At 36.8% G+C, this 144,179-nt stretch overlaps 1 long non-coding RNA gene across 2 annotated transcripts; it reads right to left on the bottom strand.

Annotated features, from left to right (window-relative positions):
* Positions 1-54,146: 54,146 nt before the first annotated feature.
* On the bottom strand, positions 54,147-136,616 carry LOC120097576 (uncharacterized). Of its 2 annotated transcripts, none has more exons than XR_005495141.2 (3): positions 136,511-136,616; positions 98,401-98,512; positions 54,147-55,131 (listed from the first exon to the last, which is right to left on the bottom strand). It is a non-coding gene; the product is annotated as an uncharacterized LOC120097576 (long non-coding RNA). The 2 variants fall into 2 exon arrangements; XR_005495140.2 differs by lacking the exon at positions 54,147-55,131 and adding an exon at positions 60,552-64,602.
* Between the last annotated feature and the right edge of the window lie 7,563 nt (positions 136,617-144,179).

Below are 144,179 nucleotides of genomic sequence, written 5' to 3'. Positions count from 1 at the left end.
TGTGCTTTTGATCCTGTAAACTTCTGCACTCTATCGAAATATTTCCATAAAAATGGAAAGAATTAAGTGATATTTTGCTCTATTGGTGTTTATTTATAAGCACATATTTTGACTTGTATTAAAAGTTTAGAAGCCAATCAAGCTGATGTTTTTGATGCTTTGAGTGCAGATGAGAAATTTCCACCTTGCTGTCTGACTTTTTGCTATATATCACATATTGTAAAGAGTTTCATGCAAGAATTATACTGAACTCTCAGTCTGTATTTCTGAATGTGACAACATTGCAGACATTTGTACAATTTGGTAAATGTCTCTATGAAACTTTGACAAGTGACTATATTTTTTTGAATTTGACTCAAGACAAGCATCCTATTTTCATTACCTTGGTATATTATATAAAATTTGGTTATTACCAAAGTACAAATATTTATGTTTAATAATTATTTGTGTCCTTATAAGAATTTATTTATTCTCAGATATGGTTTTTTTCTTAAGGTCAATGAAGGTTAAATTCTTGTCTGAACTAAGATAAATAGCAACTTCTGCCCTCTCAGGAATTTATGGAGATGCTAGCATTATTAGCAAGCCTCTCCTCTCCTCTCATACTAGATGAACATAGAAACAAGAACTAAACACACATGAGAATTATTATAACACATACCTCCATTCTCAGCCTCTGGCTCCTACTCATACAGGCATCTGAGGACCTGAGAGCTGAAGGAGAATGAAGGGCTTCTGTCATTAGTATCACAGTGCCATAGTATATACACGTGCTCATGCACACATGCAGAAAAACAGAAAGAGAGACACACAGAGAGGGAGAGACAGACACACTCATGTGCATACATATACTAACAGACAGACAGACAGACAGAAATTAAACATACAGATTGAGAGAGACATAAAGATAAACACAGAGATAGACAGAACACACACACACAAATACATGCAAACACACGCACACACACACACACACACACACACACACACACTGGTACAAAAAGAACTAATTTATTATGGAAACAGCCAAATCATTCACACACTCCAGGACACATTCTACTGAGCTGTTCATCCTTCAGGGTATGGGTGCACCAACCATTCTGCTTTCCAACTTCTCAGCACATACTTCTCAGCTTACTCCTTCCATTTTGTCAGGCTTCTGCTCTTTAGCTTTCTGTGACAGGGCAGGGAATGCTGATGATCTCAAGCTCTATTTCTGCCTCTGATCCCTGTCATTCAGGTTCTGTGTGTTCTATACTGGTATTTCCATTTATTTACTTATTCACTTACTTATTTATTTTTGAGAAAAGCCACTGCCAGTCTTGGTATAAAGTCACCATCCTGGAACTGAATGAAATTCATAACCACAACAAATATAGGAGAGAACACAGAAAGCCATCGTGTTGATGATCCAGCCCACGTGTCTCCTGAGGGCCCTGAGAAGGAGAAAATGCAAAGCCCAGGCTTCCAACCATACCTCTACATTCTCACAGCCGCCCATTGACTTCCTCTACCTATGATTTGAGGCAAACAAATTATCTTCTGACTAGGATCACAATGAAGCTTTCAATTGAGGTCATAATTTAAAACTCAATTTATAAATTTGAAAGTATGTCTGGCAATTTATTAGTTGATGGTTTTGTCTGCTTGGTGTTTTACAGTCAGTCTCACTCTTTATTACAGGCAGGTCTCTTAATTCAGCCTCTAAAGTCCTGAATTTGTGGCATCTTACTTGTGCTACCTATCACACATAGATTCTTTTAATGTTTCTAATTTTAAAAAAATAAACAATTGTCAGAGGGCAAGAAATAGATAAATGAAATATTGTGTACGAATTATGAGTTTTGATGAACTTCTATACACTTTTAATAGACATTGTGTTAAACTGTGATTTTTAGAATTACCTTTTTTTGTTGTTGAAACATTAAAATTGAAATTGTGTGCTGTGTTTGAGATGATACAGTATGAGGATTTTATCCATCTGGTAATATAATGCTCTATAAATATTTCTACAGAAGAAAGTGAGAACGCTGCCTATAAATAAAGCCAAGATGAGAAAATTTATTGAGTATTTTCAGTTTTGCACATTGCAGTTGCAATGCATTCTACTTTAGCTACACAATACATTTTATTGTTGGAAGAAAGGAGAAAAGGAACATATTTTTCCTGAAGAAAAAGACAGAAGAAATCATGTAAGAGGAAAATTTTCCTTATAATTAGATGCCTACATTTAGTTTTGGGACCTAGCCAGACCATAAACTTGAGATTTTTAGACCATACAATTATTTTATCTTGTAACTGCACAAAAAAGTTTCAATTAAAACTGAATTGAACTCCTTTAGTCCAAAGGATATTTTCTGAATACACTGCAGTCTTCCAGAAGCTCCCACATGCATAAAATAATGCCTGATTATTTAAAATCCAGTAGTGGAAAGAAAGTGGAGAAATTGTATCACATATATTCTGCAATACACATTTTTCAATTAACATACCTTGATTTTTTTAAAATATATACTTTGTATTTTATTTTATGTCTAATATTAGCAATCTATTTTCTCCTGAACTTAGTATAAAAGAATAGCATGATAGCACAAAGTACGCTGTAATTTCCAGAATTGTTACCTGCTTATAACATCAGAAATAATTTCAAACATGATTTTACATCACTTGTTTTATTAAAATTTAATTTAATAAGATTAATGGTTACTAAATATATTACATCTGTAAAGTGTTGGCAATGATTATAGAATTACTAAAAATAAAACAATGTTGCTTTCTATACACCTCCTATTTTACTTGAAATAATAAATATATATTGACTTTATTTTTTAAATTCTTTTGATTTTGAATATTGATTCTTTTCTAAGTTTTAAATGTTACTTAAAATGTTTTTGACCTAGTTGCTTTAAACCTTTAAGTATCAGATGCGAAGACTAACTAAAAATAAGTATTTATTGAAAGCTTATATTTTTCCTAGTTTGGGAAAATACTATTTTATTATGTTATTAAACATTCGAAGTAATGATATTTCTTTTCTCTAGTTATTATTGCAGAATGCCATTCAGTTTATTGTTTGAATCTATTAAATGATAACTAGATGATTACTCAATATGGTTCAAACAGAATATGTAATTTTTTTGCATATACAAATAACATTGTGTTACATATGTGTCTGTCTGTATATTTAAATCTAGACATTTGGAAAGAACTTTCCATAGTCAATGTAAAACTGCAATGTTAAACAAGAGGAAAATAATGTTCAAATAGTATCCATTTTGAAAATAGTTTTCTAAAAACCTAGTGTCATGTTTTCACCTGTCTGTGATATTTCCCTCCATCCTCTTTCCACTTAGCATATTAAAGGAAGACTCAGCTAGTGCAAACTTCCTTCCTACTCAGCATTACCTTAAGGATCTACCATTTTGACAGTCATCTTCATTTCCGGGCTTTCCTTCATTGAAGCTTAGTACAGATGAATCTTGTTGAGTTATGTTAAAGGTAATGATATCCAGTTATTATCATTTGAATTCTACTACACACACATGCGCGTGCACATACACACACACACACACACACACACACACACACACACAAGAGTCCTTCCTATTACTCTTTACTTATTAATGGATATCCTACACCAAGGAAAGGGAAAACAAACACTATGTAACTTACCATTCAATTGTTAATTTGTTGCCTGTGGTAGAGTTTTTCTGGTCAACCTCAAAGTTAGTAATTATAACTTTATTTGATAACCCTGACAGTAAAAAAAGACAGAGTTTTATCATTCACAAAGTTTTCTGTGTCACTTTGATACATATTAAGAGAATTATAACCACTGATAGTATAATTTTGTACTTTGTAGAGAAAAGAAAGCCAATATGAAAATTCAATGAATAATTGTTAGATGTTGATTACACATGCCCATTGGCAAATGTTCAGTATAAAGTCAGTTATTCTGGTGACATGAATTAGAATATTTTTCTAAAACAATGTGCTAAAACTCTCAAACTGTCAGTTTGAGATTCCACGTGTGTTTTATAGGATAGTAACAAAAGCAGGTGCATCTTAATACTGCACTATTCGGATGCTATGCTTGTTCTTAAGAAGCTGTCAAACTGTGCCTAGGAGCTAACAAAGGGAACCAGGCTGATATATAAATGTCAGCAACTCGATTGTGTGCTTTCCTCTCCAAAAGCTCAAATGGGTGTTCTCCATTGCTACAAGCACACTTTCTGCAAATTACAGCAAATTGTAAGTATGCTTTTGCTTTCTAAAGATTTATTATAGCAGTGAAAATAATCTTATGAGCATAATTATTCATTCTCCAGTTACTGCAAGATCCCACAACCAAAATTTTCTCTCCCAGAATGTAAAGAGATGGCATGCATAGCTTTCTTCCAGTTGGCTTGTCAGTTAAAGGTGGCATGGATTTCCCAGTGTGTCCCATTTCATAGTCACAGTCACTATTAGCTACACTCAAGTGAATAATTGAGTAAGGGAGTTGAAGGTTTCAGACAAAAATAAAAATAAAAATAAAAAAGAAGCATCAAGTAGCTCATTATGCATGCCCTGATACTGGTTTCTCCTGTTCCTTGTTTCAGTCAGTCTCTTATGTCTTCTCTCCAGGAAAACTTTCCAAGTAGCTTGCACACAGATTCTTGTGTCTGGCCCAAGAGCAGGGCAAAGTCATCTGAGACTGTTTGTTTTATTACCATGTTATTATCAATTATAATCCTGTCCCTAGACATTTGATGGTATATGAATGTAAAGTGGTTGGTAACACACCTAGGGAGTGAGGAGCAAGCTTTGAGGGAGTATTCAGGGGAAAGTCATGGATGATAGGTGGTCTAGGGCTGAGAGTCAGCTGGTGTAAATATTGTGTTTTACGTGGCTTCTGCTAATAAATAATCTTCTGAATAATCTGAGTATCATACCTGCTACATGTAGGTGTGACAAAATAAAGTACAGAGGCCCCCTTAATATATAGGAAGATGTGTATATTTTGGAATTCCTCAGATATTAAGTACTAAATCTAGCAAAGTAAACTAGTAAACACCCCTAACAAAATTTGATGGAAAACTTAATACCTTATTTCTAAAAAATAATCTGTTTTTATCTTTAAATGATGAAAATCAATATTAAACTACAAGTTGCACTAAGTACTATATGCCTAAATGTGTGTGTGTGTGTGTGTGTGTGTGTGTGTGTGTGTGTGTGTGTGTGTGTGATCCTGTTTCTTACTGCTGCATTTACTATCCTCATCCTCTCTCCAGAACACATGCCCTCCATGGATAATTGCTTTCTTGAAGGTAGGTCTTTTCCTAATTGGATGTCGCATTCCTTGTTCATTTCAAAGAGATGATGTAACACATCGCCACAAACTTAGTGGCAAAAGAAAAAAATAAAAGACCAAAACATCAATTAAATAATGTGGGTACTGTGTTTTCATAATTAAAGTATTGAAAGTGTCATTCTCCCTCAAAGTCCAGCAAATGATCATTCCCAGCCCTCACAGTTCTTTTTGCTCCTGGCAATTATAGATTTTAGTCCCCCGACTCAGCCTCTCTTCTGTCTTTAAGAGGTCTGCCTCTCCGTCTGGGTTTGTTTATGTCTCACTCTTTTGCGAAGACCTTATTTGTTGAATTTGGCACCTGTCGATATCAACAATGACTTCCCCTCTAGATTCTAAACTGAGATATCATCAGATCTTCAAAAACTCCATATCCACATAGATTCATAAGCTGCGGTTCTAGGAAACATGAGGTCTGTGATGAAGGAAGTCATTAATAAACCAAGTAAATCTTTTTAAAGATGAACAAAATAGTACAAAATATGTTCCATGACATTTCTCAGCTTCTGTTTTCATCCATTTTAAGACACAAAAACTTAATTCACATAAGTCCCATTTTTATTTTGCATATAATTTATACATCTCCTAATGTATTGATTACTGATGGAAATTATTATTGTTACCTTTTTTTAATCTTTTTTATCTTTTTTTAACTTGAGTATTTCTTATATACATTTCAAGTGTTATTCCCTTTCCCGGTATCCGGGCAAACATCCCCCTCCCCCCTCCCCTTCCTTATGGGTGTCCCCCTCCCAACCCTCCCCCCATTGCCGCCCTCCCCCCATAGACTAGTTCACTGGGGGTTCAGTCTTAGCAGGACCCAGGGCTTCCCCTTCCACTGGTGCTCTTACTAGGATATTCATTGCTACCTATGAAGTCAGAGTCCAGGGTCAGTCCATGTATAGTCTTTGGGTAGTGGCTTAGTCTCAGGAAACTCTGGTTGGTTGGCATTGTTGTTCATATGGGGTCTCGAGCCCCTTCAAGCTCTTCCAGTTCTTTCTCTGATTCCTTCAACGGGGGTCCTATTCTCAGTTCAGTGGTTTGCTGCTGGCATTCGCCTATGTATTTGGCGTATTCTGGCTGTGTCTGTCAAGAGAGATCTACATTTGGTTCCTGTCGGCCTGTTACCTTTTTAAAAGAAGAAGATGGAAGATGTTTTTAAGAGCAAATAGATCCATAGACTTAAAAGGCTGTTGTCACATAAGCCTGTGAGTTCTGGATGGGGCTAGCTACCCCTAGTATTCTGAGTTCCACCTCTTCTGGTAAGACTATCTGACACTAATTGTCACACAGCAAAGAACACTACACACTGCTGCTTCATTTTTGATACAGTAGCACAAACAAAACTGTCACCACAGGATATTCCACAGAATACTGTATTTCATGCAGCATAAGACCCATCCTCCACAGCAACACACTTCACAACATATAGTGTTCTATACATCATTGCCTACTTTGCAGCACAGAAACACACACCTCCACACTCCACACCACAAATGCCTCCACACAGAACCATCATCCATATAACACAGTAGGGAATATGGATTCCCAAGGAAGCACTCTACATACAACATATGACATACGTGCGATTTACAAACTCTAACCTTCCACAGTCAGTGTCTCACAATGTTCAATACTTCTTGCCCCTCTCTCTACAGAACACATGCAGACCTGCCATATACATTCTCAATGTTTGAAGCAAAAAACTCCTCCCACTTCTTCTAGAATCCTAGTGGATTTTCTCAGGTCGACAAATTGTCTTTATCCGGTTAGGGTAATGATCTTCAAATTGGCTGTACCGAGTGTCCCTCTCTGAAACACATAGACAAACATTTGTATGTGTACATTGCAGATGTATTTATGTCAGCACTGCTTTAGTTTACAAAGAGACTAGTGCTTTGGCTTACAATGACAGATGGGGTTATAGTTTAAAAGATACTCCTCTTAAAGAATAAAAGAGTGGTTGTAAATGTGACTGTGGCTTGGTAGGGGAGTACTAGCTAGTCTACCATGTTCTAATGTTCTAAGCTCTGGAATACCTTCCCTATAATAACAGAAACAACAAAGAAAATAGATCAAACTTAAATCTAAACTATTTTGTATTCTGTCCAAATGATTTAGTCAGCTGTCTAAATTTCTATCATCAAAATCTGTACATCACAACTTTGTCATTAAAATCTATAACATTTACCTTTAATACCAACAGTTAGAAACACACAGATTTGCAGTATTTTAAGTTTTAATCCAATGCAAATTTAGAATTTAGTCTGGTATCCTACAGATGCAATTCTGACTCTCCGTGGCATGGAAGTATTTCATATCCATGGCTAATTCACTTGACCTGTAGTTGTTTTTAGGACTGAAAGGGCAGATGTTCTTTGGAGAGAAGTTTCTCACTAATCAGATTTAATGTCAGTCAGGTTAGCTTTGCTTTAATTTTATGCCGCATTTCGCATCCCTTAGGGCTCCATGTTTCTTTCTGAAATGATGTTGTATATGTTTGATTATTGAAATTAGCCATCAAGAGTGAGCTTTCATTTCTGTCATAGTATGCAAATCAACCAAATCCTGGTTTCCGGAACATTTTGTATGTTTCTTCATATTCTTTGTCTTTTCAGACATTCATAAAGGAGAAGTTGTGCTCTTGCTTCCAGAAAACCTATGGCCAAGTTTCTCAACTGTAAAAATATTTTTCTTGTTCTGTTGTTTCCTGGCTGTGCTATTAAAAAGGATCATAGTTCTTAAAGCACATGGATCATAAAACAAGGCGCCTTACCATGCATAGGCTAGAGTATTGAGTGGGTGGCCTTGGAAGTCATACTTTAAACAGGTTTTTCAAACCAATTTCCTTTGCTTCCCACTTTTAAAACAAATCTAAGTTTTAATTGAAAAAGTATAAGCACTTTTTATTGACTATGGCAGAATTTGTGGTGGCAAATCACTGTACTTTCTTTTCTTTATCCCTGTCATGTACACTTGCTAGAGGATTTATTATTTGTTCAGTTTATAGTCATTAGTTTAATCATGTGTGCAAATATTCCATTGCCCATAGTCCATAAGTTTCATTCGTTCTCCTGTGGTTCCAAGGTTGTCAATCATTAAGAGAATATTTTGTATAAATTACATATGAAAGTTCATATGTAACAAAAAGATCTTAAAATTTACATCTTTCCTGTTTGTTAGTTAGTTAAAAAATTAGCATACAATATGCAACATTTGATAGAGTTTTTTGTTAACACAAAAGACATCTGTCCATGTAGAGGTTTCAGTAGCTAAGGATAAGATATATAAGATACATAGATGTAAATTGACAGTTACTATCAGAAAATATGGAATAATTAGATAAGAGAGAAGGTTATTTTCTTGTGGAAAATATGTGTGTTTGGCTGAAATGTATAGGTCATCTATAGCTGACATACACACTTCAATTCCTTTGTTCAGTGTTTCACTATAAAGACCATTAAACATAAAGACCAATCAAATTGGATCAACAATATTAATGTAAACAAGGAACTAAAGCTATTAAACGAGAATATGGAGAATGGTGTTTTATTCATTCAGCCATTAAAAAAAATTAAAGCATATCACATGGTGGTAAATGCATGTATCTGGGCATTGTTCCGTTAGACAAAATGAACAAGGCTGGGAAAGATAAATATCACATAATTTATCTTATTTGGGGATTCTATATTTTATATAGCTTCATAAAACTATTTAAATATTTATGGAATGAAAGTAGAAAAGGATGTGTTGGAGGTAAGGGGACATAAGAGGGGGGAAAGCAGTAAGTGAGAAAAGGGAAGGTGGCAGAGATGGATGTAGCTAGAGTCCCTGAAAATTTGAAGGAAATTTTCTTACAGAACCCAACATTGGGTGTGAAGAAAAAAATGTCAATTTTTAAAGATGGTGCAGTCAATATGATTGGATTGAAATGAATTATATTGTCTGATTGCTTGGCTATGGAATGAGCTAAAAGCTCTTGTTTTCAAAACAAGGTCAACTGAGGCAGAAAATATTAGGGGGAAGGAAGAAACCACACAGAAAAGAAATGCAACTCCTTTATCTGAGTAGCAAATACATCCTAAAATATTCTCACCAAAACATGTTGAAACTTCATGATATCTTTGTATATGTGTTGAAGGCAGGTATAGGAGTTCGTGTTATATGCCAAGACAAACACTGAGAAATTTTAATAATTTGCCTAATGATGCCTAGCTAACAGTGTTATAATGTGAGTTAAAAATCAAACTCTGTGTTTCGTTCAGTGATAACTTTGACCAGGTCATTTACATTTCTACACAATACAGTCATCCTTAATGTCTCAGCTATCAAGCACAATGTAATTGATTTTCAATAACACATTGCAATTGCTTTTTCAGCTAGTATTATAAAATTAATGTCAAACAAATGAACTTACTAGATTCTGTTTTTTGGAGGAAAGTCCTTAATGTTTTCCTAATGGGTCTTCATTTGTATGTATATCCCCAGAGTATTGACATGGTTAAGAGGTTGTTTCTCTTGGTCGAAGTTTCTGTATCCATGTGCAGATTGAAACATTTTTCACTTTAGCATTTGCATACTTCCCTTTTAGGAGTCAGCTATGTACTTTGTAGATCATGGATAGTATTTATGTGAACAGAGAAATACTAGCAGCTGTGCATTCTTAATAAAGTATTTTCTTATTTGTTTCACATGCATGGGAGTTTACAATATTATATACCATTTGATATGTGTGATCTGAGATATTCACATGACATGTAATGATATATATGTACCAAATATTTCTCTAAGTGTTTTATTGTTCTGCTATCAAACATTCCAGGCCTCTAAAGTCTTATTAGCTACTTAAATTATTAACAACTGCAAGGTAAAAATAAACATTGTCATATGTAAAGAACAATTTCATCCTCAGAGATATATGTTGCTTCATTTTAATGAAGTGCTGCTTCTTAACACAAACCAGACCACTTGGGAAGAAAAAATAATAATTTTTGTAAGTTGACATCATGATGATTAAAGTAAAAATGAAATTTCGGTTCTTCTGGATGTCATGAAAGTACTTATATATGCTTTAGCCAAGGACATTGTTGGCTGCCTTCTCTCCATCTGAAAAGAGAAGACGGCACTTTCCATAACCTGAACTCTGGGGCGCTATACTGTAGCTGTTTATTTTCTGTCTGTAGCTAAGGGAAATTGAAAAATTCCATCAGTGTCAAGAGACAAATGGATGTCCAGAATTCAAGTGGATGGCGGGATGTCTAGACCTAGCAAACATGTCTGGCCTGTATTTGTTCAAGTCAGAGACAGACATGTGATAATTATTATTTTAAGAAATTATTTACTTTTATTTTTATGTATGCATATGTCCAAGTGAATGTATGAGATCTATATGCTGATCATCTTAGAAAGTAGAAGAAATTATCAAATCCCAAGAAGCTGAAGTTCCAAGAGGTTGTGACCTGCTTCATTTGTGTGTGGGGAATCCAATTTTGGAACAATAGAAGAACAAGCTTCTTAACCACTGTGCCATCACACCAGTCCTCATTACTATTTTAATGTCATGAAAATCTGCCAACAAACATCTGTGTATATCTGTTGTCTTTGTGATTGTGGGGGTTCCTGACTGAACTTCCAGATGCCATATTAAAAATCTCCTTGCTTTTCTCATATTAGATCCAATTACATGATTGTGATCACCTCTACTCTAAGCATTTAGAAAGAACAGTCATGAGGAGCAAAAGTTAAGATCCTCTTCCATCTACACGATGTTTTCAAGATCAGACTAGATAGCAAGAGACCATGTTAAGAAAGAAAGAAAGGAAGGAAGGAAGAAAGAAAGAGAGAAAGAAAGAGAGAGAAAAGAATAAACAAAACAAAACAAAGGGGAAAATAAATCCAATAAAAGTTGAAAACAGGACTTCTTAAATGACCATACTCTGGATAGCTCTGAAGCATTTCTTGTCCTATCTTCTTGAAACACATTAATGTTCTATTCATAGAAACATAAGTAGCTTTTCCTTTGAAGCAAACACCAGGGCTTTATTCAGAACATATGCCATTTGTTTATTTCAATGTGAGTTACCTGAGTCTTAAGATAGCAGAATAAATGAGCAAACAGGTTGACACTGTGTTACGTTAATACAATAGCACAGACATCTGAGTGCCTCATCTTGAATGGAATCAAGCTTGATCACAGTTCTCACAGACAATTTATTAAGATTAGAAAATTGTCAGGAGGCCTCCCACAGAGGAATGGCATTTCGTTTTTAAAGTTGGCCCAAGCTTAACAATAGATATTTGGATAACTTTTTATTCTCTTCGTGGACTCAGCTGGAAGAAATTTTTACCACAAAGGAAGCCTGATTTTATGCATGTTTGACTTAATTCAGAGCGATTTATGAATACCACAGTAGCTTGTTTGGTTTGGCTGTGAATAATGCAAAGCAGAAAGCTTTTACTTCTTTTCAAGCTGAAGTATCTGATGTTTTCTTGGTAACTCCTTTTCATGAAAAATACCAGGACTCAGGCATCAAAAAATCCTTATTTGTTCTTTTTTTCACACATCTTCTGAAATGCGTAAAAATGTATGACTTTTACTATTGCGAGAACTCAAACGTTCAGAAGTAAACATGGATCTGTAAGTCAAAAATGCCTTGCTAACTCAGATCTAAATTTTCATTTCTTTTTACAGAGTTACTAAAAGGAAACAGTTGTGGAAATAAACCTTGTCACAGTGAAAGCGCATATGTATTCGCATGAACAATTGACATTGAAAACATGCCTGGTATGTGGGTTTTTTTTAAGGAGGGGTTGATTTGTATCCATATAATTTGATAGGTATTCATTGGCCCAAATTATGACAGCATGAATTCAATTGCAGTTTCCTCTTTCATACTGTGTACTTCAGTCACTTGGTAATGTAGGCATTATTTTGTATGGATCCATGGTGTTAATTCTTACTTCATATTTATATTGTCGTGTACAGTTACATCTAGAATCCACAGGTAAGAAAAGCCACATCTTTTGGCTAGCTCACTTATACATTAATAGCTTTTGTGAAAGGTGGCATATCACAGATGGTTCTAGGGGAGACATCATACATTAAGCTCTGTCTTTAGAGGTAGGAGTGAAGATTAATAATGGACATTTACTACTTTTTCCACCCAGAGAAGATCAAGTATAGGGATTTTCTTCAGGGTATCCATTATAGGGGTGGCAGTCCTACATCTATATCAAAAGATGGCAGGTAAATGAGCTTTGAAGCAGATAAATGTTTCTCATTATACTTTGAAGACTTCAAAACTTAAAAATAACAACAGCAAAATCTTATCACCACCACCACCAACACCACCACCAACACCAACAACAACACCACCAACACTAACACCAATACCACTAGTACCACTCTACCACCACTAGCAACAACAACAAAAAAATATCATGTTAAAATCAGAGTTAATGAAAACTTCAGTGACTATGCAGATATTGGAATGTTCCAGGTAAGATCCAAATAGAAGTAGGGTGTTTGCTATGGTCTACTTAACCTCATTGGTTTGGGTTGTGTTGATCTGCTTTGTTTAGTGTGATAAGAGCTGTGTTATAAGAAACAACTCTTGAAAATTTCTATTTCTCATTTCTTGATTCTTTCCACCTGTATGAACAAAGGCATTTTCTATTGAATGTCATTATAGAATCTTATATTTGTACACTTTTCAATATGTACAAAGAGTATCTGTCAATGACCCAAGAGAACTGTTGCTTGAAACAGTCTATTCCATTGTCAGGTGTGTTGGATAGCTTCCCTGAGGACCCTTTTTGTGATACATGAGCCACAAACTATCGAAGGGACCCATAAGCATCAAATACACTCCAGAATCCGTTCTGTCATGGGAAATGTCACTCCAGAAGACAATGTAAACAATGGTGCCAGGAGGTAATTATACCTTATTCCATATCGCAGATTTAATTTCTGGTAAATGAAAACTGTATCTTTTGCAAGCAGTACGGAAGCAAGTCATATTCTTAAACAACATTAAATTAATCTGCTTTGTATGCACAGTGAGAGTGTTTACAAGTGCCTCTATCGGGTACTGAAATACACTGCTACATGGAATATTACCTGAAGACTTAATAAAATGTGAAACTTTCTTCTACTATTGAAAACTTAATAAAAGTGGGATTCATGGTAGCAAAAAAAATGTCTGAAGGTAATATCTCACCCTCTGTACGTGACATTCAGAAGATGATTATAATTTGTTCTGTGGGTCTTCTAAAATTAATTTTCTGCTCCTTTATTTATTAGATTTTCTTTCTCACATTGTTTAGTTAACATATTTTTATGGGATGCTTTATGGGCACAAAAATAATATAGAAGTTAAAGAATTCAAAAACTCAGTCAATGCTATTTCTTTTAATATATTTTTCAAAATGAAGAGTATAAATTCAAGCACTTCATAGTTTTTCTCCTATTTATTTCAAACTTATAATATGTCACATTTTTAAGAGAAAGAGTGTCTAGAATAGGGACTGCAGATTTGCCAAGCTGAAAAGCCATGGATTTAATTACTTTATTTTTCTTTAATGGGAATGAACTGAACCATTCCCTGATGTCTCTACATTCTTGCAGAGTTGGACAGGAGGCTTTGTCAACATTTATAGTTCTGAGCCCTTTCCCTGAGGTAAGTAAGATAGTTTCCTACATGATTCAATGTGGGCTTGAATACCAGCAGATCTCTGAGTATAAGCTCAGTCTTCTGGAGCCATTTTGAGTTCTCATTTAGCCTTGAGGAAAGTTATACACTACTCCCATCTAAAGAATTCAAATTTGTTGTTCAATTAGCAAAGAGCTAGATTATAAGTTAGTAGTCTCATCATTAACATAGCAGCAATGTTTACATGTTACATGCATATCACCTGGTAGTAATCTATACAGCATTTAATAATATATTTTCTTATTGAGTAAGATGAAATAACTATTTTATGGTGAGCTAACAATTAATTTCGTTCCAGATCTGGATCTGCGTAGTGAAAGGAATTGCTGTGAAAGGGGATAGATAGGGGAGTGAGTTTCAGAGACAAAAGGAAAAACCCTGTAGCCAAAACAGTCTGCCTGCTTTAAAGAACAAGATGGAGGATATTATGGTACATGACATGAAAAGTGGTGACAAAGAGGAGAGAAGGACATGATGTGTAAGTTGAAATCAGCTATAGGTTGAGAAGAGGAGCTAAGACAAAGGTGCAAAAACATCAAATGCTGTGATTTGTGTATGGATAGGAAAGAAGTGATTCTTGCATGAACATATTTTTTCACACAGGGTTAAATAAAAAAAAGCATCACCATGAAAACTAGAATATGCATAAGATGTGATCATCATAGTTCTATGGGACAAATTGAGGTTTACTGTTTTTATTAGAAATAATGAAAATAGATTAGTAGGGATTACAGGAAAACCAAGTTTAAATGAATGGTAACAAGGTTATCCAATCATACCACTCAAAAAATTGTATGAAAATCCATGGAGAGATTGCATCTGGAAGTTCTGCTTCAGAAATATGAACCTATGAATATAGGCAGGTACCAAGCTTAATTACAACAGTCATGGTACCTTTTATTACTATTTATATGAAAACGATTCCAAGACTCTCTGTTCAAATCACCCTTATGAAAGATAAACAATATAATTATGTTGACTGAATGTATATAAAATATTATTTAGTGCAGTCTTTGAAGCTCATTCATGGTATATGGTAATATTTAAGAGGGCAATAAATGCTGAAATTTTAAATTCAATGTTTTAATAATTACATCAATAAAATAATTACATAACTTTTTAAAGGTTCATTGACTCCAGAATCCTACATATGTATACAAACACTCACACACACACAAATACACAATATTATATTTACCTGTAGAGTTGATATGATTTCACATTTATGTTCTTTCCAATCTTTAAATTTGATGTTTTTTTTTTCAAATATACCATCAAAAGCCCATCTTTACTTATGGAAAGAGTCAGATATTGATTTTCTATAATTTTAGAGTGCTAACCAATTGTTACAGTCTGAAATTCCCTGTATTTCTAAACCATTTATTCATATCCCTTTTATGCATCTGGTTTGTCTATAGTAAGTTTCCAAAGATGGTCATATCCTATTCTTCAAAATCTATGAATGTTGAAAAAGAACCTTACAGATTATTTAATAATCTGTGATAATGATATTTTTCAACATGGCTTTGTGTAGGCCCGATGTGTCACAGAGTTTCTGTTGAATGCTAGATTAAAGGTTAGAAATAACAGCAGGTGAGGAAGATGTGGAGTGGTAAGAATTGCGCCAGTGAAAAACAATGGTAAAGAATACCAGTAGATGCTAAAATCTGGAATACACAAGGACCATACATATTTTCTGCTAGAGTCACATTAAGGAATAAGTCTTACTATACCTTGATTTTAAATCTATGACACTCATTTACAACTTCTGACTTCCAAACATATAAGGGAAGATATTTAGATTCTGACACCACTGAGACTGGAGAAGTTAAAGAAAAATTAACTAATATCTAATACTGAAAGTAATCAAAACATTGTATCATTATATTTCCCATAAGGATTTGGAAGTTAAGAAATATGTATCTTCTGGAAGTTACTTATTATTTGTCTACTACAAAAAACAGCGTAATCTGAGATCTCCATGCGTTGTAATTAAGGCAAATAAAAGAACTAATTTTATTGCCCAGGGTGTACCTTACTTATTGCGGGTTGCTATTTCTGTGATACAATACTGAGACCATTAGCAACTTAGGGAAGAAAGAGTTTATTTCAGCTTATAACTCCCAATTCACATTCGAATACTGAGGGAAATTGGAGCAGGAGCTCAGGATAGGAACCTAAAGAACTGATCCAGGAGCCATGAAGGAGGAAGGCTGCTTCCCATGGCTAGCTAAGTTTTTTTTTCTTAGACACATCAAGACCACTAAGCCAGGGATGAATCTAACCACACCTGAATTCTGATACATGAAACACTGGTGTAGAAAAAAAAAAAAGTCCCAGAGGTTTGTTTGGTCAAAGGTGAATCTGGTGAAGATATTTTGATAATTTCTTCTTTCAAATGACAAAACTATTCATGAAAATGGTTTATTGGGTAGAGCTTCAATGCAAATAGAATGAACTAACTAACACCCATTAAAAGCAAGCTATGGTGACATTCACTGTAATCCCATCTGAGGAATGAGTATCCCCAGGGACAAGAATATACTAGGGGCATGTTGGACTTGCAGGCCGCTTAACATGCTGAGTTTTAGATTTAAATAGAAACTCTGTCTCAAACTATAAGGCAGGCTATGGATTAAGAATGACCTCAGATGTTCTCTGGACTCTAAACAAGCACAAATAAATGAATGTATCTGTGCACACATGCACACGCAAATGGAAGCACGCGCGCGCGCACACACACACACACACACACACACACACAGAAATGTGCACACATGTTATTGAGGATTGCAAAGAAAATTAACTTTGCACTACATTATGCATCCATTATGTTCTTGTTCATTCATTTTAAGAATATGAAGTATATAATTCATACTAAGATATAATTCATACTTGATCTTCATGGACCCATGTAGCTTTTAACATGTACCTTAATGGTGTTGAAGGACCTCCCAAATGCTTCTGGTTGAAAAACATGAAGTAATATACTTTGGTAATTTAAGACTATTTGGCTTCCTCTTTGATCCTCTGTGTGAAAGATAGTTTAGTGTTTACAAGATAACTACCCTGGTCATATGCCAATGCAATGCGACCTCAAAGAGATAGTGATTATGTAGTGTTGGTCTTCAAATTGTTGTTTTAACAGCCCTTATACCTTGGTCATCATAATGAGCCCACATTTTATGGAGGAATATTTATTTTGCATCACTGTTAACAACTGCAAGCTCAAATCCTAGGAAGCTTGTTTGTTATGTGGAATGCTCACATTTTGCTTGAATTCCAATCTGTGAGTGGAATTAATTGTTCACATAAGTAAGTTGCCTTTGCAACTGGAAAAAGAGTCTGCAGCCCACTTGAATAAGACACTGCTGGCCGAGGAAGAAAATATGATGAATGTTCTTCTAGCACTTTGGAGTCTCCGTGAGAGGGTTCTGTAGAGAGAATGGAAGCTTTGGTCTGTTCTCCTGCTTCCTGTCTTGATGAGCAGCTGTTAACAAGAATGTGTTCTTAGGAAAGCACTGCGCCCAGACACTGGTTTTCTATCTGAGACTGAAGGAATCTTTCACTAAAGTGCAAAATATAGTAATAATACAACGACAGATCCAAATGATCCACACACGATCAAAGTTAGAAAAGCAGCTTAGATAGCACATTTTTTGGGGGACTAGTTCATTAAACTTCCATCTAGGGGATAAAGTTGCTTTTAAAATTATTTCCTACTACTTGGGTTTTGAGTACCATAGTTCATTAATTCAAATAAATACAAACTTCTGTATTAAGAAACACAGATATAGATAATACACTTTAGTTTGGAATATCAAATATGTGTAGGTAATCCCAGCATGTAGACCACTGAGGTAAGAGGACAACAAGTGTTTGAAGCCAGCTGAGATTATAATGAGTGAAGGACAAAATGCAGCCTGGGCTTGAGAGTAAGTCTTTCTCTCAAAAACATAAAAATAAAAACAACTCACTTATTTGTTGTGATTTTAAATTGAAATGGGAGAGCACCCAGAAAAACTTCAATCAAGCTGGTGCCATTGCTCTTGCTAGCTCATGGATCTAGAGAGTAAGATCCTATAGAAGAAGCCAAACTTCTTAACTGTAAATAATTATTACAGAAATAATTATTAATCAAATCAATTCTCCTTTTCGTGGTTATCATTAAGAGTTATGGAAAGGTCCATGAATTTTGCCAAGGAAGAAAAATACACTGGACTTCTGTACTGGACCTTACATGCTACAAAACCAATTTGTGAGGCAAAAATTGACTCTTGCAATAAGGTCAATACTGGTTACAAGAGTAATCAAGCACTCCTTTGTGTGAATATGAAATCTGCTCTACAAAAGGGAATTCATTCCTGGTACTGGAGATATAACAAAAAAATCCATAATTAGGTAAGTTATAAACCCTAAAGTAAAACCTACTATTGCTTTGCTAATGGTGTTGTCTGCAAAATGTCTTTAAAATATTTATATTTGTATCTATAGAAATGAACTGATCTCAACTTTCAGGGTTGGTCAGAGAAGTTATTTTTATAGCAAAGGATAGTGATTAAGGAAGAGACCCATGGATGTTTAAAGTGCCCATAAAAAGCATGTATGAGTACTCACCCATAGATGGGCATTCATATCAACCCACACTTCAAGGCTCAGGAATATTGTTTAAAAGGGGATTGAAAGAGTTTATAAGCCAGAGGAGAGAGTAGAATGGTGTGAAATTGTGCCTTCGAGACATGATAAGTCTGTTGCATTAACAGCCCACTTCATCTGTGGTTAACTACAAAAGATCTCCATAAGATAAAGCCAGTTAAAAATTCTAGCAGAAATGGAGGAAAAGTTCAAAAGGCTCTATTGTTGTGATCTGAGGACATAGCATCTGTTGATGTCTACACAGGAAGAGATAGTCATACTTTGGAAAAGTAACCACTTATAGGATGCACAAGCTTAGAGGACTGCTTTAAGCACATGTGCACTTAGGCAGTACCAATTATCCTCACTGTGTGTATGTATGGGAGTGACTGTGACAGTAAAGGGGGTGAGGAAGAGGGAAGGTAAAAGTGGAAGAGGAACAGAGGGAGAGAGCTCAGGAGGGAGAGGAAGAGGGAATATGGAGAGGGAGGGAGAGGGAGAGGCAGAGATGGATAGGAGAGACACTGGGGAAAGGTATACAACAAGTTGGTAGGAAAAGATACATTCAGAGTAATCTAGAGGAAATAAGATGGGAAAGATCAAGATACATTGCATATATCTATAAAATTTTCAATTGGAAAAAGTTAGAGAGGCGTATTTAATTTTTGTATCAAATCCATTCTTTTATCGTTAAGCACATTCATTAATCAACTTTTTCAGTATGGAGTGTGGATTATATATTCCTCTGAGAAATGGCCGTTCAGAAGGAACTAGACATGTGGTGCCGTGCTCCACCAGATTAGTTTATTTGCATGAGAGTCCTAAGTAATAAAGTAGAAAAATAACATCAAGCACACTATAGGGGCATTTGTAAATATTATAGGGAAATGAAAATAGGATCATACTATTAAGCAGTAGTGAAAGAGATTTGTCTCAAAAGGTTTTTCCATGGAGACACAATTTAGTGTAACACAGAAATGTGAACAAATGGGTTTTTAGGCAGAGCAAGTCTTAGGCATTTGGATGTGCTGTTGGTGCAGGACAAAAATCAATTCTAGGAGAGAAAAGCTGAAAATATACATTACTCTAGACAGAGTAGACATTTAGGAAGTGGATTTGATATTTGTGAGGACTTGTTCATGGCAGACATTATCCATGGACCATCTGTTTTATGCTGTATATTCTTAATCATGTGTTGATATTATTATGACATCTTAAAGTTGTACTTACCAATAAAATAAAAGAGGAATCAATTTATTTTCCTTATTATGCCAAACAAGAAATTAATGATACCAGAGATACTGAAATATCTTTCAAATTTTATTTATTTGTTTATTTATTTATTTATTTATTTATTTATGAATATGTCATGATTCTATTGTGGGTGATATAGTAAGAAAAGGGGAATATATTTATCTATTTTCTTTTTTATCTGAATTCTTTTATATACTATTTTTTATAGATATGAATGGTGGATTTCTGGACCTTACTAATTCACTTAGGCTTAAATTCATCCATCCCACTCTGAATGATATGTGGTACATTTTTGTTTTAACATCAAGTTGTTGTAAATTTTATTTGTGAGCCTTTAATAAAATCATGGCTTCTATTGCATCACTATAGGTAAAAATTTTTTTCTTGAAAGATACTGCCATAGCCACCTACTATCTACTTTTACTTAGAGGACAGAATGCTGAAAAACTAGAAAATAATCCCCAAAAAGTAGAAAACTATTAATCAGCTATTCATAGTTGATAATGGATGAACAAGCAAATGATTAAAATTTTGCTATTTTAATAAAACTTGATAAATTAATTAACACATTTGTATTTATGTGACTTATACAAAGAAGCAAGTATTGCTAAGATAGACTAAACAAAATCAAAGTCTTTCCTTCCCCTTTAAAAAAATTGGGCAAGGATTAAATATCTTGATCTTAACGTAGAGATAAGAGTTGTAAGTACAGCTTATAGAATTAGTTGTGATAAAATCTCAGAAAAAACATTGAGTAGAAAGCATTTAGGGGATAGATCAATTAAGCTTAATGAGATGAATACACACCAATAGTAAATCAATATCTCATGCCAAATTATGGTTCTGCCTACTGCGTTTTTACATTCAATTGCTTGTAATATTGTACGGTGACATTTGTTGGTAACTGGTATTGCCATACTTGAGGGAGGAGAAAAACACTATAAAAGGAAGACATTGATAAATTGTCTTATGCAGCTTTCCCGTTCTTCATTTTGTAAATGAGTGGATCATGGCTTGGATTCTTTTTTTTTTAATTTATTTTTTTTATTAACTTGAGTATTTCTTATATACATTTCGAGTGTTATTCCCTTTCCCGGTTTCCGGGCAAACATCCCCCTAATCCCTCCCCCTCTCCTTCTTTATGGGTGTTCCCCTCCCCATCCTCCCCCACTGCCGCCCTCCCCCCAACAGTCTAGTTCACTGAGGGTTCAGTCTTAGCAGGACCCAGGGATTCCCCTTCCACTGGTGCTCTTACTAGGATGTTCATTGCTACCTATGAGGTCAGAGTCCAGGGTCAGTCCATGTATAGTCTTTAGGTAGTGGCTTAGTCCCTGGAAGATCTGGTTGCTTGGCATTGTTGTACATATGGGGTCTTGAGCCCCTTCAAGCTTGAATGGCTTGGATTCTTGACCTTGGATGTCTACACATTGGAAATGCTGGGATGAGAAGCTTGTGTGAATATACTGAATCTTTATTTTTCACATACTTGCCGCTGTCTACACTAACACGGAAGATTGTTCATTCAATGGGGGTCATTCATTCCTAATACTTTTCATGTTACTCTTGCAGAAACAATGAGCTTGAAATGTTCCTTTCTCATTGACAGAAGAATTACATCACAGATAAATAACTTAAAATCTTTTCAAAAATCTCTGGATCACAACAACCTAAATTATGCTTTACAATTCATTATTTTTGGAGAAACACAAGCAAAAAATCAAACTTTATAAATAAGACAATGTTAAAGAATTTAAATACAGTAAGTTATTTAATTATAACTGTTTAATTTTTGGTTTTGGACTCAGCAAAAATACAAAAAGCAAATATAAAATAATTTAAACTAATCATACCACAATATTATAGAAATGGAAGACATAGAAAAAGAATATCAAAAATGACTGCAGAAAATTCTATGCAATCAGAAAAAAATTATTAGTGTATCCTCTAAAACTTAAACTTGTTGACTTCCCAAGTCTTAGAGATGCTTGCAAGTCTACATCTCATATTTTCTTCTTCTTGATGAGTGTCCATTGGACTTCCAAGGAAACTCAGCCAATTGGATCTGACTGGTTTGTAAAATCCACTGGTATTTATTACTTCTTTGTACTTACCTGAAAGTACAACTGGTCATTTGGATATGGTTATGATGAGACAGGGCACATTTTGTCATATATTACACTATGACTTGCTATAATTAAATGAATGTGCAGGAAAGAGTCTCCTGACTGCAAAAGAACTCAACGCAGCTGTCAGCAAATGTGTGTAGAACCATAATACGAGGAATAGACCTGTTACATAAATTATAATACAGCAATATCACCAAGACAGAAGATACACAGAGACATAACTCATTGAAAGAAAACCTTTCTAATATAGACAGTTCTTCAAAAAATGCATTACCCATATAGCCAAAGTGAGGTCAATGAAATGCAACTGTAGGCAGAATGCCTGTACATAAAGATATCACATAATTCCTTTCATTGTACACACACTGTATGTATGTGTGTGCATATATAATTTATTCATGTATATTTATTATACATGCAACCAGAATTAAAGAATAGGTCGTGAATTTGAGAGTGAGGGGGGTACACAGGAGGAATTTATGGGTAGGGTAAGTAAAAATAATGCGAATATACTATTTACATATTAATGTCTATTTTATCCATATAAACACATATGTATAACATACATACGTACCCCATACATACACCTCATACCGGTTGTGATGATTGTTACCAAAAGGACAACATATACTATTTACAAGTACATAAAAAAGAAGGGCACTGACATGAATTTGGAGGGGAGGTAAATTAGCCAACCATTAAGGAAATAGTTTGTGATTCTTCAAATATTTAAAAATGATTTACCAAATAATGTGTTACTCATACTTCTGAACACATTCAAAAGAACTGAAACAAGGCTCATGAATAGATACTAACCTTCTCGTATATATTATGGCTTTAGAAAGGGTCTGGAAGAAAATGAAATATTCAACACTCTTGTCCATATAAAGAGAATGTGGATTTTAAAGAGGACCATAGGATGTTACTTACTCTTAATACAGAATAAAATATTATTGCTTGGATGAATCTAAAGCACATCACAGTAAATATGTTATGCCAGCAAGAGTGGAACAAAAAATGGATAATTTTTATTAGAGAATGGTTTCTACAATATTCAGAGACATAGAAACAGAACAGGGTAGTAATTACTATGGGCTGGAAGGAGGGATACTTGAGTCTGCTGCACAAAGGAGACTAAATTATCCATTATACAAAACAAATATATCCCAGACGTCTTCTATAGTTTCTTCCTCTGGAGAACATAGTTTCTCTAGTTAAGGCTCTGGTGTTGTGCACTTCAAAATGCATCATGGCAATATAATTCATGTGATATGTTCCTACAACAAATTCAATAGAGAAACAAACACAGAGACATTGTAGAGACATTAGACAGGTCAGTGTTATTGCCGTGATGATTTAATGGTTGTATATGTACAAATTAATCATGATTTGGACACAACATAAGTAAGTAGTTATAACCCTTATTGATGAAAATGCTTTGTGGAACTCCATAGACATCCATCCATATGGGAAAAGACAATTGTAAGTAAAACTGGGGCATTAGACAATGGCAGCATTCAGTTTGTGATAGTGTATTACAGTTTTATGAATCTGATCATTTTGGTAATTTGCCAAAATGTATGATCAATTATTTGATTGATTTTTGTTTCTTCATAAACTTTTCTCTGAATCTCAATTTACATTTAAATTCTGAAATTATTTGAGGCAATGTGCAGAGTGTAGTGGGAAGACTATGAAAGAATGGAACCTCGTTTAGAACATTCGTGTTCATCTTCTAGGTAGCTAGGCATTAACACATCACCAAACTGTCTTATTTGAAATAACTTTGGATTGGGTCTCCAATTTTGCAGGGAAGTTTTCCCTTTTTAATCATATTAGTGCTTACAAATCACCAAACTATATGAAAAACATTAATTTAAATACAAAAATTTTCATGAAGTTAAATTTCAAAGTTTGTTTCTTCAATCTCTTTTGAAAACAAACTTTAAAATGTGGTTAGTTCCTTCACAAGCTGTGATCAATACTTGATGAGAATCAAGACAGGTCATATATGATCTTTATTCCAATTTTATTAAGCTCAAGACACAGCTCATGAAATGGAGGGATCAGCATTCAAGTTGATATTTCTTCGCTCAGGCAATTCTCTCTAAAATACATAGTCAAGTGTCTACCTTACCTCCTAGAATTTCTTTTTTTATTGGATATTTTTTATTTACATTTCAAATGTTATTCCCACTCCGGGTTTCATGGACATAATTCCCCTATCTCATCCCACCATCCCCTCTTCTTCTATGAGGGTGTTCTCCTCCCTAATCACCCCCCTTCCAACTCTCCCATCCCCGGACATTCTCCTATACTGGGGGTCCAGCCCCGGCAGGACCAAAGGCTTCTCCTGCCATTGGTGCCCAACAAGGCCTTCTGCTGCTACATATGCAGCTGGAGCCATGGATCAGTTCATGTGTACTCTTTGGGTAATCCAGTTGATTTAACAATAGATTGATCATTGCAGTATGTTTGTACTATTGGGATATTTAAAATAGGGATTCTAGGCAAATTAACCTCAAAGCCACTTATTACAATCCTGTGAGAAAAGCAAGAAAGTATTATAACATTCTTTTAATCTCCCCCTTATTTATTGTGAGTACATTTCAACTAAAGAACTTTATATTTATTTTAAGAAAACAAATACATCATTGTCCCCTTGGAAAATCTGAAGTTCTTTCCAGATACTTTATACTGTCTAAAAATTAAGTTAGTTCTTATTGTTATATATAAAGATATGAACAGAATTAATTGCAAGAAAATATTTTGTTTATGGCTAGATATAAAGTCATTCATTATTAGTTAATTTCTAAAAATTATCTTATCATTAAAATATTTGGTATCAACTAGAGAAAGAGAAAACCATTGAACATAAAAGCAAACACTTGTTTCTCCTGCATTGCATTAACTTTGTGATCCTGTGCCATTCTTTGATGCTAGACTTTCTTAAGTAAACCCAAATTACTATAGAAAGATTTCTTCAGTTTTATCTTTTACTAGACCATAGTGAATGTGTCCAGTAGACATTTGAATGATGTAAGTTATCTCAAAAATAGGTAATAAAAGAATATTTTTATTTCTATCATATGAAAATTAAATGGAAGAACAGTACATTGTACTGGTACTTGTCTATAATCCCAGTACACAGTGCTGAGGCAGGAGAATATCCACAAGTTCAAAGTTGTCTTAGCATGCATGGTAAAACATATCTCAAACATTAAGGAAAGGAAAATAAATAAAATTTTGTTGGGGATGTTAGAAAGGACATGCTCCTGGGATCTGAGTGCCATTGTTTTTCAGACATGTGCTTGGTGAAGAGAGATTCTCAGTGAACAGTTCTTCTCACAAAGCTTTCTCTTATGTGCATGCCAAATCAATTTTACAGCAGGCTTTTCATCTCTCACTCTGGCAAGGGAGAGCATGTAGTTTAAAACTAAACTCTCTGTTCAGCAAATGAAAATAAAAAATCACCCAGAGGGGTTTTATGGTCTTAGGAAATTAGTGCCTAAAAATTTGCAGATGTCCCATTTGATTTAAAGAAATCATTTGCAATAAATATAAGCAGAGGGATAAACTTTACCCAGTACACATGCCAACTCAGAACCATTTGGAATTTCAATGTGCAATCAAATGTCATTTTTCAGAATCTAGTATGGGGTGTAGAATTTACCTTGTGAAATAGACTATTTCCTCTTCTGACTAATAGAATAGAATGAAAAGATTTAAATCTTCAAAGAATATACAGTTAAGCCATTTTCTTCTCTTCCAGTGAATGGACACAAAAATTGTTCTTGCAGAGAGCTTACATATAAATTGGTAAAAATCCAGTGTCCTCTGGAATGCAGTCTTATAACATCATTTATTTTATTATTTCTTTTATTAAACATCGAATTATGCACATTTCGAACAGCCAAAGGTTCTGCCCTATTGTGGCAAAGCTCTTGTTGACTATTGGCAGAGCTTGACTGAGAATCCAAGAACTGAAAACCAGATCGCTGTCACATAAAGTACAAGGTTGTAGGTAGGACACTCTCTGTGTTTTGTCCATTCTCCTTTTTAGCTAAGTTATATGTGATGATATACAGGATGAGCACATCTATCTGTTTGGCATCCATGTACAAGTCAGAATACTTTCTAAAATAAGTATTGAAAATATATGAATTAATGTGCTAAGGCTACTGAAAGAAGGAGACATCAGCTGTGGGGTTTAAGCAACCCCATTTTATTTTTATCTCAGCTCAGAATACTAGACCCCTGCTTCTTCATGAGAACCGTGGGAGAAAGAACTGTCCAAAGTCTTTCAGGGCTCATTGTCAGTATCATTTTCCTCTCTCCTTTCTTTCCTCTGAGTGTATTTGTATCTACTTTCCTGTTCACACAACCATAACCAGAAATATTAGATGAAGGTCCACTTATTTTACCTTTTGTAATTTAATTTTTCTTTGAATACTACATTGTCAACTTCAGTCTCTTTTAAAATACTGGAACTATTACAAAATTAAAGGTATGGGTCCTCAGGGATAGACCAGAGAGTAAAAGATCATCCACAACTCATTCAAGAACCTCCTGTTTTGCTCAAGTATTTAATCTCATTTGAATATTTATTTAATTTTTTTCTATTTCCGTAGTTACAAGTGATTCAAGAGAATAAGCCAAGAAGTAATAGTAATAGAATAATAGAATAATAATGATAGAATGCATGTGAACGAAATCCTCACCTAAATATGTACAATGGAAGTTAGTTCATTGGCTTTCTCTTCTGTAGAACTTGCTCATCCGCACCTGTTAATTTTGTACCCTTTCCTACTATCTAACTCAAATAACTGTGATACATAGACTCTGCCTTCACATCGCTATTCATGCTAAACTCAATGCCGCCATAAACTTAGGAAAATGAACAGCACCTCTCTTGAGTACAGTGCCCATTTGTGTTGGTGTACAGCAGTAGTTCAGTGTAGAAACAAGGCTTTAGTGTAGTGAGTTACTGTATTTCTAGCTAAGTCTATTTTGTTTCATGATGGTCATTAATTTCGTTTATGTATGCCATCTCCAAAATAGGTTAATGTGTGCTAAAGGGCAATTCCTGTTCCTTTAATTTATGCTGAGACTCTGGCAGCATCTGGGATTGTGCGCTGCATGTAAAGGGCCTGTGGTAATTTTTTCCTCACCTTCTTCTCATTGCTACACAATAATTATTCTCCTGTACTACATGGCTGATGGAACCTGAATTCCTTCCTTTATAGTAATGTGTGTGCAACCTTGTTTTACCATATCTAAATTGATCCAGGAAACATATTTTCCACCATGCATGCCTCAAGCTAGCCGCTATTATTGGAAGTTAAATTGTTGGTCAGAGATGTACTGTGAGGAAGCATATCTTTCCAAAACACTCTCATGTGTACTATGGATAAGACCACATTTTCTCTTGTGTGCATGGTAACAAGTCATGTTTCTGCATCCACTCTGCTTGGGTTATCTTTTAAGCACCATAAAATATGCCAAAGCTTTCAATGCCTTGTATGCATAATCTCTCAGTGTTGACACTTATTTTCTTCACAAACATAAAGTAATGTATTGCTCAAATGTAAAGTAATTTTGGTTTAAGGGCTAAACACTCCTCACCATGTAAGTCTCACACTGGCATTGAGTGTTTCGTTTTGAACGTATGCTAATGCAAGTAAACTATGTAGACTCTCAGAGCCAGCATTGCTAGATTTCCAAACCACTGACATTTTGACGGACTCACTTCTCACAGTTAGAATGCTGTAAATCACCATAGTTATGTGTTGACCTAGTTACCTCTATCTAGGTAGACCTTAAAAACAGAAAAAAAAGAACACTGAACATATTTATTATATGATTTATATAATAAATCATATTTATTATACGATTTTATCTGGAAAGACATGAATAAACTGTAGTAACTCCTGATTGGCAGCCAATGGTGGGCCAAAGAAACAATTCTGCTCCTGTTTAGGTAAGTGACAACTGCACTTGTCTAGGTAACTTGCAGGAGGTTGAATGGCCCAAAAGTAGCTGAACCAACAAAAAGCCCTCCTCCCTATACCTGATGACTCAGGGAAGCTGAGTCCCTGTGAAACTCTGCAGGACTTGCTGGTAACTCTATAAGTTACAATGTGTCTTTTCCCCTACAATTTTTTTGTACTCTTTGCATATAACCTTAGGGAGAAAATCTGTGAACGCTTTAAAATTTACCCTTCAAGGGCTTTGTGAGATGCGTTTTCTGCCGAAGTTTCATAAGCCTCTCTTCCCTCTCCAGTGGGGAACATTTCAGTTCAGAGAAATTGTTAAACAGTAAATACAAACGGATTCCCAATTATTTTAGATTACTAGACAAAATTACCAGTTTTAGAACAAATATGAAATTGACAAAAATTGTTTTACTTTTTAATTTTCCATAATTCTGGATGACTTTAAAATGTGCATTAGGCACATGTTAATATAGAATGTATAAAAAGCAACAGAAATAAGAGTTGCAAAGAAGTCTGTTACTAGACTTAAGTTGTGAACCCTAAAACAAATAATATTATTTATATTGAGAAGCCAATGCACATGTATTTTGTCAACTTAGTCAGATAAGAGTCCTATGAAGCATTTATTACACTGATTTTTTAAATATTACAAATATTGCCATATATAATTATGAAATGTGAATATTTCATCATTGCTGTAATTTAGAATGAAGTAAACATTATTTTATAGAATATTTAGATTATATCAACATTGAACTGAGAGGGTAGAGATGTCTTATATATCTACTCACCCTTATATACCTGCAGCTCCACCCCACTATCCATAGACACTCCAACGTTTGTTACAGGTGAAAAATAAAATTAACTCAGTCTGGAGATTATTGTAGGATTCTTATAATTTTCCATAAGATCTATAGGTCAGACATATATAATGGCATGCTTCCATCATTGTGATATATAGAACAGTATCCCCAAGTAAATCATTCCTATGACCTTAGCCCATCAAATATTGTCACCTTTGTGCAAGTGGGTCCTCAAACCTCAATGAACTTAATCAAGAAAACACCTCACATCCATGTTTTTCTAAAGGACTTAGATTGTTATTGACCAAATCCTGTCAATATCGCAATGAAAACTATCAAAACATGCATTGATATCATAAGGAATGTTCAAATTATAGTTTCTATCAGCTTATATAATTTAAAAAAAGTGTTACATTTGAGAAATGAAAAGGCCTATCATTCTGCTACTATTCCTTAATCTACAGAGTATCTGGGATGTGGAGTTTGCCTTAAGCAATTAGAGCACAAATAATTCTCAGGGTAACACCTTTCTAAAACTTCGGAATGACAATGTGACTCCAAAGCCAGCCAGCAATAGAAAGTGAACTTTATGTGGTATCAGGACAATACAGAGTATTATGTTGAAAGGTCTGGAGTCTCCCATGCTAGTCTGCTGTCAAAGAAGCCATTTTCAAGCAAGCAGTAAACTGAGGACATACAACATCCAGTGGAAGCAGTAAAGACTTGACATAGAGAAAAAGGTGTGTGGATCAGGAAAGAGAGCACATTGCAGAAGACAGGATAGAGAGTTCTTACTAAAGAAACTATTGGAATTGGGTGGCTTTTGAGGAGTGGAAACCTCCTGGAATCTAGGAGGGATCCCTAGTGAGAACTAGTAATGAGGTTAACAGAGGCTAAACTGGCCATCTTTTGGAACCATGCATGGCTCCTAGTGGTTTAACTGGGTTTCAATCAATTGAGTTGTTGGCCATGGGGATCCTGTAAAGATACCTAAACAACCCAAGCCCGTGGTCACTCTCTGAAAACTAACAGCGAGGCAACATTTCCAAGGATAACAGCCAAACATTCTTATTTAACATAGAGAGGTCAAGCAGTTGCCTACATGGAGCTGTCTATAAGATACTCTGTAGGCTGCAGAGGAAAAAAAAAAAAAAACCATGGACACCAACCGAACCAGAATACCCTAAACCTACAATCTATGCAACTTGTAACAAAACTTGTATGAATAGACATCCAGTGTCTGGTTTAACATGAGGCCTACACCAGGAGGAGTCTATAGCCAGAGACTGTCTAGCTCAGAGACCTAAGGTAGAACCATACAGGACTGGTATTTAAAAAAAATGTTATTCTGCTATATTCATACATTGATGTCTTATCTAGTCATCATCAGAGAGGCTTCTCCAGTCAGCAGATGGGAATTCCGGACAGACATTATGCAGAGTCTAAATTGGAGATATCTCTCAGATCACTCAGGGAACTCCATGAAAAATGGGGAGGAAATATTGTAGGAATCAGAGGAGACAGAGAACACCATTGAACCATTGAATAAATTAAACATAGCGTAATATCACAGGGATTGAAGGGGTAGGTCTGGAGCCTGGAAGGATCTGCTCCAGGTCCTCTGCATATGTTATAGCTGTTAGCCTGGTATTTTTTGTTATTCCTGGCAGTGGGAGCAGGTGTGTCTCTGACTCTCTTGACATCTCTTAGAACTCTTTTCCCCCTATTGACTTGCCTTCTCCAGCTTTGAAATGAGGGGTTTAGCCCTTCTCTTATTTTATCTCGTTTTGTCCTGTTTGGATGGATGGATGGATGGATAGATAGATAGATAGATAGATAGATAGATAGATAGATAGATAGATAGATAGACAGACAGACACACAGACACATATACATACATACATACTATAATTATACTTTTAGCTTAACAAATATTTTCATATGACATAATTACATCAATGCCTCTCTAGTTGTGCTAGTTTAAAATTTAACATATTCCTCACAATGCTCTGATCCAAATACTTTTGCAGCTTTCTGGCAACTTATCTGAGATTCTCTAAGGCTTATACTGAGAAAGAATAGGCACGAGAGGTTGCAGGAGGCGGGGATGGTGTCTAGTGAGACCTCCAGAATACATGCTTGTTTATGTGTTCTATCTAATTAACAATTGGCAACTTCAAATGCCCTGACTTATTGGTGATCACTCTAGTCTCCAAAGCACGATTTTGTTAAAGTATTTCAGAAACAACTTAATAAACATAAAAACATTTCAAGTAGCTCATTGAGATGTTCTCAGTCAATGATCCACAGTAAAAGACATCAGGAAAATAATGGTAGCATTAACAAGTCAAAACTCCTATTTTCTTCTCTAAATTCTTAAGTTAATATAGCCACTTTGTTTCACCTAGAGAAGCAGTAGAGAAGTGCCAGGTAACCTTGTGCAGGTGTAGCCCATTCCAACACATGACTGGCCAATTCAGGGAGAAGATGAATCAAACAAATTGGCTACAAATGTCCAGACACTTTCAAAAGCCACCCTGGTCCTGTGTTAAGGTTGTCTTTTACATTTTAAGTAAGATTCAGACATTAGGGAAGAAAGCAAAACCCTATTCGTTGGCTCCATTTTATCTTAAGCATTTACTTAGAGAACCATCAAGGTATCTTTTCAAGTTACTTCTCTTTTTGTCTTCTATCTGAAGTTCTGTAGAAACACAGACATACTACTTATTGAATTTGAATGGGAATATCACTAACATCCATGGTGCCCTGAGAGCTAAATGACCAAGGATTTTGTTTAACTTAAATTCTTTATTGTGCACTATGGCCTTTACACATAATACATGTTTTCTGAATAAATGCAATGAAGGGTATTTGGATCAATCATGACCTTAACTGTATTTTGCAGTTTGCAAATTTACACGCTTCTTTCAAGCTAGAAATACCACTGCACTGGTATCAGCCTATCATCCCACATGGGTTGTTTGTTAAGCACTGACTGTTTTTTTTCCTCCAACAGTGCTATATATATGCTTATATTCTAGTTCTTTTTTTTTTTATTAACTTGAGTATTTCTTATATACATTTCGAGTGTTATTCCCTTTCCCGGTATCCGGGCAAAATCCCCCTCCCCCTTCCCCTTCCTTATGGGTGTTCCCCTCCCAACACTCCCCCCATTGCCGCCCTTCCCCCACCAGTCTAGTTCACTGGGGGTTCAGTCTTAGCAGGACCCAGGGCTTCCCCTTCCACTGGTGCTCTTACTAGGATATTCATTGCTACCTATGAGGTCAGAGTCCAGGGTCAGTCAATGTATAGTCTTTAGGTAGTGGCTTAGTCCCTGGAAGCTCTGGTTGCTTGGCATTGTTGTACATATGGGGTCTCGAGCCCCTTCAAGCTCTTCCAGTTCTTTCTCTGATTCCTTCAACGGGGGTCCTATTCTCAGTTCAGTGGTTTGCTGCTGGCATTCGCCTCTGTATTTGCTGTATTCTGGCTGTGTCTCTCAGGAGCGATCTACATCCGGCTCCTGTCGGTCTGCACTTCTTTGCTTCATCCATCTTGTCTAATTGGGTGGCTGTATATGTATGGGCCACATGTGGGGCAGACTCTGAATGGGTGTTCCTTCAGTCTCTGTTTTAATCTTTGCCTCTCTCTTCCCTGCCACGGGTATTCTTGTTCCCCTTTTAAAGAAGGAGTGAAGCATTCACATTTTGATCATACTTCTTGAGTTTCATTTGTTCTAGGCATCTAGGGTAATTCAAGCATTTGGGCTAATAGCCACTTATCAGTGAGTGCATACCATGTATGTCTTTCTGTGATTGGGTTAGCTCACTCAGGATGATGTTTTCCAGTTCCAACCATTTGCCTACAAATTTCATAAAGTCGTTGTTTTTGATAGCTGAGTAATATTCCATTGTGTAGATGTACCACATTCTCTGTATCCATTCCTCTGTTGAAGGGTATCTGGGTTCTTTCCATTTTCTGGCTATTATAAATAAGGCTGCAATGAACATAGTGGAACACGTGTCTTTTTTATATGTTGGGGCATCTTTTGGGTATATGCCCAAGAGAGGTATAGCTGGATCCTCAGGCAGTTCAATGTCCAATTTTCTGAGGAACCTCCAGACTGATTTCCAGAATGGTTTTACCAGTTTGCAATCCCACCGACAATGGAGGAGTGTTCCTCTTCCTCCACGTCCTCGCCAGCATCTGTTGTCCCCTGAGTTTTTGATCTTAGCCATTCTCACTGGTGTGAGGTGAAATCTCAGGGTTGTTTTGATTTGCATTTCCCTTATGACTAAAGATGTTGAACATTTCTTTAGGTGTTTCTCAGCCATTCGGCATTCCTCAGCTGTGAATTCTTTGTTTAGCTCTGAACCCCATTTTTAATAGGGTTATTTGTTTCCCTGCGGTCTAACTTCTTGAGTTCTTTGTATATGTTGGATATAAGGCCTCTATCTGTTGTAGGATTGGTAAAGATCTTTTCCCAATCTGTTGGTTGCCCTTTTGTCCTAACCACAGTGTCCTTTGCCTTACAGAAGCTTTGCAGTTTTATGAGATCCCATTTGTCGATTCTTGATCTTAGAGCATAAGCCATTGGTGTTTTGTTCAGGAAATTTTTTCCAGTGCCCATGTGTTCCAGATGCTTCCCTAGTTTTTCTTCTATTAGTTTGAGTGTGTCTGGTTTGATGTGGAGGTCCTTGATCCACTTGGACTTAAGCTTTGTAGAGGGTGATAAGCATGGATCGATCTGCATTCTTCTACATGTTGACCTCCAGTTGAACCAGCACCATTTACTGAAAATGCTATCTTTTTTCCATTGGATGGTTTTGGCTCCTTTGTCAAAAATCAAGTGACTATAGGTGTGTGGGTTCATTTCTGGGTCTTCAATTCTATTCCATTGGTCTATCTGTCTGTCTCTGTACCAATACCATGCAGTTTTTATCACTATTGCTCTGTAATACTGCTTGAGTTCAGGGATAGTGATTCCCCCTGAAGTCCTTTTATTGTTGAGGATAGCTTTAGCTATCCTGGGTTTTTTGTTATTCCAGATGAATTTGCAAATTGTTCTGTCCAACTCTTTGAATAATTGGATTGGTATTTTGATGGGGATTGCATTGAATCTGTACATTGCTTTTGGTAAAATGGCCATTTTTACTATATTAATCCTGCCAATGCATGAGCATGGGAGATCTTTCCATCTTCTGAGGTCTTCTTCAATTTCCTTCTTCAGTGTCTTGAAGTTCTTATTGTACAGATCTTTTACTTGCTTGGTTAAAGTCACAACGAGGTACTTTATAGTATTTGGGTCTATTATGAAGGGTGTCGTTTCCCTAATTTCTTTCTCGGCTTGTTTCTCTTTTGTGTAGAGGAAGGCTACTGATTTATTTGAGTTAATTTTATACCCAGCCACTTTGCTGAAGTTGTTTATCAGCTTTAGTAGTTCTCTGGTGGAACTTTTGGGATCACTTAAATATACTATCATATCATCTGCAAATAGTGATATTTTGACTTCTTCTTTTCCGATCTGTATCCCCTTGACCTCCTTTTGTTGTCTGATTGCTCTGGCTAGAACTTCAAGAACTATATTGAATAAGTAGGGAGAGAGTGGACAGCCTTGTCTAGTCCCTGATTTTAGTGGGATTGCTTCAAGTTTCTCTCCATTTAGTTTAATGTTAGCAACTGGTTTGCTGTATATAGCTTTTACTATGTTCAGGTATGGGCCTTGAATTCCTATTCTTTCCAGGACTTTTATCATGAAGGGGTGTTGAATTTCGTCAAATGCTTTCTCAGCATCTAATGAAATGATCATGTGGTTTTGTTCTTTCAGTTTGTTTATATAATGGATCACGTTGATGGTTTTCCGTATATTAAACCATCCCTGCATGCCTGGGATGAAGCCTCCTTGGTCATGGTGGATGATTGTTTTGATGTGCACTTGGATTCGGTTGCCAGAATTTTGTTGAGTATTTTTGCGTCGATATTCATAAGGGAAATTGGTCTGAAGTTCTCTTTCTTTGTTGTGTCTTTGTGTGGTTTAGGTATAAGAGTAATTGTGGCTTCGTAGAAGGTATTCAGTAGTGATCCATCTGTTTCAATTTTGTGGAATAGTTTGGATAATATTGGTATGAGGTCTTCTATGAAGGTTTGATAGAATTCTGCACTAAACCTGTCTGGACCTGGGCTCTTTTTGGTTGGGAGACCTTTAATGACTGCTTCTATTTCCTTAGGAGTTATGGGGTTGTTTAACTGGTTTATCTGTTCCTGATTTAACTTCGGTACCTGGTATCTGTCTAGGAAATTGTCCATTTCCTGAAGATTTTCAAGTTTTGTTGAATATAGGTTTTTATAGTAAGATCTGATGATTTTTTGAATTTCCTCTGAATTTGTTGTTATGTCTCCCTTTTCATTTCTGATTTTGTTAATTTGGATTCACTCTCTGTGTCCTCTCGTTAGTCTGGCTAAGGGTTTATCTATCTTGTTGATTTTCTCAAAGAACCAACTTTTGGTTCTGTTGATTCTTTCTATGGTCCTTTTTGTTTCTACTTGGTTGATTTCAGCTCTGAGTTTGATTATTTCCTGCCTTCTACTCCTCCTGGGTGTATTTGCTTCTTTTTGTTCTAGAGCTTTTAGGTGTGCTGTCAAGCTGCTGACATATGCTCTTTCCTGTTTCTTTCTGCAGGCACTCAGCGCTATGAGTTTTCCTCTTAGCACAGCTTTCATTTTGTCCCATAAGTTTGGGTATGTTGTACCATCATTTTCATTAAATTCTAAAAAGTTTTTAATTTCTTTCTTTATTTCTTCCTTGACCAGGTTATCATTAAGTAGAGCATTGTTCAATTTCCAAGTATATGTGGGCATTCTTCCTTGATTGTTATTGAAGACCAGTTTTAGGCCGTGGTGGTCCGATAGCACGCATGGGATTATTTCTATCTTTCTGTACCTGTTGAGGCCCATTTTTTGACCAATTATATGGTCAATTTTGGAGAAAGTACCATGAGGAGCTGAGAAGAAGGTATATCCTTTTGCTTTAGGATAGAATGTTCTATAAATATCCGTTAAGTCCATTTGGGTCATGACTTCTCTTAGTCTGTCTACATCTCTGTTTAATTTCTGTTTCCATGATCTGTCCATTGATGAGAGTGGGGTGTTGAAATCTCCCACTATTATTGTGTGAGGTGCAATGTGTGTTTTGAGCTTTAGTAAGGTTTCTTTTACGTATGTAGGTGCCCTTGTATTTGGGGCATAGATATTTAGGATTGAGAGTTCATCTTGGTGGATTTTTCCTTTGATGAATATGAAGTGTCCTTCCTTATCTTTTTTGATGACTTTTAGTTGAAAATTGATTTTATTTGATATTAGAATGGGTACTCCAGCTTGCTTCTTCTTACCATTTGCTTGGAAAATTGTTTTCCAGCCTTTCACTCTGAGGTAGTGTCTGTCTTTGTCTCTGAGGTGTGTTTCCTGTAGGCAGCAGAATGCAGGGTCCTCGTTGCGTATCCAGTTTGTTAATCTATGTCTTTTTATTGAGGAGTTGAGGCCATTGATGTTGAGAGATATTAAGGAATAGTGATTATTGCTTCCCGTTATATTCATATTTGGATGTGAGGTTATGTTTGTGTGCTTTCATTCTCTTTGTTTTATTGCCAAGACGATTAGTTTATTGCTTCTTCTAGGGTATAGCTTGCCTCCTTATGTTGGGCTTTACCATTTATTATCCTTTGTAGTGCTGGATTTGTAGAAAGATATTGTGTAAATTTGGTTTTGTCATGGAATATCTTGGTTTCTCCATCTATGTTAATTGAGAGTTTTGCAGGATACAGTAACCTGGGCTGGCATTTGTGTTCTCATAGGGTCTGTATGACATCAGTCCAGGATCTTCTGGCCTTCATAGTTTCTGGCGAGAAGTCTGGTGTGATTCTGATAGGTCTGCCTTTATATGTTTCTTGACCTTTTTCCCTTACTGCTTTTAATATTCTTTCTTTATTGTGTGCGTTTGGTGTTTTGACTATTATGTGACGGGAGGTGTTTCTTTTCTGGTCCAATCTATTTGGAGTTCTGTAGGCTTCTTGTATGCCTATGGGTATCTCTTTTTTTAGATTAGGGAAGTTTTCTTCTATGATTTTGTTGAAGATATTTACTGGTCCTTTGAGCTGGGAGTCTTCACTCTCTTCTATACCTATTATCCTTAGGTTTGATCTTCTCATTGAGTCCTGGATTTCCTGTATGTTTTGGACCATTAGCTTTTTCCACTTTACATTATCTTTGACAGTTGAGTCAATCATTTCTATGGTATCTTCTGCTCCTGAGATTCTCTCTTCCATCTCTTGTATTCTGTTGGTGAAGTTGTATCTACAGCTCCTTGTCTCTTCTTTTGGTTTTCTATATCCAGGCTTGTTTCCATGTGTTCTTTTTGATTGCTTCTATTTCCATTTTTAATTCCTTCAACTGTTTGATTGTGTTTTCCTGGAATTCTTTCAGGGCTTTTTGCCATTCCTCTCTGTAGGCTTCTACTTGTTTATTAATGTTTTCCTGTGTTTCCCTAAGGGAGTTCTTCACGTCTTTCTTGATGTCCTCCAGCATCATGATCAAATATGATTTTGAAACTAGATCTTCCTTTTCTGGTGTGTTTGGATATTCCATGTTTGTTTTGGTGGGAGAATTGGGCTCAGATGATGCCATGTAGTCTTGGTTTCTGTTGCTTGGGTTCCTGCGCTTGCCTCTCGCCATCAGATTATCTCTAGTGTTACTTTGTTCTGCTATTTCTGACAGTGGCTAGACTGTCCTATAAGCCTGTGTGTCAGGAGTGCTGTAGACCTGTTTTCCTCTCTTTCAGTCAGTTATGGGGACAGAGTGTTCTGCTGTCGGGCGTGTAGTTTTTCCTCTCTACAGGTCTTCAGCTGTTCCTGTGGGCCTGTGTCTTGAGTTCACCAGGCAGCTTTCTTGCAGCAGACAAGTTGGTCTTACCTGTGGTCCCGAGGCTCAAGTTCACTCGTGGGGTGCTGCCCACGGGCTCTCTGCAGAGGCAGCAACCTGGAAGACCTGTGCCGCCCCTTCCGGGAGCTTCAGTGCACCAGGGTTCCAGATGGCCTTTGGTGTTTTCCTCTGGCGTCTGAGATGTGTGTGCAGAGAGCAGTCTCTTCTGTTTTCCCAGGCTTGTCTGCCTCTCTGAAGGTTTAGCTCTCCCTCCCACGGGATTTGGGTGCAGAGAACTGTTTATCTGGTCTGTTTCCTTCAGGTTCAGGCGGTGTCTCAGGCAGGGGTCCTGCCGCTCCTGGGCCCTCCCCCACGGGAGCCCAGAGGCCTTATACAGTTTCCTCTTGGTGCAGGGATGTGGGCAGGGGTGGGCAGGGTTGGTGGTCTCTTCTGCTCTGCAGCCTCAGGAGTGTCCCCCTGACCAGGCGGTGAGGTCTCTTTCCCATGGGGTCTGGGAGCAGAGACTACATTCTAGTTCTTGAGAGTCATTATTCCCCAAGTACAAGCATTATCAACACAAGTCTGACCATCTGTAACTATTCACAAGATAGCTTCAAAACTGTGCTCCTCAACTGTCACACATTTAAAAAGAGTTGATGAGATGCAGGCAGGATCTCTCAGTGGATAAGCACAGATGAATTGAGTTCCATCCCCAGGATTTGCATGAAGAACAAAAAAGGTAAAATCCAGCAAGTAATCCTTCAAATCCTCTAACCTCTGCTTGTGCATGTACATGTTTATGAGCTTTTGCATATATCCAAAGACAGACAGACACACACACACACACACACACACACACACACACACACACACTGAATAAAATACATTAAACAAAGGAAAAGAAAGAGAGAGTGGCAAGGGTTAATAGACTCTTGCTGAAATTCCAGGATTCAATGTTCTTTTTGTCTTCCTCCTTTCATGTGTATGCGATTTTGCCCTGGCTCCGCAAGCTTTCAGTAAGTGCTGGTGTACACAGAGACTGGGTTCCTTCGTTCAGCTATATGAAAGATATCATTTATCCCAAGGCAGTGACTTTTAGAGATATGACTATTGTAGGATCAATTTTAAATAATCCCCATAAACTCAATAGATATCCTATCTAGATTCAGTGTGACTCCTTTGATTGTGCTATACAGTTAATTACCTATCTGGGATGAGAAGGTATTTATTCATGTAATCCCAGGAAACTTCATACAACATCAGTAGACACTGAAATCATTAAGGATGTGTACTGCCTTATTCCCAAGGTTAGCACAGTGGGTACCTATCGTAGCTAGCAGCAGCAGAATAGTTATCAATTATGAATCCAATAACTCCTATACCAGATCCCCAATGTGTATACTAAGGACATAATTTTGATAAGACATTCATAAACAATTTAAGATATTACAAGGGACTAATTCTGTCTACTTTACAGGTGAACTAACTGGAGATTAAGTTCTCTAATTCCAACAGAGGCACAATGGAAGACAGGTTTTACATATTGTTCTTGTGGTTTACCTCTTGTCTAGTGAAATAGAAAAGATGAAAACATTCTGCTAGTAATTATGCCTTCTTTCAGTTTTAGTCAGCTGGAGCAGGTTATACGGTGTCTTCAAATTCTTTCTAATTGTTTCTAGTATTACATATAGAGTGAATACCTTCAAGTTCATTCATAATAATTTTCTTTAGGAGCTGTGACAACTTAGTACAAACATGAAAGTTAAAACTATTCAACCATAATTTTCATGTCCTAAGGTCAGCCTGTCTCCATATAAGAGAGCCTGTTTCCTTTGCATGTGTAACACTTAGAGGTTTTCTACATTGCTTGGCCCATTGGACCTGCTATTCCTTTTGATCTCATGCTCTTGTTCTCACATCTCCTTTCTCCTGTGGTATTTTTATCTCCCATGTCAGGATTATACAAATTGCATTCAGAACCACTGGGAGATTAATTGTGATTCTCTGGCATTCCAAGATCTTTACTCACATTTTCACAGTCATTTTTGCCACTGATCATAAAATCTAAAGGTGCCAGGGATCAGCTATATTTGATAGAGCTTCAGATAATGAAGTCATTGTTTCATGAGTGAATCAAATTAAACAGTCTCTATCAACACAGAGGTAAATGCTCAGTTTCTCTAGGGTGTTACTGTAAAACTATTTTCTACCCAAGAAATGGAACTACCCATTATCTGTTATCTGCACTTACTCTTTAACTAAGCATTAAGAGAGAGTTCAGGGTATCTACAGTATCTTGAATACAGTGCATAACTACAGCCTAATATCCAAGCTGGACATCTATGAACAAAGGAAATACTGCTTTCTGCCCTGAACCTCTGCCTAGACTTGTTCCATCTCATTGTTGAACTCAACTAATCCCCACACACCCTCTTTTCCCATGCATCCACAGTCTTTGCAAACACTATTTTCTTGCAGCCCAAGAGCCACCTTTTAAAAAGATTCTTTCTCCTCTGGGCTTAGGAATCTACCGTATGCATATGATTATAAACACTTTTATAATTTTATCAATTAAAAAAATTCCCACGAAGCCATGAGTATTAATTAAATGCTTCTAATCATGGAGAACAATGAATTTGACAGAAAAGTGTATAGCACTATTTGTGCCATTTTGCTGAGGACTCTTTATCCCCAGACTTCCAGACCTACTGTCTTGGTTTTCTATCTCCTGATGAACTTCTTCCCTGAGTATATTTCCTGTTGTTGGAAATTTTTCCCCAATGATCTTAATGACAAAAGTCCTCATCTCTTACAAATTCAACTTGAAAATATTTCCTGCTCAAAGCAAACATTTTCATTTATCTATAAACATAAAAAGAATTTCGCTGACAGCAGATTTCTTCATCCAACCATCAGTTCATTCTGTAATAACAGATATCACTTATGGAGGGTTTTCCCTGTGACATGAACTGAGCTAGCATCACATTCCTGTTATCCGATTTAACAGGTGTCAATCAAGAGAGAATTCTGTGGCAGTTTGATGATAGGCCTTGTCATGGATGCAGGGATGATAGTAGCTTCTGTTCCAGTTTAAGAACTATGTTATTAGACATATTCAAATAAAACTCTAGCTGAGGATTTTGGATCACAAAATGAGGGAACATATTTTATTTAAGGGGTTATACCAAGAAATATACGTGAAGACAGTAGCATTTGAGAGGTAATTTAAAGACACTGAAGAATCAAGGGAAGCTCTATAGACCATAACGATGTGTATGCAAGTGTGTAGAAAAGTAATCAGTAGTAAACATATTTGCCATATGTGCCTGGATTGTGTGATCAGCTTGTTGAAAACCAGCAAATATAGCAAATATACACAGTTATGTATGATATCATAATTAGAAAGAATATGTCTTAAACATTTTCTGTGTATCTTCTTGTGGTTACTGTTCCTTTTATAGTATATAGCAAGTATTATATGAGACAACTAATAAGCAGGTTATCCAGCTCACCAGACCAACTGGATACTTCTGGAGTCTTAGTTATGCTTTAACACACTTTCCCTTTTAAACCACGCCTTAATTATTTTTTTATTTACAATTTACTTGCCTAGAATATCAATGATAATTTGTAAGTCCCACTCTTTTGCTTTTTGCCTAATTGGAAGGTTGTAAATATATTGTTCTTATCTGCATGTTAAAGAATTCAATTTCCTACAGGGCACCACCTAGGTTGACATTACCTTTTTCATTTTAAACAGACCATATAAGGCCTGTTGTATATTAAAACAATTACATTTGGAATATTTTCAGAATCAGAGAACCAGGAAATAGAAGTCAAAATTAATTTTATGGCAACTTGAGTTCAGAAGAAGAAACAAGTCAATGGCTTGTCCAAACACACTTCGATTTATTACTCCAGTCTCTTTGAAAGTGCATCCCACACACTTACATGTATACTTTTACTTAAAGAAAGGCATTAAAGTATGTCTCTTTTATATGCTCAAGAGGTCACAAACTAATGGGCCTAGTGTTTATGAAGAGATAACAAAGTAGTTCCATCCTAAGAACACTCTATAGCTGTGCTTTGCTCTCCTTGGGTTCTCACTTTGAAAACTAAGACTTGAGGAACAATAATGCTCTCTCACTACTCTTGCAAATAAAACTCTAGTAGTAAACACAATGGCTTAGATCTTCCTACTTTAATTAACAATCATCACATTCCTGAGTTAACTTATCCAGGCCAACCTGATCTACATATAAAGACTGATCACAGGAGATTCTGGGTTGTATCATGTTGACAGTTGACAGTTATAACTAAGCAACACAACTCAAATACATACAGTAAACACACACACACACACGCACACACACACACACACACACACACACACACACACACACGCACACACAGTTCCAGTTTCTGTCTCTGTCCAGAGATGACCCAATCCCACAGCTCTCTACCCAAATCCAGCTGGTTTCTCAGAAGTGCAGATAATCCTGAGAGCTCAGAGCAGACCACAACTTCTGGTCACATTTCTGGCCACACCTAGAGGAACCAGCCTAGAGCCTTCTGGACAGGGGAACCTAGTAGCAGTCAGGGAGAGGAATTATCTGCTCTCTGCCTACGCCCAGAGCTGAAAGCCAGTCTCCAGAGCCTCTGACATGCCTGAGAGCAGAGAAAAGACCACCACTTCTGTTCCGAGGAACCCACCTGGAGCCATCAGGACAGAGGAACCCAGGAGCAGTCTGGGACAGGATCCTTCCGATTTCTGCTTGTGCCTGGAGCTGACACAGTGACACAACTGTATGAACCCAGATCCCACTGGGAGAAAGCAGGTCTCCTGGAGTGCTGATGCACAGGCTTACAGGAAGGTGAAGCCACTGTCAGAGACTGCAAGACCAGCTAACATCACAGGCAAACAGATGGAAAGAGGCAAGCACAGGAATCTAAGCAACAGAAACCAAGACTAACAGTCATCATCAGAGCCTAGTTTTCCCACCAAAACAAATACTGGATGTCCCAACACACCAGAAAAGCAAGTTTTGGATTTAAAATCACATCTCATGATGATGATAGAGGACTTAAGGATGGACATAAATAACACTCTTAAAGAAATATAGGACAACACAGATAATGAATTAGAAGCTCTTAAAGAGGAAACAAAAAATGCCTTAAAGAATTATAGGAAGACACAACCAAACAGGTGAAAGAATTGAACAAAACCATTCAGGATCTAAAAATGGAAATAGAAGAAATAAAGATATCACAAAGGGAGACAACCCTGGAAATAGAAAAACTAGGAAAGAGATAAGGAGTCAAAGATGCAACATCACCAACAGAATTCAAAAGATACAATGGAGAATTTCAGGGGCAGAACATACCATAGAAAATATTGACAAAGCCATCAAAGAAAAGATAAAACACAAAATGATCAAAACCCAAAACATCCAGGAAATTCAGGACACAGTGAGAAGATCAAACCTAAGGATAATAGAGAGTGAAGATTTCAAATTTAAAGGACCAGTAAATATTGTCAACAAAAATATAGAGGAAAACTTCCCTAACCTAAAGAAATAGATGCCCATAAACGTACAAGAAGCATATAGAACTCCAAATAGACTAGATCAGAAAATAAATTCTCACATCACATAATAATCAAAGCACCAAATGCACAAAACAGACAACAAAAAAAGAACATTAAAAGCAGTAAGGGAAAAACGTCAAGTAACACATAAAGGCAGACCTATTAGAATTACATCAGACTTCTTACCAGAGACTATGAAAGCCAGAAGATCATGGGCAGATATCATACAGACTGTAAGAGAACACAAGTGCCAGCCCAGGCTACTATATCTAGCAAAACACTCCATTACCGTCAATGGAGAAATCGAGATATTTCATGAAAAAAGTAAATTTACACAAAATCTTTCTACAAATCGAGCCCTACAAAGGATAATAGATGGAAAACTCCAACACAAGGAGAGAAACTACAACCCAGAAAAGGCAAGAAAGTAATCTTCTTGCAACCAACCCAAAAGAAGAGAGACACAAAACCATAATTCTACCTCAAACAAAAATAGAAGAAAACAAGAATCACTATTACTTAATATCTCTTAACATAACTGAAATCAATTGCCCAATAAAAAGATGTTGACTATGTTGACTACAAGACTGGATACATAAAGAGGTCCCAGCAGTATGCTGAAGACAGGAAACACACACATCAGTAACAAAGACAGACCTTACCTCAGAGTAAAAGGCTGGAAAACAAATTTCCAAACAAGTGGTCCAAACAAACAAGATGTAGTAGCCATTCTAATATCTAATAAAATGATTTTCAACCAAAAGTCATCAAAAAAGATAAGGAAGGACATTTCATTTTCATCAAAAGAAAAATCCACCAGGACAAACTCTCAATCCTGAATGTCTAGGCTCCAAATTCAAGGGCACCAATTTCATAAAAGAAACCTTACTAAAGCTCAAAGTACACATTGCACCTCACACAATAATAGTGGGACTCTCAGCAATGCACAGATTATGGAAACAAAATTAAACAGAAACACAGAGGAACAGGCAGAAGTTATGAAACAAATGGTTTTTAACAGATATCTATAGAACATTTCATCCTAAAACAAAATAATATATCTTTGTCTCAGCATCTCACAAAAATTGACCATATAACTGGTCACAAAACAGGCCTCAACAGATACAATAAGATTGAAATATTCCCATTCATCCTATCAGATCACCATGGATTAAGGCTTGTCTTCAATAACAACAAAAAGGACAGAAGACCCACATACACATTGAAGTTGAACAATGCTCTACTCAATGATATCTTGGTCAAGGAAGTAAAAAAGAAAGAAATTAAAGACTTTTTAGAATTTAATGAAAATGAAGGCACAACACACCTAAACTTACGGGGCACAATGAAAGCAGTGCCAAGAGGAAAACTCATATCTCTGAGTGCCTCCAAAAAGAAACAGGAAAGAACATAGAGTAGCTGTTTGACAGCACACCTAGAAGCTCTAGAACAAAGAGAAGCAAATACACTCAAGAGGAGGGGACAGCAGAGGAGGGGAAAGCAGGAAATAAACTCAGGACTAAAATCAACCAAGTAGAAACAAACAAACGAAAAAAAAAAACTATACAAAGAATCAACAAAACCAGGGGCTGGTTCTTTGAGAAAATCAACAAGATAGATTGAGCCTTAGCCAGACTAATCAGAGAGTACAGAGAGAATATCCAAATTAACAAAATCAGAAATTAAAAGGGAGACATAACAATAGAATCTGAGGAAATTAAAAAAATCATCAGACCCTACTACAAAGCCTATAATCAACAAAATTGGAAAATCTGGAGGAAATGGATAGCAGGTAAATCAGGATCAGATGAATAATCTAAACAGTCCCATAACTCCTAAAGAAATAGAAGCAGCTATTAAAAGTCTCTGAATCAAAAAATGTGTAGGACCAGATGGGTTTAGTGGAGAGTTCTATCAGACCTTCATAGAAGATTTAATACCCATACTGTCCAAACTATTCCACAAAATAGAACCAAAAGGAATACTACTCAGTTCCTTCCATAAAGCCACAGTTATGCTTATAACTGAACCACACAAAGACTCAACAAAAAAATGGAACTTCAGACCAAATTTTCTTAGATTGTTAACACAAAAATACCCAATAAAATTCTCGCAAACTGAATCCAAGAACACATCCAGACGATCCTCAATCATGATCAAGTAGACTTCATCCCAGAGAAGCAGGGATGGTCCATAATCAACTAAATAAACAAACTCAAAGAAAAAAAACACATGAAAATTTTATTAGATGCTGAGAAAGCATTCGACAAAATTCAAAACCAAAACATTCAAAAAGCCTTAGAAAGATCAGGAATTCAAGGCCCATACCTAAACATAATAAAAGCAATATACAGCAAGCCAGTAGTTAACATCAAACTTAATGGAGAGAAACTTGAAACAATCCCACTAAAATCAGGTACTGGACAAGGCTGTCCACTTTCTCCTGACTTACTCATTATAGTACTGGAAGTCCTAGCCAGAGCAATCAGACAACAAAAGGACATCAAAGGGATACAGATTGGAAAGGAAAAAGTCAAAAGATCACAATTTGCAGGTGATATGATAATATAATTAAGTGATCCCAAAAGTTCCACCAGAGAACTAAGCCTGATAAACAAGTTCAGCAAAGTGGTAAAGTTAATTTTTAAATTAACTGAAACAAATCAGTACTCTTCCTCTACTCAAAGGATAAACAGGTTGAGAAACAAATGAGGGAAATGACAGCCTTTACAATAGTCACAAATAACATAAAATGCCTTGGTGTGACTCTAACCAAGCAAGTGAAATTTGTATGACAAGAACTTCAAGTCTCTCAAGAAAGAAATTGAAGATCTCAGAAGATGGAAAGATCTTATATTCTTATGGATTGACAGGATTAATATTGTAAAAATGGCTATCTTGCCAAAAGCAATCTACAGATTCAATGCAATTGCCATCAAAATTCCAACTCAGTTCTTCATAGAGTTAGAAAGAACAATTTGCAAATTCATTTGGAACAAAAAAAAAATCTAGGATAGTGAAAACTATGCTCAACAATAAAAGAACTTCTGGCAGAATCGCCATTTCTGACCTCAAGCAGTATTACAGAGCAGTAGTGAGTATAACTGCGTGGTATTGGTACAGAGACAGGCAGGTAGACCAGTGGAATAGAATTGAAGAGCCAGAACTGAACCCACACACCTGTGGTTACTTCATCTTTCACAAAGTAGATAAGAGAGTGCAGTGGGGGAAAAAAGCTTTTCAACAAATGGTTCTGGTTCAACTGGATGTCAGCATGTTGAAAAACACAAGTTTATCCATTCTTATCACCCTGTAAAAAGCTCAAGTCCAAGTGGATAAAGGACCTCCACATCAAACCAGAAACACTCAGACTAATAGAAGAATAAGTGCAGAAGGGTCTCAATCACATGGGCACTGGGGAAATTTTCTTGAACAAAACACCAAAGGCTTATGTTCTAAGATCAAGATTCAACAAATGGGGCCTCATGAAACTGCAAAGCTTCTGTAAGGCAAAGGACACTGTAATTAGGACAAAATAGCAACCAACAGATTGGGAAAGGCCTTTACAAATCCCACATATGATAGAGGGCTAATATCCTATATATATGAAGATCTTAAGAAGTTATACTCCAGAGAATTAAATAACCCTATTAAAAATGGGGTACAGAGCTAAACAGAGACTTATCAGCTGAGGAATATCAAATGGCTGAGAAGTACCTAAAGAAATGTTTAGTCCTTATTCATCAGGGAAATGCAAATCAAAACAACTCTGGCTGGACACCCCCAGTGAAGGGGACTTTCAGGTTGAGGAGGTGGGAAGGGTATGTGGTTGGGTGAGGGAACTCTCTCATAGAAGAAGGAGGAAAGTGGGTGGGATAGGGGGTTTATGGACAGAAAACAGGGAAAGGGGAATAACATTTGGGAACAACTTCCATCTCACACCAGTCAGAATGGCTAAGATCAGAGACTTAGGAGACAACAGATGCTGGCTAGGATGTGGAGAAAGAGAAATACTCCCCCATGGGTGTAGAATTGCAAGCTGGAACAACTACTATAAAAATCAGTCTGGTGGTTCCTCAGAAAATTGGACATAATACTATCTGGGTATATGTCTCCTAAGCATATACTCAAAAGTTACTCCAACATATAACAAAGAAACATGTTCCACTATGTTCATAGCAGTGGTATTTATAATAGCCAGAAGCTTGAAACAACCAAGATGTCCTTAAACAGAGGAATGGATACAGAAAATATGGTTCATTCATACAATGTAATACAACTCAGCTGTTAAACACGATGACTTCATGGAATTCATAGGCAAATGGATGGAACTAGAAAATATCATCCTGAGTGAGGTAACCCAATCACAAAAAACACACATGGTATACACTCACTGATAAGTGGATATTAGCCCAAATGCTTGGATTACCCAAGACACAATCCATAGATCACATGAAGCTTAAGAAGAAGGATGACCAAAGTATGTACGCTTCAGTCCTTAAAAGGTGGAAGAAAAATATAGGAGGAAATATGGAGACAAAGTTTGGAGTAGAGACTGAAGGAATGGCAATTCAGACCCTGCCCTACCTGGGGATCCAGCCCATATACATACAGCCACCAATCCCAGACAATATTGCTTATGCCAAGAAGTTCATGCTGACAGGAAACTGATATAGCTGTCTCCTGAGAGGCTCAACCAGAGCATGACAAATACAGAGGTGAATGCTTGCAGCAAACCTTTGAACTGAGAATGGGGTCCTCTTTGGAGGAGTTAGAGAAAGGTTTAAAGAGCTGAAGGGGTTTGCCATCCGATAGAAACAACCATACCAACAAACTAGAGCTCCTAGGAACTAAACCACTCTCAAAGAGTACACATGGACAGACCCATGGCTCCAGCTGCATATGTAGCAGAGGATGGTCTTGGTGGGCACCAATGGGGGAGAAGCCCTGGGTCTTACCCTGGCTGGACACCAGTGAAGGGGACTTTCAGGTTGAGGAGACAGGAAGGGTGTGTGGTTGGGTGAGGGAACTCTCTCACAGAAGGGGGAAGGTGGGTGGAATAGGGGGTTTATGGACAGAAAACTGGGAAAGGAAATAACATTTGAAATGTAAATAAAAAGTATCCAATAAAAAATAAATAAATGTATTTTTACAATCTGAGTGCGTGCATGCACACACACACATACACAAAAACACACAGAGATACGTACATACAAAAAAACCACACACATAAAAACCACACACATACAAAACCACACACATAAAATCACACACATACATGTTTTACTACCATACATCTCCAATTTTATTATGTGGTTAATATATTCAGAGTTCCAACTCTACATATAATAGAATGTGAAGGGCCAGGAAAATATTCCATGATATTTGAATCTTTATCAACAAGGGATGATTGTATGTTCTAGTATCTCTACCATTGGGGATTATGAAACACATATATGAAACACACACATGCATATACACAAACATGCACACTTATACCTGTATGCACATACTTAATGATGATGATAATGATAATGGTGGTGGTAGTGATGGTGATGATGATGATCATGATCATGATCATGATCATGATCATGGTTTTGTTTTAACATGCTTGAAGAATTCTGTCTTCTTTAGGTTCTCTCTGAGTGGTTAAAGCCTCCTGTACTCAAATATCCTGCTACTCAAGTCTCTTGAGATTCAACTGTCATGGGATATCTCCCTGGTTTATTACTGCTTAATTTATTCTTTCATTGACCAAGTTCCATATTCTGATACTTAAAATTATGTTGCCTTATCTTATGAGTCTTTTTGTTTTTTGTTTTTCCCTTTTTTATTTTATTGGATATTTTTGTTTACATTTCAAATGTTATTCCCTTTTGTGGTTTCCTGGACATAAACCCCCTATCCCATCCCCCTCGCATTCTCCTATAAGGGTGTTCCCCTCTGCATCCAACCCCTTTATGAACCCCCAGACATTCCCCTACACTGGGGATCCAACCTTGTCAGGACCAGGGGCTTATCCTTCCATTGGTGCCCAACAAGAACATCCTCTGCTATGTATGTAGCTGGAGCTATGGGTCTGTCTATGTATATTTAGGTAGTGGTTTAATCCCTGGGAGCTCTGGTTGTTGGTATGATTGTTCTTATTGGTTTGCTAGCCCCTTCAGTCCTTTCAATCCTTTTTCTACCTCCTCCAATGGGAACCCCATTCTGAGTTCAATGGTTTGCTGCAAGCATTCACCTCTGTATTTGTCATGCTCTGGTTGAGCCTCTCAGGAGACAGCTATATCAGTCTCCTGTTAGCATGAACTTCTTGGCATAAGCAATATTGTCTGGGATTGGTGTGTGTGTGTGTGTGTGTGTGTGTGTGTGTGTGTGTGTGTGTGTAGGCTGGGTCTCCAGGTGGGACAGGGTCTGAATTGTCATTCCTTCAGTCTCTACTCCAAACTTTGCCTCCATATCCCCTCCTATGAATATTTTTGTTCCCCCTTTTAAGAAAGAATGAAGCGTACCCACTTTGGTCATCCTTCTTCTTGAGATTCATGTAGTCTGTGCTTTGTATCTTGGGTAATTCAAGGTTTTGGACTAATAAACACTTATCAATGAGTGCATACCATGTGTGTTTTTCGGTAATTGGGTTACCTCACTCAGGATATATTTTCTAGTTCAATCCATTTGCTATGAATTTCATGAACTCATTGTTTTTGATAGCTGAGTAGTATTCCTTTGTGTAGATGTATCACATTTTCTGTAGCCATTCCTCTGTTGAAGGGCATCTGGGTTCTTTCCAGCTTCTGGCTATTATAAATAAGGCTGCAATGAACATAGTGGAACATGTGTCTTTGTTATATGTTGGGGCATCTTTTGGGTATATGCCCAAGAGAGGTATAGCTGGATCCTCAGGCAGTGCAATATCCAATTTTCTGAAGAAACTCCAGACTGATTTCCAGAGTTGTTGTACCAGTTTGCAATCCCACCAACAATGGAGGAATGTTGCTCTTTCTCCACATCCTCACCAGCATGTCTTATCACCTGAGTTTTTAATCTTAGTCATTCTGACTGTTATGAGGTAGAATCTCAGGGGTGCTTTGATTTGCACTTCCCTGATGACTAAGGATGTTGAGCATTTCTTTAGGTACTTCTCAATCATTTGATATTCCTCACCTGATAACTCTTTACCTACTTACCCCCTTTTAATAGGGTTATTTGGCTCTCTGGGGTCTAACCTCTTGAGTTCTTTGTATGTTTTGGATATTAACCCTCTACCAGACCTGGGATTTGTAAAGATCTTTTCCCAATCTGTTGGTTGCCGTTTTGTCCTAATTACAGTGTCCTTTGCCTTACAGAAGCTTTGGAGTTTTTTTATGAGGTCCCATTTGTCGAATCTTGTTCTTAGAAAATAAGCCATTGGTGTTTTGTGCAGGAAATTTTCCCCAGTGCCTTTGTAATTGAGACCCTCCTGCATTTTTTTCTTCTATTAGTTTGATTGTATCTGGTTTGATGTGAAAGTTCTTGATCCACTTGGACTTAAGTTTTGTACATGGTGATAAGAATGGATTGATTTGCATTCTTCTACATGCTGACTTCCAGTTGAACCAGCACCATTTGTTGAAAATAGTATCTTTTTTCCATTGGATGGTTTTAGGTCCTTTGTCAAAGATCAAGTGATCATAGGTGTGTGGGTTCATTTCTGGGTCTTCAATTCTATTCCACTAATCTACCTACTTACCTGTTTTTGTACCTCAGAGTTTTTTCACTATTGCTCTGTAATATTGCTTGAGGTCAGGGATAATTATTTCCCCAGAATTTCCTTTTTTTTTTTTTTTTGGTTCTTTTTTTCGGAGCTGGGGACCGAACCCAGGGCCTTGCGCTTCCTAGACAAGCGCTCTACCACTGAGCTAAATCCCCAACCCAGAATTTCTTTTATTGTTGAGTATAGTTTTCACTATCCTGGTTTTTTTTGTTATTCCAAATCAATTTACAAATTGCTTTTTCTACTGCTATGAAGAACTGAGTTGGAATTTTGATGGGGATTGCATTGAACCTGTAGATTGCTTTTAGCCAAATGGCCATTTGTACTATATTAATCCTACCAATCCATGAGCATGGGAGGTCTTTCCATCTTCTGAGAACTTCTTCAATTTCTTTTCTCAGAAACTTGAAATTCTTGTCATACAAGTCTTTCACTTGCTTGGTTAGAATCACACCGAGGTATTTTATATTGTAATGGGACTATTGTGAAGGGTGTCATTCCCGTAATTTCTTTCTTAGCCTATTTATCTTTTGAGTAGAGGAGGGGTATTGATTTGTTTGAGTTAATTTTATACCAAGCCACTTTGCTGACGTTGTTTATCAGGCTTAGTAGTTCCCTGGTGGAACTTTTGGGTTCACTTAAGTATACTATCATATCATCTGCAAATACTGATATTTTGAATTCTTCCTTTCTTTGTCTGATTGCTCTAGCTAGAACTTCAAGCACTATATTGATTAACTTGGAGAGAGTGGGCAGCCTTATTTAGTCCCTGCTTTTAGTGGGATTGCTTCAAGTTTCTCTCCATTTAGTTTAATGTTAGCTACTGGGTTGCTGTATATTGCTTTTACTATGTTTAGGAATGGGGCCTTGAAATTGTGATCTTTCAGGGACTTTTATCATGAAGGGGAGTTGAATTTTGTCAAATCTTTTCTCAGCATCTAATGAAATGATCATGTGGTTTTTTTTTCTTTGAGTTTGTTTATATAGTGAATTATGTTGATGGATTTCCTTATATTGAAATATCCCTGCCTCCCTGAAATGAAGCCTACTGGATTATGATGGATGATCATTTTGATGTGTTCTTGGATTCAGTTTGCAATAATTTTATTCAGTATTTTTGTGTCAATATTCATAAGGGAAATTGGTCTGAAGTCCTCTTTCTTTGTTGGGTCCTTGTGTGGTTTAGGTATAAGCATAATTGTGGCATCATAGAAGGAATTAGGAAGTGCTCCATCTATTTCTACTTTGTGGAATAGTTTGGACAGTATTGATATATGGCTTTCTATGAAGGTCTGATAGAATTCTGCACTAAACCCATCTGATCCTGGGCTCTTTTTGGTGGGTGACTGTTAACAACTACTTCTATTTCTTTAGGATTTTGGGGGTTGTTTAGATGGTTTATCTCTTCTGGATTAACTTCAGTTCCTCATATTATTTTTGAAAATTGTTCATTTCCTCCAGATTTTCCAGTTTTGTTGAATATAGGTTTTTGTAGTAGGATCTGATGATCTTTTGAATTTCCTCAGATTCTGTTGTTATGTCTCCCTTTTCATTTCTGATTTTCTTAATTTGGATGCACACTCAGTGCCCTCTGATTAGTCTGGCTAAGGGTTTATCTATCTTGTTGATTTTCTCCAAGAACCAGCTCCTGGTTTTGTTGATTCTTTATACAGTCATTTTTGTTTCTACTTGGTTGATTTCAGCCCTGAGTTTGATTGTTTCCTGCCTTCTACTCCTCTTGGGTATATTTGCCTCTTTTTGTTCTAGAGTTTTCAGGTGTGCAGTCAAGCAGCTAGTGTATGCTCTCCCATGTTTCTTTTTGAAGGCACTCAGAACTTTGAGTTTTCCTCTTAGCACTGCTTTCATTGTGTCCAATAAGTTTATGTATGCTGTGCCTTCATTGTCATTAAATTCTAAAAAGTCTTTAATTTCTTTCTTTATTTCTTCCTTGACCAAGTTATCATTGAGTAGAGCCTTGTTCAATTGCCATATACATGTGGGCTTTCTGTCATTTTTGTTGCTATTGAGGACCAGCCTTAGTCTGTGGTGATCTGATAGGATGCATGGGATTATTTCTATCTTCTATCTGTTGAATCCTGTTATGTGGCCAATTTTATGGTCAATTTTGGAGAAGGTACCATGAGGTACTGAGAAGAAGGTATATTCTTCTGTTTTCCGATAAAATGTTCTATAAATATCTGTTAAATCCATTTGGTTCATTACTTATGTTAGTTTCTCTATGTCTCAGTTTAATTTCTGTTTCCATTATCTGTGCATTGCTGAGAGTGTAGAACTCTCCTACTATTATTGTGTGAGGTGCGATGTGTGCTTTGATCTTTAGTAAGCTTTCTTTTATGAATGTAGGTTTCCTTGCTTTTGGAACATAGATATTTAGGATTGAGAGTTAATCTTAGTGGATTTTTCCTTTGATGAATATGAAGTGTCTTTCCTTATCTTTTGATAACTTTTGGTTGAAAGTCGATCTTCCCTGGACCTTCTGGCTTTTATAGTCTCTGGTGAGAAGTCTGGTGTAATTCTGATAGGTCTGCCTTTATATGTTACTTTACATTTTTCCCTTACTGCTTTTAATATTCTTTCTTCTTTTTGTGCTTTGGTGTTTTGCCTATTATGTGATGGGAAGAATTTCTTTTCTGATCCAATTTATTTGGAGTTCTTTATGCTTCTTTTATGTTTATGAGCATCTCTTTCTTTAGGTTATGGAGGTTTTCTTCTATAATTTTGTTGAAGATATTTACTGGCCCCTTAAGTTGGGTGTCTTTACTCTTTTTTAATACCTATTATCTTTAGGTTTGATCTTCACATTGTGTCCTGGATTTCCTGGATGTTTTAGGCTAGGAGCTTCTTGTGTTTTACATTTTCACTGATGGTTGTGTCAATGTTTTCTACGGTATTTTCTGCCCCTGAGATTCTCTGTTCTATCTCTTGCATTTTGTTGGTGACACTTACATCTAAGACTCCTGATCTCTTCCCTAGATTTTCTATCTCCAGGGTTTTCTCCCTTTGTGCTTTCTTTATTGTTCTATTTCCATTTTTAAGTCCTGGGCAGTTTTGTTAAATTCCTTTACCTGTTAGGTTGTGTTTTCCTGTAATTGTTTAGGGGATTTTTCTGTTTCCTCTTTAAGAGCTTCTAATTGTTTACTTGTGTTGTCCTGTATTTCTTTAAGGGAGTTATTTATGTCCTCCTTAAAGTCCTCCATAGTCATCATAAAATGCGATTTTAAATCTAAATCCTGCTTTTCTGGTGTGTTTGAATATCCAGTATTTGCTTTGGTAGGAGAACTGGGCTCTGGTGATGCCAAGTAGTCTTGGTTTCTGTTGCTTAGATTCCTGTGCTTGCCTCTCACCATCAGATTGTCTCTAGTGTTAATTTGTCTTGCTGTTTCTGACTGTGGCTTGACACTCCTGTAGGCCTATGTGTTAGATCTTCTGTAGACCTGTTTTCTTTCAGCTGGATCTGCTCTCAGGTCTGTAGGCACTCCTGGTGATTGGCTTTCAGCTCTCAGTGCAGGCAGAAACTTGTAGGGTCCTGCCCCTGACTGCTCTTAGGTCCCTGTGCTCAGGGGGCACAGATGGCATATGGTGTTTCCTCTTGGGTTACGAATGTGGGCAGAAAGTAGTCTTCTCCTCTGAGTTCTCAGGAGTGTCCTTACTTCTGAGGGTCCTGCTCTCTCACCCATGGGGTTTGGGTGCATATAGCTGTGTGACTAATTCATTTCAGTTCTGGGTGCAGGTAGAAATCAGCAGGTTTCTGCTGCTGACCAATCCTATATTCCTGTATTCAGAGCATGTGCAGTTTCCTCTTGGGTCAAGGATGTGGGCAGAAGTGGGCAGAAGTGGGTAGAAGTGGGCAGAAGTGGCAGTTTGTCCTGCAGTCTCAGAATTGTCCCACCTTCTGGGAGTTCAACTTTCTCCCCTATGGGATTTGGGTTGATGGGATTTGTGTGACAGTTTCAGTTCCATTTTATGAGCTTTTGTGAGGAAAAACCTGAATAAAAACATGCACATCATAGAGAAATGGCTGGTCAGTTGAAAAACCATCACTAAGTATTCCTTTTTATGGGCTTAATATATTTCTGAATATCCATTTAAACTCTCTATCAGTATTAGAGTTTTTATAAAGCTCAGAACTAATTTCTCTTTTTTGGATAAACTTGGAATTTCAATTGCTAAATATTCACAATACATATTATCCCAGATGATACACACTCTTCTTATTCTTTGAGTTAAAGATATTAAGACTTTGTTAAGTTTTGTAAGGAAGTTGGTATAAAATGTTCCTCTTTTCAGCTTATGAAATTATACAGTTCTTCACCTATATGAAAACAGTGTTTGATTTAGAATCTACCCAATGACTTCTATTCTCCTCTCTTATTAGCTAAAGCATCCACTGCGAACCAGGTATATAGATTCTCAGCTTCACATGAGGGTGATGTGGGAAGGCCCATTAGATCTCACAGTTTCACACCTTGCTAAAAATTCAGCTGGGCCACAGCAGGAATGCAATATATAAACTAAAATCAATGTAAATGTACATATTTCAAACTCATTATTTTCTTTTTATAAGATATCCAAAGCTTTGGAAAACCAACTAATGTATGCCCTCTTGGACAAACCAACTTATATCTCTTTCCTTAAGCAAATCAACAGACTTTAAATGCTTAATCATACGGTCTATTCATTTTCCATGTGTGTGTGTGTGTGTGTGTGTGTGTGTGTGTGCACGCGCGCTTATTTTACAGAAGAAATATGGAAATCAGACTGTGGAAGTCAGTTTTTTTATTCCTTATAAGTCCTAGGAATTGAACTTAGGTTGGAAAGTTTGATGGCAAGGGCCTTTAGCTACTGAGGTCTCTCATTAGCTTATTTTATATTAAGGTAAAATGAAATTTGCATACATAATATTATCCCTACAAGTAACCCACATGATGATCTTTATACCCAATGAGATCAACTATTTGGGATTCCATGGAGGACCACTGGAAGTTCATGGCATTGGGCAGACCTTTGAAAATAATAGTTTCTCTTCATTACTGGGTTTTGGGAAGGGAAAAGCAACATGGCAAGTTTATGGTAGAAAAATTCTGAATATCAGATCGCTTAGCTCACATTAGTCTCTAAATTCACATCCAGGAATGCTCTATCTTCTGACCCAAGTGTCTCTAAGTGATATAATCTATATTTACATATCTTTCATAAACATGAATGTTGTTATTCCTGCTGAATGACCATTTGGAGAAATGTGCTAAGTTTCAACAACTAGTCTTTGCTTTCTGCTCCTCAACCAGCCTTGTCTTCTAGCAGCTTTAGTAAGCTACTAGTTGATCTAGTCCTCTTTTACCAAATAGCATGTATTTATTGAGACTGATGAATGCAGATTTTCATTTATTAGGTATTATAAACCTTGAGTTGGTTAGATTTCAGCTTTGCTGAAGTTTAAATGACTTGTGCCTATGCCATAGACATATGCAGTAGGTAAGTAGCCTGCATCTGGAAAACAGAATTAGAGATCACAAGGAACCTAACTTCAGTATTTGTGCTTAACTTCAGTATAGCACAAATTTAGTTACAAGACACAATCACTTAAAAAATTACATATTCAGTTTGGGAAGATTGCTCTGTAGGTATTGCTATACAAGCATGAGGACCTATGTTTGGATCACCAGAAGCCACCTAAGGTTAAGCGCAGTAGTAATACTGTTTGAAATAACAGCTGTCCTGTGATGAGATGGAAGGAGAGGGCATGAGACTCTCTGGAACAATATGAGCCTTTGAGTCTGACTAGAGCAACCATCAGCACAACATCCCATTTCAAACCAGCTGGAAGTCAAGAACCAATATACTATTACTTGCTGGTTTCTATAAGTTAGCCTAAGATGATAAACCTTCACACATACACAATACATGTTCTCTCTCTCTCTCTCTCTCTCTCTCTCTCTCTCTCTCTCTCTCACACACACACAAACACACACACAAACCCACACACACAAACACACACACACACACACACACACACACACACACACACACACACACCTGGTTATAAAATCCTTGATCAAATTGGACATTAAAAATTGAAAAGGCTCTAATAAAGTTTATGTCCCATTTTTTAAACAACTGAGTCTCCCATGGCCTTAATTCTTTTTCTTTAATGTTGACAAGTGTTTGGATTGAATGTCTTTAATGCAGGATCAAGACATCTAATGAACTCCATCAGTTGAAGGCATATTTGCTAAGCACACTTTTATCACTATGCCCAGTGTGAGAAAGACATTGTTCTCTTATTTGTGTGGGCTGTCTCTGACGAGGCTTGGAGTTATACATCTTTTCACATTTAACCTGCTTGTCTTAGGTTGCCAAATTCAGCTCCTAAACTCTCAAATTGAGGTATCTTCTCCTCGTATTCTTTTTTGTTTTAAAAATAATTCTGTCAGCTGATACATACTCCAGGCCTTATCTTTGCAGAAGATGTTGGAACAAAAGCACAGGGAATAATTTTCCCTATGTTTTCTTTTTTCTGAATGTGTGAAAAAAAAACAACCTTGTCTTTATAAAATAGTTATTTAAAAAGAAGAAAAAAGTATAGCAGTTGGCAGGAAACATGTCAACAATTTCTTCTTGAAAACATTTCAGTGTAAAAATAAAACTACCAGTTCTTTCTAATTTTCAGAAAGCAGTGCTCTCTATCTGAGAAGAAGACACCTTGGGTTTTCAGTACAAAATCCCCCTGAAGGCATAGGAGGCAATTTCAATTCCCTCTTCTTCATTATATCATTTGAGTTTGCCTCCAAGTATTAAAATTGTAATCACGATCTACACAAAGAATGTCAGTTGTGGGGCATCCAAGGCAAAGAAAGGTTAGTCCTGGAATTTGTCTTTGAGAAACATACTGCTTACCTTAAGAGAGTAACAATAGCAACCACCCTGCTGAAGGATTGTATTGTGGTGTAGGAGAACGAATTGTGCATAATTTCTCAAGTCTTTTGTTGGAAAAGAACTGAGTACTGATGGTCAGGAGGCAGAAGAGAGAGAGGCATGAGGAGAGAGAAGGCTTAGAGGGCACGAGGTCAGGTCGGAGCAGCCTGAGAGCTGTGTCTGTCGGTGAAAGCTAAGGGCTTGACAAAGGTGTAAGCAGCCGCAGCCTTCACGGAGGGAGGCTGAGTGAGGTGTACATCTGATAAGCACAATTATATTGCGCTGAACCTATGAGAGAACAAAGACTGAGGACACACAGGCAGAGAAAGAAGAGGCAACCTCAGGCCAGACTGATAAGACAAGGAGAACAGATGTTAAAAAAAACCGCAGGAGCCGGATGTAGATCGCTCCTGAGAGACACAGCCAGAATACAGCAAATACAGAGGCGAATGCCAGCAGCAAACCACTGAACTGAGAATAGGACCCCCGTTGAAGGAATCAGAGAAAGAACTGGAAGATCTTGAAGGGGCTCGAGACCCCATATGTACAACAATGCCAAGCAACCAGAGCTTCCAGGGACTAAGCCACTACCTAAAGACTATACATGGACTGACCCTGGACTCTGACCTCATAGGTAGCAATGAATATCCTAGTGAGAGCACCAGTGGAAGGGGAAGCCCTGGGTCCTGCTAAGACTGAACCCCCAGTGAACTAGACTGTTGGGGGGAGGGCGGCAATGGGGGGAGGATTGGGAGGGGACCACCCATAAGGAAGGGGAGGGGGGAGGGGGATGTTTGCCCGGAAACCGGGAAAGGGAATAACACTCGAAATGTATATAAGAAATACTCAAGTTAATAAAAAACAAAAACAAACAAACAAAAAAAATCAATGAAACACGAGTCTCTGAAAACAAGAGATTTATGCATCATGGTGAGAAGGGGGAAATTTGGGGAATTTAACCATGACAGTATCTACAAAATCACGAGATATGTTGTGTAAAATACATTTACGATCTGTCCCTACTGGGTCCCACAGACTGATCCTTTGCACTACAGTGAATAATACAAATCCCTTTTGTCTTAACAGCAAATAGCTATGAGTGAAGAAATCAAGGATACAATGCCTGTGAGATAATTACAGCTTGAACCCTAGAGTGGTGCCTTTATTTTACCATTTTTATTTTTATTTTTTTGACATTTTCATACATGCATGACATGCTTTCCGATTATTCTCTCTTGTTTCTCATCTATATAAACCCCTTTCTCCTCCTGAAAAGTACCATTTCATATTCATAGCTGGCTGTCTTGTTGTAAGACAGCAAGTGTGATGTGTGCATCTCCTACGACTATTGAATGAAAAATAAAAACATAGGGCAAATCCGCGATAAAATTTTATTCTAAGTTTTAATGAAACAGGACTTGGCTTGGGCTGTTCTGTTGAGAAGTCAGGGGGACTGTTTCTGCTGCTCATGCCTTGCCATTCAGTGTTTGGATGTTATTTTGCTTTTGAAAACTAAATTGAAATGTATTTGGATGGAAATACTTGGAATGGAAGAAACAAATGGAAGTCAATAGTTTTTTTTAAAAAGAATGTTTTGGCAACATAAGCAGAATCAGGTGCAATGGGAAGAGGACTTTCTAATATTAGGGATAAATAATACTCATGACCCACTTTGTCAACTACAAAAGTTGTAAAATAATCTTTCACAAAGCTTTTGTTTATAATTTTTCCATTTTTTTCCTTGAAATTGTTCTATCACAATTCACTGGGGCATGGGACTTTGATATCTTTTGCAATTTTTTTCCAATTATTTCAGTGAGCTCATTGTACTAGGACAGGATAGAATCTATGGAGGTGTCTGTGTGGGAGGGTGAGCACATCTGAGAATATATTTCCACATTATTGTGAGAAACAGAACCTACTTTCAAGTTAAACATTGATGTGAAACTTATTGAATTGTATTTGCAATTTAAAATAAGTTGACATTAGATAACTCCAGCATACTCCCTAAGAAATAAAAAGCATCTCAGTTATAAATCACGATAACTTTACAGCAATCCCTGTTCTTCTCATCTACCTGTACAAACCTGTGGGAGAGCTTTTCTGAAAATCTTGCTTTTTTTCATTTTTAAGATGAGGAAGCTTAGCTATTCTACTTTTTAAATATTGTTCTATTTTTCCCCAGTGGTAGACATCAGTCCTATTGCCTTGCACACACTAGGCGAAGACTCTCCAATTCAGCTCTGTCCCCAGCTGTAACTTCCTATTTTTATTGATGTTTTGATTGTGGATAAAAAGGATTTGCAAAGGAATAATCAGTTTCCTCTCCTCTGTAAAACTGAAGTGTTTCACGGAATGTTTTCCATCTCAGTGACTTCTTTGGGAAAAATAAATTATTCTATGTCATACAGATATCATGAAGGTCAGCTTTCGCTCTTTGTCTGTCAGAATAGAGTTTTGGGTTCAGCCATATATGAGCTGAGGATCCAAGAGAGGGGAAAGGCACCCATTAAGAGACTCTGTCCTAGGGAGGTAAGGGGAAAGGAGAAGAAAAATCAATCAGTACAATGCAAAAGTGTTTGCACCTGCTTGGAGAAGATAAGCATGGCCTTTTTTGATTAACAAAAAGGATAAATCGACACTTGGGGGACTCATAAAATTGTTTATGCAGTGAGTTTGAGGACAGCTTGGGCTATATTAGTAAAATACCGGGCACTCTGGACTACCATGTGAAACTAACTGCCACCACCCCCACCCTATCCCCGAGTGTGTGTGTGTGTGTGTGTGTGTGTGTGTGTGTGTGAGAGAGAGAGAGAGAGAGAGAGAGGGAGAGAGAGAGAGAGAGAGAGAGAGAGAGAGAGAGAGAAACTAATAAATGGCTTTAAAATATTTACTGTGTATAAAAGAATCACCAATATACCTCCAATTGTTTCTTACTCCATTGGTCCAAAATGAATGTAAATCTAACCAATCATTAACCCCAATTCCTAAACAATCTCCATTCTATAATTCCCAAAGCATATGAGTCCTTGGAGATTTATGGAAACTGGGTTAACATCAGGTTTTAGGACTCTTGCCTGCTCTAATCATCTCTTGTATTTTTTCTACTTCAGAATTAGAAGCTGGACTGCTTTCTAACATTGCTAAGAAACAGAACAAAAAAATCTTTATAATTTAATTTGAAACTCAATACTCTCTCCCTTATAAACTTTTCTACATGCAGCATCTGTACGGATCATGGCTAGATGTATTCTAATTAGCTGTCAGTAGATACCCATTGCGTTGGGTAGGCCTCTTTGGGTATTTTCACTTTTATACCATAAGTTGCAGTCTTCTGCTATATCCATAATCCTAAATCTCTGCTTGACAATACTTTAATTTGTTCAAAATAGCTATTCTATGTAGTCATCCTTAGGGTCTTAATTTCATAATCATGCTTTCCAAATTCTAAGTGGCTGGCAAATCCTTTCCCTAAGCAAAGGAAGCCACTTCCCAGAAGCAACTACAGTATAGAATACTAATACACAGGTCTGGGGTGGTAGCACAGTGGAAGAGAGATAGCTTGACATTTGTGAGTTCCTATGTTCACACCCAGCATTGTAAACTCAACTAAATAATCATTACTACTATTTATGCCCAGAGCTATGTGCCTCCTCCACCCCCACTCTGTGTATGTGTATTTGTGTGTGTGTTTATGTGTGTGTGTGCATGTGTGCTTATGTGTATCTGCATGTGTATGTATGTGTGTGTGCATGTGTATGTGTTTTGTGTGCATATGTATATGTGTGCATGTGTACATGTGTGTGCATATGTGTGTGCACATGTAAGTATGTGTGTGTGCTCATATTGTACCACATTTCAGTATTGTTCAACTGGTCATTCTACAAATAAAATACCCACAGCTATTACTAGATGTCATGACTGGTTGACAGTTTTATTTTAACATGATGTTTCTGCCAATTTTAATGGCAAATAGTAAACCCAGATGGTGTCCTGAAGAAGCCAGTAGCACTGTGGCCATTTTCTCTAGCTTCAAGCCTTCGTACACATTTGACCTGCTTGGGGGAAAAGCAGCAGTCAGTGGTGCCAGGAAAGAAATGATCGAGCTCCCACAGGGCTGTCTTCTGCCTTAATTTGTGTGTTGAGTGAAGTAGAAGCCAGGTTGATTCTTGCTTCCTGTCTCTGTATGGTCATAAACATTCACACTTGTGGCAAATGAACAAACAAACAAACAAACAAACAACAACAACAACAAAAGTGAGGACATCAGGTTGACCAACAGCTTTAAAATAGCACACAGTGCCTCAGAGATGTTGTAAGTAAAACAGTATAAAAGATTTTATTTTTCAAAAGTATCCTCCTAAGAGCTCACCTAACCACGATCTTCATTCTCCTTTCTATCCACCTGATTTCCCTTTCTGAATCTAAACCAATTAAAGAGCTTGACAATGTAAAAGTTAAGAGTGGGACACATATTTTTAAATGTCTATGGAGCATGAAGAAGATAGGATGTTTGTTCTTCAAACTGTATCTCAAGTTACTCATTATGCTGTCGTGTATAATTTTTCGAGTCTAGAACAGCATTGCCAAGAAATATTTTTGTGTATTTGGCAGTCTTTCATTCCAGGGAATACCCTAATCTGAAAGCTGTGGTTAGAAGAGTGGGACTCCCAGTATTCAGGTGTTCTGTGTATTTCAGAATGCTTGCATTAATGAATGGGTCACAAAGAACCCTAGGTCTGATTCACGAAATCCTGTGCACTCTGTGTAAACTTTAGCTGGTACTTGTTAAAATTCACCTCAATGACTGTTTTCATTAAACTGCTTCTATTAGTTTGAGGTCTCACCTTCTCTCTTCCACACTGCCTATTTAGATAGCAGTAGGGAGCACTGAGACCTGAGGCAAGCATGGTAGAAGGGCCTATAAAACCCACAGTGTTTCCTGTTACTTTGCTTATTTGAATGCTGAGAAAGCAAACCAGCATGTTCTTTGCAATTTTGGTAGAAATGATCATCTACAGCATGACTGTTGAAGCATCATTTACTGTGATCTCTTATGTAGAGCACAAACGAAGTGATTGGGTTTAAGTTTATGACAAATTCTGGTTCTCCTTAAGTGATTAGACCCAGAGTTCGCAATCAGCGTTTGAGAGATGTGGAGATAGTTCAGCTTAAAATGCTCTGGACCTGAGTTCAATTCATAAAACTTATGTGAAAATTTGGGCGGATGTGAGAGCTTGTATTAATGGCACCTGTGCTGGGGAGACAGGTAGATTGAGGCTCTCTAGGCAGTCAACTATTTAGTGAGCTCCAAGTGCATGGAATAACTCTGGCTTACAAAATAAGATGAATGGCCCTTGCAGAACAGCATTTAAAGTTAACCTTTAACCTCCACGTGGATCCACATGAAGGATACACACCTCTGACACACTCACACATAAAATACAGTAATTTGACAACCACCTTTGGTACAAGCAGCAATCCCTGTTCTTCAAAAAAAAAACAAAAAAACAAAACTTGTATTATAAAGTTTTCATTGGAGAAAGGTATGCTTTGCGCTGATTGAATGAAAGACTAGCCAGAAGACTAATAAACGTCGTTATAGTTGAGAGAACTGAAAGCCTGTAGCCTGTTTTGGAGTCGTTTGGACTACTTGAGAAGGACCTTCTGGAGGACATCCATACTTGGGACTGTTGAAACTCTCCTGCAGACACACCGCATGTATCCTCCTTGTTATCAGTTGTGATTCACTCCGAACAGAACAATAGCAATTTTTGGTTTCATCACATAACGAAAGAACAACATTGGCACTTTTTTTTTTTTTTTTTTTTAAACTGGCACTCAGTGCCAGAGCCCTTAGGGAAAGCTAGGCTGCGTGGACTGTGAAATTCCCTCTGCCACCAGGGGGAGCTCTCGCCCAATTGTTTTTCACTCTGTGGCTCATCAATTTGAAAGCCATCCTGGGAATCAAAGAAGCAGCAGTCTTCTGCAGAACTTAGGAAAGCTGGTTTGCCACTCTGTGTGTGGCTGGGTGTGTCGCCGACCTTATACTATTTTTAAGGTGATGAGGGACTGAGCAAAAAATAGTAAAATTTGAGTGGGAATGATATTATCAACAAAAGATAGGGTAATATTGTCTCCTGGGATTTACTGGTTTAAAAAGCTTCCTGAATCTCAAATTTGAATATAAGGTAAACAAAGGAAGGAAGATGCATGCAGCATGGAATTTTCCATAACTAAGGCTCTCTAGACAGCTCGTACCCAGTTTTAATCTTTCAATCCACTCCACTGCTAGTAGCTTTAGAAAGTTTCTGACCTAAAGTCTGCACAAATGTCAGAATCCAATTTTTACTGTTTCGAATGTTGCCTTAGTTATGATTGTTAATATGATCTAAAAGGAAATCAGCAAGTATATATTTTGATTTTTCTGCACGCTCGTAATTCAGATTATCGATGGAGCCACAGCCATCTGCATTGGGTTGGAGTCAATATCCGAAGTCTTTTTTCTTTCCAGAAGTCACCCCGTGATAGGAGCATGAACAGCCTGGGAGAGAATGCATAGGTTTCAGTGGGGTGTAGGTGGGGCAATTTATAAGTCCTCAACCTACTCTTGAATACAAAGGTTCTCCCATGGTAAGCTATGTTTAATAAACAATTGGAAAGGAGTGGGTGAGGCTGGAGCCAAAAACGAACAAAATAATCAGACCTACCTTACAGACAAAACCCACTGGAATATATAGAATTTAATGAGAGTTGCCCCTTCATGGACCTAATTCCTTCCTCATATTCTAGCTCAGTTTTAGCAAAGAGAGATAGGGGGTTCTGTAAAGGAATGAAAAGGGAAGGGAAGATGAAGGTTCTGGTTTAATGTACCCCACTGTCATGCTCATTCCAACAGTGGTGGCCTCTCCAAATAACCCCTCACAGGGACCCATAGTGAGTATAAAGAAAATATTAGAAAAGCAATGAGGAAGAAAGAAACTAGACATTTTGGTGCTCCCTCCTGACTCATCTGGACTACAGCTAGTAGCTGATTAAATGGCAGCAGCTGCTGGGGGACTATCACTAAAAATACACCAGGATATGAAAGATGATGTTATCTAGACCTAAGTTATTTTAGATGTTGTGGACTTCACGATGCTGTATGAACAAAGAGAATGGAAATTCAGAGAATGAGCCGAGAGAAACTGAATTACAACAAGAAAGACAAGAATTTGAAGTATTGAAATATTGTTTATACACTAAAAATCCAAAGACTGCCTGTCAGAGTTTTACTTATTTATTCATATACTGTCTTTATTACTTTACCTTAAAATATTAGCAAGGCAAGACGAAAATTATACATATTGTTGTAGGATCAAAAGGGGAGAGAAAATATGATTTTGTTTTACCAGAGACCAGAGTAACATAGTAGGCAGGGGAAATTATAAGAGTGTGTAAGGGGTAAGGTTACTGTTGCTCTTTCTGTTGTATATAAAGCTCTATGGATAATGTTAGCATCTGGATAATGAATACAGATGAAGTTAAAACACCTAGAAGCTACCTCTGAGATAGAATCTTTGAGTAAGCAAAGCCAGGTCAAAGTGCTTCAGAGAAGCAGTGTTTTATCAGGCTGATTTAATCAACCCAAGACAATAAGGGTTGTTTCTCATGTTAGTTCCTAAAAGAATAAGCAGGAAACAGACTCTGAATTTTAGACTGAGGAAAAGAAGCTTCCCAACACGGGGCTACACTTGGAAGAATACCTAGAGCTCTGTTGAGTATTCTAGCTGAGCCTTGAATTCAATCTCCTGAGGCCTGAGTCCAACTAAGCAAGCAGAGACTTCTGACCCATGACAATACAATCTATGGCATGCAGGTTGCTTTACCACATCAGTGGAAACTTTGTTTCATAATAGGAAAAAAAAGTATGGTGGCGTTACAGAAACTTAAGAACAAGAGAGAAGAAAGAGAATGGTTCCAGACATCTGGAAAACAAAACAAAACAAAAAAAAAAAAAACAAAAAAAAAAAACAAAAAAAAAAAAAAAAACTCAGTTTCTCTTTTAGTTCCTTATACGCCCACAGTTCAGTTCCTTGGGTCCTCTGAACACTCAAATCATCACTATGAGCTTCCAGGAACACACTGTGTTAGCATGAACTGCAGCCCACAGCAAAAGGGCAGTGATCACCCATAAATTTACATTGTGAAGTTTTCTTTTATTAGATTCTCCCTTGGTTATATATTCCAATTTAGAAGGGACATCAGAGTTCTTGTGAAATTTTCCTAAAATTTTACGTTCTGGCTTCCAAATATTTGAGCTGTGGAAGACAAACTGCTGGCAGATTGGAAATTCCCTTTAGTGTGTGTTTATGTCTCTCAAATAATTTTCCTTTTAATTTGCTAACATCTCTGCCTTTTGTGGAATCATAGGAAGAGCTGCGAGTGTTTCAGATGTCTGAGGATTAACAAAACATTCTCTACTGCTTCTTATTCTACTTTGAGAAATTTTTAGGGTAATAACTACACTGTACTTTCCAAAGAAAACTTAATAATCCATGCCCCATCTTTATGAAGCAAAAAAATAATTCAATTATTAGATAATGAAAACAAAGTAGGGTGTTCCTCAAGAAAAATTCAATAGAACCAAACGTTGTGTCATGTCTTTGTTCTGCACTGTTTTGTTGCACAGTCTGCCAAATGTTGCCTGGGCATTCCTGACCCTCTCAAGACTGACAACCAAAATAATTTAGGAATCCAGGTACAGCAGCCTGGCTGCACTCCCTTTGTCTACTGAACACCATTTCGTACCCTGTTTGATTTTCTCTAGGTTCTAACTGGGACCCCTGTTACCGTGGAGCAAATTAAAAGGAGACCTCCCTGTTTTCTTGTCAGTGTTCGAAGCATGCTGGCAGAAACTTGGAAGCACAAGCATTTCTGTGAGCAGCAGGTTCCTAACTTAAAAATTACTCCAAGAAGAAGATGAAGTAGGTCGCCCTGTGTGAGCTCCCTGCCTGCCGAGTACATTAGATTCCTGTTTACTTATGATTTAAAAATACCCTGAACAGATCAACTAACACTGCAAATAAATACATAATAATGGACAAAATGCAACCAAGAAAGTATTCATTTGAGAAAGAAGAGGGAAATTAATCAATACTTCAGTTCTAATAGTGATCTTCCCAGTTAACTATTAATGTGGAAAGGACTGATTTAAAAAATTCATTATGTTCAATTAAGCTTTATCAATAATATCTTTTAGAAAAATAAGGCATATCAAGACTTCATCCCATTTTTAAATTTTTATTACACATATATGCACATATAATGTATATATTTAAATACCACCATCCCTAAAATATTTAAGTCACTATGAACATATTTAAGGCTACATTAAGGGGTATACTTTTATTTCTCTGCTTTTAGCTTAAATACATTGATCCCCAAGTTTTATGAGTATTTAATTCCCCATATTCAGACAATTAGAGTTTTCCTCCCACAAAAGAAGGCAGAACACAAGATAAACAAATGCAAAAGTCTGAGGAGTCTTAGATGTGTAACAGTCATGTTTTTAGCTGGTAAAGATTGTGGTTGGGGTCTCTGAAAGTTCTACCACATTTGGCAAAATTTAGCTGATTTTGTTGGTTCGTTTGGCTGATGTTTTATTAAGAGAGGTAATGCACGAGTGGAAGTATAACATCTCCAATTACTCAGAGCTTCTCTGTTCTAAGTATCATATTAATAATATCCTTGAGATCATATGGAAAATTCCACCAAAATTTTACCTATTGGGTGCATATTTTAAAAGGAAATTAGTACATTTTATTATTAAAACTTTAGGTAGGCGGTAGGTATAATTTCCTCCGAAGCCTAACTGACTCCCACTGAGTAGCTTCTGCCTTGTAAGAGGCAGCAGCGTGACTCAACCTGTAGATGAACTGTTCTTTTCCATTTGTCATCGAGTTTGGATACGAGTGATTTTGGTTTAGGTGAACTTCAGTAAACAAGTAGCAGAAAGTTTGTTTTCTTAAAACAAATCTTTATATCGTACTTTGACCCATATAATAATACACCTAGAATTTCAGTTTCAATCAGATTCTGAAACCATTATAATTATAATTGCTTAAACTAGTGTGAAAATAACCTAGCGTGGTCAGGGGCTGGAGTAAGGAAAACCGGACACTTTTTATAGCTATCTCCGATCCAGGCTGAGTGTAGAATAGATTTCTGTTTTCAATAATGTTTCTCACTCTTGTTTTCACAAGGACAAACTGCTGATATGTTTAGGACTTCATAATGAGGAATCAGCATAGAACTCTTAAATAATATCTTTTAAAGTGTACCAAAGCATTTCTATCGGAGATATGTAGAAATCACATACTTCCATGATTTGGGAGAACATCGTAAGACAAACTCCCATCCTTTAGGCTTTAGCCTTTAAAAATGAACGTCTAACAACAAAGCATAGTGTCTTTCTTGTCCTTGGTAGCTATTTGTCTTCTGTTGTTTAAGGCCCCTCTTTATTTTCAAACTATAGGGATGCATACGCCATTTAAAAAAAAACAGTACTATTATCTATTATTGACCCGTTTCTCCATGTTTTACTACAATTTTTTTGTAGAGAGGATACATAGATTAGATGCATTTCTGCCCATGATCTTATCCGGGGCAATGGTTATCTTTGTGATTTTTAGATCTCAGTTTTAGAGTTACTGAGCCAGTAAAGCAACCTTAATATGATTTGGAATGTTACTCAGCTATGGTTTTTGAAAACACTGTAATAATTTATTGTCCAAGATTGATTCAAATTTATTCTGTGAAAATGAATAGGAGAACTAAGTTGTTTGTTGTTTTTTTTTTAAAATGTAAAGATTGAGGTATCATTTTGTGTAGAAAACTTGTTTGATAGTTATTTGTTTAGAGAGACCTCTGGCTTACATTGAAAATTGTTTCAAATTCTGACTCAGTGTTGCCAAGTTTGCTAACTACAGATAAAGGTGCTGTTGATGGGAAGCCCAGCATTATGTCAGGTATTCCCTCCAGCAATTTACAAAAGCCCACATTTAGCAAATTTAGGCCTTGCTTCAAGATTTCTAGTTCCAAAGACATTGGCTTCATTTAATGACTGTATATTTACAAGTCGATATGCCCAAACTTGTGGTTTTACTATCCTAACAAGTGAAAAAAATATAGTATTTCTATAATAAAAGTCATGCATGTGACCAGGTAAAAGGTAAGCCATGGAGTGTTGGTTAACTGGAACATATGAAAGGAAGTGGGAGAGCTTTTATTATTGACAAGGCTATATAGACTGTCAAACATTACCCCAATTTGGGATATATTAATAAAACATTATGATAATAAGGTTATTGGAACTATTTAGTAGATCAAGAAAAGAAAGAAGGAAAAAAGAAAGGAAGGAAGGAAGGAAGGAAAGAAAGAAAGAAAGAAAGAAAGAAAGAAAGAAAGAAAGAAAGAAATCAATGAATGAACTAAAGAGGAGTAAAGAAGACAGCGTATGCCCCCCTGGAGAAATGACTTTAAACAGTCTCACCTAATCAGTCTCACTTAGTAAATTTCATTTATTTAATTTACTACAGTCTCCCTTCCTTCTATCCCTCTCTGCTCCCTACCATCTTCTCTCTCTTTTATTCCCACTCCTTTTCTGTTTCCCTTCAGAAAACAGTAGGCCCCCCAGGGATACCAACTGAACGTGGTATAACAGCTTGAAATAAGACTCTAGGCACATAACCTCATATCACAGCTGGATGAGAAAACCCAGTAAGAAGAAACAGGCCCCCAAAACAGGCAAGAGAGTGAGAGACACCTCCCACTCCCACTCCCATTGTCAGGAGTCCCACAAGAACACCAAGATCAACACTGTTCTGCGATTATCACTTCAGTCTCTGTGAACCACTATGAGCCCTATTTCACTGTTCATCATATTGGAAATCACATTCTTCCTTCATCAACACAGAGGTCTTAAGAATGCCAGGCCTCCCCCTCCCGCATAGGTGAATCTTCTTTTTTGGCACCTATCCCACAGGTTGCATCTTGGCTAAGCTTATTCTTCCATGCCTTATATATGCAGGATGTAAGATACCAGGTTGGAGACACCAAACTTAAGAGAGTCGATTCCAGGAAGAACACTTCTAGCTAAACTTGTCCCTAGGCTCTACCTCTGTCACTAAGGGATAGTAGAAAATATAAAGCCTCCAAGTCACAAGCAGTGTTTACAGGCTCTGTGTTGTAGAGTTAATACATTCCCTGGGTCAGAGATCACCTAACACTAAGATGTAATTTCATTCTCACTCCATTCCTGAAGTGGATCTGAAATAGTAAGTCAACACTTGAATAGGTCTATCCCTTCCTATTCCACCAATTTCAGCCTGCGCTTTGATATTTACCCTCTAAATTCTGATTGGGACTGGAGAGATTACTCAGTAAATACGAATACTGTTCTTCAAAAGGATCAGGCTTCAATCTCTAGCACTGACATAACAGCTCACAACCTTCCCTAACTCTAGTTACAGGTGATCTCTTTTGTCATTTGGAGAGACCATGCATGCATAGGGTACAGAAAGATACATGTGGATAAAACCTCTCTAACACATAAGCCAAAAATAAATTAATATCTTTTAAAAGTAAAACCCCTTAGGGCCTTATATATGCTATAGTAAAAAAATCAATGGCAGACAGACATTCCAACTGACAAAATTTCCCATGACAGTTAAATACCAGCTGAGTATTTATTGGCAATTTTTATTGTATCTGATAGCATGTAGTAGGTAATAGGGCCCCATATCAAGGGGCAGAAGAAAAATACTTCATTTGCAATATAAAGCTTCCATATTTGCCCCACAGTTTGATACCAGCCTGCTCCATAAGACAGACACAAAAGTGTAGAGAAAAGGGCATCGCTATGGGTCTGGCTTTTATGGGAATAACAAGGAACACAAAGGAGATTAGAAAATATAACCTTTCCTAACACATACACAGAAGAAGAATGCTTGGTCTGGCCTCAGTGCAAGAAGATGGACCTAACCCTTGAGAGATTTGAAGCCCCAGGGAGTGGAGAGGTCTGGTGAGGTGAGGGTGAGAGGATGGGAGCACCATCTTGGAGATGGGAGAGTAAGTATAGGATGAACAGTCAGAAGACAGACCTGGAGAGGGAATAACATACTGAACTGTAAAAAAAAAGGATTAAAGTATAATTTTTTAAAAGAATAGGAATGAAAATTAAAAGAAAATATAACCTATTACCATGCCTAGAAGGGGAGCTAAAAAAGATTAATAAGAACTGACCAATCTACAACACAAATAATAGCTATTAATTCAAATATTTTTTCCTTGTGCAGTGATCTCTGCTGACTACTTAGGAATTTGCTCCTATAATAAACAAATGAAAACTGAATCAAATATGAGAAGGCATTGTCAAAAAATTCCTTTTTTTCCTCCAAAGAACAAGCTCATTTACAGTCTGAGAAGTGGAAAGAGGGGCAGTGGTGTACACAGGAATAAATAGCAAATGAAAATTTCCCATGACAGTTAAATACCAGCTGAGTATTTATATGTGTATTGCTTAGCTTCTTGATGGATTTTATTGCAATTAAGTATCTTGTAAAATTTCTGATCACAATGTATAATAGAGGCCACAAAAAGACTTCTGTCTAGATGCTATAACCCCTAGAGTCTTTAGGAAATTGGTACAATTTTTATTCCCATTTCTCTGAGTCCAAATATCATCTGTTAGTTTGCAGAGAGCCAAGAATCTATGACAGAGTTCCTCGTGTGAGTGTGTCTCCCCATATAGAATTAAAAAGTTGATATATTTCTTAGGCAAAACTGAACTTTACATTCTCTAATGAAGCTGGCATTTCAAAGAGATGGGGAGTGAAAGTTTTCATGGTTTTTTTGTCTAAAATGTGTTATTTTTCTCATAAATTAATCACATGTTTATCTTAGATTGCTTACTTTTTAGTTAATTATACAAATAAAAGTGTTAAGTCTCATTAATTGTGGCATTTACCCATTTTAACTAAGTCTGGAGTATAACACAATGCATAAAATGCATCAAAGTAACATAAATAAAATTAGAATATAGCTCCAAATTTATCTCTCCAATCTCAGTTTTAATTCTATTCATACACAAAATTTCTGATGGCCAGAAACTAAGCTGTAAATGAGACTGAAGTAAGAGGAGATGGAAAAATAAAACCAGCAGAGAAGATCTACTGTTTGTTTACACCTCACCATACCTCACACTGACACATGCTCCACTACATTCATAGCAGCCTTATGTGTAATAGACAGAAGCTGGAAAGAACCCAGATGTCCCTCAACCAAAAAAAAAAAAAATGGATACAGAAAATGTGGTTCATTTACACAAAGGAATACTATTCAACTATTAAAAACGAATACATCATGAATTTTGCAGGCAAATGGACAGACTAGAAACTATCATCCTGAGTGAGATAACTCAGACCCAAAAGATTATACATGGTATGCATTCACCGTTTAGTGGATATTAGCCAGAATGTACAGAATACCTAGGATACAACCCAATGACCATACGAAATGAAACAAGCAGAAAGATCCAAGTGAGAATGTTTCAATTCCACTTAGAATGGGGAAGGAAATAATCACTGGGAGGCAGAGGAGGGAGGGAACTGGGTGAGATACTGGAGGGGGAGGGGGAAAGGGGAATGAGATCAGGTACGTGGGGGCCATAGTAGCTGAGCCCAGAGGGCCAAAAGAATGAACAAAGATAAGCAGCATCAGTGGTGGTGGTGGTGAGGAGGATTCTACAAAGTACCAGAGACTTGAGAAGTGAGAAATTCTAAGGTCTTAGAGGGGGTAACATTAACCAAAATGCCCAACATTGGGGAGAGGGAATTCAAGGAGTCCACCTCCAGGAGATAGATGGGCCTCAAGTGGAGGGACAGGGTTACAAACACACAGTCAGAACATCTGATCCAGAACTGTTCTTGTCTAAAAGAATTGCAGGGGCAAAAATGGAGAAGAGACTGAAGGAAAGGCCATCCAATGTCCGACCCAACTTGGGATTCATCTCACAGGAGAGCACCAAGGCCTGACACTATTGCTGATGCTCTCAGAGAGGAGCCTGGTATAGCTGTTCTCTGAGAAGCCCTACCAGCAGCTGACTGAGACAGAAGCAGATACTTACACTCAACCATTGAACTGAAGTCAAGGACACCTATGCTTGAATTAGGGGAAGAACTGACAAAGCTGAAGGGGAGAGCAGATCTATAGGAACACCAACAGTTTCAACTTACCCAGACCCAAGGGAGCTCCCAGAGACTGTGGCCCCTGGCACAAATATAACAGAGGTCAGGTCTCAGTGAGAGAAGATATACTTAATATACAAGAGACTTGAGGACCCAGGGAAGTGGGAGGCCTGGTAGGAGGGAGCACCCTCTTAGAGGCAAGAGGGAGGAGGAATGGGATGAAGAACTGTAGGAAGGAAGACCAAAAATGAGGAACAATGGAATGTAAATAAACAGACAAGATCTTTGAAGGACACCATCAGAAGAAGCTCAAAAATGACAAAATGGGAAAGCCAGTATATGGGAGTTTATCACATAGAACTCTGAAGGTCATTTTGATCTGAGAAAAAAAAGTTCATCCTGAAATCTCTGGAACCAAGTTCAGAGGAGGGCCACTGAGAGCAAGAATTGATGTTGTGCAAGAATGGAGGTTGAAACATTGGATTTCATCACCTAAAGGTGTCAGTATTTTCTGCTCTAAATCTCCCATTGTTGTCAAACACATAATGTAACTATTGACTTGCAAATCAGATTCATCATCTCAGAGGGTTATTGTGGAAATGATCTGATACATATGGAACAGATTTTCTCCAAGACACTGGAGTACTTACTGTACCACCTTCTTCTCCTTTGACTCAGAAAAGGCCTCAGTCTGTTCACCAATGATACTCTGCATGCATTGATTTACAAACTCTCCACCCAAAATCTCAAACGTTTACAAAGATAATTAGAAATCTATGTATGAAACATCTCATGTTGGAGAAGATACGCAAGTGTTATTGGAGAAAATACACAAGGTAAATTATATTTTGTTTTCTTCTGATCTAAGCGACACAATAAAAGAAATAGAAGGATGTGTTCCTCTACGAGCTGCTGAGCCACAATGCTAGCTGTATGAAATTGATCAGTATACATTCTGGCCAAATGCACAGGGTGTGCCATGTTGGTTCAAGTGCCGTCAACAAGGCAGTGCCTTCCTGGAGCTGGTATTGTAATGCATAAAGGGAGAAAGATATATTTTTCATCTTATGAAGAGTTTGCAAATATTTGTGATATTGGAAATAGTGATACCTATTTTTTAAACAAGAATTTACTCTCTCACTCTCTCTCTCTCTCTCTCTCTGTGTGTGTGTCTGTGTGTCTGTGTGTCTGTGTGTCTGTGTGTATGTCTGTGTATTAGAGATAGGGTCAGGAAGGCACCAAGGCATACACATAGAAATCAGCAGGCAACTTGCATGAGTCATTATTCTCATTCTACCATATGAATCCCAGGGATCAAACTTAGCTGATTAGGTTTGTAAGAAAGCACCTTTACCCACTAAACCATTATATAAATTCTAGTGATGATATCTTCAGTAAAAGGGAGGAGGCAAATAAAAAGATCTATACATTCAACATATTAAAGTTAGTGAAGAGGTCATTCAGCAAAGTAAAACTGTAAAAGTGACCTTTGGTTAGACACTAGGAAAGTCAGGAATGAAGGCAGATGACATAACACAATCTAATGGTATCTGATTCAAAGTAGTTGCAAAAGTTCTAAGACTAGGATATGAGTACTGTGTTCAATGAATTAAGTGAGGTGCCTGGTAGTGTGGCAAGGGACAGATGTAGGAAGATGATTAAGAATTTCCAATTGTAACATGAAGGCATATGGGGAGACCTTTTAAAACAAGTTGAAGACCTGAGTCTGATCCTGACAGGTTTTCTAAGCTGCCAAAGGGTTAGGAGTAGTGGAGGTGTGAGAACCTGCTCTTGAAGAGTCAAATGGACACAGTACTATGTTATTCTATTTGTGTCAAGGCAAAAGATGACTCTTCTGATGGAGAGTTTCCCATCCTACAGCTGAGTGACTTAATCTGGGTTTTGGGCATGATTAGAGTTCCAGTTTGTCATCATTGTGTAACCATGTGGTTCCCACAATAAGGAAGCCTTCATTTTAGAAAGATGCCACCAATTCTAGAATATTGTAATTTCACCAAGAGAAAGAGGAAAAGTGCATAACATTAACAAGAAAAAGGGAAAAATCTTTGAAGAAAAAGCAAGTCACATGTGATCAAATAATGACAAATAGAGAGGAATGTTACCAGGGGAGCCAAAGAAACAATGGGTCAGAGGAGACTTACTGAGGCATGTAGGAAAACAAAAACAGAGACAAACAAAGAGTAAATCTTTCTTTGATGGAGCTTGAAGAAGTGTAAGGAGCCTTCAATAAGCATGGGTTTCAGGTGACTGTCCTGGTTACCCTAACCACAAGGAAATTCCACTTACAGTAAACATTTTGTTCTTAGTATTACATGAGATAATATCACACGGCCTTTCAGTGGCACATGTGTGAATGCATGAGGGGCACTACTTTGTCAACTAGAATCTGCTATACTGTTTTATACTATGTACTAACATTGTATTCATTTGAAAATGGTTAGGCATGATTACCTCTATTTTTTTCCCTTTGAAAATAAAGCAAAGCAGAGTGATGAACTATGCCTCCTCAATTATTTTGTTTTCATTCTTCATCATCATGAAAGTTAGTAAAATTGTATTAGGTCTTTAAAGAATTGTTGCATTTCAAAAAAAGAAAAAAATACATTGCCTCAGGTGTTAGGAATAGATAATCACTTTAAAGATGTCAGTAATATGCAGAAAACAGTAAATAATAATTGCATTGTCTGTTTGCCTATCTGCTGAGACATAAGTAATGGTAAAAATCGGATTGTTTTGAAGATGGAATTACAACACACTTCAAAGTGCAGGGTTGTAGACCCTCCAAAGAACCTTCAATCATAAAACACTGAATGATAATTTTTATACAGGTCCTAGGAAGGGCTGTTAAAACTGACCATCACAGAATCATGTGAACCACGTTCATTGGGCACAGTGGAATGAAGTGAAGTAAAACAGAGAATAAATGAGAAAAATGTAAATCTGACATGCAAATGCTCTGTGAATTAAGATAGGGCTGTGTTCTTATAAAGTTATCATAAGTTGGAAGTACTATAATACAAAAGTCCTTTAAATGTACCTCACCTGCCCCAAACCATCATTTTGGACTATGTAGTTAATGGTGAAGTTTTGTGGATGTATTCTCATGAGTAAATGATAAAAAGGGATTTGTGCTTCGCTGCTATGGTTAGCATTAAAAAATGCCATTCTGCTTGGCTCTTTAATCCTGGCAAATTTATTATTTGGTAATATATCAAACATTTATATCAACTGCATATGCTCTTTGAAGCATCACAGAGTTGGAACTCACAAATCGAAACATAGTAAGCCAAAGTCCATCTATGTACTATAAAACAAAAGCTATATGCTTATTTAATAATGTATATGTAATAGTTATGGGTTCACGAATGATGACATTTAAATGATCATCGTGTTAGAGAAAGAATAAACAGAGTTATATTATTACATCAAACAGGATGAATCCTGCATCCTGTATGGTCATGGGGCTCATCTCTCACTCTCTACAAGGCAAGTCTATTTTCAAATAAGTTAAGTATCACTGGAAAGGAGGTAAAACCAAGTGATCTAGAGCAGTGGTTCTTAACCATTCTCTTGCTGTGACCCTTTAATACCGTTTCTCATGTTGGGGTGATCCTCTACCATAAAATGTTTTTATTACTACTCATAAGTAATTTTGCTACTGTTAGGAATCATAATGTAAATATCTGATATATAGGATATCTAATATGTAACTACCTAAGGGGTCATGACCTACCCACAGGTTGAGAACCGCTTGTCTAGAGGAAGGTCAGGTTATCAAATATACAAAACCAGCAGCAGCACTGTCAGTATTTAATGAGGATCAGAGAATGATGGGGGAAAAATGCCATTGATGTGAGCAGGAATCAAATCATTGGTCCATAAGAGGAGGTTACATTCTTATCCAAATCTCAACGAGAAGCCCTTGGACGCTGTCCTGGGAGACTCATACACAGTTTGATATTTGAAAACTCATCATTAAGTGGAGAAATTAAAAGGAGTAGAAGGTTAGGATTGATAGAGAAAAAGAAATGAGCAAGGAAGATCTTTATCTTTTCAAGCAGTGGTCATAGAGAAGACAAATGGATGCGTGATGCAGAAGGAAGCAGATGTAACTGTGGAGTACCAAGGAGGCATTGCTGACAAAGACTGTGATTTTTGATCTGAGCAGCATTTGAGAGATGAAGCCTTATGGGAGACAGAGGTTGGAGACATTCAGGAGCTTGGTGAAATATTTTGTGGGCACAATTAACATGGTACATAATAAGTCGGGTAAAATTTGAAGACAGCTGTGGCTTCAACCCGTGTGTGGGTCATGACCCATTTCGGAGTCACATATTAGATATCCTATATATCAGATATTTATATTATGATTCATAACAGTAGCAAAATTAGTGATGAGTAACAATCATGTTACAGAGTACAGAGTATACATAAAGTTCAACAGGATTTAGTTTTGAAAACAAATAGTAAATATGTTGGTTAATACAGGAGGCACTTTTTCAAATTTTCCAATAGGTAGAAAGTACAGTGTTGAGAAACCCACACAGACAATAACTGTGTATGCAAGCCTTTCTATTGCTTTTGTCAGGAGATAGCAAGAACTCCACAGCTGAATATCAGTGTCAACCCAAACATCAGCAAACTTGTTAATAATACAGTTATTATGCCATTGTGCTTGATGTGAGAAAGTCTAAATATTCACATATTTTGAATATTCAGTCACGAGAGTTTTTTCATGAAAATTTGGTTTTGAAAACCCTTTTCGGGGTTGGGGATTTAGCTCAGTGGTAAAGAGCTTGCCTAGCAAGCGCAAGGCCCTAGGTTCGGTCCTCAGCTCCGAAAAAAAAAAAAAAAAAAAAAAAAAAAAAGAAAATGAAAACCCTTTTCAGCCTGAAGAGTGTATAAATGAGAAGCAATTCTGAGAAGACCATGTTTCAAAGATATTGAAGCTTTCCTTTCCTCTCTTCTCCTTCCTCCTCCTCCTCCTCCTTCATATTGGTTTGGTTTTGTTTTGATTTTCTTGCAACAGGATTTCTCTGTGTAGCCCTGGCTGTCCTGGAACTCACTCTGTAGACCAACCTGGCCAGAAACTCAGAGATCCACCTGCCTCCCACATGCTGGTAATAAAGGCTCTAAGGACCACACCTGGTTCAAAGAGAGAGTTTCAACAACTAAGTGCAATTTGCTCTTTACAATCTTGTACATCTCTTGCAGAGTTTAAGCTTTTTAAAACTATACTGACTTTGTAAGTTTCCCAGACAGGTCATAACAGAGGAAAATGCCAGGGACCAGCACCCAAAAGCTCACTAAGGAAAAGTAAATGTTATGAACATGAACTATAAAAATTGAGTTTTGTATGTAATATAGAGACTAAAATTAACTAAGCTGACTATTGGCACCACTGTAGAACTAGGAAATTATCCACACTTCATGCTTAGTGAAAAATCAGACTGTGTGGTCAAGGAAATCTAATATTACTGGGTGGGTGAATTATAGGTCTTGCTCTTATTAAACATTTAATGGCAGGTATGCAATAATCTATCTAATCAACATGAACATTTAAACTAATGGATCACATAAAGGGTTTCTCTGCTTAGATCTTGGAAGTCAGGTTCTAGGCTTTCAATGAGCAGCCAGTTTCGATATATGAGGGTCATTTACATTTAGATGTTTATCCAAAGAGCTTTATTTATAAAGATTACAGCAATAAATATTTGATGTGCTGTGTATGGACCAAAATTATTAAGTTAATGCTAAACTTCAAAAATATAGTGTTATATGAAAACAGAAAGTACAACATAATTTTCTCACATGAGATATTTATAATTTAATATTGATATCTGTATATATATATATAAACTTATAGGAGAATGATTATGTTAAAGAAAATGTAAGGAAACAACGATGAATAAAAAGGAGGCACGTCAGCCGCTCCTTGAAATGTTTTCCTTCAAAGAGAAAAGGTAAATGAAGGGGAAACCCAGTCATATTATAGCATTCTGAAGATAATGCAGGATATATAACTCTAAAATTGAATCAATATGGAAAACACACATTTGCTACTTTTACACACTGCCTAGGCCACAGTTAAAAACCATGCTTTCAAATATGAAAATAATGTCGGTATATTTCCTTTAAATGTCTCACAGTCTTGTAATCAAGTATCTCTCTGTCTCTTTAATCAGCTGTGTGCCACCTTTATCATATAGTTTACAATATAAACAGTGAGGAAAAAATCTTAATGAAAAGACATCAAAACAATTTAACACATGAAAAAAATCTGAGCTCTGAAAGAAGTAGATTCCTGAAGGGCCAGTGAGTTACATGACACTCACTCATCCTTGGTGAAGATTATGTTATTTTCCAAATCAAAGTATGAACATGGGAAAATACACTCTATGTTGTTTGTTACATGTTTTACTGTAAAGTCAAAGAAATACGAGACCATGAGGAGCATATAGGGACACCTAGCATACTGATGGTAGGTGAGGAAGGAAGAGGAAGAGGGAAGATAATTCATTCATTGTTGTCTCCACCAAACAGGTTCTGTCATGCATATATGGCATTTACCCCAGGTTAATTCTCAAGAAGACCAGTTATATGTAAACTGGAGACTTACAAGGTTCTCAGAAAAGGCTTGAGTCTGTGGCTTTTGCCCTCACCTGGCAGTCTGCCATAGCGAAACTTTGGAGACTTTTGTGAAATGTGTCATCTCCTGCCACTTCTGCAACACAGTCCAAGTCCAGAATGCTCTTTCTGCAATTGCCAGAGGCAGTTATCAAGAAGGATGGCTTTGTCTGTTGTCTGTGTGAAAGTAGCAGATTAATGTGTTGTTTTAAAGTATGTAATGTGCCCATAGGCTGAAGCAATTAGGAAATAAATCATTTCATGGCGGTAGGGGCAGAAAGATTCAGGAATGTTGCTGTGAGACCAAAAAAAAAAAAAAAAAAAAAAGCATGTAGGATTCTGATTAGTAATGAAAATAGTATATCCAGCCATTACAACCCCCCCAGGTCTTGAGTGGGAGCTTTCAGTGGAAAGTGGGTTGATTTACAAGTTCCCCCAAGCTCATGCTTATGATCTAAATTTGGTTGTTTTTAATACAGAACAACTTCCTTCAAGAGTAAGTTTAGCTGTTGTCCTTTACAGCCTCACTAAATAAACAGAAGTCTTTGAATCTAAATTAAGGGTACAATGAAAGTCCATGTTTGGAACTTGAATCCATTTTGAAAATAGATGTCTAAGAGTGGAAAAAAATTCTAATCAAGTTTGGTGAGAAAAAACCTAAAGTATTTTAAACTATTAGATGGTTTTAAGGTATAGACTTCTAAAAATATATAGTTGTGACAAAATCTTATATAATCTGAAACATTATGATCCAGCGTAATAAAATTATGATGTGAACTTCCATAAACGTTTTCTTCCTCTTGCAGTAAAGATCTATAATTTATAGCAATGTATCATTGATATAGCAGAGGCTTCTGTGGGGAAAAAAACTGAACTCTTCCTGAAGTGTGTGTATGTATGTGTGTGTGTGTGTGTGTGTGTGTGTGTGTGTGTGTGTATATATATATATATATATATATATATATATATATATATATATTACACATAAAGGGTCTATGGATGAAACCGGAAATAAAACTTATTTGTAAACACAAGCAAAACCATAAAAATCATGTTCATTTTCAATGGCCTGTGCTATGCAATAAAACTGAGCATAGTGGGTTGGGGATTTAGCTCAGTGGTAGAGCGTTTGCCTAGGAAGCGCAAGGCCCTGGGTTCGGTCCCCAGCTCCGGAAAAAAAAAAAAGAAAAAAAAACTGAGCATAGTATTTCATGATGTGTATCCTTTCAAGAGTGGAGACCTTGGGATTTTACTAAATCAAGGTTTTTTGTGTGCTCTAACTATGCACTAACGCTGGTTTGGAGTCTCAGTATAAGAATGACATCCTGTGGTACTTGGAGCCTTTCACTAATGGTGACAGTGAGAGATGATGGCAATCTTTTCCACAACTGGTTTCAGACACATCATTCTGTAATGACTTTTTCAAGAATTACTTTATTGAGGTTCCCAGGTAAAGCCATGGGGTGAATCTCCTTGGTTATTGCTTCTTTCCATCTGATGCTAAAGAAAACAGTTCGGATCTGATGGGGATTATGTCTCCCCATGAGGAAAACCTCAACTAAAATTATGACAGTTGTGAAACTAGCCAAACAGTGTAAGAGAAGGAAGACAGACTGGTGTGTTCATGGCAGACTGTGAAGCAATATCTGCTAATGGTGAGAAAATGACTGGGTCTCTGAAGGGTTAGGTCAGGCAGATCTACAGCAGTTATAGAATGACTGGTTTCTCCTGGCTGTCAGAGACAGGACTACCTCTACAATGAATGTAGGAAAAAAAGACCTTCCCCCCCACATTCATTCTCTCTCTCTCTCTCTCTCTCTCTCTCTCTCTCTCTCTCTCTCTCTGATATGTGGAGTGTGTGTGGTATGCATGTGTATGTGGTGTGTAATGTCCTGTGTGTGTGTGTGTGTGTGTGTGTGTGTGTGTGTGTGTGTGTGTGTGTTGTGGTAAATGGGACAAATAGGTGTGGTCAGGTGTCTTGATCTATATCAATCTGTGTCTTATTTCCTTGAAATGAGATTTTTTTCCTTTTTTTGGATATGGCTGGTACCCAACCAACTCCAGTGTTCCTCCTGTTTCCATCCTCCTCAGCTCTAAGATTACAGAATAGCTTGTCCACACATACCTTTTTACATGGGAGTGACAAATGTGAGCTCAGGGTTTTACTCTCCTATTAGCCATTCATTGTTTACATAGCTGGATTTGTTTTTATTCCTTGTTTGTGTTTTGTTTTTTGAAATTAGAAATAGCACACAACTGAAGGCATATAATGGAAGCCATCATATTATATTTGGTGGTTGAGTTTTGTCTCCTAAGTCAAGATTTTAGTTTTCTGGTTACAACTTCATACTTTAGCTACATTATACTGTATACTGAAATAATATATTTCTGTCTGAGATTTCTGGGCAATGATAATTGATATATCATCAGAGAATAACAAATCAGGGAGTATTAACTGCAGTAAGTTTTACTTTAGTTCTACTTTGCAATTTCTTGTGAGTAATTTAGTAAGAGTGTTTTTCCTGAAAACACACCAGTAAATAAGTAAATAAATAAATAAATAAATAAATAAGCTGTTCTTTATCTGCATATATTTTTGATTGTGGCACTCACCCATTCTATTGGTAATTTTAAAAGCAATCATAATTTGTGGTGTGACACAAGGCTTTGATAAGGTGGGCACTTAGTAAAAGTGCTAATAAATCTTGACTTTAGCCTCTGGTAGAGTTAGACCACAAATTAAATGACAAAAATATTGTATTTTTATTCTACTTCAGTCATTCAGAATGAGTTCAGTGACCCAACCCCCTCCTATCAAATCTTGGGCTTCCTTTCACAGTGTTGATTCCAGACTGAAAATATTACAGTATAAAGTCTTGATTCACAGGCCCAGTTCTGAGAATGTCTGAATGTTAGAGGATACCCCTCAATGAGGGGTATCACAGTGAAGCAGATGATGTGGGTACAAGAGCTGGCAGAACATATGTTGTTTTAAACATTGCTGGCACTTAACTGGGTAGTCTGAAATACTGAATTTCTACTAGCTCTAATTTCCCTAGGGACCATTTACGCTTCTGTAAAATGATGGTTTATAACTTCACCATCAGTTTTCAATTTTGAATGTTACCCTTTCAGGTTACAGATGGGAATTTTTTAAAATTTATTTATTTACTTTATACACCAATATCAGCCCTCCTCCTCCCAGTATTCAAGTCCTCCCACCAGTCAACCTTTTCCTCCTGTTTTGAGAAAGGTTAGCCCTGTCCTGGGTGTCACAATACCTTTTACCCCTTTCCTTCCCTGTACATCAAGTGGCTACAGGACTAGGTACATTTTCTCACACTGAGGCTAGCCAAAGAAGATCATTCAGGAGCACGGGAGACACAGGCAGAAAGCAGGCTCAGAGACAGCCCCTCTCCTCCAGTTTTTGGTGATTCTACATGAAGACCACGCTGCTCATCTGCTACTTATATGTATGGGGTATAGATCCATTTTGTGCTGCTTTTTGGTTGGTTATTAAGTCCCTGGGACTGGGTCCAGATTAGCTAACTCTGTTGGATTATCTGTGGAATCCCTGTCTTCTTTGGGTCCCCCAATGCTTCTCCCAATCTTTTCTAATCCTTTCCCAGTTCCATCTAATGTTTTGGTGTGAGTCCCTGAATATCTTTCCATTGGCTGCTGGGTGGAAACTTTCATAGGACATTTATGCTAGGTTCCTGTCTGTAAGCATAACAACATATCATTAATAGTATCAAGGCATTGGTTCTAGGCCATGGGATGGGTCTCAGTTTGGGACAGTCATTAGTTGGCCATCCCCTCAGTCTTTATCTTTGTCCCTGTATATCTTGTAGGCAGGGTACATTTTGGGTTGAAGGTTTTGTGGGTGGTCTGCTGTCCTTATATCCCCTGGGATGCCTAAATGGCTACAGGAAATGGCAGATGATCAAATTTTGACTTTTTTGTATTATTTTAATTATATGTATATACATAAGGGTGTGTGTGTGTGTGTGTGTGTGTGTGTGTGTGTGTGTGTGGTTGTGTGTGCACACACATGATGGGGTGTGCATGTGGATACAATGTCTGCAGAGTTCAAATAGTGTAGATTTCATAAAACTAGAGCTATAGACAGTTGGCTACCAATGAGCGTTCTGAGAACCAAATCTCTCTTCTACGAGAATATCAAGTGCTCTTAAACACTGAAGTATCTTTGCTGCCCTCTCTGGTATTTTGTTCTTATATCCTAAGTCTTTATATTATTATTACTCTAGAGCTCTTTCAGTATTTTAGTAGAGTTTCTGGAAAACTGTTCCATCTATGCTGCATCCTGAAAGTCCATTGTATTTTTTTTTCTCAAAATCACAACCTGGTTCTGGACTGGTAATCAGTCAGAAACTAGAAACAGTCTATGTGTCTATCAATGGATTAATGGATAAAAAAAACCATACTGGAATATTACTCAACTGCTAAAGAAAAAGAAAGATATTATGAAATTTACATGTAAAGCGATAAAGCTAGGGAAAAAAAATCATCCCGAGTCAAGCGACCCAGGCACAAAATACAAATATGCTACATATTCACTTATATGAGGATGTCAGATGTTAACTCTTTAACAAGCAGACTAGTATCCATATAACCACAGAGGTTAGGTATAAAGTAAGGAACGAGGGGAGAATTGTTCCCCCCTTTGAAGGAAAAATAGAATAAATAGCTATGAATGGAAGGAGGGATCTATAACAGGGTTATCAGAGTGAGGGGAAGATGGAGGTGTGAGGAGGAGTTAGAGGAAGGAGAGCTAAAATTAAGGGTCATTGAGGGTCATATGGAAAGGCAATATAGTACAAGCATCCCAAATGTCTACATATATAAAAGTGATCAAATGGAATCAATAAATAACAGGAGATACAGAGTTCCAACTGAACATCTCTTGCTACCAAATACTACTCTTCTGCCAAAGGAACACAACAGTAAAATACTCCTAATGACATTCTGCAACATCCATAGACAGAGTCTAGACTCATAGAGCTTGTTCAGCCATAAGCATGCTAATTTCACCATACAGTAAATGGAAATAAATGCAAATACGCACAGCTGGACAATGAACAGAATTTGGGAGACCTTGCAACATTTACTCATAAATGGTATGTTCCCATTCATTCTTTCCCTTCAAGACTCAAGGAACTCTGAAGAAGAGGAAGCAGGAAGGGTGAAGAATACCAAGAGAACAAGGCCTTCTAATCACAGCAGGGTAGTTGCACATGTGACATTACAAAGAGCCTGCCAACATGCATAGGGGTGCCTGATGAAATCTTGGTGCTCAGGGAGGAAATGGAAATAGCCTGCATGCTTCACCCAGGAACTGTCTACAATTGATAATTACTCCCAAATGAAATGTTAGGTTATTCCAAAGGAATTTCACTGGATAAAGAAACCACTCTTAAGGTCAGGCTCTGTGCTCATTTGGAGATGGCCAACACAAAACAAACTCAATGGCATTTTTACAGAGTCATTCTCTCATAATGCTTTGACAAGGCTTTTTGATCCTTTTATTCCTTTTTTAACTTACAAGTCCTCTCTCTCTCTCTCTCTCTCTCTCTCTCTCTCTCTCTCTCTCTCTCTCTCTTGCGCGCGCGCGCGCGCGCGCGCGCGCTCGCTCTCTGTGTGTGTGTGTATGTCCATTTTATGTTTTTATATGATTTCTCTGTGTGTGTGTGTGTAGATCTGTTAGTTTCTGTATCAATGTAGGGCTTTTTTGAGGATTTTTCTTTGACTCCTTTCCTTTACTATCATTATTTTGTCCTATTCTGGTTTGTTTGTTTTTATTTACCTTTATTTTTATTTTGTTGTTTTTATCATTTTATTTAGATGCCTTTTTATATCATAATGACAGAGGGAGGAAAAGAAGTATGGAATTGGGTAGGAGGGGAATGTGGAAGACCTGGGAAGAGTTGAAGAAAGGGAAATCTTGATCAAAACATATTCTGATAATAATATATTTTTCTAAAATAAATAGACAGATAAATAATTTCCATTATTACTGCATGTATACCCTCTCCAACCTTTCTCTATATTTCCAGTGGTGATCATACTACAGAAAAGACTCTAGATATCCTTACTTTTCTTGTTATTTTTGCTTATTTTTCTTTCATCTTTTCATGATTGTTGAAAACAGAAACGGACCTTTCTTAACACTTAAAATAGTTAAATCTTAAATTGAACTGCATTTTATTTTAACTTGCCAAACAGACAGAGATTTTAATATCAATATTCTTCAATTCATTTGAAAGGAAAAAATTGTCCTATGTTTTGTTGATTACTTTTTTAAGTTTTTTAAAAATGTTTATTTCTGTAGAAATAAAAGTTTGTGATTTACTTTATTATATTGTATAATTTTATATGAATAATAACAAATATATGATGTGTTTTCTCATGGTTTATGATTCTCACAAAATTGGACTCTGATGTATCATCATAGAATCAAATTCCAATCTAGAGTTAGGAATTAGTTAAAACATATCTTTGTGGTTTCTTTATATTGCTACACCATGTACATGAATACATACTTTAGATTATTGTCCTTTAAATTATTAAGTCTGTAAATTTTTTATTTTTTTCTTGGATAGTTTATGTACTTACATTTCAAATGTTATCCCCTTTTCCGGTTCCCCCCTCCCATCCCCTTTGCCCCTAATTCTGTGAGTATGTTCTCCCTCCCACACACCCACTCCCATCTCAACACCCTGGCATTCCCCTACTCTGGGGGAAAAGAGCCTTCACAGGACCAAGGGGTTCTCCTCCTATTGATGCCAAACAATGCCATCCTCTGCGACATATGCAGCTAGAGCCATGGGTCACCCCATGTGTACACTTTGGTTGGTGGTTTAGTTCCTGGGAGCTCTGGTAAATCTGGTTGGTTGATATTGTTGATTACTTTTGGTGACACTTCCATGCCTGCAACTGCTATTTGTACAGGGTCAAATTTGGTCCCCACTTCTAGACAATAACTCTATTGTGAAGAGATAGTCTTAGGTTATACATTGTGTTATGAAGAAGTACCTTACACAAGTATTTTCTAGGCAACTTAGTACCTTATTTCCCATGTACTCTCAAATTTCAACTGATTACAAAGATTTTGGTGGAATTTTAATGTTTATCATATTTCATTACCCTTCTTCAGTTTAACTTGAGAAATAATTAACTGAAAATGAAAATATTGTGGAAATTGAATATTACTTTTGTCTTCTGTGTAGAAAATAAATTATAAAAGTTCATCTATAAAAAAGAAAACAAGCATTTAGTTAAAGAATCTGGTAGAAAGTACTTTAGATATATATCATATATCAAAATCACATATATGTCATACTTGAATATCCAGCATGTGATTATTTATCCAATACTAAATCAAGGATAGGCTCTTTTCTTCTTTTATGCAAGTCTTTGAAGTTCTAAGAATGTAATTCTCCTGCTTTATTTACAGATATATTACTTCATGTTTAAAGATTTTCATGAGTACATTTCAAGAGAAACTATATGTATTTAGTATGAAACTGATTGAATTCAAAACACACCTCATTTGTGTTTTAAAATTTGGATCTTAATGTCTAGTATAGCTTATTAATCATAGAATTTTGAATTACTAAAGACTAATAGATTTAGCAATATTTTTGCTAAAAAATTTCCATTTATGTTGAAAGTAAACTAGACATTAATTTTTTCTTGAGTCAGTGTTGTATTGAGATCTTACTTTTCAAGCTCCTTGCCTCGATAATATTTTCAAACCACAAGAATGCAGACACAAAAGAACACACATGGTTTGTACTCACTGATAAGTGGATATTAGCCCAAAAGTTCAGAATACCCATGATACAACCCACAAACCATATGGAGCTTAAGAAGAATGAAGACCAAAGTGTAGATGCTTCAATCCTTCATAGAATGGAGAACAAAATAAACACAGGAGGTAGAGAGGGAGTGAGGGATCTGGGAGGGAAAGAGTAGTGGGAGGAAAAAAGGGAGGGCAGGAACAGGTACTGGAACAGACATGAGAGAAGTACAGAGAGTCAGGAAACATGTAGCAGTGGAGGATGGGAAACTGGAAGTAGTTACTAGAAAATCCTAGACACCAGGGAAGTGAGAGGCTCCTAGGACCCAATGGCAATGACTTTAGCTAAAATACCCAACAAAGGCGAGATATAACCTGTAGAGACCATCTCAAGTAGATAGACATGGCCCATCCCCAGTTGAGGGATGGGAACACTCACACATTGCAAAATTGTTAATCCAGAAGTCTTTCTGTCCAAAGGAAAGATAAGGACATAAAATGGAACAGAGACTGAAGGAAAGGCCATCCAGAGACTGCCCTGCATAGGAATCTGTCTCATTTGCAGACACCAAAACCCCACAGCCTGACACAGCCATCTCCTAAGAGGCTCTGCCAGAACCTGACCAATACAGATTGGGATGCTCGAAGCCAATCATCAGACTGATCACAGGGACCGCAATGGAGGAATTAGGGGAAGGACTAAAGGAGCTGAAGGGGCCTTATCTGGCATCAATGGCAGGGAAGGCGCTTGGTCCTCTGGGCTTGAGGCCCCAGTATAGAGGAATGCTAGTGAGGTGAGGCAGGAGTTGGTAGGTGGGTGAGGCAGCACCCTCATAGAAACACGGTAAGTGGTGATAGGATACGGGGTTTACAGAGGGGAAATAAAGAAAGGTGATAATATTTGAAATGTAAATAAATAAAATATCCAATTACAAAAAGAAAAATGATAACAAAGCAAAGTTGTGAAGAGATTTAAAAAAGAAGTGGGTGAGGCAATCGGATGATTGATTCAAAGGTACCTTACTGGATACAAAGAGAGAGATAGCACTCAGGAATAAAAGAGAGTCAGTTGACTGTTTAAGAGGCCAACTTAAACCAAGCATGTAAGTGCTGAAGTTTAGATCTAGTTCACATCACAGAGGTCTGGATAGAAAATACATAGGAGTACAGAGCTGAGCAAAAGCCCTAGAGATCCATTCAGGTGCATTTAGACTATCAAAACCATGCTGTAGTCACAAACAGGACAGCAGGTATGGCTGTGCCCTTGTAAAGTCCTCTCTTTTGTATGATTCTGGTGAGAGGCCATCTTTATTCATAGATATTATGTGGTTAAGTTCAGAGCTTTCACTTCTCTAATATAGATTTGATGTACCCATGTGATCATGTTTCCTTGTTGGCTACGTTCAAGGATAGGAATATATTTTATGTATAAGTTATCAGCCTTTCTCATAGTTTGTAGTAAACAGATGGATAAATGTTAGCTGTTCATTCATACAGACAGGATTCAGAGTAATTTCCCTCAGGAATCACACTCAAAATGGACACACAGCTCCAGTAAGCATGGTAGCAAGAGTTAAGATATAGCCTGGAAAAATTATACTATCTATCCTGTGGAGTAGCTCAGAACAGGGCACAGACTATACTTAAGACATACTGCATAACTCCTCCAGAAAATGGAGTAGGGGTTCAGATGAGAGGAGTAGCTAGTGATACATTCTCCCTCACCATTTCAATTAAATTAAGAAAACAGTTTATTATAAAAATACTGAACTCCTATCAGTATCAATCTCAGTCTTGCTAAAGAATATCTTTCAAACATTTCATGTTTGTACATCATTTTTCCCACAGAATGGTGAACTCAAAATAGTTGTTAATGTTAAAACAATAAAAATTAGGATGTAAAAATGTCTAAAGTGTTGACAGTGGCATAATTGAAGTATAAATAGCATACTTTGATTTGTACTTCATCACTACATCTTCAGGTTATCTCCACTTTTAAATAAATTTTGGCCTTTCTAAGATGTTATATACTCAACAAAATGTAGGCTCATGGAGGCGAAGGTATTAATCTGAAAGTCAGGCCTGTGTCTAACCCCATACCCAGTGACATAATTGTCATTTCATGAGCCTCTAAATTGAGCAATAAAGATCCCATCTATAAGAAAGTAAGCTGAGGAGTGGTGGCCCTCTACTAACCATCCATTAAATACTCTGCCCCTCCTCTTTTCCTCTATGAGAAAGTTCCCCACCCACTTACCACTCCTGCCTCACACCTCTAGCATCTCTCTACAAAAGTACATCAAGCCTCCCTCCTCTCTCATTGCTATCAGATAAGACCATCCTCTGTTATATATGTATCTGGAGTCCTGGATCCCTCCATGTGTACTCTTTGGTTGGTGGTTTAGTTCCTGGGAGGTCTGGATACTCCAGTAAGTTGATATTGTTCTTCCTATGGGGTTGCAATCTCCTTCAGCTCCTTCAGTCCTTCCCCTAGCTCTTCCACTGGGGTGCCTGGGCTCGGTCTAATGGTTGGCTCTGAGTATCTACTTCAGTATTGGTCAGGTGCTGGTAGAACCTCTCAGAACGGCCACATCAGGCTCTTGTCGACAAGCACCTCTTTGCACCAGCAATAGTGTCTGGGTTTGGTGTCTGTGTGTGTGTGAATATCATGGATCCCCAGATGACGCAGTCTCTGGATGGCCTTTCCCTCAGTCTCTGCTCCACTCTTTGTCTCTTTACTCCCTTGATTATTTTGTTTGCCCTTTGTAGGACTGAAGCACTCCCTCTTCTGTCTTCCATCCTGTTGAGCTTCATGTGGTCTGTGAGTTATTTTGTGGACATTCCAAGCTCTTTCCCTAATATCCACTTACATAACATGTGTGTTATTTTGTGCCTGAGTTACCTCACTCAGGGTGATATCTTTTTAGATCCATCCATTTGACTGTGAATTATATGAAGTCATTGTTTTAATAGCAGATTAATATTCCATTGTGTAAATGTCCCATATTTTTTGTATCCATTCTTCTGTGGAGGGAATCTGGGATGTTTCCAGTTTTGGCTACTATAAATAAGTCTGCTATGAACATAGTGGAGCATGTGACCTTATTATGTGTTGGAGCTTCTTTTGAGTATATGCCCAGTAGTGGTATGGCTGGGTCCTCAGGTAATACTATGTCCAATTTTCTGAGGAACTGCCAGACAGATTTCCAGAGTGGTTGTACCACTTTGCAATCCCACCAACAATGAAGGACTGTTCCTCTTTTTCTATATCCTCGCCAGCATATACTGTCAGCTGAGTTTTTGATCTTAGCCATTCTAACAGGCATAAGGTGGAATCTCAGGGTCATATTGATTTGCATTTCACTGATAACTAAGGATGTTGAACATTTCTTTAGGTGCTTCTTGGCCATTGGCGTTTCCTTAGTTAAAATTTTTCTGTTTAGCTGTTTCCTACTTTTAGTAGGGTTATCTGGTTCTCTGGAGTCTAACTTCTTGAGTTCTTTGTATATATAGGATACTAGCTCTATATTGAATGCAGGATTAGTAAAGATCTTTTCACAATCTCTAGGTTGCTGTTTTGTGTTATTGACAGTGTCTTTTGCCTTACAGAAATTTTGCAATTTTATGAGGTCCCATTTGTCAATTCGTGATCTTAGAATATAAGCCATTGGTGTTCTGTTCAGAAAAAAATTCCCCGAGCCTATGTGTTCAAGGCTTTTCTCCACTTTCTTTCCTATTAGATTCAGTTTATCTGGTTTTATATGGAGGTCCTTGATCCACTTGTGTAGGCTGATGTCATTATGCAGGTGAAGGCAGGTACAGGATAGAACGAGACCTGTCATTGGATGAGAAGGAAGGATGGGCGGGAGAAAAGTTTTAGAGGCAAGCAACCCAGAGAACAAGGAGGCGGATGTTAAGATTTCTCTCTGTACATTTACAGGTAGTTATGAATATTATTAAGGGATGAATGTGTACAAGATTTTTTGTATCTAGATGAGCTAACTGTATCTTATCTAGGTGGGCAATTATATCTTATCAATTGGATCTGAGGTTATTGTGTTGTGTGTTCTTTCATATGGCGATTTGAGTTCAAGAAAGTGTGTGGTAGCTCGATACACTGGGCTGGCAGGGAATTAGGATGTGTATGTCTGACATGGTGGCAACCTGCCTTTGGAACTAGATGGATAGAGAGATTGTTGCTGGGCTCAGAGAGTAGCCATCGGCAGTGTAATATGGGATCCAGCTTAGTGTGTGAGTTGCTTTGTTGCCTGAGATGAAAATATCCCACAGATGTCATGGGGATCTATGGTGCCAGAACTAGTGTGGGCTAAAAAGAAATTTTATTTAATGTTACTGCAACACACTTGGACTTGAGCTTTGTACAGGGAGATAGGAACAGATCAATTTGCATTCTTCCACAAGCTGACCACCAGTTGAATCAGCAGCATTCAATGAAAATTCTGTCCATTTTCCACTGGATGGTTTTAGCTTCTTTGTCAAAGAGGAAGAGATAATATGTGTGTGGATTCATTTCTGGGTCTTTAATTCTATTCTATCGATCTACCTGTCTATCTCTGGACCAATACCATGCAGTTTTTTTTTTTTCAAAATCACTATAGCTCTGTAGTACAGCTTGAGGTCAGGGATGGTGATTCCTCCAGATGTTCTTTTATTGTTGAGAATAGTTTTCACTATCCTGAGATTTTTGTTATTCCAAATGATTTTGAGAATTGCTCTTTCTAACTCTGTGAAGAATTGAGTTGGAATTTTGATGATGATTACTTTGAATCTGTAGATTGCTTTCTGCAAGATGACCATTTTTACTATATTAATCCTGCCAATCCTTGAGCATGGGAATTCTTCCCATCTTTTGAAGTCTTCTTTGATTTCTTTTTTCAAAGTCTTGAAATTTTTGTCATATAGATCTTTCACTTGTTTGGTTAGAGTCAACCCAAGATATTTTATATTATTTGTGACTATCGACAAGGGTGTCTTTTCACTACATTTTTTCACAGTGTGTTTATCCTTAGGGTAGAGGAAGAATACTGATTTGTATGAGTTAAGTTTATATCCCACCACTTCGCTAAAGTTGTTTATCAGCTATAGATGTTTTCTGGTGAAATATCTGGGGCTATGTAAGTATGCTATCACTATCATATCATCTGCAAATAATGATACTTCGACTTCTTCCTTTCCAATTTTTTCCCTTTGACCTACTTTTGTTGTATAATTGCTCTAGTTAGAACTTCAAGTACTATATAGAATAGATAAGAAGAGACTGGGCATCATTGTCTTGTCCTTGATTTTAGTGAGATTGCTTCAAATTTTTCTCCAATTAGTTTAATGTTGGTTACTGGTTTATTATATATTACTTTTACTGTGTTTAGGCATGGGCATTGAATTACTGATGTTTCCAATAGGTTTAACATGAAGGCACATTGAATTTTTCAAATGCTTTTTTAGCATTTAATGAAATGATGATTTTTTCTTTGAGTTTGTTCATGTGGTAGATTACTTTTATGGATTTCTGTATATTCAACTATCCCTGCATTCCTGGGATGAAGCCTACTTACTCATGATGGATGATCATTTTGATGTGTTCTTGGATTCAGTTTGCAAGAATTTTCTTGAACATATTTGTATTGATATTCATAAGGGAAATTGGTCTGAAGTTTTCTTTCTGTAGTTTTGGTATCAACAGAACTGTGGCTTCATAGAATAAATTAGGTAGTGTTTCCTCTGTTTATATTTTGTGGACTAGTTTGGAATGTATTGGCTTTAGGTCTTCTTTGAAGGTCTGATAGTATTCTGCACCAAAACCATCTGGTCCTGGACATTTTTGGTTGGGAGACTTTTAATGACTACTTCTAGCTCTTTAGGAGTTATCGGGCTGTTTAGACAGTTAATCTGATCCTGATTCAACTTTTCTCTCTGGTATTTATCTAGAAAATTGTCCATTGCATTTAGATTTTCCAGTTTTGTGGAGTATAGGCTTTTGTAGTAGGATCTAATGATTTATTTCAGTTTCTATTTTTATGCCTTCCTTTTCATTTCTGATTTTGTTAATTTGGATACTGTCTCTGTACCCACTGGTGAGTTAGGCTAAAGGTTTATCTATCTTGTTGATTTTATCAAAGAACCAGCTCCTGGTTTTGCCAATTCTTTGTATAGTTCTTTTTGTTTCTACTTGGTTGATTTCAACCCTGAGTTTGATTATTTCCTGCCCTGTACTCATTTTGGTGGTATTTGCTACTTTTTGTTCTAGAGCTTTCAGGTGTGCAATCAAGCTGTTAGTGTATGCTCTCTCCAGTTTCTTTTCGGAGGGACTCAGAGCTATGACTTTTTCTCTTAGCACTGTTTTCATTGTGTCCCATATGTTTTGTATGCTGTGTCTTCATTTTCATTAAATTCTAAAATGTCTTTAATTTCTTTCTTGACCAAGTTTTCATTGAGTAGGGTGTTGTTTAACTTTCATGTGTATATGGGCTTTCTGTCATTTTTGTTGTTATTGAAGATCACCTTTAGTTCATGCTGATCTTACAGGATGCATTGCATTATTTCTATCTCTTTGCATTTGTTGAGTCCTGTTTTTTGACAGATTTTATGGTCAATTTTGCAGAAGGTTTCATGAGGTAGTGCAAAGAAATTATATTATTTTGTTTTAGGATGAAATGTTCTATAGACATTTGTTAAATCTATTTGATTCATAACTTCTGTTAGTTTCACTGTGTCTCTGTTTAATTTCTGTTTCCATGATCTGTTCATTGCTGAGAGTGGGGTGTTGAAGTCTTCCACTATTATTGTGTGAGGTGTACCATGTGCTTTGAGTTTCAGTAAGGTGTCTTTTATGAATGTGAGTGCCTTTGCATTTGGAGCATAGATATTCAGAACTGAGAGTGCATCTTAGTAGAATTGGTGAATATGAAAATGTCCTTCCTTATCTTTTTTTATAAATTTTATATAAAGTTGATTTTATTCGATATTAGTATGGCTACTCCAGCTTGTTTCTTGGGACCATTGCGTGGAAATTTTCTTTCCACCGTTTACTCTGAGGTAGTGTCTGTCTTTGTGCATTTCCTGTATGCAGCAAAATTCTGGGACCTCTTTAAGTATCCAATATGTTAGTCTATGTCGTTTTATTAGGGAATTGAATCCATTGATGTTAAGAGATAGTAAGAAATAGTAATTGTTGTCTCCTGTTATTTTTGTTGTTAAAGGTGGAATTATATTTGTGTGGCTATCTTCTTTTGGGTTAGTTGAAGGAAAATTACTTTCTTGCTTTTTCTAGAGTGTAATTTCCCTCCTTGTGTTGTTGTTTTACATCTATTATCCTTTGTATGACTGAATTTGTATTTGTGTAAAGATATTGTATAAATTTGTTTTTGTCATGGAATTTCTTGCTTTCTCCATCTATGATAATTGCTATTTTGGTTGGGCATAGTACCCTGGGCTGGCATTTGTGTTCTCTTTGGGTTAGTATGCCATCTGCCTAGGATCTTTGAGCTTTCATAGTCTGTGGTGAGAAGTCTGGTGTAATTTTGATAGGTCTGCCTTTATATGTTATCTGACATTTTTCCCTTACTGTTTTTAATATTCTTTCTTTGTTTTGTACATTTGGTATTTTGACTATTATGTGACAGGAGGAATTTCTTTTTGGTCCAGTCTATTTGGAGTTCTGCAGGCTTCATGTATGTTCATAGGCATCTCTTTTTTTATGTTAGGGAAATTTTTTTCTGAAATTTTGTTGAAGATATTTACTGACCCTTTAATTTGGGAATCGCTGCTCTCTTCTATACTTATTTTCCTTAGGTTTGCGCTTCTCATTGTGTCCTGGATTTCCTGCATGTTTTGGGTTAGGATTTTTACATTTCGTATTTTCTTTGTCTGTTGTGGCAATGTTTTCTATGGTATCTTCTGCCCTGAGATTTTCTTTTCTTTTGTATTCTGTTGGTGATGCTTGTATCTATGACTCCCAATCTGTTTCCTTAGTTTTCTTTCTCCAGAGTTGTCTTTCTTTGTGAGTTTTTATTGTTTCTATTTCCAGTTTTAGATCCTGGATTTTTTTTTATTCTTTCATGATTGGTTTGGTTGTGTTTTCCTGTAATTCTTTAAGGTTTGTGTGTGTGTGTGTGTGTGTGTGTGTGTGTGTGTGTGTGTGTGTGTGTGTTTCCTCTTTAAGTGCTTCTACCTGTTTACCTGTGTTCTCTTGTATTTCTTTAAGTGAGTTATTTATATCCTTCTTGAAGTCCCCTATCATCATCTTGAGATGTGATTTTATATCAGACTCTTGCTTTTCCAGTGTGTTCAGATATCCAGTGATGGCTGTGGTGGGAAAATTGGCTTCCGATGATGACAAGTAGCCTTGCTTTTTGTTACTTATGTTCTTCCACTTGCCTCTTGCCATTTGGTTATCTCTGGTATTAGCTGATCTTGCTGTCTCTAACTGTGGCTTATCCCTTCTGTAGGCGTGTGTGTCAGCACTACTAGGAAACTAGCTCTCTTCGGGCTGAATTTGGTATGGAGATTTGTGACACAAAATCAGCTCCAGGGCACAGAGAGAAAAATGGAAGGATTGTGCCCCAGGTTTTTCCTTGTTTCCTGAGGGCTCTGGACGGGTCCCTTTTGGGCCAGATGCTCAAGCAGAAGTGATGGTCTCATCTGTGCTCTCAGCCATGTTAGCACTCTTGGGACACCAGCTCTCTCTGGGTAGGATTTGGATATTGAGAGCTATGACACAGGGTCAGCTCTGGGCACAGATGGAAATCAGAAGAATTGCTTCAACCTTTCCCTAGATATTCTGTAGCTTTTATGCTATTGTGGGAATTATACTATTCCAGATGGCCATTATTTTTTTCAACTTACTATTTAGTTTTAATTTGCTTTTTAGATATTACAATGGAAGGCTAGGAATATGTCTGTCCCTAGGCCCCTGCTTTACACTTTTTCTTTTTGTAAAGCAAACATATTGTGCTAAGTAGTTATGATATGAGATAGAGGACCTACTGCAGAAAGCCTGTAATCTCAGCTATTGGAAAGGCATAATCAGAAAAATTGTATGTTCCATGCTTGCATATACTAAGTGAGTTCCAGAATACCCAAGGCATCTTAGTAAGACCTGGTCCCAAAGGAAATTTGAACTGAGGACTAAGGATGTAGCTTAGTTGTAGAATATTTGTCTAGCTTGTACAAGGCCTTGAAATAAATTGTCAAATTTCTGGGGGTTCCGGGGTGGGGGGAGAGAGGGAGAGAGAGAGAGAGAGAGAGAGAGAGGGGAAGAAGAAGAAGGAGGAGGAGGAAGAGGAGGAGGAAGAGGAGTGGGAGGAAGAGGGGTAGGGGAGGGGGAAAAGGAGGGGAGGGGAGGGGAGGAGAGGAGAGGAAGGAAAGAAGGAAGGCAGAAAAAGGCATGTGTTGACTAAAGTTACAGTCACCAAGTATAATCTAATGTGTCTAGTCATTGCAGTCAACAAAGTGTTGAATCTTTTGATGAATTCTGACACTGTGGAAGGCTTTAAACCGATCTACCTATGTGAATGTCAAGACTCACTCGACAATTCCTGCTCTGGCTTAACTACTCAACATAGTATACATACAAATCACACAACTTTGAGACTGCCACATTAAAAAGTAGAAAATCAAACAAAAACACGGAAGTAAAGAGAATAAAAAGTACAAATAAATGTATTCATGTCAGAAAATACTTTGTTAGAATTGGAACCTATAGATCATATTTACTTATAACTAGGAAATTTGACCTCAAAATTAAAATACTGAGCAATAGAAATATTTTAGATTTGATGTGATAATTCTGGAAAATGTCAGAACCTGTTAAAACGATGAAGAAATACTTTGAAAATTATACAAACTTTTAAACAAACAAATTAAATCTGGAATGGCAATGTACATTTTAAGAAAATCAAGTGAAACATAAGATAATTCCCATCTGGACTGATGTTTCTGTAACTTACACTGCAGCATGTAGCCAGCCTGAAAGCAGACCTGGCAATCCTTAAGGGAAATTACTTTATTTGTAGCAAATACCATCAAACCCCCTTCATGTTATAATGCTCTGTAGTTGAAAATCATTTTTATTTTTACAATTTTTGTATTATATAAATTAACCTGAGGAAATTCATTAAGATATGTGGACTTATTTAAAAACACTAGTAACTAAGGACCAGTAAGATAGTTCAGTGTGTAAAAGAACTTGTCAGTCCTGCAATGACTCAAGTTTGGTTCTCAATCATCACATGGTATAAAGGAAGTACTGACCTACAGACCTTGTCTTCTGATTTCCACATGAACACTATAGCATATGTGTACCCATATATACATTTAGGCAAACACTCATGCACATAAAATTAAATATATGCTAAAATAATAAGGATGAAATAGTACGGTTCTTTTATATTAAAAACACTAGCCTAATAAGTTTCATTTCTTTACATCAATTGCAAATGATCATAGTACCCTTGTAGTACAGGGCTTTAAGAGCCATTGACAGTCTTGGAATAGAGCAGGAAGCAGTGCTTCCTTTATTACTAATTGTTCCTCAAATTGTTTGTAAATGTGAACATGTAGGGGTTCTGCTTAAGTCTCCAGATACATATTCTATAAAAAATAATAAGTAAATAGAATGAAAGATTCATACCTTCTCTGTCTATATGTGAAGCTGATGGATGGCTTCACTTTGGTGCTTGCCAGGGTGAATGATCCTTGGAACACTTCACTTCCTTTTTGGTGTGAGTAAAATCCTGGTCATACTTGAAAATGCAAAGAACATAAATGCTAATACATATATAGAGAAAGAATAATGAAGTCATTCCTATCTACTTCTTGGTTAATCACATCATAACATCTAGAGTTTCCTTACGGATAGCCATGCTCGAACTCATTGCTAGTTTTTGTCATTACTAAATTAATTACTAAGAAAAATAGCATAATTCTGTACCCATGAACATAAGCAGATAACTATTTTCAGAAACAGAGGGATGTTCTTTTTTTCCATGTCTTACCCTTAAGACTTGGCTATAAAATCAGCGAAATCATCACCTCATAGGCAACACATATTAAGCCTGAAATGCTGAGGCCTAGCATTTGGTTTCAAGTTGATGTCTAGGGTGTGAAACTTCTGTCCCACAGTCTTGTTCCCCGCCCTCACTCCCTATCACCTTAGTTTCCTGTGTTCCCTTTTTTCCTTTTCTTTCCATTTGTCCCATACTGTAGAATAATATCTTACTGAAGAAGTAATTAGGGCCTAAGTAGCTTCTAGAATATTTCAAACTTTTCATTTTCTGAGTGTACAAGAAATACCCAGAAACATTCTATAGTCTCCTGAAATACCTAAAAGCAAGTAGATCATATACTGTGTTGATTATTGCTTTGCCATCCTACTCTGATTAATTGCTGGAGTTCAAGTTTCTTTTATTTATATACCTTCCATTTCTGGGCATGAACATTTTGCCCACTGCTCTCCTTATGGCCTGGAGAATATCACTAAATCTTCCACTATTGCCTGCTGATAAAGGATGCTAAACCCAATCTTCTTCCCTTCATCTTGTATTTTCTCACTTGGTTTCTGTAGAAACTGTAATTTTATGTTGTACATTAGGTCAAGTATTTCTGATTAGGAGAAACACATTTTGCTTCAACTTTATTTTTTTTAATTAACCTTCATAACCTACACTACTTTCCAAATTTAGGCCCACCACAATGTGTTCGTGGTACCAGATGACCAAAGCATGTGACTCAGGCACCCAATGAGTTTCTGTCACTTTTAATTTGTATCATTTAAAAAGAAGCTCTATATGTTAGCTCAACCAAATTGATTTTCATGCATGCTTACAAGGAGGAATTCACCAGAATGTTCTTTCTATATTAAATATAAGTATCAAAAACTTTAAACAAAGATCAATGTATGAGTCTTTCAAATCCATCTGCCAAATGATTATTACAAGTGCTTAATTGGCTTTTGGGCAACTGAAAACAGAAACGAAAAATATGAGGACACAGACCTGGAGTTAACATCCTTCCTTGGCCTGGGGTTTCTCCACATGAACTGACATTTCCAGCTTTCCTAGTCCAAGTGCAAATTAATTTAGATTACAATTGACATTTAGGTTTGGAGAGGGAGAGAAGAAATCAATGGTATGTGAACACTGAAACCATAAACAGTAACAAGTGGAAATCCCAAACCTCAAATGCTTTTGAAGCATGTTGTAATATCTTGCAGGAACATATGTGAGTGTAACAGACAAAATAATCATGTGGAGTTAGTATGTGGGCCTGAAGCCACAGGAGCCACCATGGATTTTGTTTTTGTTGCTATTGCTGTTTTAATTTTATTTTTAATTCTTGAATATAATTTCATGGAAAACTACGCATTACATGTATTAAGAGGGTACATGTTTCTTTTATTAGGCTTAATATTATGGGATAACATAAAGCCCTTGAACCATTTTTAAAAATGAATTTATTTCATTCACTAAAATCAAGAGCCCAGAAATTACTTCTAGCTTAAAATGTATTTTCCCCTTAAGATCAGGACACAGATTTGATGAATGTCCTTAAGTTAGTCACCCATCTAGGACTTCTTGAACACTGCTCTGACATTGAATACAGTCTCTGTAACTTAATGTTATAAAACCTGGAGGGCATATTTATAGCCCGGTCCAGATGGACCAAAACAAAGTACAATTATTCCTTCAAAAGCCAACCTTTGCATACAGATTAAAATGGACTGCTTCCAAGGCTCAAATGGAGAAATGAACTCAGTCCTCCAATTGTGGTGTATTCATTACAGCCCTGTTGGACTCAGTGCTGGACAGTGCTAATTAGTGGCATGTCTGTGTTAAAAGTTGGACTCAGTCGGCATTGCCAAGTGGCAGCGGGAAGAACTGTTATGAAGCTAATTACAGCTATCAGAGATGGTACTATTTTAAACAGGCTGTGAATTAAGTGCCTTCATACAAGCAAAGGAGAATCATCTCTTCACTGAATATTCCCATGTAGAGACAAGAATATGTGTGTGGTCATTTCAAGACAGACACCACTCTGTTCTGTTTCTCTAAAGCTATTAAAAGAAATGTTTCCATTTTGATTTTCAGTAGGAGGGTAACGTAGAGTAAACTTGTTATTATTTTTTTCCTTCCTAATACAATTCCATAATGATCAACTGTAGACACATGATACTACCCTTAACTCTAAGCACATAATTTTTCATATTTAAAGATTATGTATTGCTTTATTTTTAACTCCTTCACTATTTCTTTAAGCTATGAATCATTTATAAATGTCAAAGACATTGAGGAAGCAGAGACCAGGGGAATCCTGGAGCTTGCTGGCCAGTCAGTTCAACCGAATAAAACACCAAGGTGTGACTGAAAGATCCTATCTCAAAATCCAAAGTGGACAACTCCTGTTGAATGACATGAGAGTTGACTATTGTCCTCCACCTGGACATGCACTCAAATGCCCATATACATACTTGAATATATACCCATGCATGTATACAGGCATGCATAAACATTTGAATACCCATAAGCAAACAGATAGATTACTTAATAAACATTTTTTCATTCATTCATAACATCTCAGAGACATAAATATTTTATTACAAAATATTTACTGAATAAAATATTTTCACCTAAAGCATCAGAGGTGTCAATAGGATAATTGATTTAGGGGCCCATTCAAGGTAGAAGATCTGGTTTGAAGTTAGTAGGAACTTTGGGAATTTCCTTTTGTCCAGGTTCACATGTAAAATGTCTGTGTCTTCATACGACAATTGTCCATCTCCTTTATAGAGTCACTCACTCTTCAGGTTACAGAATTAAGTTAACTGAAAAGCTGAAGAATGTATCCAGAAAAAAAATTAAAACAGCTGCTATTTAGCATGAAGAATTATTTAATACAGGAAGTAGACAGATTGAACAATGTCACATTACTGTCCAAGGTCCACTTGCCCCTCTTAATGGATAGTGCTGTTTTTTTCTGGTTAAAACTCTCCCATTATGGTGCAGTGATGTGGTTTCTCCATAGGGTATGAACTCTACAAATGTAAGAGCAATGAAAGGAGGCAAAGTGTGGGAAAATCAGTGGAGTGGAACTAGAGTGATGTTCTGTATGGGTTCTGCGCGCTTTTCCATTCACCTGGTCTATGGGCTTGTTAAGCTGAGGGAGGGATCTAGCATACTCTACAAATATTTTTTGAGTACTTGCTATGTATAAACTCCTCAAGAAAATATTCTTTCTTTAACTTCATTTTACTTTATTTATCTAGTGTGTGTGTGTGTGTGTGTGTGTGTGTGTGTGTGTGTGTGTGTGTGTATACGTAGGCAAGGGAATTAACTTCCTGAAGTTGGTTATTTCCTTATGCACTCTGAAAAACTGAGATTCAGGGTAGACAGCAAGAGCCCTCATCCACTGTACATCTAGCTGATCTTTTTAAGGAATTCTTGACTTATAAAGAAATGTATCTCATGGTTGTGTATGAGCTGAATTCAAAAGTAGAAAATTTTATCCCTTTAAAATACTTGGTAATGTCTTAGGCATGGACACCTAGCATTGCAAACAAGGCCGTAAATGTGACCCATTTCAAAAGCACCTCTCAAACTTGGTATACCTTTATATTACCCGACATTATATTACCATATAGACTTTGATTTGGTACATCCACTTTTTGGGCCTTGGATTCAGTATTAACAATTTGCTGATCTCTTAAAGAAACAACTGCTTAGAGAAGTCTGTGCATTAGACTTCTTAAATGTATTGAAGATATTAGAGTCTCAGTCCAAAGTCCGTATAATTTTTATGACATCTGTCACTTATAATAAAGTAAAAACAATCCTAAGACTGCGCCTTTTCCAAGCCAATCACTGCTTACTAAAACATTAAACCTGGAGCACAGACAGTGGCTTGCACATGGTCAGTGAATAAGCGGTGCTTGCTCTTTAAACCTGCTTTGAGTGGCCTAGCTATTCAACCTCCTGTTGTGGCTTTCCCATTTTTAGAGGCTGCTGTCTGAATTGAAAGGAGAGGAGCTAACCATGCCCCTCCCCCACCCGCTGTTGTTAACTCGGATTTTCCCTTCTCTAAAGTAACTTGCTGTAGATGCTTGTGGATCATCGCATTAGCTTTTGCCCTCATTTGGTGAGAGGGAAATGTCCAGGATTGATTTGTCTTACTCTCATTTTACCTTTTAATTTTCTTAATCCCTCTCAGGGCCTCCCTCTTTCTAAGAGCTGAAAGATCTTGGCCTCAGTGAGTGTAGTCACTCTGATTAATTCACACTCCCCTTGTTAGCATATGCATGAGTCTCAGGAAGTGTGACGATTCTGTCCACACGGCGGGGAGCATTGCATCAGCCGCAGATCTATTCCCCTGCTGTTCAGAGAGTAGAAAGTCCAAGTTCGTGGGTGTGTTTAGCCATTAGTGGATTTTACAATATGGAACAGAAAGGATGAAAACTCAATTGCCAGAATGATTTAAGAGCTCTTCGCACCACTTGAGCTAAATACCGCCATCTTGCAAGGATAAGCTCTAAGGCAGTTAATTAAAACGTTCACCTTTCACTCCTAGATGGCATTGAATCCCAGACTATTTCTTTCCCAAAGGAATTAATTCTAAGTGTTAAGGAGTGGGTTATACAAGTCATAGTGTTCCCAGGTTTTTTTCCTTTTCTCCCTCTTTCTATTTTCTTTTTTTTTTTCCTTGTGCGTTTTAAATGAATTCTATATGTTCATACTCATACTTTTCTGATTGCCCACTTGATGCAAACTATGTGGAGTCTGAACTAAGAATAAATCAAAATTCAATCCCTTCTTATAAGTGACTGGACCCTTCCAGATTTCAGCTTCAATCAATCTTGTCTCTGAACATTTTCCTGTCAGTGGTGATATAGGGAGTTTGCAACACAACCTACAATTCACATCTAAAAATTACCCTACGTACTCTTCTTATCGCTGTTTCTCACATCTGAGAATGTTTTACAAATGCATATTTTTACTCATAAGAGCAGATAAAGCGGCCCTCCAAACCGCAGTGTCAAAAAGTGCTTTTTTTCAAAATGTAGTGAACATTCAGCCTGTTTTGTTGGTTTACTTATTCAAAACAGATGTACGTGTCTTTATGTACACACAATTCACATTTATTTTTTTCATACAATATATTTTGATTGTGTTTTACCCTCTGTGAACTACTTCTAGATACTCCTGCATCTCCCTACCCAACCAATGTCATAAAAGACAAAGAAAACATGAATATTAAAACAAGCAAAAGATCAACAAGACCAAAAAATGCTAATAAATAAATAAATAAATAAAACTATTCCAAACAAAAAGCACACACCCACAAAATATAGAGTTCAGTTTTTTTGGTCAACTATTCTTAAGTACAGGATCTGTGGGGGAGGGTTGGGAGGGGAACACCCAAAAGGAAGGGGAGGGGGGAGGGGGATGTTTGCCCGGAAACCGGGAAAGGGAATAACACTCGAAATGTATATAAGAAATACTCAAGTTAATTAAAGGAAATTTATTTTCCATTTTTTTGGGGTATCAGTTGCAGAAAGTCTCTTGATAGAAATGGAACCCTGGTTGAGGTGTGTGAGTGCTTGCACGTATGTATATCTACCGCTTATATGCCTGGGTATGCAGTAGCCAGATTAATATCAGATCTCCTAGAGCCTGAGTTCCAGAATGTTGTGAGATATCAGGTAATCTCTCTCAGAACCAAATCTGATCCCCTGTAAGAATGGTAAGTGCTCCTAACTCCTGAGCTACCTCTCCAGCTCCCTATTTTATTTTGTATTGCTTTAGCAATCCATCAATATTTATATTAGCAGGTAACTGTATTAAAACTTGCACCAAAGTACATTATGTATGCCTTGATACAGGTTGGAGTCATTCATGCCCACAGGAAGTACATTTAAAAATCTATCATACAAAATACATAGATTTCCAAACAAGGACTTACATTAAAAACCTCGCTATCATTTTAGAACTGCTGGTTAAAAAGAGGAACAATAGGTGTATTGTTTATACCCTGTTGCTTAGCCTTCAGCATGCATCAGCAGGTTGAGGAGGCAGTTTGGAAAGCTGAGCAGTTGGGTAGTTGGAAATGAACTTATCAGTGCTCTCTCTATGGGGTGCCTCATTTCTGAAGAGCCCTGGAAGGCATCTGCCCACGCAGTTCCCACTGTCATCTTTAAAACAATACCACTGAGCCACTTCAGATCAGCTCAACACCCATGTGTGGCTTTGGACCTACATTATGAAACCAGAGACTTCTCACCCTTAATTACTAGAATTAACATGATTTTTCAAGACTGCAGGGGAAAGTCTTCACTCACCTTATAAAAAATAGGAAACTTCTTATACTGTGCACCTGTCCGGATATACTTTGATGATAATGTGATAAAAGACACAAAGGAATTATTTTGTTTCTTATAATAAATGAACTAACACTGGTTGTTAGAATTCCCCTTTTTTCTTTTTCTTCTTCTGTGTCTTATTACTATTGCTTATTATTATTATTATTATTATTATTATTATTATTATCATTATTATTTGAACCTGGGTAAATTATTATGTGCATGAAAGCTTCTGGTAGATTTTCCTCAAAGCCTATATTGCAAGAGTTATATTGCTATTATAATTATTATTTTACTTTTTGATACTTTTATCCAAGGGTACTGTATTTACATCATTTTCTCACTTTCTCTTCTTACTCTCTCTTCTCACATGCTTCACCAACTGGTCACATGCTTCCTACTTCCTCATGATTCCACGACCTTTTCTAACCCCTTTTGATAAACACTATTGAATTTCATCAACAATATACTTTAAAAACTCTTCTTAAAGTCATAAAAATGGAGGGATAAGGTAATTTAGGTGCTTTCTTTCTGGTCTCTAGGTTGAAGATGATTTCCTAACAAATCCCAGAGCTTATACATTTATAAGATATTGAAAATGAAGAGACTTTGGGAAAAAGTCTTCACTCAGCCTATAACAGGAAAATTCTCATAGAATTTACCTGTAAGAATTTACTTTGATGATTAAGTGATAAAACACAGCAGATTTTTTTTGTGTTCTTTTTCTTAGACTTAATGAATTAGCACTGGTGGTACCCACTTTTGTTTTTTTCATTCTGGCTAAATTTAAACCGCTCTCTTTGCTTATTCTTTCGTAAGTCTAATTTTTTCCAGAATTTTATGTCTGGCACATGCTTTCCATGCATCCTTATTTCCCTGGGTTTCAGGTTATTAACACCCTATAGGTATAGAATGCCAATAACAAGGCAATACATATTGTCCATGAATGAAATTCTAACTGGCAGAAATTTGATCACTCATTGTCTCTGAATAATAACTTATTAATTGACTCTATCATTTCCAGTGCTCCTGAGTCAACTGCTGTTCCGATTCTCTGTTGAGCCCAGAGAGAAGCCCTTTATTGCTTCTCTCATTTAATAAGTAGTCAAATAAATATTGATATGTCTTCCATTTATACTCGTTTATCAGCCATGAATTTAGGAAAAAAGTATTGACTAATGAGAAAAGAGATACATACAACCTTATGTCATACACAGTTCACCAGAGAAGAAGCTGCAACTTTCCATATATATGCTTTGTCATTGTGCTCTTATGGAGTAAAGGCAACAGAAGGATTGAGTTGGTATTGTGAGAGGCTCCCAGAACCCAAGCGAGATGACTTTAGCTGAAATATTCCAAAAGGAGAGATAGAACCTATAGAGACCACTTCCAGTAGATAGGCACAGCCCCCAGTTGCAGAATTGGTCCAACCACCCATCTCAAAATTGCTGCAGTCCAAAGGAAAGACAGGGACAAAAAATGGAACAGAGACTGAAGGAAAGGCCATTCAGAAACCAACCCACCTAGGAATCCATCCCATCTGCATACACCAAAACCAGATACTATTGCTGATGCCAGGAAGCACTTGCTGACAGAAACCTGGTATGGCTGTTCCCAGCATTGCTCAATAGAGATGAAGATATTCACAGTCAACCATTGTACTGAGCCTGGGGACCCCAATGGAAGAGGTAGGGGAAGTACTAAAGGAGCTGAAGGGAATTGCAACTCCATAGCAAGAACATTATCAACTAACTGGACCATGCAGAGCTCCCAGAAATTAAACCCACCCACCAATGAGTATACATGGAGGATCCATGGCTTCAGATACATATGTACTAGAGGATGGCCTTATCTGACATCAGTGGGAGGAGAGGCCCTTGGTGGAGGCTTATTGCCCCAGTGAAGGGGGTGCCTGAGTGGTGAGATGGGAGTAGGTGAGTGGGTGGAGGAACACCTCACCGAGGCAAAGGGGAGACAGGAAATAGAATGGGGGTTTGTGGAGGGCTAACTGGGAAGGGGGATATCATTTGAAATGTAAATGAATAAAATGATATGACAACAACAACAAAATAGGATGCATACATGCACAAATTACAGCAGCAAATAGTAGCTTGTTAAAGTTACGGGACACAAAACTAGCAATCACTCAGTGATACTCATGAAATAACCTTGTCTACTTCAAACAACAAGCCAGCATTTTCTGACATTCCCGTTTCTTTGGTGACAGCAATCTCAACAAGTTGAAATTACACCTCAGAGAGACGCTTTACTACAAAAATTTTAAAATATATCAATTTGTATGTTTTAAATTGATAATTACTACATGAAAATAAAAATGATGAAATCAAAAGAGGGAGAGACAGACAGACAGAAAGAGACCTTCCTGGAGGAAGTTGGAGGAAGAGAAGCTGGCACACTAGGATATATGTTGAATGCTTATTAAGAAAACAACCATCGTATACCTCTGGCCTTTGTACAACCAGCACCCTGAGCATGCCTGCATTTATCTATTCTTTAAAGAGAAGCTACTTACCATCATTGTCTTCTCTCTACACCTCACCACTTGGCTGGACCACACCCAGGTTTCCACCTAAGTCTTTTTTGAGATTAGGGAACAACAATTTTAATTAGTGAGGCATAGCCACTCCTTGATGTATCATTGCTGTTGCTGTATTTCTGATGAAGATTAGAGTAATTAAAAGCAACTGTCTGGCACCCTATTTTGAAGCTATAAAATATACCTGTTCTGGCCTATAGGAACTTTCATGATCTAATATGCTTGGCATATTCCTTGACTAAATTTGGATCATATTTCTTTTTATGCTATGTATAAGTTGTGCAAACAGGTTCATCCCCAGGAGACTCACAACTTATATGTAATTATATGATATTTTCCCTTGAGTATGTATTTTTTAAGTTATGGCCCAATTATTAGCCAAGGATAGAAATAGTCTCAATATGACTGTTTGCTTTGAAAACAAAACAAAGATTCGACCAACAAGCCAGATAACATGGGGTTCATCATCAGTGTCACATTGAGAGGATTAATTTTTCATATTTCAATTTACAGTTTAGAAGAAATGAAAATACAATTAGAGAATTTTGTTTCTATATAGCAAAAATTACACTTAGGATTAAAATGTATACTCACCACACTAATTATTTTTGTTATTGAGAATTTTTCTAATTAAAGAAAATGTAAAAGCAATCTAAAATGTTAGTTCATAAAACTATGTTATATATGATATTATTTTTACATTTACCTCACTATAAAGATATTAGGAAACTTTATATTTTACTCTTGACTTTGAAGTCAATTAGGGCTAAACAACAGAACTTTGTTTCCCTAAGTTAAAATATTACCCAACTAAATTATAACAAAAAAATTCAAACTCTGCTTGACTCTTGAATGATTATTTAACACTGGATAGTGAGTAATTACATTTTAAGCAATTTAAAAAATTCTTTGGAAGGTATTCATGATTTTAAAAATAAGAAACCCTTTATTATTATTTGATTACAATTATGAAGAAATTAGCTATTGTGCAAATTGAATAATGCTAATCATAGCTAAAATATCTGGCCTTTCAGAAACGTTAAACGTTAAACATTAATCTATTTTGTTTGTTTTCCTTTTTGATTTTTAACTTTGAATTAATTTTCATCCAGTGTTGCTTTCAAAGTGGAAGTGCTGGTCTGTGTTATATTTATCAGGAAGTGAAACAACAGGATAGACCAAGAAGGAAGAGAAAGCAGAAAGGAAGAAAGGGCCAGAATAGATAGTTGAAATAAGGAAGCAAAGTGGCATGAAGTTTGAAATAAAACCAAGCAGGGGAAGAGAAATGAAAGAAAATGAAGAACAAGTAGAAAAAAACACAATTACAACAAAATCTTTTGCAGTTTTCACTGTCATATCCATTCCTTTTCATATGGACTACAAATTAAGTCATTTAGAGAAGGCTGAAGAAGTGTGTTTGGCACCTGATGCAGATAGAATGAAAAGAAAGGATCATCAGGGTCTTCTCCATGCCCACTTTCCTAAAAAAGCAACAGCATTACTGTAGCTCTCTTGGGGGTGGTAACCAAGGGAAAATATAGTTTCAGAGTACCTAGTTTTGGAGCCAGCTTTTGACTGTGGGATCTATATATTCACAGATATGTCAATCAGTCCTTCCCTACGTGTACATAAATGAATGTCCTCAGGGGCAACTAAAGACATAGACACAGTCCATGTACCCTTTGAGTTTTAAGCCTTTAGTGATCAATAGTTTCTGGGATATCTCCTATAAAATGAGATGCCATCGTTTGTTGATGTAAGCAACACAATTTGCAATATACATCAGGAATTCCGAGAACATCTTCAATTACAGAATCCATGGGGCATGGTGTGCATTACTGACTATGGTTTATTATTGTAATATACTTAATGTCAAAGCAGAAAAGAGCTGTGTATGAGCAGACGTAGAAGACAATATATTCATTTCATTGACTGTATCATGCTGTTGCTTGAAGTTAATAGCAGGACTTTTTGGGCAGTTTGTGAAATGTAGCTTGAAATGTTACAAAGGCATGTTCTGGTTTCGTTTTGTTTTGTTTTGTTTTGTTTTGTTTTGTTTTGTTTTGTGAGAGTCTATGTTGCCCATTATGGCCTCAATTTAACAATCATCCTACTTCTGTTTTTCTGAACACTTCGATGACAGATATGTAAAACACCTGACTTTAGCCTACCTTTAGTTAGGGGTTTCATTACTGCTTATTTTCAGACTTCTGCATTGTATTTGCCCTTGAGATACTTGTGCCTGAGACATAAATATTCTTTTCTTGAGATTCTAAATACAGCTAACTCTAAAAATAAACAGAGAAGAGTAATCACAACAAGCAATTAAAATAGAGAAGAAGTAACCAGAGTTGAACTTGAAATATGCTTCTGCTTACAAATAACAAGCAAGGATGGAAAAAAAAATCAAATGACCCTGCATAACTATTGAACTTTTTAAAAACTGTTTTCCTAAGATTTGCATACTCTAGTCAGTAAGGAAGATGAATGATGAGCGAATAGCATCAGGTGTCCTTCCATATCTCTGGAATATCTTGGGGTTCCATTTGTATTTCAATACACAGAACAGTGGTATGAACTAGGCTAAGCGCTTATCATATTTGCCGTCAGGGTGTTTCAGGAGTATCCTCAATCTGTATTACCTGCCTTCTGGGGTAGCACTTGTTAACTGGATGCATTTTCTATAAGGATCTATACTGGAGTTGAAGAGCTTTAAATGAAACAAAAGTGATGAGGTAATTTATTTCAATATTTTCTCTCTAGCTTTGTTCTGAATAGCTTTAATGCAAGTTGCAAATTTTCATTGGACTGACAAGAAACACTCTAGGTGCCTTGGCTTTCCAAAATTGCTGTCGCGGGATACCAGAATGGTAATGATGAATTGCAAAATAAATACGATAGATACAGGGGAAAATGATGGAAAGTCAAATCTCCTGCGGTAATTCATTCTGGGGATTTGCTTAAGTCATAAATAAGAAAATAAAGATTGAGTTACTTATATTTAGCAAAATTTTAAGAGTCGATGCTCACAATTGATCTAACACTTGGGTGTCAGGTGTCTTTCTCTGTCTATCCATGATAAAAGTTGATAATAAGAACAAAGGAGAGATTGCTATTCAACAAAATAAAACAAAAGCACAAAAGCAAAAACCAAATAATTTTTGGAAGCTCCTTGTTGCTTAAGTAAAAGTAAGGTTTTAAAAATAATTCAGGTGTGTGTATGTTTGTGTGTGTGTGTGTGTGTGTATATATATATATATATATATATATATATATATATTGAGCTTTTTCAAAACAGTTTTCCTAAGATTTGCAGACTCTAGACAGTAAGGAAGATGAATGATGAGCAAATGGCATCAGGTGTCCATATATATATATATATATTTCATTTTTTTTCCAGAGAAAACATGCTTTACAGTTACATTCTTATTTTTCTTTATTTTGCTCTATTATTACTTAAATACTACATAAAGATATTTTCTTATCATAGGGAGTAAGTCCTGATCATTATACTGGCGCTGAACCCTTATATTTAGGTTTTTATTATACAGTTTTAAAAGGATGAAATTGAATATCATAAAATAACTTCTGTTTTCTGTACATATATTAAGTACACATCCATATCATTAGCATTAGTTGTTGGAAGAACCATCATAATTACTCATTTGAAGATGTTAGTTTGGAATGATAACTTTTGGACCCATAGTGTCTGAAGGGTGATCACTTGACTTTTGCACTGCTATTCCCTATATTATTACTTAAAATTTATCTTGATCTAATATTGCATAAATGTATGAAATTCTTAAATAACATAAAAAGAATTTTTAAAATTCATAAATTTATATTTTTAAATCATACTCCTTGTATGTATTTTGTTTTGGATATAGAGAAGAATTTGTTTGTCTTATGATGCATGTAACATGAATTACACTTTGTGATGTTTTTGTGTTACCTCTTAATGTCTTTTCAACAAAGTGGAAAAACATATTAAAGCAATTATGTAATGAGTTGACAGCAGGATTCCCTTTGTACCCATTATCTGAACCATAGATGTAAATGTAAAAAGAATAAAATTCAAATGAAATATCTATCTATATATATAATGGTATATAATGATATATGTATTAATTTATACATCTAATGATCTTTATAGTAATACACACACACACACACACACACAAACACACACACAAACGTGTACACACATTCCCTTGTGCACACATTTGAGGCAGATAGATGAGATTCTGGATCACTTCTTTTCTTCAGAACTATTTTGATGGAATGAATGAAGGATGAAACTTTAGGACCATTTTGGTAAATTTTTGTAGATAGCCATTAGTGAAATTTCTGAGTTCTGTTTACTCATCAATAGACTGAGACAGGTGACATGTGACATCATTCCAGGATCAACTACCTGGGGGAGTAGTTTACTAGTCTGACAGTCTTTCTTCTTTAAATGGGATCCCGAGTTTGTTTTAGAGTATCTGTTTTAACCCTCTTAAACTCTTAGTTTTTGAATGAAACATTTTTGTTTCACTTTGTGTGTCTAGAACTGCAAATTATGCAACCAGCTATGAAAAAAAGTTGTCATCAAGATTGAACAAAATAATATAATGAGAGGGACTATGAATCCACAGAATGTCATTTCTTAAAGTGTCCTGAGGAAACTACTTAGTGAAATGCACAAACAGAAGAAACAGGCAAATGATTCATCAGTAAAGCCAATGGACAGTCCTACTGCAGAAAATCACCGCCATTATAAAGTTGTTCATGTGCCTGCAATTGAAGGCTGTTAGCAAGAAGCACTTTCAATACCAAAATAGCAGATTCACAATAAATAGCTTAACAGAGAGGGTTTATTCTTCCTCAACTCATTTTTCCATGTGACAATTCAGTCCTAATCCTTTGAGGTGCCCATTGTCAGTGATGGGTGAGCACCCCTCCTGAGTTCATAGAATGGCACTCCTAAGAATCTTCCTTTGGAGAATAGAGGAAATAATCACGGAAATCATTTTCTTATTCTGTTCTCAGTTCAGGAACTCCAGTGAAAGTGCTGCTGAAAGCATCCGGAGCCAGTAGAAATAGCCCAAGCCTTGGGGAGCAGGCTTTATGGCAATCCTTTAGCAGAATGGGGAGCAGCTCTCACAGTAGCTGCAAGTCACCTGCTATCTTGCAGTGTTTACTACTCTTTAGGTCTCCCTCTTCGGCTCTTCTTGATAGTTTGAGCACAGGGCCATATTTCAGACTTTGGATAATCAAGAGTATAATTATGGCTTTAGGAGAATAGAAGCTGTTACTTCAAAAAAGATGAGCTGTCAACATCAAGAGCAAATGCACAGTAGAAAGAAAGTCACCTTTCATTCCTATGCTGGTTAACTGAGGGTGGTGTAATAGGAAACTTTAGATAAAGGCATTGTCTTGTATCACCCATAGGCAGGTGTGGAGCAAAAGTGGTATCATGCACTAGAGGACAATTATGTGACTTCACATCTTGAAGCATACATAACTGTCTCCACCTCACACTGCTGATGGACATGAAACCAAATGCCAAGAATGCCACTTTGTATATTTGTCCATCCTTATTTTCCAATCATTAATATGGATTACATCTATAATGAATGGGAGTGAAGATCAGGTAACTGGACTATGCAGAACTGTGGAATCAAGATGTGTTGCATATTCCCAACTAACTAATATGAAATCTACTTGACCTGTTGAATCAAAGAGTATCACATGTATAAATCAGCCCCTTTAAAAATGAAGGTGGCATTTTAAATCAGAGCTGGTAGAACAGCTTTTACCCTGTAGCCTTTTGTGTTCATTCCTGAAAATAATTTTTTATTGCATATTTTTTATTTACATTTCAAATGTTATTCCCTTTCCTGGTTTATCGTCCATAAGCCCCTTAACCCATCCCCCTCCATTTCTTCTAAAAGGGTTTCCTGCTCCCCAAACACCCTCCTTCCTGACTCCCTGCCCTGACATTCCCCTACACTGGAGGGGTCCACTCATGGCAGGAGCAAAGGCTTCAAAAATGGTGGACAAAAAGATGAGTCTTACATTCAAGTTGTAGGGAATCATGTTGGAAATATAATAAATGAAGTGAGTATTTTTCCATATATTGTGGAATATTGTAACCATGACTTATAGAGAGTCTTGATAGAAACTGAAATGTACTAGAAAAAAAGTGGAGTCTTAGGGGAAGATTTGCTATTGCTATAGGAATTCACCCCAAGATTTAGAGGGATACATGAAAGTATACACTGAAGGCCTGAAAGTGTGCTTTCACCTTATTTTTAATTAGCATAAGAAATATTAGATGTTATAGCATTTTGGTTGAAATGTGCTCTAGGGATTGTCTTGGCCACAACACACCAATGCTTGTTACCATGTTCCTCTCACTTTTCTCTTTCTCTCTTGTATGGCCCCTGTGTATTTTTTGCCAAGCCCCACCCTTCCTCATTACCCATTTTTATCCTTTTTTGATCTTTCAATTGTTATATTAAGTAAGAGAAAGAAATCTTTCATCTATCAAAACCAATATAGGTAGAAAATACATCAAGTAATTACAAATATGCCAGAAGAAACTAACTGCCTGATTTGGATCACAGACATAAGTCATTGAAATTTACTAAGTAGTAGCACTGTGTGATAGAGGACGAGGAAACAGAAATGTTTTTTCCTAGGGTGATGATCATGCTATATGCTAGCTCGTCAGACAGGTAGTTGGAGATGAATTGCTGCCAGGAGGATTGTATGAGTAGAACTTTAGAAAGGAAATGCTGTTGTGTAAACCTGAAGCATCCCTGATATGCTCATGGTCTCAGGGCTTAATTGTTAGTGATGAAGTCTTGGAAAAATACTGGATTCAACCATTACTATTACTCTGCTCTAATGGATAAAATCTAATGGATAAAATCCATCTAATGGATAAAATGATGGATAAAATCACTACACATTCAACATCATTAGCTTTTAGTTGCTTCTGGAACCTGGAAATATGAATCAGGTAGAAAAAAGGAAATCCATGGGTAAAGACTCTGGATAGATCTTTCTTGTCCCCAGCCTCTACCTACCTCTATTTTCTGGACAATATTGAGTCAGCAGCCTCCTCACTGTAGACTCCTGCTGGATCTCAATGACCCTAAGTAGAAGTCTCTGAAACAAGCTGAAAAAAGTCCTCTCTCTAAACTGTCATCTTACTACATGTGGGATCTTCTTAAATTATTTCACAGCTACAAGTAATTTCTCCAATAATTATCCTAAATACCATAGATGGATGTTAGGTGTTTTTCTTTTGGTTCATCATTTTTGGAAACATATTCCACCTGTTTAGACAAAGCTAACAGAGAACTTCTGAAGTTCTTGCTCCAAAATATCTGAGTCTTTTACACTGAGGCACACCTTTATTTAACCTGTCTTCGAGAGGAACTTGGGTAAATAAAAGGTGTTATAAAATAAAATCCCTATATATTTGAGACTCTTCGTCCTTCTTATACTATGTTAACATGCCCAGTGCAAATTTTACTCCGTGTACTTTGACATTCTGCTTTTACTTTCTGATATATTATTTCCTTGTTACTGATCTGTTAAATTTCATTCAACTATGTTGAAATGTGTTATCATTTTATCTTCCATATATAATGCTTTGGGATGATTTGCTGTGGGTTTCCAACTGATTATTCAGATAATAGAGAAACTTCAATAATTTGTGTTTCAAAATGAGTTAGATTTTCTACAAGTCTTAGTGTCTGAACTCATGGGGTTTCAATAAGATTAATGCCAAAACACCTTTTGTCCACTCTATCTCATTTCAATTTAATATATTTGCTTGTTTGTTTTTCAGAAATGATTCTCATCCCATGTTTTCAGTGTCTTACTTACTTGGTAAGTTCCATTTTACTATTCATCCGATCCACTGGGCCTTTTTTTTCCTTTTTCCATCTTTATTAACTTGAGTATTTCGTATTTACATTTTAATTATTATTCCCCTTCCTGGTTTCCAGGCCAGCATCACCCTAACCTTTTGTATGGGTGTTCCCCTCCCCATCCTCCCCCCATTACCTCCCTCCCCCCAACAATCACATTCACTGAGGGTTCAGTCTTTGCAGGACCAAGGGCTTCCCCTTCAACTGGTGCCCCTACTAGGGTATTCATTGCTACCTATGAGGTTGGAGCCCAGGGTCAGTCCATGTATATAGTCTTTGGGTAGTGGCTTAGTCCCTGGAAGCTCTGGTTGATTGGCATTGTTGTTCATATGGGGTCTCGAGCCCCTTCAAGCTCTTCCAGTTCTTTCTCTGATTCCTTCAACATGGGTCCCATTCTCAGTTCAGTGGTTCAATGATGGCATTCGCCTATGTGTTTTGAGCTTTAGTAAGGTTTCTTTTATGTATGTAGGTGCCCTTGTATTTGGGCATAGATATTTAGGATTGAGATTTCATCTTGGTGGATTTTTCATTTGATGAATTTGAAGTGTCCTTCTTTATCTTTTTTGATGACTTTTAGTTGAAAATCGATTTTATTCGATATTAGAATGGCTACTCGTGCTTGCTTCTTCTGACCATTTGCTTGGAAAGTTGTTTTCCAGCCTTTCACTCTGAGGTAGTGTCTGTCTTTGTCTCTGAGGTGTGCTTTCTGTAGGCAGCAGAATGCAGGGGCCTCATTGCGTATCTAGTTTGTTAATCTATGTCTTTTTATTGGGGAGTTGAGACCATTGATGTTGAGAGATATTAAGGAACAGTGATTATTGCTTCCTGTTATATTCATATTTGGATGTGAGGTTATGTTTGTGTGCTTTTCTTCTTTTTGTTTTGTTGCCAATATGATTAGTTTCTTGCTTTTTCAAGGATGTAGCTTGCCTCCTTATGTTGGACTTTACCATTTATTATCCTTTGTAGCGCTGGATTTGTAGTAAGATACTGCGTAAATTTGGTTTTGTCATGGAATATCTTGGTTTCTCCATCTATGTTAATTGAGAGTTTTGCAGGATACAGTAACCTGGGCTGGCATTTGTGTTCTCTTAGGGTCTGTATGACATCTCTCCAGGATCTTCTGGCTTTCAGTCTCTGGCAAGAAGTCTGGTTTGATTCTGAAAGGTCTGCCTTTATATGTTACTTGACCTTTTTCCCTTACTGCTTTTAATATTCTTTATTTTGTGCGTTTGGTGTTTTGACTATTATGTGACGGGAGGAGTTTCTTTTCTGATCCAATCTATTTGGAGTTCTGTAGGCTTCTTGTATGTTTATGGGCATCTCTTGCTTTAGGTTAGGGAAGTTTTCTTCTATGATTTTGTTGAAGATGTTTACTGGTCCTTTGAGCTGGGAGTCTTCACTCTCTTCTATACCTAATATCCTTAGGTTTGATCTTCTCATTGAGTCCTGGATTTCCTGTATGTTTTGGACCAGTAGCTTTTTTCATTTTACATTATCTTTCACAGTTCTGTCGATGATTTCTATGGAATCTTCTGCTCTTGAGATTCTCTCTTCTATCTCTTTTATTCTGTTGGTGAAGCTTGTATCTACGGCTCCTTGTCTCGTCCTTTGGTTTTCTATATCCAGGGTTGTTTCCCTGTGTTCTTCCTTCATTGCTTCTATTTCCACTTTTAATTCCTTTAACTGTTTGATTGTGTTTTCCTGGAATTCTTTCAGAGATTTTTGTGATTCCTCTCTATAGGCTTCTACTTGTTTATTTATGTTTTCCTGCGTTTCTCTAAGGGAGTTCTTCATGTCTTTCTTGAAGTCCTCCAGCATCATGATCAAATGTGATTTTAAATCTAGATCTTGCTTTTCTGGTGTGTTTGGATATTCAGTGTTTGCTTTGGTGGGAGAATTGGGCTCCGATGATGATGATGCCATGTAGTCTTGGTTTCTGTTGCTTGGTCTCCTGTGCTTGCCTCTCGCCATCATGTTGTCTCTGGTGTTACCTTGTTCTACTATTTCTGACGTTGGCTAGACCGTCCTATAGGCCTGTGTGTCAGGAGTTCTGTAGACTTGTTTTCCTGTTTTCTTTCAGCCAGTTATGGGAGCAGAGTGTTCTGCTTTCGGGCGTGTTCTTTCCTATCTACTGGTCTTCAGCTGTTCCTGTGGGCATGTGCCTTAGTCCACCAGGCAGGTGGCTTGGAGCAGAAAAGTTGGTCTTACCTGTGGTCCCGTGGCTCAAGTTGCTCATGGGGTGCTGCTTTTGAGCTCTCTGTGAGAGTGGCATCCAGGAGGGCCAGTTCTATCTTTTCCCTGAGCCCCTGTGCACTGGTGTCCCAGATGGTGTTACAGGTGTTTTCCTCTGGAGTCAGAAATGTGGGCAGAGTGTAGTCTCTTTTGGCTTCCCAGGCATGTCTGCCCCTCTGAAGGTTTAGCTCTCCCTCCCACGGAATTTGGGTGCAGAGAACTGTTGACCGGGTCCCTTCAGGTCTGGGTGGTTTCCGGATCGCCTCCACTGGGCCTTTTAAACTTCATATTTGTCATACATAAATTGTTTCATTGAGTTTTCAACAATATTTTTATTTTATATTTTCAGAATCAATTGCATTTAGTTAATCTTATTTACAGTCATCTCCCACTAAACTTGTAATCTATTAGGTCTACCAATCCTATTTACTCTGTCAAAGTGTATGCATGTGTGGTTTCCTTCCATGTGACATACACCAGTGATTTAGCCCTAAATTTTATTATAGAATTACAATTAAATTCTTATTTCATATTTTCAGAGTCAATGTTCCCAATATATGTATATCTTTAAACCTGTTTCTGTACTGGCTTTGTTTCTGAGTCTGGAAGTGATCTGATGGTCAATCTATCACCACCTTCCAATGGCTGGAACTATGAGTATGTACCACCAAGCCTCGAGGTAGCTTATATTCTTTTAACTACTCTGCTGCTTTTAATACACTTGGGTTGTGATAAAAAAATATGTGCATTATCTGACTAGATTTAAAGTTGCTGGGAATGCCCTTATGAAACACATCTCATTGTAACACTAAATGGATTTGTACAGAGGGTCACAGAATACCACATGTCATGTTGTCACATTCTGGGCTTTCGAAGGAGATGTCTACTCTTGGTTGTAAAACGATGTTTCAGAAAAGAACAGTGTATATTGTGTTTTGTTTTCTTCCTCTCCATTCCTCTTCCAATGTGGCTTTCAAACTGATTTATCTATGGGATCCTTCTGACAGTGTGTCTTAACTATTATATCTCTGCATTGTTGGGGAGATTTAGTTCAATGCAGAAGGGAAAACAGGTTAGCCCAAGCTAAAATCCTCTTTGTTTTGTTGTTGTTTGTTTGTTTGTTTATGTTGTCAGTTTGTTTTGTCCATATATTCTCCCAGTCTTTTAGTGCATCTTCACTCATATTTTTATATACATTCAACAGTATACTCTAGATCCCTTTCATACCCAATTTTTTAAGGCTTTTCATAGACCCATATGAGATTTTAAGACTTACACATCACTCTTTCTTCTTTTTGCCAAATGACTCTGCTGGAACCAGTTCAACTTCACCGATTCTGCTGTTTTCTTGACTCTTTGTATTTAGCTGGAACACCTGTTGCTCTATATTATTGGTCTCACTTTGGGGTCTTAATGATCTTTCAAGAAACCTTGTTGAAATAAGTCTATTTAAGTGTTTCTCTTTATAAATGCTATCCTGCTTGGAAAATATGATAATTATGAGTGATAATTGTAATTGAAAATTCTTTGGAATAATTATATTGAGTCATTCTATCATTTGAGTGACTGAAAAATATGCCAACGTTGTTTTAAAAATGTTTTGTATGAATTATGCTGTGCTCAGAATGAACTTCTCAGAGAAAAAGGAGTTGGTTTTTTTCATATAGGATAAGTGTAAAATCGAATAATGTACATTATTGCAAAACACTGAAAATGAAACATAATGCTCAGAAACAGAGAGCTGCATATAAATCCTTGCTGAGCAGATAATACAGAGTTGGTTCATAACAACAGCTATAATTGTTCTAAGGTAAATTGGCAAGTCTGACTGTTTTAAAATATTGGACAAATGTAATATATTAATATCTACCATATAGTGGAAATTACATGTTGTGCTGTAATAAAATCTATGTGGATGATTTTTTTCGTGTAATGCTAAATATAAATTCTTTAACACATCCATCTTTTCAGAAACTTAATACAACTCTGCACCTCTTGGGCCCTATCTTGGGATGTTTCCCTTCCCCCTTAATGAGCCTTTTAGTCTGCTGTAGCAAGAAGTTGTTTACACCCTTGGCAGCTGCTCTTAGCCCCTGATTTGGGCTTTTCCATGGCACCCTTCCTCCCCACCTAGCCTTCCAGTTTGTTGTTGTTAAGAAGTTGTTTAAGCCCCTGATTGGGCCTGGAACTTTCCACCACACAGACTTTTCCTGTTTTCCTGGTTGGGGATTTTCACCTGCCTTGGTGTTTTCCATGGCTTTTGCCTCGGGTATATAAGGAGATCTCAGTAAAGCCTTGGTGGCACTCTCTGAAAACGGGTGACCCGTGTACGTGTTTTCTTTCACTCCTGTAGACCTATACCTTGATATTCACACACTGAAGGTGCAGGTGCCAACATCTGGAGGTCCCACTGAGATCCAGAAAGAGAGGAAAAACTGACGGGATCATTCCAAAAGGCCCGCCAGCAAGGAAGCAGAAGGTTCTGGGGACAAGCGGCGACCACACGGCAAAGCTAAAAGTAAGTAGCGCTACAAAGGTTTTGCCTTAGCCATGGGAACTACAAGTTCCTCGTTATTGGTCGTAGATCAGCTTGTAAGTTTACTCAAACAACAAGGTACTGGTATAAAGGTAAAGATAGCCCAAGATTTTGTTAAAAGTATAGAAAAAGTCAGTCCTTGGTTTACAGCTAGTGGTGGTTTGAATATTCTGGATTGGAAACAGGTTAAAAGGGACAAGGTAATAGTGGTAAAAAATTTTTTGTGTGTGTTCTTTTAGAGTTATGCTAAAATCTAGAGAAGCAAAGACAATTCTCATAGATGCCTTTAGTCTTCGGGCCCTGACTCGAGACAGTTTACATCCTAGACAAGAGAGAGAATGGGGTTGAGAAAAACAGTCATCCAGGAGTCTCCACAGATGCTTTGGCAAAAGAAGGAAATGAGTTTTAGGTTTTTTGGAGCTCTCCTGGGGACAGAAGGAGGTAGGAGACCTCTTGTCTCCTTGCTGGCTCCTATTGGAGAAGTGCTTAATTCTGGTTCTGGACTCTCTAGGTAGGATATCTGGGTCCCTTTGGTGGGACACCATCTAGTTCTTTTCCTCTTTGTGTATTGTCTGTCCTTGGTGCACCAAGCTGTCGATGTATGTCAATTTATGTCTGGGTTTTGCTTCTCATTGCTTGAATGTTTTGTGTTTCATGTTTAAAAGAAAAAAGTGGTTAAAACTTTTAGATGTTGGTTGATTCACCCCTTGATATAGTTTTAACTCCTTTAAAGAAAGGAAAAAATAAATAAAAAGCAGTTTCAATTGGCTTTTGGAGCCCTGCATCTGTAGCTAGGAGCCTAAGTCCGCTGGGGAAGCTCCCCAGGGGGCTAGGTAAATGTTTACACTAGCCAAACCTGAAGGGCCAGGAGTTTCAAAGCTTCTATGGTAATGGAACTGATGGCTGTATGTCTTAGAAAAATCTTTGACTGTGATTAATTGGATTCAACAGGTGACAAGTTGCTTCTTTAAAATCAGTTAGAAAAGATAAAATGGTGTTTGATCTAAATATTAAAGATATGTGTAGTCACTTCATTTTTTGATTGGTTTTAAATGTATAATATGCTCCACATGTCTTGGTTATAGGTTACTGGCTTTTAAGTTATTGTGTATGGTTAAAATTTTGTAACATTGGTAACATAAAGTTGGCTTAAACCTCATAATTCAGATGGAGTAATTTTAGACAACACATGGCATGAGCCAACCCAGGAAAACAGGTCTAAATTAGAATAATATTTTAATATAATTGTTATCCTAGAAATCACACTTATAATAAAAGAATTTAGGGCAATGTCTCTTTGTTGAGGAATTAGAGCCTACACAATCATTCGTTCACAGGCAAGAATTGGCAGTCAAACTATGGATCATGGAGAATGGACTTGGTGTTTTGGAGAGACTGGATTTTGGAGAATAGATGGTTTGTTGGAGGTTGAGTTTTGCTTTCCAAGTTATCATTGTACTCTGGTGTTAAAGGAAACTTAGATTGTGGTTAAAGATTGCCAGTGTTACACTGGCTACAGTTTACAGTTTGACCACAGACAGCCTCAAGATTCTAACTCACATATTTGTAATTAAGAAAAAATCAAACAGGTGGAGATTGTTACAGGATTTACGAAAGGTTGATGAGACTGTGGAACTTTATAAGAGCATTACAGTCTGTTTGCTCACTCCAACTGCTATTTCAAGAAATATATATACAATTATTATAGATCTAAAAGATTGTTTTTATGCTCTTACTTTACATCCTGGCAATTGTGAAGGATTTTTATTTAGTGAACTTGCTTATAATTTTGGAGAGCCCAAGAAGTGATACCATTGGAAAATTTTGCCTTGAGGAATCACTCTTGGCCCTACATTATGTAAAAATTTTTTGTCACTGCTTCAATACAAGAAGCTAAGACTTTGAATCTTTCAGTGTATATTATTCATTATATAGACATTTTAATATTACTACAAGCCTTTACTCTTACAACATGCCTTAAATTTCAGGTAGTAGCTGCTGCTCCAAAAGATTCAATTTTTTTTTCAATATTTGAGACATTGGTCAATTAAGAAAAAAATTTTCTAAAATTTATGCCATGCATGTTGTCACCCCCTTTCTTTTGGTTCGGAATGGGACTAAGGCAGTGTCCACCACACAGACTTTTCCTGTTTTCCTGGTTGGGGATTTCACCTACATTCTTTTCCATGGCTTTTGCCTCGGGTATATAAGGAGATCTCAGTAAAGCCTTGGTGGCACTCCATGTACGTGTTTTCTTTCAATCCCGTAGACCTATGCCTGATATTCACACACTGGAGGTGCAGGTGCCAACATGCACCGACTTAGTTTTAGAATCTTCTTCTAATCAAAACTGAATACTGCTTCCAGATTCTATATTCTTAACGATACTTGAGCACTTACGGTTGCATTGGAAGCCTTGATGATGCCAGTCCTTATTGTACTTAACATATTCTGTGTTTGGCTTTCATAACTACCTAGGCCTTGACTTCCCCTTTTATGTTAGTGTCAGTCAGGATTCCTCATTATAGAAAAATAGAAGCCCACTTAGGAAACTCAAGTATAGTGTAAACAGAACACCTGAGTTCACACTGTACTATCACCCCAAGATAGAAAAGCAGCCTGCTTTATAGGAATGACACTCAGTTGCAACTAGACCCCAGGCAGTTTGTTGTCTTGAGTCTTTCTGTTCTCTGTGATGAAACTCCTCCTGCTGTTTGGTAAGGCCAGGGTATGATCTGTACCCTCAATTGATCTTGATTCAGTAAAGTCAGAAATCTACAGCAGTAAACCAGAGTTTGTGTCTCTTCAAAAAGGTCTAGCTCAGTTGAGCTTGAAGTCTATCTCAGAGAGAATTCCCTAGAGATGTGTAGAGTAGGGGAGGAGAGGGAGGAGCGGTAAGTGATGTTAGATTTCCATGAGGCCTTTGTTAGCTCTTTCTATAAGATTGGGTGGTAGCCAATTCAGTCAACATTGATTATCCAACACTATTCCAGAATATACCATTCTCTCGTCAGTATTGTTTCCATTATAATGAAGAAAGGTATGAAAGGTGTGAATTTTCAAGTCTGTTTTCCTTCTGTTTCAAAAATATTAAGAGACAAGCTACCCTTTCCTCTCTATTGAACTTCTGTATGTGGAGAGGTCTTGCTTCCATATCAGTCTTGCTATGTGTCTATTGTCTCATCTGAGCAAATAGCTGGACAAATTAGACAATATAAGATCATAATGCTTTGTTTTCCTACAAACATTTTTGCATAATGTTTAAAATTTGACAAAGTTCCAGTTCTTGAAAGTGATTGTATTTAATAGCTTATAAATGGAGGAAACATCTCACTGCTATTACAAAAATACTTGAAAGAAAATCCTATGAAAAGGACATAATTTTATTAGTGGATGTTTACAGAGGTTTTAGTCTGCGGTTGGTCTCTTCCCTGTCATAGGATAGGGTACAACATAATAGAGGAAAGGGGTGGGAGAATATAGTTGCTTGTCACACAGGATTCATGAAGGTAAGAACCGATGGAGGAAGAAAATGAAAGGGTGTGAAGAAGGGAAGGGTGCATGGGAGTGATTGAGGAGAGGAGACATGACATGAAATAAAGAAGAGGATAAGGGAGGAGATACCTAGAGGTAGAAGGAGAAGGAGAGAGAGAGGGAGAGAGAGGGGAAGATGACTAAAAGATGCAAAAGCATGTCCCCAGTCATTCACTTCTTTCCACTAGGAGTCCCTATTAAAGTTTCTATAACTTTCAAAAAGCCATTCAGTTATAAATCTATTGCTAAATTAACCCATTAAGTCAGAGACCTCAGGAGACTAATCACTTCTCAATGACTAGACCCACAATAGGAAAGAAAGTCTTTCACATGCAAATATTTGGGGAGGTCACTGGGTGTTTTATAATGTGTAGTCTATTGATTTTCTACATTGCTTGTTACATACATTCATACAAAAGTGAAAGATGCTTCAAATACATGTCCTTGGAGTTTATTTTTACACTCCAATACTGGTTTGTAATCAAAATCACTTGATGCAGACCAAATGTGCCAAAGGCAGATCTCAATAACTAAAAGAGGCTGTTTGCATGTACATGTTATGGAGATATGTTGATAAATATCATTCGTAAAATTGTGCTTAGTTTTTCTAACTTATTTATGTCAAAGATTATTCGCTAACAACAAAATGTGAATTCTTACTGTTATATTTTTGATGAGGTTACATTTTTGATACAGTGAACCAGATGAATGGTATTATTAAGTAAAATGACACAGAAAATATTTTCAATTCTTGTCAACAAAAGCATATGAAAGTGAGAATGTGCTCTTCTAATTGCTCTTGATGTCAAGACCTTTCAGCTATTTCATTATCGCAGCTGTTTGGGAAAGTGAAGTGTTATAGCTACTATAGTTGAATGCATCAGTCAAGCTCAAAGCAACTGACGGCAATGTGGTATGTGTGTCTATATCTATGTGTACACGTACATGGGTAAAGATAAGAGGTCAATATTGCATACTTTCATATTAGTTTTTGCAGCTCAATCTTTCATTGAGTCTGTAGTTCACTGACTTTGCTCTTTTGGATGACCATCATTCTTCAAGGATGTTTCTGTCTCTGCCCCCAACTCCTAGCACCAAGAATTTAGGTATAGGACTGCTGTGCCAAGTCTATTATGGTGGGTTCTTGGGAATCAAATTACAATCTTAAATTACAAATGAACATTATTTTCCAGAATAAGGCATCACTCCACTCCAAACATGTTTATGACAAATGTTAATCAGTCAAGAGTAATGGTAAACAAAACCCTTTGTAAATCATTTTAATTACAGAATATTTTATTCAATATCCTTTTTCTCCTTCCATTTATTTTTATTGGATATTTTCTTTAGCTACATTTAAAGTGTTATCCCCTGTCCAGGTTTCCCCTCTGGAAACCCACTCTCCCATCCCCTTCTCCCCCTGCTTCTATGAAGAAGCTCTACCCCACTTCCTCCTACCTCCCCACCCTGGCATTCTGGGGCATCAAGCCTTCACAGGACAAAGGGTCTCTCCTCCCATTGATGCCTGAAAAGGCAATACTTTACTACATATACAGCTGGAGCCACGGTTTGCTCCATGTATACACTTTGGTTCGGGGTTTATTCCCAGGGAGCTTTGGGGTGTCTGGTTGGTTGATATTGTTCTTTCTATGGAGTTAGACCTCCATTGGGGGTCCCATTCTCAGTCCAATGGTTGGCTATGAGCAGCCACCTTTTTATTTGTCAGGCTCTGGCAGAACCTCTCAAGAGAGCGCTATATCCGGCACCTATCTGCATGCACCTCCTCATCCCCAGTAGTGTCTGGGTTTGCTGACTGCATGTGGGATAGACCCCCATGTGAGGCAGTCTCTGGATGGCCTTTCCTTCAGTCTCTGCTCCACACTTTGTCTCCATATTTCTTCCTGTGAGTGTTTTGTTCCCCCCTTCTGAGGAGTACTGAAACATCTGCAATTTGGTCATCCTTCTTCCTGAACTTCATGTGGTCTGTGAATTGTATCTTTATATTCTGAGCATTAGGGCTAATATTCACTTCTCAGTGAGTGTTCTTCTGTGATTGGATTACCTTACTCAGAATGACATTTTCTAATTCCATACATTTGCCTAAGTATTTCATGAAATCATTGTTTTTGATAGCTGAGTAGTATTCTATTGTGTAGATGTACCACATTTTCTGTATCCATTCCTTTATTGACGGACAGCTGGGTTCTTTCCAGCTTCTGGCTATTATAAATAAGGTTTCTATGAACATAGTGGAGCATGTGTCCTTGTTATACATTGGAGCATCTTTTGGGAATATACCCAGGAGTGGTATAGCTGGTTAGCACAATGTCCAATTTTCTGAGGAACTGCTAGACTGATTTTCAGAGTGGTTGTATGAGCTTGCAATCCCACTAACAATGGAGGAGTGTTCTTTCTCCACATCCTTGCCAGCATCTGTTGTCACTTGAGTTTTTGATGTTAGCCATTATGACCGGTGTGAGATCAAATCTTAGGGTTGTTTTGACCTGCATTTCCCTAATGACTAAGGATGTTGAACATTTCTTTAGGTGCTTCATGGCTATTCGATATTCCTCAGTTGAGACTTTGTTTAGCTTGGTAAACCATTTTTAATAGGGTTATTTGATTCTCTAGAGTATAACTTCTTAAGTTCTTTGTTCATATTGAATATTAACCCTCTATCAGATGTAGGATTGGTAAAGATCTTCCCCACAACCCCATCTTTTGGTTGCTATTTTGTCTTAATGACAGTGTCCTTTGCCTTCCAAAAGCTTTGCAATATTACGAGATCCCATTTGTCTGTTTTTTATCTTCGAGCACAAGCCACTGATGTCCTGTTCAGGAAATTTTCCCCGGTGCCCATGTGTTCAAGGTTCTTCCCTACTTTTTCTTCTATTAGTTTCAGTGTATCTGGCCTTAAATAGAGGTCATTGTTATAATTAGACTTGAGATTTGTACAAGGGGATAAGAATGAATAGATTTGCATTCTTCTACATGCAGCCCACCAGTTGATCCAGGGCCATTTGTTGAAAATGCTGTCTTTTTTACACTGGTTGGTTTTAGCTCCTTTGTCAAAGATCAAGTGACCATAGGTGTGTGGGTTCATTTTGGGGTCTTTAATTCTATTCCATTGATCTATCTGCCTGTCTCTGTACCAATACCATACAGGTTTTATCACTATTGTTCTGTAATAGTGTTTGAGGTCAGGGATGATGATTTCCCAAGAAGTTCTTTTATTGTTGAGGATAGTTTTTGCTATCCTGTTTTTTGTTGTTGTTGTTGTTGTTGTTGTTGTTGTTGTTGTTTTTAAATGAATTTTCAAGTTGCTCTTTCTAATTCTATGAAGAATTGAGTTAGTTTTCATTTGGATTGCATTGAATCTGTCGATTGCTTTCAGCAAGATGGCCATTTCTACTGTATTAATCCTGCCAATCCATGATCATGTGAGGTCTTTCCATCTTCTAAGGTCTTTGATTTCAGTCTTCAGAAACCTGAGGATCTTGTCCTACAGATCTTTCACTTGCTTTGTTAGAGTTAGACCAAGGCATATTATATTATTTCTATTATGAAGGTTGTCATTTCCCTAATTTCTTTCTCAGACTGTTTATCATTTGCGTAGAGGGAGGCTACTGATTTGTTTTAATTTTATATTCACTACTTTGCTGAATTTGTTTATCAGTCATAGGAGTTCTCTGGTGAATTTTTTTTGGTCATTTAATTGTACTATCCTACCATCTGCAAATAGTAATATTTTTTACTTCCTCCTTTCCAATTTCTATTCCTTTGACCTCCTTTTGTTTTCTAATTGCTCTCGCTAGGACTTTGAGTACTATGTATTAATGACTATGCATAAAAACCCATTTTATCATTACTATTACCAATAAGCAAGGGTTCAGCAGTGTTTTGCCCTATGATATTGAAACTGAAGTGTTTAGATAATTTGTTCAAGGAAAGAGCTAAAGTGTGTGGAGCTTTTTTCTAATCATTCTGATGTGTCTTAGCTTCAAAGAAACCCAGCAAGTAAGCAGTAACTGATCTCAAGGTAGTTTATCGGCATAGTTAATTTGGCACACATTAAGCCTTTCAGAAAATTAAAATAAAATTACCACTGTGAACTTCTTTCTGATAAAAATACAGCTTTATATCTAATAGTAAATATTACATCAAAATTATCTCTTTGATAAATTCAAATATAGACAGAATTATTTTAACTGTTATTTCTCTATATATATCCTATTTTTCTAATTCTTAAGTTGCTCTTAATGGTTTTTAGGATCAAGAATTTAGTCCTTTATATACTTATCACACAATGTAAAGTTTTAATCTATTTGAGAAATTTCTTATTCTGAAAAGTAGAAGCATTATTTCAAACATGCTCCATCACAGAAGACATGCAGCTATAATGATGTCTGTTAAGTGCAGGCTCCTGGAAGTCTTCAAGTATCCCTTGCTAACTCACTGTTATGCTTTTTAAGATAAGAAGCTTGTTTGCTTCTCAGTGGCTGAGAGCCTACTGGGAAAATCATGTTGTGTTCACACATTCTCTTATACATATGTGGCATTGAATAATTTTCCCTTAACTGTTAATTTGGAAAAGCAGTCTCTGGCAGAGTTTTCCAAGTTCTTTTGAAATACTTAATCACCTCCACCTGAAGGCACTTGATACATGCCTGTGCCTCTGTTTCTCTGTCTATACTTCTGCTGTTGATCCACTCATTCACAGATAGACCTAATAATCTATCTATCTATCTATCTATCTATCTATCTATCTATCTATCTATCTATCTATCTATCTATCTCATAGGTCCTCCACCTATCTAATCACCTATCATCAGTATCCATTCATATCCATTTTCTTCCTTCCATTCATCCTTCATTTTCTAACTTTCACTTCTGTTATCTTTCTGTATGTATCTGTTTTAGTTTACATCCCTGTCTCTTTTGCTCCCTCCCAATAATTTCATTTGTTTGGCTTTAGGCATGCAGGTATGTTCTCATTCATGCATGAATGAATGTGTTTCTATTATCTATTGCTCTTCCTTTCCCATAATTTTGTTTCTGTACTGTTATCGTCTTTCTACATATACTCTCTACCATACTCCTGAAGCACATCTATCTATCTATCTATCTATCTATCTATCTATCTATCTACCTACCTACCTACCTATTATTTATCACCTGTGGTATTATGGTTATCTTTTAATAATTTCTTTTTCTCAAATCTTACCCCATTCACAGTTATGAGGCTTAAATTAAGTAATTAATATGGCAGTAACTTGGACAAATAAAACTATCAATAACTTTCTTCTTAAACATCTATATGGCATATGCTTTTTAAAAAAAAAAAGCTTGGTGGAATATGTATGGACGCCTAGCTTGTAAGATTTAAAATTTTTGAGAGAGCCTAGGCTACACACTGCATCTATGTCAGGGATGTTATGGTACCTAGTGGAATCAATTTGTGAAAGTAGAATTAATGTAATTTTGTTATGAAGATTTATTTTCATGGGGTCTACTCTCGAAATTAAAGTTTATTTATATGAAAAAATTGAACACTCTAATTTTCACATGTGCTTTTTCCAGAATGTATTCCCATAGGGAGAATACATAAAAGCTTGATAAAATTCAGATATGATTTTTCTCTTGCACAAATAATTTTGTATTGTCAATAATATTTTTCTTTAAATATTTAATTCGATCACTATAAGCTTAGAATGACAAAACATCAAATCCTACACTGACACCCCTCTGGAATCACAAAAACAAATATCAAAGTGTTTCAGTACTTTAGAGAAGACATCAGCTTTTTACTGCCTTATAGTCTCTACATTAACTATTAACTTTCTTTTGTCACTTTCCCAACATTTAAATATTCATTTGTATTGCAAAAGTCAAATGCTGGTATATTGTAGATAGACATATTTCAAGGTAGGGGAGGTATAATCTGACATAAACCTGTGCTGGGTGTGTACCAGTCTCTTTCTATCTATCATAAGAGATACCTAAGAGAAAAGGATAATATGTAGAGGAGACTCAGATTTTTGTAAATTAAGTATTATTGTCATGTTTTGTATAAAGGTTGGCTTGCTAAAATCAAGGGATATCTCTATTTTATTTGTGTACTTCCTAAGCAAAAATTCCGCATTTATCAACAGTTCAAATTTGCTAAGAATTTGTGGAGCTTAAAGGCATGAGCACTCTTGTAAGTCACATCAGCATTAGAAGATGCCTCTGTTTAAATCTTTAAGCCATCCTGGGTAAGCTTTTTATTTCTTTCCTTTCAGAATGAATTATTTCAAAATGATACCCCCTGATTCTCTGTGTGCTTAAATGGATTTTCTCTAAAAAATGCTGTCAAACTAAAGCAATTGCCAGGAAGGTCTTGCCATTCTCAAGGGAGATCAGACGGGACTTCCCTAATGCATAAATCGTGTCTGTTTATAATACATTATAAATGTTCAAGTGGATGTGACCACAGCGCATTTGTCTCTGTAATATGTTTCCATGAGACTTTGACTTAATCACTTGGTTTTGTTTTCACTTCTGATTTGAAGCCTTCTATAGTGGTAAATACTGACCTAGGCATGGTTTTTAATCTAACTGGATTACTTCCTTCATTTTTTCTTAATACTCTCTTTATACCATGTTTTGACCTGCTGGGAAATCTCAGGACAACAAACACACACACACACACTGAAAATATTGTGAGATTCTCAATCCATTGACAATGTAGTCAGCTTTAAAGTGATTTTTTTTAATTCTTTCGCATGAATCTCAGAGCAAACTTAAATGCATGCATTGAAAATATAACAATACTCTTTAAAAGTAAAGTGTATACAGTTAAAGCAAACAAGGTCTTTGATCAAATATTTTTCTTTTGTTCCATAAAAACTACACACACACACACATACACACACACACACACACACATACACACACACACTCACTCACTCACTCACAAAATCTTGACAAAGATTCCTGAGAATTACTAATATGGTTTAATCTTGATTAGGCTTAATTTGTTGAAATCAGGTCTGGGATTAGAAGCTCAAAAAGCCAATTATCAGAAAAATTTGCCCTGTGTCCACACTCAGTAAGGGACAGACACTCTTAGCTGTTTCAATGGGACTCAGAGCCTCTCTTAGTCCTCGCTGCTGCTAGTCAGTCAAAGTGCCACTAGCAAACACACAGTGATATATTGACCTTGTGATAATTGAGGTTATGAAAAGGCTCTTGTTCTTAGAGCTGGTGAATGCTGGTCTCTCCCAAAGGAATCATGGAGCAGGGCAGACCCGCTAAACTGCTGAACTGCCCAGCACCTCCATTCAGGGACTGCCCCAGGTCAGGTCAAGAAGCGGACATTTTTAAGGACCCTACACAGAAATGTCAGGAGGGGCAGGCTGGTCTTAAGTCAGGAGTTCCTCAATTCACTAGCTGGGTGTTATTTCTCCATTCCATTCAGAGAAGCCAAACTGTGGAATGGAAGTTGGTTAATCCTTTTCCAGTGCCAAAATATTCGTTTCCTTTATGTTGGGCATCTCATTTAAATCCAGTTCATGGTTCCTGCACAGATTGACTGGAGCAGCTGGCCGAACCATCTCCTGAAAATGCTGGTGTTTTGCTGAGGAATCCTACTCAGAAAGATGACAGATAAATTGCTCTTCTCTCACAAGACCCATCCTCAGAGTCAGGAGAGGAGTCACAACACAAAAGGGCCCAAGCAGGGGAAACTAGAAAGTGGAGTGTACTTCAAAAGATCACTTGACACTATTGTTAGAAAAGCACCTTCCCTGGTACCATCCACTTGTGTTGAAACTCAGAAGTGAGACTATAAATTATTTTTAAAATTAGTAAAAATGAACAGAGATGAAAGTTACTAGGAGCTTAACGTGTGTTAAAGGATCAAGATCCAATAAATACATTATGCTTGGCTTTATGGGTAACATAAAAATGTGCCCAGAAACAGGAGATTATTTTGATTATTTTGTTTTATTTCAAAATAAATACAAAACATTTTTTAGACATTCTCAAAGCAGACAATAGCCTCATGTAGCCCAGGCAGGCCTTACTAAAACTTGATAAGTAGCCAAGGATAAACTTGGACTTCTGATCTTTCTGCCTCACCTCCCAAAAGCTGAGAGTTGTGGGAGATCAACCCAACACATTCAGTCCTCAGGATCAAACCTAGTGTTATCTGGATACTGGCAAGCACTGAACGAACTGTGATACTTCACCATGCCTATTGTGCGTGCTAAGAAACGTATTTTTGTTTTTGTTACGTTATTGTTTATTCTCCTGATGGATGTGGTGTTTAACATTAAGCAGATGCACAATATTAGGAGGGCATCAGAAGTCGTCAAAACTGTGCTCGTCTAATGGTTCGTTTTCTGTTGGAGCAAACTGTAAGTAGTTTATTTAAAAAATAGCTCCTCGTGATTGAAGACCTGAGAAAACAGTGTCTAAATAATGAAACTTAGGTTTTGAGGAATTAGCAATCCTCTTAGGTTTCCTTTGGGTGTAGTTTTTGTAAAATGTTATTACAATTATGAGACATCATATGCATATTTGAAATATTTGAGGAAGAAGAAATTAGAGTCAAGGCCACCTGTCTCCAGCTTACTTCTCTAGGAGCCATGCTACCTGTGAGGTCTAGAATCACTAACTGAATCAGCAAGGTGAGTTTTTCATGGGCTCCCCAGATAACCTTGATAAAATCCGAGAAACACTTTTATAATCTTTCATAAGAATTTGCCATAATTTACCTGAGTCTAAATTAAAGCTGAGCTCATAATAGCAAAGGATATTTTAATGTATTTTCTATTTAAATACTTGGTGTTTTTAATAGAAAGCCAGGTTAGTTCTGAAGATTAGGTAAGCCAACAACTGCAAAAAAAGGAAAACGTGGGTTTCACATTTTATGCTGTTCATTTTCCTTATGGATGAAGACTTCATTCTAGTGCCAAGTTAGCAAAATGAACATTTTCAGAGAGTTCTGATATATTATATAGGTGTCTATCATGGTGTATGTGCATGAATACATGTATATTTTACATATATATTACAATGTAATTATGTTCAGTCAGTGGGCTGACAGGCATCTGGTGACTTGCAATTACTAAAACTGTCTAGAGCTATGGATGATAAAGTGCTCATTTCTATTACATTACAATTTAAAATACATTTATTTACAGGAAACTTCAATAATCCCTTATAACAATCAAATTTGGTTTTCTCTCATAACCTAATTTGAAGTTCATACTTTATAAATGCATCAATACAATATTATATAGAAACTACAATAAGATTATAAATGTTTAAACTATGAAATAAGATTTCTTTTACATTATATCTCTAAAATCTTGTTTCTATAGTACGAAGTATGGTTCACAGATGAATAATTTATCATTATCTATTTATTCTAAAACAGTTTTCCCATATTGTTATTTAATCTCTATTAATAATTGTTTTATTTAATTTGTTTTAATTTTAGATGGGTCTTCATTATGTAACCCAGGCTAGGCTGGAAATCAAAATTCTCCTGTTTCACCTTATCAGAAAATAGGATTACAGGTGTATGCCTAATCATAAAGTCAATTGTTAGTTCAATATGATATGACCATATGACTTTTACAATTGGAAGAAAATTGAGTACACTATTTTGTGGTGGTATTCTGTGTTTTTGAGTACAAGCATAATCTTACCAATACTTAAGAAGTTGTTCTTTACCAGTGAAATTTAATTGTTTTACAAATATCTCCATCTGAGATATTTTCCCCATGTGCTTTGAAGAACTTTCCAGTGCCTTGGTAAAGAATTTTCTTTTCTTCCTTCCTTCCTTCCTTCCTTCCTTCCTTCCTTCCTTCCTGTCTGTCTGTCTGTCTGTCTGTCTGTCTGTCTGTCTGTCTTTCTCTTCCTCCTCTTCCTCCTCCTCCTCCTCTTCCTCCTCTTCCTCTTCCTCCTCTTTTTTCTCCTTTTTGTTAGTTTGGTTAGTTTTCAGTATCAATTACCTTGCATATATTTGCTCTTGTTTCTCAGGGATAGAAATCATAGATGTATCACCTCAAGTTTGATTATATTCCCACAAAATTCCCCCATAAACTTTTTAAATAGTTTTTCCTTATTGCATTTATATCCTTTAGGGTGATTTTTTTTCCTTGATTCTCACTTTAGAATGTCTTCATTTGCAGTTTGAAACACAGCTGTTTTTACAGAGGGCTAAATTTGATTCCTAGCACCTACAAGACAAACCACAAACCTTTTCAACTCCAGTTCCATAGTTTTCAATGGCATCATCTGGTCTCTAGTTGGGCTGCAGACACATTGTGAACTTACAAATATGCAGGCAGAACACTCAAAAACAAGAAAATAATTAATAAAAATGTTTGTTTATTTATTTATCTTGATTTTGAGATGGAATAGTCTTAAATTATCTTGATTTATGACCTCTTGAGAGCTAATACTCTTTAGTCACTTCCTAACTTTTACTTCATTTATTTTCTGCACTCTTTACACTCCTTCATTTCCCCATAGTTTTAGACCCATTTCTCTTTTGTTTACAGTTTACTACTGTTCATGTTTTTAACCCTTGATGTTGTGTTTATGTATATACTAGACTTTTTAAAAACACAATTTTTGAGATATTTGGGAAATATTTCATTCCCTTTTAATTTTAGTAACATCCCTAAATAGCTATATTTATAAAGTATTGATTGTGATTAATTTTCACCTTAGTCAAACATATAGAAGAGGGAAACCTGTGAAATAATCATTCAAATAGGAAAATAAGAAAAGTATGAAATTATAATCCCTTGGGCATTATCCAATATATCTTTCTTTCTTCCATTTAGTCTTCTAAAAATGCTTCCTAATGGTGCTGTCTGAATATGGAAATGAATCACACACAAGTGATAACTTAATATAAATTATATCAAATAAGATTTAAAATGGAAGTCATAAATCCTCAGTGCGTTTTTCAAAACGTATCTTCCCTTGGGCCACTAGAAATGAATCTGATTATTATTTTGAAATAAAATTTATGCTGCAAATAGACTTTTATAAGTTCAAATGCTTTTGCTAGAAATCATCTTTCTTTCTCTCTTAAGGAACACATAGACATATACATAAACATATTTTGTCTATAGTGTTTAGACTTATGTGCATATAGTTATCATTTGGGCAGGAAGAAATAGTTACTGCTATGGCCTATGTTTTAGACCTCCCTAGTTATATCCTGATGTCCATCATCATTCTTGAAGATAAAACATAAGAAGACTTCTCTTGTCTTACTCTCCTTACTCCTCCTGGGATTATTGACTTACACATTAAAAACACTGCAAGGAATTATGAATGAAAGATAAAATAGTGGCTATCAGGCATGCATAGTGCCCACATTTTCATCTCCAATAACTCTCCCATAAACATGGGTCTGTCCTCTCATTATGCAGACTGTCATGCTTCATTGAACCACATAATTTTACCTAATTAAAATAAGCATTGTGCAGTTTCCTCTCCCACTCTTTTTTCTTTAGCTGGACAAATGCCAGTAATTATATTTAGAGTATCCTAAGTGGACAGCACATTAAATATTCATTTTGGTAATTCTCTATGCAATCAGATGCAGCTCCTGCTGCTATTTTCAGAATTAATATTAATTTTATATATAAGAATCCCCAAATCAAAGTATACTTCTTGAAAGAAAGAATTAGTCAGGTTGATTAAAATGTTTATTATGCCAGAGAGGTAGTTATTTTAGTGTCTATCAATGTTGATGCCTATTAAGCTGGTGTGACTCTTCCCTCTCCTCTCACAGATCATTTCTAAATTGCCTCATTGTATACACTAATGCAAGTTTTATTTTGGCAGCCCGTATTGTCTGTAAATATTTCTTGCTTAATTTTTTTCTTCATAAACAGTTGTGGAATGGGTAACGCTTCAGTTTTGTGTTAGAATGATAGATTAAGAAACCAGTGATTTTCTTAAAGCACTTTCTTTGATTCATTAGCAATGTTATGCAACCAGTTTCAACTACAATTCAACAGATAGAATTGTAATTATTTTGTGCTTTAAACACATGTAGCTTTTTTAGAGAGGAGAACAGTTTCTCAATAGTGTTCTATGATTTGGAAAAATTAAATATGTGAAACCCAATACATGATTATAACACCTATCACTTGATTGCGAACTTAGGAGTATTTAGGCATCAAACTTAAGCATGATTTTGATTCACAAGTAGACTAGCAACAGGAAAACGGATCTTATTTTAGCCACTGGAACTGAAAATAGTGCTCAAGAGTACTTGTTCTCTTATAGAACACCTTGTTCTGTATTCTGTATCATTGCTGTGTGGCTCACAACCACTGTAACTCCAGCTCCTTACCTTCTCTCCTAGCTTCCATGGAGCCCACCCTCCAACCCCCACCCATAATGTACATAAACACAAGTAGGCACATGCATGCATAGACATTAAAATTAATATGTAAAAATAAAATATATAGCAGCAATAGGCTAATTTCATGCTGAAACAAGGTTGTTAAGTAAAGCAGGCTTACTGTTTCACTTTTCAACACCCTTTTCTTCCATTTGCTCACTCCTATTAACAGTTCCTACCTTGTAACTGAATTTCACTTCCAGACAGATTTAAAATCGCACTGCATCCCATTTGCACAGATGGCTAGTCAGACAGGAAACAGGCATGCATGATGCCAGAAGCCTAACTGAGAGTCAATCTTTACCCACAATTCAAAAAAGAGGATGCTATAGTGGTCTGCAGAAAGTCTCCTTCCCTCCAGCAGATCAGTTTCACAAGGGGGCATTGAATTAGGGACTATTTCTATTTTTTATTGTTTCTTAGAAGCTCTATAATGATTGACAAGAAGTATTACATGGTACAAACCATATTTTGTACTTTTGCATACCACTATTTAACTCTTAAAATGTGTCTTCTGTAAAGCTTTCTGAAGCAACACATAACTTCCTCACTCATAGCCTTCATTCTTACATGTCAATTATTTCAAACATACTAATGCATGCCTGTACAGACTACCTGCACAAAGCTAGCCTATTAGCTTTTTACCATTTATGTTTGCATACATTTGTTTTAAGTAAAACAAAACAGCAGGATTCCATGCCAGAGCCAGACTCACAAGCAAATTTCAAATGCTGTGAGGAATGGTGAATGAATCTACTGCATGTTGTTATCATATTTTACAAATAAGCATAAATCCCTCCTTCCTTTGGCATAGAAGAGACCAGGCCTACCATTTTCATACTCTGATATAAAGCAGACAGTAGAGTAATTTTAATGCAGCAACATGGCTACTCTGGCAAGGGATCACATCCAAAGACCTGTGTTTATATGATCTGGCTGGAGTGCAGACGTGGTCTTAGCACACACTTTTAATCCTTACACCTTAAATAATGAAGGTAAGGTTAGTTTGTAGAAGAAAGCAGCCATGCTTGAAGGTGAATTTTAATTGAATTTTAATTGACAAAGTGACAAATTAGAGAGATATTACAGAACTGGTCAAAGATAGGATATGACCAACTCACATGAGAACAACATTAGGAAGAAGGCTACTTAAGAGCATCAAGAGACAGAAAAGGTGGTATGTGTGTATGCAAGTTTTACTGAGAAAATTTTAGAGACATGATGCAAAGAGGACAAGCTATAAACAGTTGAAGACAGAATGAGCCAGAGATGAGAAGAAGCCAGAAGACTAGACCATACTGTCAAAGTTAGTATGAAACCAAGCACAGCAATTCAGTCAGAAGCCAAGGGAGGCCAGATTGAATCAGTAATCTTGAAAGACTAGAATGTAAGAAAGCTGGAAGCTTCCAGGCCTAGGTGTAGGGATACGTAGAACAGAGAAGGGAACATTCTGTGTTCAGCCTTAGCAGTGTGTTCACACAGCTTGAGTACTGCTTGCATTCCAACCCATCACCCGAGGAAATAAAAGCAGCATTGACAGCAGACTTTAATGGAAGTTTTGAGTTTTTCTCAGAATATTTACTACTACTACACCACTTTCTGTCATGCGTGCTTTGAAAACTGCCAATGGTATATTGCAGGAAATATTTACATTCTGCTTTTTTTTGTTGAATACAACAGAAAAATGAATATTTTCTAAGTGAAAAATTAAATTTGTGACAATTTGCATACAAAATAATTTTTATCCTTTAAAGATAAACATTTTTAATGATAAAATTAATTTCCAATTATTTATAGGAGGTAGTACTATCTTAAATACATAATTATCATCTTACCACTTTGAAACCTTATTTCATGTAATTTTAGCTAATTATACAATTATTTTCCCACTGTGGAATACAGCATGAGAAAAACAAAACAAAGAAAAACAAACAAACAAACAAATTAGAAAGGTGATAGCATTGGCCATACTCCAGAATAGTAAAACTTTTGCATACACAAGGTGCTCAAAATAATACAGGAGCTGAAGTTTCTAAATCAAAGATGTTCTTGATGTTTTTTTTTTGTTTTTGCAACATTTTTTTTATTATTAACTTGAGTATTTCTTATATACATTTCGAGTGTTATTCCCTTTCCCAGTTTCCGGGCAAACATCCCCCTCCCTCCTCACCTTCCTTATGGGTGTTCCCCTCCCAGCCCTCCCCCCATTGCTGCCCTCCCCCCCTCAGTCTAGTTCACTGGGGGTTCAGTCTTAGCAGGACCCAGGGCTTCCCCTTCTACTGGTGCTCTTACTAGGATATTCAATGCTACCTATGAGGTCAGAGTCCAGGGTCAGTCCATGTATAGTCTTTAGGTAGTGGCTTAGTCCCTGGAAGCTCTGGTTGCTTGGCATTCTTGATGTTTATGTAATTTATGTTATTTATGTGTTTGTACGTATGGAGTACAGTCAGGTGAGTGAAGTGATACTAGAAGTACAGGATATTTTCTGATGTAGAGTTTTCTGATGTAGGTAAATTTATTGTAAGCAGCTTAATGTGCATGCTGGGGATTGAACTTGGGTCCTCTGCCATGGTGATGTGTATTTTTAACCACTGAGCCATCTCTCCAGCCTTCAAATTAAATTTTTAACTAAGAAAACTTATTTGTAATATCAACTCTGATATTAGCCACAGTATATTTCAAAAGCATAAGCCAAGAGACCCAGGAAAAGGCTTGCTAAAGTTATATCAAAACGAAGTTGTTTGTTGTTTGTTTTCATTTGTGTGAGAATGACCTTTTGTGGGTGGAAATGAGAAAAGAATTGATGGGAAGCCTTTTCTCCACATTAGAAACTAAAAGAAATGGTTTCCTGTATAGAGAATAGAGAAATTTGTTTTGCAGACAGCTGATGGTGAGGGTAGACTGGTTCTAAAGCTTCACAAATTGCTCAGGACTTCCTTTCTCTAGTGCAAAAGCAGAGATTATTTATTCTTTTATTTTTTCCTCTCCATCTTTATTAAATTGGGTATTTCTTATTTACACTTCAATTGTTATTCCCTTTCCTGGTTTCCAGGCGAACATCCCCCTAACCCCTCCCCCTCCCTTTCTCTATGGGTGTTCCACTTCCCTTCCTCCCCCCATTACCACCCTCCCCCCCAACAATCACGTTCACTGGGGGTTTGGTCTTGGCAGGACCAAGGATTTCCCCTTCCACTGGTGCCCTTACTAGGCTATTCATTGCTACCTATGCAGTTGGAGCCCAGGGTCAGTCCATGTATAGTCTTTGGGTAGAGCTTCCAGGGACTAAGCCACTACCCAAAGAGATTATTTCTTCTAATCCTCTTTATATAAACATACCAGATTTGGCTGCCTGCCCCAGAAGTTTGTGCTGTGTTGCAGCACTGAGAACAAATGTGACACACGATTTTTGTTTTATAAGAAAGGAATGTATGCCTGGCACTAAGTAGTAAGCCTGTGCTAAAACAGAATGTACTGAAGAGACAAAGAAAGAAATACATGGGGAGCTTTCCTTGCTACTATACCAAAGAGTGTCCTTACCATTGGCTTATGGAGACAACAGTTCTGAAAGTGGTCTGTCTTCCTGGAGTACAATGAGGTTGGTAAGACAGACTCTCTTCCAGAAGTCCTACAGGAACATTATGGTTTGTCTCTTCCAGATTTTTGAAGTCATTGTTATGTAGTACCTCCTGGCCTCTTAACTCTACATTTGAAGTAAAAAAGTCATGACCATTTTTTTCTTCAAACTACCCTCTTTGATCCTTTCCTCTGCACTTTCTTCATCAATTTATTACTTCCTGGGATTATGTGGACATAGCTTCACATGTCCAAACAGCCTTTCTATCATAAAATTGTTGATAATTTCCTATTTTTATCTGTACCTTTAAATCTCTCTTGAAAAAGAATATAACCTATCCACAGGTTCTTTGGTAAGGACTCTACTGCTACCATATTGTAACCCTGAGTGCACTGGAGGATTCCATGTATCTTGAGTCCAATCTGACCTTTCAGGTTACAGTGACTTTTCCAGGATGCAGTCTGAGATTCTCAATTTTGAGAATCAATTTATCTAGTGATCAATTTATCTAGTTGCCTGGTACATGAGAGGAAGGAAACTTAAGAGAAGGCTGAAAGAATAACCTCCTGAAAGAGAGGTTGAATGTCCAGACAATAAATGGGATCAACATAATTTGGGAAGATGGGAGCTTTGGAATTAAAAGATCCTACAGAACTGTTGTAGTAGAACTTTAAGCAGGCTCTATACTAAGCACATCATCCCAGTCCTTCCTATGAAGCAAAGCACTACCTATAGGCAAGAGGTTATCTCTGGAGAGAATCTCAGTGCTTAACCTGTACATTATCATATTTTAAAATTTATTATATTATTTATTTATTGTATTTATATTACCTACTATATATTAATTCATTATGAAGTAAATTGGACATTGCTTACCCTTTATCTTCCTTTAGGTCTTACAGGATATTGTCATACAACACAATGATGTTTGGTTCATCAGTAAAGCTTTCTGAATAATTTTTTCCTGAAATTATAATCCTGCTCTTTTATCTTTACTTAGCTAAGTAACGTTATCATGACATATATGCACTTTAAAAATATTAAACTTCAGGAAATTAGAGCTGTGGAGTTGAGGCAGACGTAAAAGCAGAAAGCCCATTTAGCCTGAGCTGAGGGGAAAAAAAATGTCTTCCCAATTAAATTGCATTACTTAAAGGAGTTAAGAGATCTCTGATATGTTACTATCTCCTTTATCATGTTTCAAGGGGTCAGTGAGACTTCTAGTGATGTATTAGTCTTTACTAATTGTGCAACAAAATGAAAGCACCCGTATATTATCCAATAACTCTTCTCTGAAGCATATACCCAATAGTTATGAATGCACCTTACAGAAATGTGGATAAGGATGCTAACCAGTGGTGTGTCCTGAAGCTAAAAAAATAAACAACTCAGATATCCTCAATAATGCATCGAGAATCAAAGTGATGTGTCTACGAGGGAATACTATCTGCACATAAGAAGCAACAGAGCCTTCTAGATGCTGCAGTGAGAATAAACATCTGTAACCTGATAAAGAAAAGGATTCAGTCACTAAACACTTGTTGTGATTCAATTCCTATGATGATTAAAGGCTGTATGGGTGTAGAGGAGGGAAAGGACTGCAATCAGCAGAAGGTAAAGTAATAAAAATTATTCTAAAAACCTACTGTGATTGATGGTTGTTAATATCTGTAAAGTTGCTAAAGTACATTGAGTTTGACCATTTGCTATGTAAGTAATATCTTATTGAAACTCTTGCACTTAAAAAAATATGGCACCTACATGAATGTATAGAAAAGTTCTTGGCAGACAAAAAATGAAACCATGAATATACAATTGTCTAAGGAGCACAATAGCTGTTTCTTTCTAACCCATCTGATGGTTTTAGGGTATGTTTCCAGGCTTTCTATTGTTTGTATAGTACTTTCTTCATCAGAACAAATGACTATATGATTAATATAGTTGTGTGTGCAGATACATATGCAGATCCAAATACTAATGCACTTATGGGGAGACCAGAAGGTAATATCTGGTATCTTCCTCTTTACCTAGTTTTTGAGATTGAGCCTCTCATTGCACGTAAAGATTGCCAGTTCAGCTATGTTTCTTGGCTAGTGAGGTTTGGGTTCTGCCTGTATCTTTGCACCCCCTCGACAGTTTGTATAAATTTATTTATCACTACATAAGCCCAGACCTAGATCTTTTATTTTAACATTTGTCAAAAACTACACCCTGAAATTTCACATTATGTGAAAAATTCAAGAGATATATTATGCATAATTGTCCTGGTATGTTTGTTTTAATTTATTTTTAACCTTCTTCAACAGACATTGTGGCTTGGTGAAACTGTACCCCTATATCTGAGACATAACCTTTCACCATCTTATATTGCTAGAAATAACTGAATGGTGTAGTATGCAGAAGGTGAGGTTACACTCATCCTGACTTTTAGGAATAGGTAAACCTGAAAAAAAATAGACCAAAACTATTGGATTGGTGGTTCATGTCTATAATCACAGTAAGAGTTCAAGGTCATGCCTGAGTCATACTGTGAGTTTGAAGCCATCCTATCCTAAGTTTCAGGCAATTCTTTAAAAAGAAAATAGTTTATTTTCACAATATTGCATATTTAAATTAGAAATGTGGAAATAATGGCAATTTCAAATTATTCACTCACTCTAAACATGATTAGTATGTTATTTCTTCAAGAAAAATATTTTACACCAAATCCTGTCATTCTATTACTATTAATACAAGGAATAGTGGTCTTTTAATTATTCATTCATTTCTATAGCTACTTTGCTTCATTACCCTTATTTTATAGAAGGTACATATAAAAAGTTATAATTATCTTAATATAATCTTTGTGTTTTCTCAACAAATTCTGATGAAAGTTAATTAGTTTTTAAATATAGAATCTTCTAAATTAAGCTGTGCAACTGTTGCTGTATTTCTGACCTCAATATCAATGAAGAAGAGTGAAAAAAGGTACAATTGTCAGGAATACTCTTGGCTAGTACAAAGTATCCTAATTAAATCAGCAAGTAATTTTTAGTAGTCCACAGCATATGGACACTGTTGATGATAAAGTTGGATGGATGGATGCTTAGTCTACTTGAGGTAGGAGTACTTTCAAAGAGTATAAGAAGTTCATGCATTTGTTGCATGAAAGAAGTACAATAGAAAGCCACAAGTAAAACATGTTTTAATTGAAGTACCTTCATTTGTTCTTACCACAAGCTTGAAGACAATTTATGTTCATCTTCAGAGACAAGGGCTAGAGCAGAGGTCCACAGAAGTATTGAAGACATGACCCTGCAGCAGCAGACCTTACACATTACTGGGTCTTTCCCTTGACATTGGCCCCATTCACATTTTGATTGTGCAGATGGCAAGTATGCTGCATTAAGTCATGTGGTTAGTGATCATATGAGCATCTAGCAGATAGCACTAAATACAGAATACCTAACTTGTGGTTTTGATTTTATCTTTTAAAAACACACGTGCAATTTCTTCATTCATTTTTATAAATATCCATTTACATGCATTTTAAACTCATTTTATCCATATTGATCTAGGAGGCAAACAATCCTAAGCATTTTAATGAACTTATCATCTTAATGTTTTGAGCAGTGAAAAGGGGACCTTGCTTACTGTTACCAGGTGGGCTTATTTAACATTAAACATCTGGAAAAAAACATAAATGTATGATTTTAAGTGAGAGTTCTAGCAAGAGTTTGCCTATGGAATACCACCATATTTTCAGAAGTAAGTAACTAAAGAACTAGGGTCTGATGTAGAGATGTGATGGGTGTTAGGAGTTGAGCACTAAACAGCATGTGACCTTTAGACATCATCCCTTTGAGTCAGGGAGATCATTATACAGATAGGCAGCTGGATAGAATCTGTATTTTATTAAGAAAGTTCTGGCAGTTGCATGTAGGGCATAAAAAGCAATAGATTTTATCTGGGGAAAACCCTTGGCAAGTAATTGAAGCAGTTCTTGTGAGATGATAATCACCTGGCCTGGGTGACAGCTCTGGGGTAAAATTGGGGTAGGAACTGAGACCCAGTGTAAGTCAGCAATCTCTGGAATGTATTAGTGGAGTCTCACAGACCAAGGCAAATGTCAGAATTAGGAAGACTTATACAAAAACAGTTCACACAAGTAGGAGAATACATGGAATATTGAGATAAGGGACAATGTAAAAGACATCAGAGAGCAGGGCAAGAAATCTGTGGAAGTGAAAAACATACTGATTGGGCTGTGAAAGGCACAGAGTAGAGACTTTAGC

Source organism: Rattus norvegicus, chromosome 16 (genome assembly GCF_036323735.1).
Source record: "Rattus norvegicus strain BN/NHsdMcwi chromosome 16, GRCr8, whole genome shotgun sequence".
In the NCBI taxonomy this organism is placed as follows: domain Eukaryota; kingdom Metazoa; phylum Chordata; class Mammalia; order Rodentia; family Muridae; genus Rattus; species Rattus norvegicus.
Note: the sequence above shows the minus strand (reverse complement) of the source record. Positions and strands in the feature narration are given on the sequence as shown.